The 144179-nt window shown below is 39.1% G+C and overlaps 7 protein-coding genes across 21 annotated transcripts in view; 2 read left to right on the top strand and 5 right to left on the bottom strand.

Annotated features, from left to right (window-relative positions):
- Positions 1-10488, top strand: part of LOC148840538 (uncharacterized) — an 11835-nt gene extending 1347 nt beyond the window's left edge. Inside the window, exons 2-4 of the mRNA XM_088927410.1 lie at positions 541-1239; positions 8225-8332; positions 8937-10488. Coding sequence (XP_088783536.1) covers positions 541-1239; positions 8225-8332; positions 8937-9820 — 1691 coding nt within the window. The 3' untranslated portion in view covers positions 9821-10488. The remainder of the gene's footprint in view (positions 1-540; positions 1240-8224; positions 8333-8936) is intronic.
- Positions 10489-11463: 975 nt separating this feature from the next.
- LOC148840537 (cyclin-dependent kinase-like 2) lies at positions 11464-24547 on the bottom strand. The gene is made up of 13 exons (XM_088911856.1): positions 24296-24547; positions 23655-23840; positions 18840-19034; positions 17793-17971; positions 17151-17263; positions 16584-16723; positions 15817-15905; positions 15090-15222; positions 14207-14532; positions 13656-13749; positions 12634-12784; positions 12107-12210; positions 11464-11593 (listed from the first exon to the last, which is right to left on the bottom strand). The coding sequence occupies exons 2-13, from the start codon at positions 23820-23822 to the stop codon at positions 11534-11536; spliced, it is 1752 nt and encodes a 583-aa protein (XP_088767982.1). The 5' UTR covers positions 23823-23840; positions 24296-24547; the 3' UTR covers positions 11464-11533.
- Positions 24548-26847: 2300 nt separating this feature from the next.
- On the bottom strand, positions 26848-42115 carry g3bp2a (G3BP stress granule assembly factor 2a). Of its 7 annotated transcripts, none has more exons than XM_088919875.1 (13): positions 41852-42115; positions 39634-39744; positions 39312-39393; positions 38020-38193; positions 37650-37740; positions 35235-35340; positions 34761-34941; positions 33852-33953; positions 32995-33097; positions 32296-32355; positions 31994-32122; positions 30962-31089; positions 26848-30201 (listed from the first exon to the last, which is right to left on the bottom strand). In XM_088919875.1, the coding sequence occupies exons 2-13, from the start codon at positions 39726-39728 to the stop codon at positions 29929-29931; spliced, it is 1524 nt and encodes a 507-aa protein (XP_088776001.1). In that variant the 5' UTR covers positions 39729-39744; positions 41852-42115; the 3' UTR covers positions 26848-29928. The 7 variants fall into 7 exon arrangements, with proteins under 7 accessions (XP_088776001.1, XP_088776007.1, XP_088776012.1 ...); XM_088919881.1 differs by having other exon boundaries at positions 30971-31089; XM_088919886.1 differs by lacking the exon at positions 32296-32355.
- Positions 42116-45899: 3784 nt separating this feature from the next.
- Positions 45900-76647, top strand: uso1 (USO1 vesicle transport factor). Of its 7 annotated transcripts, none has more exons than XM_088919849.1 (27): positions 45900-46147; positions 48666-48752; positions 53240-53304; positions 53419-53495; positions 53966-53977; positions 54914-54964; positions 57163-57263; positions 57756-57858; positions 58227-58282; positions 58401-58521; positions 59076-59254; positions 59613-59753; positions 61476-61564; positions 61962-62116; positions 62971-63176; positions 66019-66039; positions 69063-69173; positions 69311-69429; positions 70528-70709; positions 71555-71676; positions 72385-72523; positions 72851-73017; positions 73247-73315; positions 73408-73494; positions 74277-74393; positions 74913-75128; positions 75636-76647. In XM_088919849.1, exons 1-27 carry the CDS (start codon positions 46082-46084, stop codon positions 75717-75719), a joined length of 2943 nt encoding a protein of 980 aa, XP_088775975.1. In that variant the 5' UTR covers positions 45900-46081; the 3' UTR covers positions 75720-76647. The 7 variants fall into 7 exon arrangements, with proteins under 7 accessions (XP_088775975.1, XP_088775974.1, XP_088775977.1 ...); XM_088919848.1 differs by having other exon boundaries at positions 73408-73509; XM_088919851.1 differs by lacking the exon at positions 66019-66039.
- A 4226-nt stretch (positions 76648-80873) lies between these two features.
- Positions 80874-95160, bottom strand: LOC148840534 (uncharacterized). The gene is made up of 12 exons (XM_088927285.1): positions 95107-95160; positions 90762-90812; positions 89743-89799; positions 88257-89117; positions 86932-87186; positions 86460-86568; positions 85981-86099; positions 84083-84188; positions 82466-82602; positions 82051-82199; positions 81284-81432; positions 80874-80899 (listed from the first exon to the last, which is right to left on the bottom strand). The coding sequence occupies exons 1-12, from the start codon at positions 95158-95160 to the stop codon at positions 80874-80876; spliced, it is 2073 nt and encodes a 690-aa protein (XP_088783411.1).
- A 21830-nt stretch (positions 95161-116990) lies between these two features.
- Positions 116991-127878, bottom strand: LOC148840533 (uncharacterized). The gene is made up of 32 exons (XM_088923337.1): positions 127825-127878; positions 126924-126956; positions 126587-126637; positions 125083-125247; positions 124097-124132; positions 123805-123843; positions 123667-123717; positions 123498-123554; positions 122782-122847; positions 122626-122691; positions 122476-122529; positions 122249-122314; positions 122094-122162; positions 121941-121997; positions 121782-121838; positions 121629-121679; positions 121468-121524; positions 121317-121367; positions 121169-121225; positions 121026-121079; positions 120869-120925; positions 120721-120771; positions 120561-120623; positions 120129-120194; positions 119961-120029; positions 119593-119649; positions 119431-119496; positions 119167-119232; positions 118760-118801; positions 118168-118215; positions 118002-118049; positions 116991-117866 (listed from the first exon to the last, which is right to left on the bottom strand). The coding sequence occupies exons 1-32, from the start codon at positions 127876-127878 to the stop codon at positions 116991-116993; spliced, it is 2700 nt and encodes an 899-aa protein (XP_088779463.1).
- Positions 127879-135160: 7282 nt separating this feature from the next.
- LOC148840532 (uncharacterized) lies at positions 135161-141512 on the bottom strand. Of its 3 annotated transcripts, none has more exons than XM_088911051.1 (14): positions 141468-141512; positions 140285-140353; positions 139425-139502; positions 138854-138925; positions 138504-138560; positions 138347-138415; positions 137930-137962; positions 137585-137668; positions 137430-137483; positions 137299-137331; positions 137159-137200; positions 136733-136849; positions 136243-136270; positions 135161-135685 (listed from the first exon to the last, which is right to left on the bottom strand). In XM_088911051.1, exons 2-13 carry the CDS (start codon positions 140336-140338, stop codon positions 136247-136249), a joined length of 717 nt encoding a protein of 238 aa, XP_088767177.1. In that variant the 5' UTR covers positions 140339-140353; positions 141468-141512; the 3' UTR covers positions 135161-135685; positions 136243-136246. The 3 variants fall into 3 exon arrangements, with proteins under 3 accessions (XP_088767177.1, XP_088767169.1, XP_088767187.1); XM_088911043.1 differs by having other exon boundaries at positions 138854-138928; positions 141468-141511; XM_088911061.1 differs by lacking the exon at positions 138347-138415 and having other exon boundaries at positions 138854-138928; positions 141468-141511.
- Between the last annotated feature and the right edge of the window lie 2667 nt (positions 141513-144179).

Genomic DNA, 144179 nt, shown 5'->3' with positions numbered 1-144179 from the left:
AAGCAGATGGAAATCTCCGATGCTGAACAGCACAGTTAATTTGTAATTCAAATTACAGTGGCAATTTTTTATTCAAAATGGGTTTCCAACCCTAGTTCTGGACAACCCAAAATCCTGGAGGTTTAGCATGTAACCTTTAAAATGCTAATTCAAAATTTCAAAAGACATAGGACAATTTAATTTGAACTATTAAGCAAGTGATTCATTACACTGAGCAGTTTAGATATCATGTACAGTAGAAAACCCTTCATTTCCCAAAGGCTAGAGTTCTCTTAATTTGACAAAGTTCTCTCAGTTGGACAAATTAATCACTTAATTGATTAGTAACTTTCAAGTGTTCTCAACTATTAGCTATAGGTGGTTTGGGGTGACCTCTAAGACTTACTGTATTGGGGCTCTCAAAGGTACAGACTGGAGACTCGTCATAGAGTTTCAAGGTCCAGATACAGCTAAAGATATGTTTCTCTAAAAGTAATCCTTCTTACTTTGCTATTATAATTACAGATGTGGCAAAAAAATCTGATCGTGCTTATCTTGCAGGGCTGCAGAAACGTTCCGAGTATCAGTACTCTTATATAGAGGGCTTTGAGCTGCCTCCAGAAGACGATGATCAAATAATTTCCTGCCAGGTTTATGAAATCACAACCTCATCTCCAACTACCGAGGCACCGTCTATGACAGACCAGGATAAAACTGAGGCAGAGGCCAAGACCACAAAGAGCATTCCCATCACCACCACTGCTGCTCCAACTACTGCTGCGACAACCACAGCCAAGGCTACAGAAAAACCAAAACCTTCTCCCACACCTCCGACACCTCCCACACCTCGCACTCCTCCTACACCTCCCACACCTCGCACACCTCCTACACCTCCCACACCTCGCACACCTCGCACACCTCCTGCACCTCGCAGACCTCCCACCCAAGCTCCCCCTTCTGGGCGTGGCTATTATATGTATCCAATTATTGTAGATCTTGCTTCTAAAAAGATCTATTCTGCAGCCAGTCTTCCAAAAACAGAAGAAAGTTCTCAGAGTTCTCCTCTTGCACCAATACCTGGGGAAGAAGTACCCACAGCAGTTCGTATTGATCCAGGAAAGTATCCTTCTTGGATAAACTGGAGCTCCTATGGTGCTTTACCTGGTAGCAAGAAGGGTGTTTATACTAATCCTGTTGTAGTTGTTGGTAAACCTCCTAATCTTCCGCCACAAAATGCAAATATCGAGCCTCATGGTACAGGTACAGTATTAAAACCCACCCAAAACAAGCCTCCAATCAGACCAAATCCACCAGCGGTATTGCAGCTACCCGGCGGTGGTTCAGTACAGTACTCTCCAAATGTAGGTTCAGGTAAGCCAGTGGTACTGCAGCTACCCTCCACTGGTTCAGTGTTCCATTCAGGAAGAGGATCCCAGACAAGACCTAACCTGCCTTTAGTGATTCAGGTACCAATAGCTAGTAGGTCTCAATCAAGAGCTGAAAATCAGGCGTCAAAAGGTGGCACTAAAACCTGCTCTTCTGGATCCAGCTCGCCATCCAGCTCCAACTCACCATCTAAACCCAGACAGCCAGTGATGGTTCAGATTCCAGCTAGTGGTTCACCGTCAGGTGGATCAGGATTCCTGACAAGACCAAATCAACCCTCAGTAGTTTGGATGCACAATGGAGGATCAGCAGCTGGTACTCATGGAGCTGGATCCCTGACAGGATCCTATGCGCAGGATCGAGCAAACAGACAACCAAACCCAAGCTCCTATCAGGCATTGCCCCAGGGAACAGTTGTCAAAGCCCCTTTCTTTCGACGTATCTATCCCATTCGCCTTCCTGCACAAACTCTTGGGACAGGAGACAAAAAATGTAAAAACCAGCAATAAAGGTTCCTTAGCAATCTCTTGACAGAAGCCACTAAAGAAGAACGGAAGTGTATTTACGTGTATTGCATGGGCTACGATTGTCGTCCCCTGTAAATTCATTAACTGTAATAGTGGAGATATAGAGAGACTGTACAGGACTAGCTACATTATCAGTGAGGATGCAAAATAATGAATCTGAATCACCAGTACCAGTAAATTTTCTACCCAAATATCAAAGTACAGAGAACTTAAAGGGCAAGGCCTTATGTTAATAATAAGTGGAAATAAAAGCAGAGATTCGGTCAGAATTGCATCGCTTCATTGGTGTTAATTTTCTTGTAAAGCTCTGTGGAGCTGGCAGTGTGTCAGAGGATGAATGACAAGAGCTCTGCTGGGTGGGCGCATATCTGCGAAGTGTGTCAGCAGGTCCTCTTGCTTCTCCCTGCAGTACGTGGGAGATAGCTGTCAGCGAAGTCCTAAAAAACAATCTGTGATCCCAATGGTTTTGATAGAACAAAGTATCTCGCATATTTAATACTTTCACCTTAGAAGGCATGTTAAAAACATAACTATGATAAGGTGTTACAGATTTGACTATACATCTCACTTTATTACCATGATGGTTATGTAAGAAAACGTTTTTGTAATTTACATTGTGACCATGGTTGTTGTGTTTTGTTTTGCGTTACGAGGAGTTTCCCGAGCTCAGTAGACATTTGCTTTTCTTGCAAATAAATTCTAGAAACCATTCTTTCGAACTCAGTGATTGGGGCAGTGATGTCAACCTAAAAGTTATAAAAGCAAGGATCTGTTTTCATTTAAGAAGGATATCTTCTACACAGGAGGGTAGCTGCGGCAGCGTGCCTAGTCTGCAAAGGAACAAGGTTCAGGTTCTTCAGACACCTGAAGAAGGCTTCACAGCCAAAACGTTGTGTTTTCTCTCTTCTCTTTTCAGCATGGAATAAACCTATCACTTGTATCTTGTACACAGTTTAATTGTTTTTCCACTGTGTTTTTACTTTAATATGGATTCAGAATGTTGGCAGGACTGGCTTGGACCCAAAGAATAAAATGTTCCTGGTATGAAATAAAAATTAGAGCAGTGTGAATGGCTGAAACAGACAGAAGTCTGGAGGTAGTAACTGCGAAAGCAAAGGTTTAGATTTAAGAAGTGTTATGGTAACAGCAGTTCAGTGTTCAGTCTTTACACTAAAGTCTTTCTTTTAGTAATTGTAACCTCCCTTTCATTTTTTTGTTTCAGGTGCACATAATCATATCTGTCCTTCATAAATAATGAAGTGACCTTTTCATTTTTGTATGTTTTTATTAACTGTTCATTTCGGACATACAGCAAGTCACTGTAACCCATATTCGGTTTTGAAGAGAGGTACCAGAACGGCTCCTAAAAGCACAGAAGAAGAATAAGCCTTCTTCTTCACATCCTGGAAGGAACAATTAGATGTAACCAGAGTACCTGGAGAAACATCAGGCAAACACAAGGAGGATCATGTGAACTCCACACACACAGGCCACTGAACTGAATTAAGAAACCTGGAGCTCTAAGGCACAACTATTAACATGCGTGATGAGTGAATATGATGTGTTGGTCAATCAAAAATACCTAATGTGTGGATTGTTCGGAAAAATTAATCAGGATTCCCAGCCCGGCCTTGCAGGGGAATAATTCACAATGAATAACAGAACTAGTTGCCATAGCTGTTATTTTAATATAGTTTTAGAGCCAGCATCATCTACCTTTCAATATGAGTCATATTGTGCCTGGAACTTACAGATGCATCAGTGTCATATTTTTTTAATCAAATGATTAATACATTATTGTTGTGGTTGACAATAATTTTATTAGTTACTCGTTACAGTGGTTTCAGCAGAAATAATTCCTTAATTATTTATCCATACATCTCATTTCCAGTGGTGTAGCTGGAGAGTTTTACCACAGGCTCTGAGATGCACCAAGAACAGACATCGCCAGCTCATGCTGAGGCCAAATGGAAGTGCAAAATGCCAGTATTCAAGACAGCATGACAGCAAAAGGACAATGTTGGCACTCTTTTGTTTTCTCTTCAACACTAGTGCGATGGATTCCTTAATAAAAAAAACAGAGCAAACAGATAAATACAAAGAACAACCCTTTCATTGGGCTCAATGTTTTCCTTTCCAATTCCACTCAAAAGTGTTCTTTTATTATTGTACTGTTCTCCAGCTGATACAATTCAAGTTTTACATTTGAAGGATGGCTTTAATTTCTTTAGGTGCTCAGTAGGAATCATTCAAATGAGCTATCGGTAGAAGCTGAGGTATTTTTATGTGACTATATGCTTTACTCACTAGCAAACTCCAGCAGTTTTATCCCAACCCTCTGTCTATCTAATGGGCTAACCTGGGACAGATGCACCTGTACAGCCCTCCCTCCAGGGAGCCCCCATGTCGAGCTACCTCTTATACTGCATCTTCAAGGGCACTGACAAAAGTTAACCTAGTGGATGTCTTTGGGATCTACAGTACAGCAAAACACAAGCCAGAGGACACAGGTGGAAATGACATGGAAGTGCATTTAAAACTGAGAACAGGAGGCATATCTTTACACTGAGGGTGGGGGAGGTATGGAACAAGCTACCCAGCCTTGCTGTTGAAATCAATACCCTGACCCTCGGATCCAGCCCAGCCTTGGATGGACTGACCGGCCTCCTTTGGTTTGCAACCTTGCCTACATTCATTCTATGCAATGTAACAGAGTGTAGCTATAGAGCAATGCCTACATTTAACTTGGGACAGTCTTCTAGAGAGGCTTGAATGAGTGATTAACCAGCACAGTAATGTGCAGTGTGGTTCTATTTATGACATAGCATAGTCAACATCATAATAATAATCATAATAATAAATAATAAATCATAATAATAATTCCTTGCATATTTGGGGTGATTTCACTGTAAATTAACAAAGCACTTTTTATACAGAAGGGGATCAATTTCATCCCCCTTTGATGACATGCAGCCCCACTGCACAGCGGATCAGACATACAAGTGAGAAATTGCATCACCAGTTGAATTAAGGTAAACCAGAATGTGCAAACCCAGGGTGGAGTTCAGCCTGGAATATAATCTGTGGTATTTTGTTTTAATAATAAGTTCACAAAGAAGAATGAACATAAAAGATTTATGTTATGTCCAGACTTTATACTGGAGACAATCATTATAAGGAGCTAACTTTGTAATCAGACCGAGCCTACCCTTCTTTTTTTTTCCCAAATGAAACATAGACAGATATGAGATCAACTTTTTTTATTCCAAGAGACAAATTCATGAAAAAAATAAACTGCGAGTCTGCTCCATTGTAGCTTCATTACAGAAAATGTGATGATGGCAGAAGGATATATTACCAAACAGTAGACAGTTAGCTGTGAAGGCAGACACCGGTGCTCTCAATCGCCTGGTAACACCTATGTAAAACACAAACACAAGGTGAGACAAAGTAGTTGCAGGAATGTGATGTCACCTGTGAGTTTGTTTGATAAATAACCTACAATCAAGAAGCTGACTGAATAGTATCCATTTTCAAAACAGGCCATGACTCACTCTGGAAGGGTACGCTCTGCACATACTGGAAGGAATATATTATTTTAAAAGACATGATGCTGACTGCTACTGTATTAATGCCTAGAGCTTCCCTGCTATCTGATACAGCAGCAAATTCAGGAAGAACTAACCACTTTATGTTTATTGAACATTTACCCTCACTGGTTGGTTTTGGTCTTCTTTATCTCTCAACATAAATAGTACTTATCCTTTGATTTTGCGTTTTTCAGTTATGCATGTGACTTAAAAGCCCTTTGGATAGGCTTGTGAGTTGAAAACAGCCTTTGTTTGGCACACAAATTCTCAAAGTAAGTGAGAACTCAAGATACTAGCGTTTCCAGAAGTTAACAAACCCTGCTCATTCTGAAACTAAAAGTGGAATCACAATAGATGTTTTCATTCATACCTTCCCCATGTAGAATTGGCAATCATTGATTAACACTGTTCATCACTGTGATCCTCGCACTCAGGGGAAGGGAAGCTCAGGACTGGGGACGCTCACTGTCTCACTGTCGACCATCTCACATGATGAAGACTCCACAGCGCTTTACAGGAGAGTAAGGACCAAATGAAAGATTTATTTATTTCTCACTGACAATACCAGTTCCTCCCTGGCATGCCCCATGAATTTCCTTTGTCCTGGTCTATTCAATCTGTCCGAATCCATTTGGCTACTAAGAGCGCCAGAGAGCCTGCACTTCCGAAATCCCAGTCATGGTGGACTAATGATACTGCCCAGACCATGTCTGGACAATACCGCTGATCATATTCACTCCTTGAGCCGCTCAGGAACCCTTCTCTATGGGTCTCTATGGGTGCATAGTAAGACTTTAATTATGTCAAAGCTCACAACAAACTAAGCCAATTAGTAGTCTGCAGGTGTTTTGAGTCAATTCGGCAGTCTGGAAACATAGCCATGGGGAAATATTATATACTATTGCTTTTATGTGTCATACATGTCTGTCACAAAATAAATAGTGTAATTTCTTACTGTAAACCCAACCTGTGTGGCTCAGTCTGGTCTACTGCCAATATCAAGTTTAGACAGGTTTCATGAGAGATGTTTCAATTCACATTTGGTTTCAGTTCATGACTTACAATTAATAAGTTATTATTAATAAATAATTAATTTATTTTGTGAATAGAATGTTCTTCTTCAAATGCTTATTACTGTAAATCAGCATTCTTATTTTTACAATAAAGGAAACAACATGTGGGAATATTGATATAAGGATGCTAAACCTTTCTGTCAGGTACTTGTAACGATCAAAAGAGTTGTGCTTTACACGTTCCATGTCCTGCAATTATTTTAACGCGCTCTGCGGAAGAGGCAGACGAATCAAACAGCACACAGCACCTCCTGCTCTGCGCTTCTATATTTAACAAATCCAAGCCGTTCTCTTCAGACATCCGTGAAATTCTGTGATCACTCATTACTAAGTGTTGGAACGCAGTCAAATGTCTGGAACAACAAAGAGTTTGGATAAAACACATTGTGCATCCCTTTACAGAAGCAGGCGAAAACTAATTATGGGGTGGTAGGTACACCTCATCCACACCCCTTTTAAAACAGCCCCAGCCAGGCTCACCTGACATATTACTGCAGTAATGATGGATGTCCAGCGAGCAGATGTTGTTCTCTTCATGCTCTTTCTTTTACACTCGTCTTTTGCTGCTCCGTCTGCAGGCAAGTGAAATTAAAAATGCTCTTGAGTAAATGTATTTCCGTCTTTAAAAAGCGTTAGTGATTTTTGGGTTGCTTAATTTAAAGATTTCATACAAAAGATTTAATTCCATAGTGAGATTCCAAAGGTGCTGTTTATCAGAGATCTTTTATTTTCATGTCTCAAGCTTGAGTAGATGTTCTATGTCATGTTTCAAAAGTAAAAGTAGAAGCTTCCCTCATAAATATCTACTTTTTTCAAAAGCATGTACAGCATTGGTAGACATAAGTAGTTCAAAGTGGCTATTTCTCTTTCACTTCTATTCAGAGTTTGTTATTCACAGCCTAGGAAAACTGATTTGCTTATGCTTTAGACAAGTGCATCATTTTTAGACATTTTTAATGTCTAATAGGTCTTTCAATCAGTGAATAAAGGTTTTAATGGTCAGTTCTTAGCAGCTACTGGATAATCTTGATACAGAGCAGTTCGATTTGCCTTTGTGATCGGATATAAATCTGTTTAGGTGTCTGACTAGTGTGAAGGATGTGCTCCAGTTTCCTCATGTCATTCTTTGGAAATAATGTACCAGTGCATGACTGTGATAAGCTACAGTCTCAAGAATGTCACAGGGCCACTAGGATTTAGTGAATTTGTATCAGCTGGGGACATTTCTGGTATTGCCAGATTCCACCTTCATAGGGATATGCAGGACAGATTCGAATCAGATGTCTTTTATTTAAAACAATTCACGGATATGTAGAAAACTAACTGGCATCTTGTGCTTAATGAACTAAACAGAAAAAAGCTTGTTGCTCTTTTTCTACAGACCTGGTTAATGAGCATTCATTACTTCCAGTAATTCTACTAATTATTATGTTTTCCGGGGTGTATCACTGCTAGAAATCCATTTTGCAATAACTAATTGTTAAACTATAGATGATATCATTTTCTGTCATCCACCACACTTATAACTATGTATTAAATCCTGCTTTCTCAGGCTGTTTAAAGAAGTGATACAAGATGGTCAGATGTGAGGAGAGTGGCTCTATGGTGTGTAACTTACTGTGCAATAAGCTAGCACAATGTCCTCAGTGACTGCTGTTGCTCTTCACAGGTACAAATAAGACGTCCATCGCAGATCAGGAACACAATAGCATTGGGCACCCTGGCATTGTGCTGAATGGTGAAGAGCAGGCAAAGGCACAGAGGAAGTGCCGACACAGTGAGTACTTGTTAGTCCTCACTGATGCAAATTCTTTTCCTCTAAGATGCTGTTTGTGACAGATTGTCTAAAAATAAAAACTGTGTGCGCAGATGTTTTAAATTTTGAAAAACAAAATGACCTAAATGACCTATTCTTGCTTCTAACTTGTTTCTCGTTTCTTAACCAGTGTTCTTCCTAATTTATATCGATGATCTAGACCAATTCTGTTAGAATTAGTCAATTAATACGCATCTGTAACCTGTCAAATTTGGAAGACTGTACAATTGCCTATGAAACTGCTATCTTATTGGAATCTACAGTCCAACTATTATGAAATTAAAACCACATATTCCGTATTAGATGATCACGGTAATATCAGCACTGAACAAGATATAGATACATATAAGACATTGTATCGGGGTTTTTCAAGTGCTGCCACTCTGGTAGAAGTGTGCAACTCCTTCAGCGCTGTGTATTACCAAAGCACAAACACAAAACAGCATGGACAACCTGTGGAACTATAAAGGAGTACATTGACGACCACACCCACACTTGACATATGTATCAGTCTGTGTATCACTAGTTCTCTGGTGGATAGCTTCTCTTGCTGATCTCCCCACAGGACTTCGGAAGCGCGCAGACAGCTATGACACGTGGCTGAATGGATACGACACCAATGTAATAGATGGAGACTCCACAGGAAGCCCCTGTCAGGTTATTCCTGTTACCGTCGACCCCCCAGCCACACCAAAACCAACAACCGTTCAGTCAACGAAAGCGGGAAGAGCTTCACCGCCAGCCCACCGTTTGCCCCCCAAGGTAACAGACAGGCCTCGGGCCCCATATGGCGGATATGTGATTTTCCCTTATAATCCAGCTAATGGCAGACCAGCAGTGTATCGGTATGACATTACTAATGGCTTAGTTCCCCTGCAAGGAGTATATCCCAGCAACAGGCTGGTGCCTGCAAATGGAGTTATTCCCACATTTGGGAGGGTTTTAACATTAGGAATCCTTCCAGGAGGTGCAAAGATTCCCGCTGGCCGATTTGTTCCAAACACTGGTGTTGTGCCATCAAACAGAGTGATTCCTGTCGTTCCTCTTGCTCCTAAAACGCAGACCCCCCTCAATGGGCTTTCCCCAGGAAGGAGACCATGTGTCAGGACTGGGCTAGTCCCCAACCAACAAGTCACCGGCACACAGGGGGCCACCAACCAGTTTTATCCCACCAATCGGCTGGTTCCCATCAATAAATTAGCCCTTCAGAGCAGATTTCTTTCCAGCAACAGTCTTGGGGGCAACGTAGGTTTAGTGCGCGGCCTGGGCAGGGTTTTAGGCTCAGGGTCATCCGAAGAGGGCAAAAGGAGAAAGAGGGAAGCTGACCCGGAGGACAGTAGCGTCGTCAGTGACAAAAAGTCCTTCTCGCTGTCGCGCTCCATCAGAGAGCTCGTGGCAGGACGTGGAGGTGAGACGAATCCGGCCGCAGTGAAAACTGTCAAGTCCTGAAAACACACCTCACAAGCAACAAGCAACACAGAACGACTGGACTGCAGCACTTCTCACTGAGATTTACACACTAATATTATAATCCGTAGATTAAAATGTCTTTAAGGTGAAACCTTTATTCACACTTTTCAAACAAAACTTTCACAAAGTGTAACCTGTCAGAAATAAAACAAGTATTTAATTTTTTTAGGGGCAAAAGTCCCCCTTTCATCACGTATTGTTTTAATGTAAACATCTATGAATGTAAGATTTAAATCGGACTTTGTTTTCTACAGATCATAGATCCATTATCTAATAGATTCTCCCTCTTTTCTATAAAAGTTCTTTATAAGCCATAAACTATTTGAATGTCTTCATTTCAGAATTGCTAGTGCTCTTAAACTGGTGTTAGGAATGCAAAATACTAGAACTCTTTGAATGTTTCAACAAATTATATATAAAATTATTTTATTATTTTAATAATTTAAAATTATTACATGAATTTGTTGCTAATAATGAATGTGTCTTTAAATAAATCCACTTGCAAATAATTAAAGTTCTAATCCTTGAACTAGCATGTTGATTTATTAATACCCATGTAACACTTTTACTGTATGTTTTGATCTCTGGTCGTATTGCTCTTTTGATGCATTTTCCAAAATACTCCAGAAAAAAAAAGAAAAAATAAACCTTCTTTCTCTCCCTTCAGAATATCTGCGTTTCACTAAATCACACACTAGCGCATGAAGCATCTGTACTAAGTAAATCAGGGGCCTTTCTGTTGAACGGCAGGCTTTAATATAGTGCAGACTTGTATCAGCTACAATGCAGCTCACAGTATGCAACAAAGTCATTCAAATCATTGCTCAAAATGTCTACCTTGCCTTTTTTATGTTTGCTTTAAAATACATTTTTAAAACCACTATGTATAAAATATTAAAAAAATCTAAATTAAAATATAATAAGCTGGTTTCTAATTACTATTTATATACAATTACTAATACATGTGTATAGTATACAATAAAAAAGGTAGTTCCGTTAGTGTTATACGGTATTGTGACATACAGTATCGCATTTGGAGTTATGGTAGCAATGTGGTAACAACATCCACTGTAATCACTGTTTTAAATTAAAATGTCGGTTGCTAGTACAGTATGCATACTTTATGACAAGTGCAGGAAAGCACTAATGTTGTGCCCTCAAAGTTTTTTTTGTCTCCACTCTATTAACAAACTAGACATATGCTTCAAAGAAAACGGTCAATGATGAGATTTATCAAACAATGCACACCCAAATTTGTATTTTTACATTTATTTGTATAAAGAGCAAAGTAGAATGAACATATTGCATTTTTATACAACTCCTCCCCAGTGATCACTGCTGAGACAATAGCATACATGGAAATAAAATAAACAGCACAAGTGGAAAAGGTGGCGAATTCAAACTGACTTTATCTACAGGTCTGGGTACATTCACATTTTTAACTCTTATATATGGTAAGATTTAGTTTGTATGGTTCTCTATTTTTTATGCTCTGAATAATCCTTTCCACGCAAACATAATATTGCAGCAAAACTAGCCTTTGAATGGAAAGCAATACACTGGGGAAGCAGATCAATTTTTAAAAAGTCAAACTGAAGCTGCCTGAAAATAAATACAGCATAGGGACATACACTGCAGGTGTACAGTATGTGCTACCCGTTGATCACATGAAATCGACACCCCCCTCCGATGTTAAAACTCAACATGAGGCAAATTGGCCTCTGTGGCTTCACGGATTGAATTTCCAGAAATCTGAGAAAGACAGGAAACGGAAAATAAAAATTGTTCAGAATAATTAGAAAATCAAGGGCAAACTCTGCAGAAACATTCTCCAGAGCAACAGAATAAATTTGTTCACTTTTTGATATAAGATAGGACTGTCATGAATATAGCTGCCCCCCTAAAAATCCTCTCAATTTTCCTCTCAACCAACATATTTTTATTTAACTCAAAGTCAACCATGGAGTTAAATTTCAGGTCCTGATGTTGCCAGTAATATTGCTTCATATATAAAATGCATAACAAAGTCATGTAACTGAATCCATCACTGTCCTGCAACCAATAACATGGTAGTGGCTCATTTCAGAGGCAGTACCACCAGCTTCCACTCCTGATCAATACCATTAACCTATTTGCGTCTGGTGTAAGAAAAAACTTCGACTGTCTGGTTAAATACCTAGCTGGGGGTTTTATGATGTGTCATGAGAAACAGTGCCCAGTAATCATGTCATCTTTTGCATGTGGGCCTCAAATACTGCATCATACCTGTTGCAAAGCCCCATTAGAATGGAGGTCCAGGGCAGCTATAGAAGGAATGCGGCACTCTGGGACTTTCTTGTGTTCCTTCTTCAAGTGTTTGGAATGTTTGCCTGTGGGAGACATAAGCATTCCCCTTTCTTAACAATCAAAATGCCGTAAGCATTCATTTACTTTCTTAACTAACGCAGTTCTGCAGCCTATGTCATTTACTCAGAGATCCTTGTCAACGACTGAAAACTATCAATATTACTGACCAGTGGAATAAAGGTGCCTGCCCTGAAGTGTACTCCAGTAGTGAATGCAAGGCACAGGCTCTTTTTTCCAAAATTATACTGCATTTATATTGATAAAGTAGTCAAATAAAGACGTACATTGGTGAAATGAGAAGAAAAGGAGATCGTTAGCTGTCATTTAACAAGAATTGATATGGAGAAATAAAAAATGACAGATTGAAGTTTTTGTTTGACATAATGTTACAAAATGTATGCTTAGAATGTGTATGTCATATTTATACTTTAATGTATGACGTGTACCTTCACCTCCTTTTAAATCTGGAAAATGGCTATTCCTGAGCTCTGGGAGGTGAACGTCAGCTTTGCAGAAATCTCCTTTTTTCTTGGTCCCATTTCCTGTGCGATCAGGTTGAACTGAGCGCTCGTGAATGATGCTCCTTTCAGAGGGAACCTGAAGCAGTGAAGAGCCAAAACACACTGTCAGTTAGGAAGAAAGTTTCCTGCAATTACATCTAAACTGTATAATATTTTCAACTGGGTCAATGTCTTAAACGAGAATGCTGTATTCTTATAGTCGCTACTGAATACATAAGTTAGGATTAATGAAGTTCTTCACTTCTGCTTTACAATCCTTTCAGGTTGTTTGAATTCATCCGTGAAGTTATCATAGCCTTTTCATAATGCAACAATTTAAATAACTGAAAATATCATATATGAAAATAACCTTCAGCACCAGATTTTCATGTTATGACAATGATGCTTGTAATGTTCACATTTCTCAAGAAACTGTAGCAAAAAGACTTTGAAAAGCATTATAACCAAATGGCTGAACAATTTCAGTTTGATACTTATGACTGACATCATAGTGCTACAGTAGGTAAACTATTCTTGCTTTTTTGCCAATACCTGCTAAAAAATGAAAATTAAAAAAATCCGTCTAAGTGGCACCAAGCCTCTAAAACCCATTTCAATATGAGGTTTCGCAGTTTAGTTGTGGAATAAGAACATATGAAATCTTTAATTTCTAACAGAATGTTTTGATTTCTTCAAATAAAAAAAGACAAGCCCAATCCTGAGATCAACAATAGCTAATTAATCTGGAATGAGGACTGAGGAGGGATATAATTTATTGCTTTTGCCTGTTTCCTGCCCTTAATAAGTAATTACTTTGTGGCCAGCACTTGTGGTTTAAAAAATTCTGAGAATAGAGCCATTTCCGTATGGGATGATACCAGTCTAAACGTGTTTGAGTGTTCTTGGTTTATTACATTATCACGGACTTTTACATATACTGTATACTCTTGTACTTGAGTGAAGAATACCAGTGCAGCCAGGTTTCCAGTGCCGTGGTTGGACAACGATTGTTGGCATTTTTTATTGAAGACGTTTATATGTTTCTTCACCTTGTCATTTGACCTTCAAAAAAAAAAAATTGAAAATGAATGAGAATACATTTCATGAATGATTAAAAAATAAACAGTAAATGTCCCTGTTTCCTTTGTAATCTTTCATATTTTCTTATAATCCACAGCTTGGAAATACAATATCAGCAGCACAGCATACTTCCCTGTACTGTAATCGTGAAAATATTATTTAATGTACACTTAATTTTTCAGGAGCGGCAAATATTAGCCATATTACTGTCTCTTCAATGGTCATTTGTGCAGACATTATTTGCTGAAATCATTTCTTCTCTTTATTTGAAAAGGGTATGGAAATGATTTAGTTGACCACTAAAATTATCTTTCATAAAAAACGTTATGCAGTTATTAAAAGCAGGGAGTCCTTTCCATTGAAACAGGTTGTGCCTTATGTACATTGCATTTTCCTAACTGTTACAGTATGTTACATGTCACTGTGCAAACAGTTGTACCTGAAGCTGGGCGGCCCTGCTACAGGCCCAGCCACTGTGCTCAGGTTGATGCTGTTGGTAATGATGGAGGAGGAGTTCTGTGTAATGGGAGGTATCACAGGTGCTGCTCCAGTTTTAGAATGATCTTGGTTACTGTTTAAATCTTTCATAGATGGTGGCAAAGTTTTGCTGTGGATTATCAGGCTCTCAGAAGCCTTCTCCAATGCCTCATTCCCATTTTTGGTACAATGTCTCTCAGATTTTTCAGTATCTGATCTTGAGTCTGTTCTCCTAGGAGTTTTAAAGTCAGGTTTACTTTCTTTGACTTTTATGTTTGTATTAGAGTTCTGAAAAAGGGGAGAGAACAGAAAGGAGAGGTACATGGATTAACACATACAGTAACTGAGCAGGCCTGATTTTTCAACCTTTTGTGAGTGGATTATAGGAAAGATAAGCTTTGAATAATTTTCAGAAACAAAACATATTTTGGACCAGCTTTGTATTTTATTTCAAAGGTATATTTGCATAACTGTGAAGCAACTGTAAAACTTCAAAAGGCAATGCAAATCACAGAACGCTTTTAATCACATGGACTACAACAGAATTTATCTTCCTGGAGAAATCTGAAATATGCCAATTTTATCGAACAGTTTAACTTGATATCACTGAACAAAAACCAAGTTAATGTTCATCAGTGTGTCCCACACTAGTTTTATTCTATGCAAAGTAGGTGATTAATTTGTTCAAATTCCTGCATTACAGAATAAACTGCTGCTAGTTTCATTAACTTTCTCCTTTGGGTCTGAAGATGTGACCTGTCTTGAAGCTGGGATTAGAGAAAGTGCACTGATCTTTCCTCTTGCATGGTAAAGCTTTAATGAGAAACCTGAAATGTTAAACTCACCCATTGTGTTAGTGTCTTTTCTTCCACTGGAGAATCTTCTTCTTTTTCCTTTTTTGTCATTTTGGACATTTTTGGCAAAGAAGTGTTTTCTTTTAGGTGCTTCTCAATCTTCAAATTCAGCTCCAGTGTAAATCTTTCAAATGAACCATGTGTATATCTATCAGTTATATGACTCTCTATTGGTAAAGTCATTTTTTAGAGAACAATGTTAGGCATTTCCAAATAACTTACAAAAAATTAAATTGAATTAACAGATTTTTTAACTTTATATTCATAGAGAACGACAACTACATCCAAACCTCAAGTTTACATTCATTAAGGCAACATTCACTGATGCAAGTAATCTCTTACATTTGTATATTACATTTGACTTTTTATAGGTTATTTAATATTTTAGATGTTTTAAATGAGGATGAAATTTGAGCACAAGTGAAATGACAGAGCATAATTCAAAGACACTCCTATTGAGGTCAATGAAACTTTAAAGATGTTTTATATCTCATTTAAATATTTAGACTCTTAAGAAATCATAATACATACTAAAATAAAAACTTAAAATTTAGGCTTAACTGACAGACAGGCATGAAATGCTTTGTAATTTTGCTATAAGAGATGATAGTACAACATTGCCATCTGCTGCAATCAATCCTTTCTTCTACTCTGCTGTTCAACAGGAATGTACAAAACACGATGCTGGCCTTCAGATAAAGCAGCAGGTTTCTCTTACCTTTCAGTAAATCCATCTTTAGTGAAGTACTCATGCTGAAGCAGGTCACTGCAGGAAAGCCTCTTATCTGGGTCAATCTGCAAGCACTTCTGCAGGGGCAGAATTCAAATGGTTCAACACACTTTGGTAAGATCCTAAGCACCACCCAGATGTGTGGGTCAACAGGACATTCTAAGATTTTTAATTTACCGGAAAAAGGATTATGAAATAGATTCACAGAACAGAAAACCTAAAATGACAAGGTTGTTTGAACAGAACCCTGAAGTTTACCTACTTCATCCAGGTGGATGCTGCACATTGGTGGTGGTGGAGGGGAGTCCCCAGTACCTGTAAAGCGCTTTGAGTGGAGTGTCCAGAAAAGCGCTATATAAGTGTAAGCAATTATAATTATTATTACTTCCAGATTTGTTTCCCATTTGCCAGAAGCATTATGTTACTGTATTCCATTTGGCTTGTGAAAATGTACAGTACCAGTAACAGGACTGAAAACCATAATGTCACTCATCAGATCTATTTCATATTTAAGTGATGTCCTTGCAGCGATCACAAAAAAATGTGTGATAATTTTTTTTATTATTAATCCTAAATTTTAAAAGAGTTCCAATGTTAGGCATGTTATTAATTGATTTCAGTGAGTGTGAAATCTGGTACTAAGATAATAAGCAGGTATATATAAGCAGGTATATCAAAACTCTTTATCATCATTTGAAATCATTGTAGAATACAATTTTGTAAGAAAACTCAAGTGTATTTATTGTATTACAGACCTTTATTAGGTCTAAGACTGTTGGTGAAAGCTTTGGGTATCGTCTCTCAACAGGTTCCTTCTCTTTAATTTCAGGCAGTCTCACACCAGCAAAAATGGGATTTTTGTAGAACAGTTCTTGATGTCTTGGTGTTAAATTACCTAAAAAATAAAATAAAAAAGAAGTAGGCTGTACATGTTAAATGTCCTCTTAAATGTATGTCAGTTACTTTGAAAAAAGTACTGCGTCAGATGCTGTTTTGTAGCAATCCCGATAAAAACAGCTTTTAGTAATTTATAACATTTTTCCAGGATCCAATTTTGTTCCATGAAACATTACATTTAACATTTATATTAAAACCATTTGGATATCCAGAAATACTACTGACAGCCCTGTTTTTCCAAGAGTGCACATAAATGCCAAATCTTATCGATTTACCCCCAGCAGTTTTTACCATTATAGCTTTCCTGATTTTGAATATCTTAAGTCAAAAAGATCATAAGTCTGAAGCGATACCTTTTATTTTCAATCCTTCAGGAAAAACAAAAAAAAATCCAGAAAAAGCACAGAAGACTTGAGTTAACTCACCAAAGCACCTCATAATATGATACAGCTGATCAATATCAGAATCTCCTGGGAAAAGAGGATCCCCTGTAAGCATCTCTACAAACAGGCAACCAATTGCCCACACATCCACAGCTCTGAAAAATAAGCAGTATCAATCGCATGACTTCAACATACTTGGGAAGGAACACACTAGACAACACATGATTGAAAATGCAGTCATTTTCCAGGCTTTCACACTGTCAAACGGCATCAAAAGTCGAGCTGATATAAACCAAAAATCCTAAAACAAGAAGCATCCGTGGGTTTGTAAAGGTGTTTTATAAATAAAAGTTATTCATTATTATTAAGAGATAAGTACACTTGCTCCTACAACATACCCACTGTAGAGTCATTTGTCACTTGACCAGCTGCAAGACCCGTGACAGCAGAAACAACGCATCTCTCACTGACATCACTGCAAACATGAAGGTCCCCAACCATGCTACAAGATGTCAGAGAAGTCCAAAGAGTCCTGGCCTACTGCTCTCATACTTACCCTGGCAGTGGTATCTCAATTGTGAGCTATCACTGTGTGAATGCCAGTCACAGTCACCTAGTGATACAGCCAGAGATCTGTATCAGATTTAAATACAGTGCACGTTCATCACAACATTGTTGACTTACTTGCCATACTTAGTGTCTCCCACAAGCAGTTCAGGGGCCCTGTACCAACGTGTGGCCACATAGTCTGTGTAGACCTCACCAGGTGCTGCCATTGTCCTCGCAAATCCAAAATCACACAGCTTGACAACTCCATACTGAGATACCAAAATGTTCTCAGGTTTTATATCCCGATGGATTATCTGCAACAAGAAAGGCATATAATAATTATTTTTTCTAAATTGCGTTCAATCATGCTTACTGCCATAGTCAACACCTGAAGATGGGTCCAATGGCATCAGAACTCCTCACATAATTTTAATTAGGACAGTGTGAAAGGCACAATGTCCTGCAACAGATGGTAAACTAAGTAACTAGATTGTTTCTCACTACTTCACTGAATTTGTTATTCTTTCTTTCACTGGAAACAAAAACTGGATAGATTAGTAGATCTGCATTAATTATACCACAAAAATGTGCTTTTGGACACAGAGGACATTCTATGCATCATTAAATCATGTATTCATGTTTTTAAAATTTAGACCACTTCGAAAATGGGTGGGACAAAAATGGTTTATCAACAGCCACTCATAATAATGGTGCGCCACCATCTGGGGAATCCTGGTCAAGGTTGGTCAAAGTTGCCTAGTGACATGACCCACACTCGAACCTGAGACACCTAGATCGTGGAGGTCCACCTGCATTCGAGTGAGCGACTGTACTGCTCTTAAGCCTCGCTCCCCACAATGGTCAAGTGTAAATAACAATTTTATTTGCCATGTCAATTTTTTTCATTGCATTGTCGGACTAGATTCAACAGCTTTTTTACACTGTATGCACTTTTCAGAAAACGTTCCTGGAAAAAATGCTAGCAAAATTCTCAACTAAGGAAAGCTATTGTAAGATTCATAGGTCAACAACAGGCAAATAGTATATGAGGGTTATTTTATGCCTTAGAGGACTTTACAGGTAGCTACCACAAAAGTTCTCAAGGTTTTCCCAATATCTGGAATGAAAGTAAACGTGTATCAAGTATTCAGACAGAGTGTAGCCAAATGCACTGCAGCTCACATTATGGTGGTGGCAGAATGCGATGGCCTTCAGGATCTGGAAGAGGTATTTTCTGACTCTGCTGTGGTCCAATCCGTTAGGATGCTGCTCTAAATCATCTAATACAGTGCGGTCCACAAACTCAAACACAAGATACCATCTTCTCTTCTTCTTGCACACCTCAAGAAGATTGACCAGGTTCTCATGCCTCAGTTGCTGTAGTAAAACGAGAGAATATAACACCAATCACTAACACTAAAATGTATACTGGCTAAACAGGATATTAAGGTTTTCTGTGCATAAAGATTATGAAATAATCCCATTTCTTTATTGAAAGGCCACTACATATACATACCTGATAAGGGACCTGTGTATCTCAGCAACATCCACAAAATAATATCAGATGCTGATAAATCACCCAAGCTAGCTGGATGATAGTCCTTTACACAGGATATCATACACATACAAATTAACACTGGTTCTGTCATTACTTTATTTCTAGAAAAATGTTACAACAAAAAAGACAGTAAAACAGTCATCATCATTTCCTAACTGTCAACTCCTCATGAGGGCTGAATTATTAACAGGTTGATCAGAGTAGACCAGACTTCCCTTTCCTCAGCAACAGTCTCCAGCTCCTCCTGGGGGACTCCCAGCAGTTCCCAGGCCAGCCGAGAAATATAATCCTTCCAGTGTGCCCTGGGTCTCCCCGAGGGGGTCTTCCCAGTATGTCAGTCGTACGTGGTACACTTCCATTAGGAGGCACCTGGGGAACCTCCACAACTGGCTCCTCTCGATCCAGAGGAGCAGTGACTCGACTCCAAGATCTTCCTGGACTGCTGAGCTCCTCAGCTGGTCACGGAGAGTAAGCCCAGCAGCGCTATGGAGAAACCCCAGTCCTGCCACTTGTACTTGTGATCTCATTCTTTAAGTCACCACCCAAAACTCGTGAGGAAAGGGACGCAGATCAACCATAAAACTGAGAGCTTGGAGACTCAGCTCCTGCTCCACCACCATTTGGTACGGCATCCGCATTGATTCATGACCCTGCCATGACATGGTGGAAGGGCTTGAGTGCCCCAGGAAGCCTACGAGCTATGTTGTCAGGTGTTTTGTGCTCCAAGCAGTTTGTGCTTGGCAAACTGGTCTGAGGTGAGGGGCCAGAAAAAGAACTACCCTCCCATGATGGTTGAACTAAAACCTGAGAGAGCTTTGCCGGGTTTAGGCACACTGGGATCTCCTGGCTTCACGAGTGGAAGAGCTAGAGAGCATCCATGTAACCTGGCCAGGTTAAACCGAAAATGGTGACTTGAGCCATTGTGTGGGCTCATCACCCGCAAGGTGAAAGACGGGGGACGGGAGTGATGCCAGTTGAGTGACAGACATGAGCTAGACAGACGTAGACGGACTAGAGCTTGGCAATGGAAACTAGCCAGTAAAACAACAATAATAATTAGAATTATTGATTTGACAAATATTACAACGGTAACAGTTTGTGAAATACCTATGTGAGTACCCAGATTATAAAGGTGTAACATTCTAAAGTCGTGGATCTTATGTAAAAAAAAAAAAGAATTTTGTCAAATAAATTATACAGGGTACATAGCACAAAATGTAAAGCATGGTAAGCAAGGCAAAAATGCATCACTTCACGTCACTGTTCCTTAGAGTGTTTCTTTTGTGTTCGTGCCTGGACACTTCTTTTCTCCCTCGACACAAGCAAGGTCTCTTTGGGTTCTTGTTACCTCCCATGAGCACTCCTGCTCACGTCATGCTGGTGACACTCAGTTCTTCCTCTCCATCCCCTACTACGAAGTCTGATTTAACACATTCACAGCACGTCTCATACTCACCTGGTAGTGTCTGAATGGAACCATAATTTCTTGTGTTCATATAGCACTTTTCATCCCAAAGCATTTCACATACAGGACGGGACCCACTTTTAAATTTTGTTTAATATTCACACTGGTGAAAAACACTTTAAGCTCAAGATTTTGTTTTCCTGAATGTGTCCAGATGGGTGCTTCTGTATTCAGCAGCAGGTCATTAATTAACACAAACACTTCAAAAATATCAAGCAAAAGGACGTCTATCCTTTAAACAACACTGTTCATTATTTAACACCTCATAGGCTTATAATGAAAGGCACATACCTGAGCCCATTGACCCTTTACAGCCAAAACTGTGAAAGTGATAAGACAACAGAAGTAATATATCCCATTACTAAAATACAAAGGAGTTAAAAAAACACCCCAGGGGTAAAAAAAACAGCCCTGTGAGTTAATTTTGCCAGTCTAAAATAAATTATAGGGAAGGCCCGTCTAACTGCAGCTCTGGAACCTGTCTAGGCTTGTTCACCCACTGTGGGGGGGCAGGGGCTTTCTGCCTATGGAGGTAAAACATGTTAAAAAAAATCCTGATCAAAGTTGCCGAGAAGACATCGTCACATGGCTTGCACACAAACTTATGAAGAGCCGCGTTTCTACTGGTGCCCCCGACGACTTCATGATATATACTCTGTGACAAGGGATACCTTCTTAAAACTGGCTGAACCCTCTGCTGTTGCTTGGAGAGGGGGAAAACTGTGAAGCTTTGGATCCCCAGAGCTTAAACTCCTATGGGAGTTTTTGTTTTTCTCTCCTCCATGCCGAATATGTTTTTACTCTTGTTTGTTTCTATTCTATTTTTACTTTATCTTATTGTATTGAATAAATGATTATCCCATACCAAAGGGTGACAAAGTTCCCTGGCCCAAATGCATGAGTTCATGTAACGTGCCCATCAAGCTGCTCTTCACCTATGAAGCTATCTGTGGCAGAAAGTGTATACCAAATGAAAAGGGACAGGAAGTGAAAATAATGGTAACACAAATTGTCTTTGGCCTGATACCTAAAAAGAAAAGTGATTTTAAGACATTTTCTTTCATTGTTTTCAGTTGTAAGTTTTTCATTTCTTTAAAATGTAAATTTACAAATCGGTTTCCTCATTTTGCAATTCCCAGCGGTCGTCAGCATAACATTTTAGTGCACACCCAAACTGACCCCAAGGAATGACAAACAGTCTTGGTCTCTTACAAGATGTGCAGTTAAGCCAATTCACACCAACACACCAAAGTAATAATGGAAACGGTGCAGATTAAATACTAATCACAGGAAAGACATGGTTATGGATGGCAGGAAAAGTCTAACACCCCCAGCCAGCCACTAGATTTGTACAATTTCTCATCAACACTGAGCACTGCTGGTCAAACATGTTCTGTACTGTAGCTCAACCTTGATGTATACAGTACCAGTACTGAACATGCATTCGTTTTACACAAGGGCAAAAAAAGGGAGTCTAACTCTCATTCAGCTTTAAAAAGGAGCAGCATTTAATTGTTTACACATTCAATTAATTTCAGTATTTCAATCAAAGAAATGGTATTAGAACCTGCCAAATTAAACAGAGTGTTGTGCTAAAATTAAAGTTATTTCATGATCTCTAGGATGATACTGGTTTTGATCCCTGCTGCACAAGGATTCTGGCCTCCAAGTACACTCTTAATGGGCTTTTGTCTTGGAGCCTATGAAAGGAAAATCAATTGGGTCTAGACTGCTTGGCCGAGTTTCCTCTGCAACCATCCCCACGATCAGCTGACTGCGGCCATGAGAAAAAAAAATCAGGCCACAGCATTATCAAAAGGGAAAGACTACTGCCTTCAACTACTGTACTTAGCTTTGGCCTTATACTGGATTATAGGTTATCAGGCCTAAGTTATCAGCAAATATGTTAAACTATTTTAAAGACACTACAATTCTTTAGAAAGCAATGGATATTAAAAAGTAGACTAACACATTCGGCAAGATTATTATGTGGCCTGAAGTCAAATACAGACATTGGTCTGTTGACTCTGCAAATAAATTTCTTATCTAGTGGTTGACAAATAGCAATGAAAGCAGTAACGTGCTTGCTTTTATTTCATTGGAATCTCAAATCCTACAAGGAAAAAAACGATAACTTTAGCTCTAACATTACTACCCCCATTAAGGTTCAGACCTTTATAAAAAAAATCAGTTACTCTAATCCCACGCAATAGTATAAAATCCTGGTTAATACTGAGAAGAAGAAATATTGACAATTATCATAACTCTTATATGCTTGAACGATTTATTGGTGCCAATTCTATGCTTATGCTCTTGCTTCTAAAACCTCATATAGTAAATGACCTCCGAGTCTGAAATTCTATATTGCCTCAAAAAAAAGTTTTTATTTTTATACACACAGCTGTTGGCACACGTTTAGAGCAATTTGCCCTTTGAAGCATTTAAAGCTCTTACATCCTGCTCCCATAGGAATAATAGATACCTGTTCTTTGCATGAGTTGATTAAGGCATTGCGTTACTGCATCATTATTCGTTTCTGTGGAGCGTGTAGTTGGGTGACACCTGATCACCGTCCTTTAAATCCAGAACAGTCTGATCCAAGCTCAGCCAAACATACCTTTATTAAAGAAAACCTACATGCTATAAGCGTACTGTAAAGCACAGAGGAAAAAAAAAACTATATTGGGTCTTTTTGAAACGTGCTTTAAAACTTAGGAAGATAAGAGTCACGAATCAGATTTCTTAAAAGCCGAAATCAACTCGTTTTATTAAGTTCTTATGAGCTATTCTTAAAAATGCAAATTAAGTGCTACATTTTCATTTATTAACTAAATCGGATTAATAATTAGATCACAATGCCAGGCAGGATGCGTTCAATTTTCAGAAAGTTTTATGCGTCTTTACGTGAAAGCCATCTGCCTGCTGAGGCGTCACAAAAATCAAAACCGTCCCAAAAAAATTAAAAGACACTCACCTTCAACATTTTTATTTCTCTCATGGCAATTTTCTTCACCGTTTTGTCATCGTCACTCTCCAGAAACTTCTTCACCGCAACTATCCGCCCGGACTCTCGGTTTCTGCATTTCATCACCATACCGTAGCTGCCTTCCCCGACGAGCCCCAGACTTTCATACTTGTCCATCTCGCCTCCCGACACCAGCTGTCGTGGGGAAGAGTGGACATGTCCCGATCGAGTGGGGTTCGTGTTCTCGCCACGCAGCTAAGACAGGTGATGCTAACTTCTGTTGTGTTGAGCTCAAATGAGCATAACCACCTTTTTTTTTTCTACCGAGTTCTGTGGGAAACAGCTTTTATCAACAACTTACAAACTACTACTACTGATCTGATGAATGTTTTGGAAAGCTGTCTAAGGATAAAATCAACGCACTTTTTTCCCCCCACCCTAAGAAAGCTTTAAAACCACAATCACTTGAAAATAGGAAGGGCAATCGTGTGGTTAGAAAAAAAAAGTATACCGTTCTTTTTTTTTTACGGTTATGCGAAATCATGCGACTATTTTTTTAAATACCTCTTGAAATCAGCGAAAGACCGGCTCTTGAGGGCTTTCTGCTTCATTGCCCAGATTGATTGCACAGAGTGAGGCACTTGACTTACTTGCAGTGGACGGGGCGCACTCACTCCATCAAGATGCAGACAATCTTCACTCTGTGTTTTTTTTTTGTTTCGGAAAACTGTACAGCTTATCCGTACATAGCGTTAATGAAAGAAAAAAAAACAAAAACAAACAAACAAACAAACAACAACAACAGCTCGGTCGCGAAAGCGTCTCGGTCAGGGCGGGCGCGTCTCTCCGCGAAAGGACGCACACGAGTGGACGTGGACGTGGAGAGCCGCAGGAGGGCAGCGGGGGGGGGGACTCGGGTCCGGGGCGGAGGAAGCGCCTGTTTGTTTTCGGCAGGGAGACGCAGGCAGGAGCCGCAGGGCAGCCGCGGCCGAGGCGTTACCAACGGCAACCGCTCCCCCGTTCCGTACACAAAAAAACGTTACGTCGCCGCCGCCGCCGCTGCTGCTGCTGCTGCTGCTGCGAGCCTCCTGAGGGCTTCTGCCGGAGTAACCAATGTCCCCAACGTGGCTCTACTGTAAAACTACAACAACAACAACAAAAAAGCTGGGCGGGAGACGCTCGCACCTCGTTATCAATGTCCGTCCTAAAAGGACTACAGAGCGGCTTACACAGGAGGGGATGCGCTTCGTCTGCCCCCGAAGTGTAGCAGCCACCCAGGTGACTTAATATAATGACAGCGGCCATTATGGGACAGCAGCGCCAGATGGCACAATTTAATCATGCCAATTGCACCACATTTGTCATTATAGAGCACTGTGGAAGGGGGTGTTTTCAGTTGCAAGTGGTAAAACGTTAAGCGATCCACCTTTAAAAGAAAATACCATAATCAAGAACCCACTGTGCAACCGGTACGGCTGTCGAAAGCCAATATTCTGCTATTTTTTTTCCGGCAGGAGAAATATATAATACAAAACCGGACGATCCAGCTACTGTAAATTCTGGCCCTCGTTCTGTTGCATTTTTGAACGTTTCTTATTTCGACGCTCCGTTTCCGTTCAATCCGAATTCAGACTTAAAACCACCACATTCACCATATGTCCACGCTGAAAATAAAAAAAATAATTTAATAAGAGTTTTGTAAACAACTCTTATAATGCATTTGCAAGAGAAAAAAAAACATTCGGGTTTTAGTCGGCTTAACTAACCCTTCCAAATAGCTTTTCTTCCATATCAAAATTGAAAAAATAAAACGTGATACGTTTTACACCTTGCTTGAATTTGAGGTGTGTCAAAATCACGGATTACGAATGGAAAATACTGGTTTTCTTCAAACTTGCACCCAGTCCAAACGTTTCCATAAGACTGAGGTCTAAGCTGCAAGACTTCTTACGCACCTACACATTCAGAACCCAGGCACCAATAAGCAGCATAGTGATACTACATATAATCCGATACTGTACATCAACATGGAAATGACAATTTCTTCTTCAGTATGAGGAAGCACACACTATCTCTCGCAGAAGATCTTAACCAAACGCACTTAATCAGAACTCAGAACATTTTTACACGCGAGCGATAAATATTTCCAGAAATAGATTGGAAAACAATTGCTTTGTCGCATCTTTGATTCTGTGTTACAGTACATTCAAGGTTGCTTGTTGTCTATGGCTGCATTTCAGCGGAGGCGTGGTCTCACAAATGCCAAATTTGCTTGTTATCGCCAAGATCTGGGGATTTAGTTTTTGGTCAGGGTAAATAACATGGTTTGCAGATTTAATTATGCTTTACAACTGCAAGGCAATATCATGGGAGGTTTTATACCAAATATAAATTAAACAATGGAAGGATGTAAATGGATTGATCGACTCTTCTAAAGTGCTATTAAAGGTGATCATAAGCATTCTTTGGATTGTCACACGCCTGGGAACACAGAAAACCATGTGAAACATTTCAAAACCCTAATAATCCGAGGATCTTTAATCCACTAATACACCCCAGTGCTTTAAAGCTTTGAAACGTTAACGTTTGATCACGGCGAGAAATAGTCTCTCTGGACACACTCAATTTTATGTTCACACAAAAAATAGCAAATGTGAAATTAATGACTGAAGACGGAGAACAGAAATTATAGATTTAAAGAGACAATTGTTCCAAATACCGCTGTTTCCCCAAAACAGACCACAACGGCCATCGACCTCCTCAGGGAGTTTTAGCAATCTGACTGGGGAATTCCGTTTTTTAACGTTACTCGGTTTTCGATCGATGTGTACAAATGAAACAGTTTTTAAAAAGAATTTAAACAGCCCCACTTAAAAACATAAGACTGTCGACGGAAGAACCGAGCCCTTAATTAGAACTTAAAAAAACAGTAAAAGGGGACTCTTCTAGGAAAAGTTTGAACGCATTTCTGGGTTTATAAACACTTTTGATAATGCTATACCATGCGCTTACCAAAACAAGGTTTTAAGCACACTTCAAAAATGAGTAACACATATTTTAGCCCAGTTACATACACCTGTTTCATGACGCTACTTCCAATCACTACACACTACTCGATCTTGATTACACGTCAGCTTTTGAATTCCCAGAGGCTGTAGAGAGGACAAGCTGCCTTTCAAGACAAGAGGACAGTGCTGAATGATGCAGACATCAGTAGTTTATTGTATGTTAAGTCCAACACATTCAAAACGGAAAACTAAATAAAAACTCTCCACCTGCAACACGTTTTCTACTAGCAAAAAAAAAAGATGCTTTAACACAGAAAATTAATATGGCAAACCACTGTCTACCACACCTTGCTAAAGCCAAGAATGTAATCTAATTCCATTGAAAACATGACAAGGATTGGAATGATACACATTTTGCTCTTTGTACTGCTTTCTTAAAAACCACCTACTGCATTTGCAAGTGGAATAAGTTTACTGCCTTTGCTTTAGAAGGTTTCCTTAAAAATAAATGGGGGGAAAAGACAAGCCACCCAGCAGGAGGTGGAAAACCAAATTAACCGCGTGTAAACTTCTTTGATGCAGTTAAATTCAAAGCATTCATTTCTGAAACTAGCCAGAAAGCATGATGGCTCTTCAGCTTTTTTTTTTCTCCTTTCTTAACATGTAAAATCCCAGGGTGATCATCGCACACAAAATGCTGAGAAATTGAGCCACAGTGTTGGTGGAGTTTGGTTGATCCAGAAACAGAAAGGCTTTTCACCACGTGGTAAACTGTCAGGCCAAGAACTGTAAGAAATTAGACTGAATCGAGCTCAGCATTGTGGGGAGGAAAGAAAGGGATAATTGAACAAAACAAAACCTACTCCCTTCCTTGCCTGATGGGAACTTCAAGTATATTTACTTCTAGGCCACCAAAGAAATGTAAAAAAAAACAAAATAAAACAAAAGAGGAGTGTTATGGAAAATGAACTCGTGTCCCAGAAATGTTGGAAATAGTGCAAGACTACCATCAAACAAGGAAGACCTCAAGAGTCATTTTCAAAAACCGCTACATCTTAACAAAATGTCTGAATACAGTTCAGTAGAAGACCAGTTAGCCAGCAAGAGTGACAATCCTGTGTAAACAAAGACCTGTTTGTGCAATTCGCCCACCCCACCCCTCCGAGCCGCCACCTGTTGAGGTCTTCCGCTACAAACAGCGGCATTAAGATACTCCGGTTCCCATTCGCCGATCACTACAAGTGACGTCTGTCTTGAGACAACGGGCAGGAGCGCTTCTGAGCGCTCGAGTACCAGCATTAAAATGAGCAGGGGCCAAAAAGGAAAGTGCGTTTGCCGGGCAAGAAGGGATAAGCACAGAGGCCACAACCTTTAGTACAACTGTACAGAGAACTACAAAAAAAAAAACTGCCAGTGGCATTTTAACACTTAAAAACTGTTGATGTCCAGTCTGAAATCGGTTTACAGAATTCAGGAACAACCACTGCTGAAACAACTGGGGCGAAGTGCTCCTGGAATCACCTTCCACTGCAATCGGACACGATCAGACGGTGCTACAGAGAGACCCAGTCCGCGATTCAACAGTCCTTCTGCAGTTGCTTGGATTGCGTTACGAACTGGTCACTTTAGACTTCGCTCGCCCCTTCCCTTGCGTGGCGAGGCAGCAATAGAGTTATTTCAGATCCATGCAGTCCAAGTTCAAGGCTTTTCACAAACAGTGCAATTCTCTTTATTTTCCTCTGCCCAACCATCTGTAACTGAAGTGCTGACTTGAAACATTAACCTTCTGTTGCATTCAGGCTGGGTCGACCTCTCGCAATCGTAATGCAATCAGGCTTTTGAGTAAACCTTTTATAAAGCCACTTTTCCTTGGTATCAAAGATGCAGTATCCTTGCCTAGCTGCAATAAAGCACTTGAAAAAAAGTACACTGGAAATTTTTCAAGCTCATAACATTTTACTATATATATAAAAAAACTAATTTTAGGCACCTTTTCTTGAGCCAAATGCTACTATCCTTTGAACCAGAAACACACTATAAACAAATGTGTAAATCAATGCACATGTATCCAAGCAATTCTCCTTAGCTCAAAATAAATTGACAATGTCCAACACTTTATTCAATGCATACCAGCAATCCTTTGTCTCACAAGGATACTGCAACTTACTAAGAGAAACGTCAATGATTTTACACAACTGCAGCTGTTTGGCGTTCAAAACAGTTTGTGCAACACACTGCACAATGTCGCAAGTGAGACTGGAATGATGTAATAGAAGGCACCATCATGCTTTTTCAACTTTACAAAAAAAAACATACAGTAAGCTCTGATTTTGCTGTACATTTATTTTGTGATCCGGGTCTTTCTTAGAAGGGGTGAGAGTCAGCCATCCCTGTATTGCAGTTGGGCAGATAGGAAACCATGTAAATAAAAAATTAAATTAAAAATAAAAGTGAGCCATCAATCTCTCCTAGTGTTCAGGTTATCCTTTTTTCAGTTGAAGTCCAGGATCGATCTTTATTAATTTAATTCACATGAAAATAAAGACTCTTTTTCTTTTCCAGCAGTAACTGAAGCATAGTTAATTAAGGGTTAAGATGTGAAAAGTATATTGGTCACAGCGAGCAGGGAGCAGGTCCTGCCCTGTTATTTGTCTAGCTAACGAAGAGACAACTGTAGGGTGTTCTCCTGCCTCGTCCCACAGATGTCAATGTAAAATGACAAGAGTACCCATTAGTGCATATTGATGAGTGCATAAATGCAAAATGGTTTTTTTTCCACCGTTTAAAGCAAAGTGTTCATAAAAGAAAAAAAAACGGCAAGCTTTCCAATTGCACAAATTTGCACCACTTGTTTCCAACAGTAATGGGCAGATTACTATTTTACAAAATGTGCAGTAGAGAGATTCAGAGAGTAGCCCCCCCTTTAAACTTGAGGCATTTGTTTTTAATCTCTTCTCCAAATGATGCCGGGCTGTACTATTGAAGTTAAGTCTTTTTTTTCAGTCCCTCTTTTTCACATTGCAGATTTGTTTTTTTTTTTCCTCTTAAATTATAAATTAGGTTTGTGAACCCTTGAGAAACTGGACAAGGACGTTCAGCTCAAAAGTTGAAAAAAAAAACGAATGCGTTTTTTTTGTCACATCAAAGAAATGGTTGACGGGCTGTCACATTCCAAAGCCAAAAAAAAGTATATATATATTTATATATGTAGATTTCGTTAACGAGAACGCAAAGATGAAGAACGTGGTACTACTTCCAAACTGCAGGTGGCGATCTCAGCGGCGCTGCGCAGGGAAGCGGCTCTCGCCCTGGCCGGCCCCCCTGCCGGAGCCCAGGCCTGGCTTGGGGGCCATCCCGCCTCTCGGGGGGGGGCCCCTTCCATCCCTATCCCGCAGCATTCCTCCCACGATGCCGCGCGGTCCCCCGGGGCCTCGGTCGTTGCGCCGCATGTCCCTGCGGTCGTCCCCGCCGCGCGTTTCCCTCTCGCGCGCGGCCCGGGTCTTCTTCTCCTCCACGTTCAGCCGCACCTCTCCGCGAAACATGATGGGCTGTGGGACACACAAATTGAAGGGAGGGGATTACAACAACTGTGGACAACCCCAGCCCCGCCCGAGATTAGCTTGCTCCCATGGGCTCTGCACACCCCTGCCGTTGAGAAAGACGCTTACAGTCTTTCTGGGCCCATGGAGCCCGTTTCATACTTGGTCATTCACCCGATCAAAGGGCCTCATCCACTAGATCCCTGAAAGTAGCCAGGGCACCAGCTTCAACAGCACAAACGGGTAGCTCGTTCCATTCTCCCACAACCCTTTGCATTACCTGTGCCCCCTTCCTTCAGTCACTGAAGCAGGGGGGAGGCCCCAACACTGGTGAGCGAGAGCCAAAGGACCTTGGTTTTTCATCGTGTTCACCAGCAAACCAGGCAAACTCTGCTACTTCATTAGGAGGTACTATCCAGATCTCTACAGTGTGACCACGCAGGGCTACTGATAAAACCCTCTCGATAACTGTGGCACTCCAGGACCTGCATTGGACACCCCTGGACTAAAGCCACAATAGGCAAAATTTCAGATGGCTGATGGCTGAGTAATAACACCTAAAGTTATTAAAATCACCTCTGTCTCTTTTAATGTGCAACAATGCAAAGCTCCTTTTTATCCAAAACTATTATTAAAGATGCTTCCACCTGCGTCACCTTCAGACTCTCCTCGTTTAATGCTATGCCCCAAGGGAGGTGAAAAGTGGAGTGGAGTGTATTACAGTCTCACCCGTGTGAATAAGGGGGAGAGAAAATCTGTCAATACTTGCCCCTCCTACCTTTGCACCCAAGATTCTCTGCACGGGATCAGAGTCGTCAAAGACGACAAAGCCGAAATTGGGAAGCTTCCCCCCGACTCCCTTGGTGTTGATGCGCAGTTCCACTACGTTTCCAAATGCTATAGAAACAAGAGAAACATGGAAACAGTCTGGTATTAAAGCTATACAACAGTATAGTCATAGTAACATACATAAAGCAAAAAACAATCTGATCTACAACCACAGATTTCATAATATTAAAGTCACTTTCAAGCATATTCATAAGAAAATGGCACAGGGGTTGGAGGGCTTGAATAACAAAGGTAATAGCCAAACATTAACCATTGCGGTCAAAATTGTTTTAACTCCTAGAAACAGCTCTATGACTTTTCTTCGAGGCTCAACCATGTTCTCATTTAAGATCTTTTCAGGTCTGTACTGGGGAAGTAAAATGGGGGAAATGAATTCATGGCAGCAGCTGGCCTTTTCCACATTTTGCACACTGGTTTGAGAGCTCCCCATCTCTGTAAACAAACTCATTTTATCCAGAGGTGGTCCAGAGCCCTGACAAAACAAGATGGCTGTGTAAAGCAATTAACACAGCAACTTCAGAACTAGCACTGATATGCAAGAGGCTCTTGTGTACCTTAAGCATCCTCCTTGTCCCAGACTGCCTTTGTATAACAAGAGTTGCATTTGGAAGAGTTGTGGATAAATTTTGGAAAACAATTATGTAGCTGCAGTTATAAATAACATCTGCAACCGCATATTAAAGTTAAATAATGCCATTCTAATTTCACCGTTCTGTAAGTCTCGTCAATTTAAAGTTACAGTAGAAGCAACTCACTTCATCTTACTACAAATTTGTATCTGATGTAACAGAACTGGAACACAAAGGCTTGGATCTAAATTTGCATGACAAACATTTTTTACCACAATAATGCATTGCTTTACATTAAATTAACATAACAGCATTTGAATACAATATAAATTTCTCCAAAGATAAAAGGCCACTAAAATACACGGTTCAAGTGTATGCCTTACTCATGAAGAAGTCTTTCAGCTCATTCTCATCTATATCATGAGGGAGATTGCCAACGAAGAGCTGGTGGCTATCTGGATATCTCACAATCCTTCTGTTATCCATTTCACTGGGTTCAGATTCTCCTCTTCCTAAACAGGAAAAGGAATTTAAGAATTAGCAGATTCTTTCATTTTTTTCAGCCAAAACTAAGCTTCCCCCACCCACCTACCAAGCTTAACAAAACTGCAAAAATCGAGTTTCCAGACCGTGCTCTACTGACTGAAACACAACAAAGCTATGCTAGGTCAAAGGTTACAATTACCTTTGTTTATGAAGCTGAAGTGAGGTTTTCCGGCCTGCGTTTCTGATGATGCAACACCATCTAACAACGAACGACAGATAAATCATGGCAGTCATAAAATGTACAGAAATATGGCCCCATCTTGAAAAGGGACAACATGGATTTCAACTCAGACAACTTTGTGTTTTAAGGCTCGTACGTTCACCACAAGCAAACAGCACTGCGGATTCCTATTTCCTGTGTCGCCTCTCTCAAGTAACACCACGTAACCGAGTGAATGATGCCACATCAAAACACAGCCATGTTTGCAGTTAGTGGAACACAGTCAGGAAACTCATATGTCACTGAAGACTTGGCAGAGGACGAGAGCGAGAGCCAAGCCCATTAAACTGTTAATCCATGAACTCACTAAAAGCTCTTTACATGCCGTTAGTAACCGGCATCCTTTCTTTATTCAGTCAGCCGTGAGCTGAACAAAAATGTTTCCGGACACCAACCACTTGAGGACTCGGGTCTCAAAAGAGGAGGCTACCGCAGTTTGGAAAATACTTTCCCCCAACTTTAGGACAAATTTGCCCGAGGGCAGAGGACGGTGACGTCCAAAAAGCTATAATTTTACTTCCTCTGGGACAGAAAAATTCAGTCCGGAAACGTTCAACAAACAGGCAGAGCTTTCACAACTTCAAGGCAACGCGCAACGACGGACTAGAAGGTTCTTACCGGGCCTGGGCCCACGGGGGACGAACCCGGGTCTCTCCCTGGTGCGCTGATCGCGTACCCGTGGGGGCTGGGCCTGGGTCTCCTGTTTGGTCTCCACACGGGGCTGGAAATGCACATGAGAAGACGGCATAGTTCAAGACACCGGCCCGCAAAAAAAGAGCCGATCCATCTAGGTTCGCAAAAAAGGCTAGGACACTTCCACAACTTCCAACAGTGATACGAGAAGAAGGGAGAACGGAATGATGCAACTTTTGTGTCGAAAAGTTAAAAGTAAAAAGCTACATTTTAAAATCAATTTTAAAGCTAATGGTGTCTGCGGGAGGCCTATACAGCATGTCTGGCGCTTGTACATATTATTATCATCAAGTTGGTTCTGGTGGTAAACGTTAGCCACAGAATGCATTAAGTAGAACCCTCAACCAAGTTTGCCAAGCAGCAAAAAGCAAGCGTTAGGTAAGTAAGGAACAAGCTGGCCATGTTACCCCTTTCTTGTACTGTACTCCTCCTGAATGGCTAGCGTTTCACATCAGAACTGACAAACCTTACAAGACTGGCGCACCCGGACTTTGACAAGATGGCCCCCTCATCAGCTGAGTGAAGCATTTTCCCCCCCACATCAGAGACAACTGTGTGCAAGGTCCCGGACAGCAAAAGCGTGGAAACCCACCAAGAGAGGAAACGCAACTTCAGGGAGTTTGTCACAGATGCTCTTTCGGAGGGTCTCTTGAGACGCACATTACGACACCGTGTGAAAGGCACAGCACAGAGCCAAGCCCACCCCACAGAAATCACTACGTGTTGGCTGCAGCAGGCAGAAAAAAAAACAGGAAAAGCCAATCCATTCACAGATTGATTACCTGTGAGGCTGGTGCTTTAACAACATGGGGTGGTATTCCAGTGGAAGGGACTGTACCACTAGGAGGCAGGTTTTTACTGGTCACTGAGGCCCAGGAGAAAGCCTGCAGGAAATGCAACAAACTATGCTACTAATATTGAAAGTAAACCCCCTTAAATGTACAACACTTGTTTTTTTTTAAATGTATGTCACTTCAGCACGTACATACTTTTTTTTTTTTACATTTTGTACATAAATTTAGGGGGTCCAAGTCCTTTAAGCACAGGTAACAGTTTTAAAGTGGACATAAAGAGACACAGAAACCTCAAGGAGACTGGAATTACAGCAGATTTCATCTGGGCTAATTTACTTCACAGAGTACTTAGAATTGTGAAAGTGTAGTTTGAGAATTCTTCACTAGTCTTTTTAAAGCATAAAGAGAGATGTGTAAGGGCACTGTTAAACATTCTCACACCAATCAAATTACAAGGAATTACAAGGAAATTAGTGCCTGTCTCCAAGTCAAGCAAAGACCTCTGTACAACCTACTTTCGTTAATGTAGTTACAAATGGTCGTCCGCCCTCTCTAATATCAGTACAGCCTGTATGTACATTAAAGTCATGTATACAGTAATAATACTTCAGAAGCACAGCACTGTTTTACCAATGACCTGAGAACTGTCTGCACACGCAGCATTAACAGAATGACTAATTTGACAGTGAAGAGAAACTGGTTTTCTGTGAGGGAAAACTGAGGAATACTTGTGAAATTATAACAAGAAGGCGTGACAGGCCTTCTTGTTAGAAGTATTTTCCTAATCCACCCGACTTCCCTACTTTAAGCTGCATGTTTTCTCAGCTGAGATCATCACCCCCCCCCTCCCCCAGTTATCCTGCCTCAGCCTAAGCGCTGCTCAAGTGAGAAACGGACCTTGGGTGCCTCCTGCGGGTTAGGGGACGACTCCACGGGCGCCGGAGAGGGCGACTTCTCCTCTAGCTCGTCCAGGACCTTCTCCTCAGCCTCGGGCTTCAGCTCCTCGCTCTTCTGCTCAGGCTCGGGCTCCGGCTCGGGCTCTGGGGCTGGCTCCTCCAGGGGTTCCTCCAGGCCGTTACTGTCGGCAAAACACAACGGCGTCAGGCTCTCAAGACCCGCTCTCTGGGCAAACCCATTCCCCTCAGGACAGGGCACGTTTCTGGAGCCGGCCTACCGCTTTCTTGCACGAGAGGGCTCCACACACAGCGCTCCCAACTGCGTGAGGTTATGCGCCCGATACAAATGAATGTGCAAAGGAAAGTCTAAAACATCTAACGGCAGGAGAAACTCTTCGCCTGAGGAAGCTCACGTTTGTGCCCCCGGACGATACGGTAAAGTTTCCTGCAGAAATCGCAGCCCTCGAAAACTCACGTAACAGGATGCTGCTCGTAGTAGGTCGTGCTGCTGGGACTGTCCTGGACTGGTTCGGGAGAAGGCTGTCTCTCCTCCTGCTCCTCTTCGACCTCTTCCTCAGACTCTAATGGGGGAGGGGGGGTGATGGGGGGAAACTTCCATATTAAAAGAAGGTATAGCAACAGGTTGTCTGACATGCAGAGATGAGAGGACAGCTGCATTAATGATTTTGCCATCGATGTAACGGTATCATTCTAGCTTCTTAAAATATGCGCATAAATATTATCTACATATCTGCTGTAATAAACACCACACTAAAAAGGAACTCGATGTAACTTAAAAAATAACAACCAAACAAAACGACTAACATCCAATCAGTCATTAAGTCCCAATTACGGGAAACTTAGGATGGAGACACGGCAGGAAAAATATATTTCAGACCAACACTACAAAAAGGTTAGAGCTGCCAATTCCCAACCCATGGAGCACTGGGAAGTTGCATGATCCCCCTGTATTTCTTCCTACCCTCCTGTGCCCCCCCATACACCCAATCTGGGACAGGCTCCGGACTGCCACAATGCCTGCCAGGAATAAGCAGCTTTCTAAAACATAGAGGGATGCCTAATGATAAAAACACAGAAGATCTAACTAGAACAAGGACGCACGTGCAACCTGAAAACCGAAATCAAACTGAGCTTCCAAAAACAGAAGCAACTCAAAACCGATTACTAAGGTAGTGTTGCATATAGCCTTTTGCTGGAAAGCAAAACCGTTTTTTTTTTTGTGCAAATTCCACGATAACGGAGCCTGTGTAACAAAGGTAGGATTTTATGCCAAACACTACCAGAAAACAGCTCGAGAAAGGCCGTAGTGCAGCACACAATCTCCATTTTACACCTATTAAATGCATCACTGTAAAAGGTATAGGCTGACCAAAACAAAAATATCATTTTCACACAATGTTCCAAGGAAACATATACCACAAGATACCACTATATACTAACATAATATTCACTGATGGACACACTTTCCACAACGACCTAGAGCTGAAATATGAATCAGCAGTGGCTCAACAGTACGTAGCAATTTAAAAGTGCATTCTGCATGGTTGTGTATATATTTTCTTTATACACCATATTGTCACAGAAGCTACTGAGTTGGGCTGCATAATTCCAAAGTTCAAATATCCGGGAATATCCATCACCCAGTCACCAGAAAGCAGCCTGTCCCGGAGAAGGTCGCAGCGATATCGATTTTCCAGAACTACCGGGCACACAGGCAGGACTGACGGCACTTAACTGATCTCACTCTGAACAGGATGCCACTTAGAATAGCTAAATAAAACCTCATCAGGATGCCTGGAAGTTAGGAAGAAACCTGACCATTCAAGCCAAAATCCACAGGAACACGCAGAGTGCAATGTTAATTCCACACAGATGCCCCCCCTCTCCAGAACCGAACCAAGCCATGATGTGGCAGCACTGTCATAGAACCTGGGAAAATTCTAGTTATCATGCAGAAAACATTGTTAAGTTGTGGAAGACTACAAACTTAAGACACATGTGGAAAAAAAAATTGAATCTTTGTGAATTCTTGAATAAGATTATCCGTTTCTCTTCAGTCATCACATTTCCCAATACAGCTCTCTATTCCTCTGCTGTTTGAGAAAATGGCTTTTAACTGTTTCTGAAGGCAGCAGAAATGAGAGAACAACTGTGCAGAAATTACAGCTTCGTGTGCATTATGCAGTTTTGCCATCATGCTAATGATCTCCTTCGACACTTCACCACAGTATTTTGACAGCTGTTTCATCAGTTACGTTAAAAAATAATGAACATGCAGACAGTCGAACCATCAACACCATCTCTGAAAGTGGGAGTGAGTAATTAGTCTTGACTAATACCTTGTCAGTCATACTGAACTAACAGCAAAGGAGCAGAGTACATTCTAACCGTTTTGGGATAAAAAGGGTTGTAAGGATTTCACATCAAAATGTACTAGCAGAAGTCTTTTTAAATTGCAATATTAAGATTAGTTTTCAAGGTGGGATAAAATAAAGCTAAATTAAATGCATCAATTACTAGACTACCTAGACTATCCTAGATAAATCAAAACATGTGCATTACAGGATATATTAGTCTTTTCGCATACCCCAACTTGCTCTCCATGAGACACACAGACAGGGAGAGAAGCTTGGGGTCAGAGCGCAGGGTCAGCCATTTATACAGCATCCCTGGAGCAGTTGGGGTTAAGGGCCTTGCTCAGGGGCCCAACATGTGCTATAAACACGTTGTACCCACCAATGATATTAACTGAAACCAAAGGATTTAAATGCTTAAGTAAATACTTGAAACCCCAAAAAACTCATCCATTCTCTTCCCCAAGTAACAAAGTGCTTAAACAGCTTGGCAGTGCTTTTATGTTGGGTCTTACCCTCGTCAAGTTCAGCCTCAGAATCTGCGAAAACTTCATCCTCGTAACGGAAAATGTCATTGTGCACATAAAACTTGTTGGCCACAGAACCCTGCACAGACAAAAATAGAAGTCGATTAAAAACAGTGAACAACGCTGTTGTTGAACCTTAAATTCACCGCCACATGAGGCAAACACAAAAAAGGCAATGCACATCATGAGCATCAGGCACCAGCTGCAGCCAAGCTGTCAAGATGAAATAACACCCTGTTGGCGTTTTAACAGAGAATATTCCCGAATCTGGAATCTTGTGCGGTCATTTTACTCGCGAGAAGAACGGCTTAAAAAAAAAATCGCTTGGAGCACCTCGACGCCAGAGAGCCCAACGCACCTCAGGAGCCAGCACAAACGTCTGCATGAACTTCCTCATGGGCTGCCCGTTGTTGGAAAGCTCTCCCATCACCTGCACCACCACACCATCGCTCAGGGTGGCATGGGCGTCCACGTACCGGATCTTTGTGTGGCATTCGCTGAACTGCAGAGACATCACCTTCTTGTGGATTTCCTACAAAGGCAAGCGCACAGTTACACACACCGGCCGCGTGGCATGTCACAGTTTCTCAGGAAGGCGCGAAGAGGAGAGAAGTCGTCAGACTGTAAAACAGTCACAGGCGTAATCATCACTCCCAGGACGTATACAACTCTCTTCTTTCCAGAGGATCTCAAAGAACCCCTTCATATAGGGGGGGGACCCACTTCGTCCGCCACGTCAATGCAGGACACCTCTGGCTGATGCACACCAGCTGTTCTAAGCCATATCCCACTACAGAGCAGATCGGGCCGATCAGCAAAGCCTTCACCAGCTGAAGGAAGGTGGAACTTCAGGAAGGGCAGATTAGACAAATCCAGGATGGCATTTAGCCGGGGTGCGAAAAGTGCCCCCAAAATCCTAAAGGATGGTGGCAGCACAGGGGGGTTGGGATGGAGGATTTGCCTTACTTCTCTCCCTCACGTTCTGAACATTTTTTGGCAAACCAAGCCTTGCATTAAAGTGCTATTAAAATCGATGAGGAGGCAGCCAGCAGACTCCATCCATATTTACTGCTAAAGCAGCAAATTGTTTTATTAAATATTGCTGGAGATTAATTTGTCTAAAATAACAAAAACACCCATAAGCTTCCAAAAACACCATATCCTTAAAGACCCATGCAAAACCTAACCCTGGGAAAACACGTGTTCAATTTTAACCCACAATGTGTTTCTGCCTTGGCTGATGGCTTGTATCAAGCATTCATTTTCACACAAAGAAGAAAATTGACCTAAATCACACACTGGTGCTTCCCTGCATTTCTGAAACCATTTCTTCAAAGCATTCATGCAGTCTGGAAAGATTTTCAACCATCATAAGCCAAATAAATTGCTGAAATGCACAACCTACTCAACTGCACAGCTTTTCACCGAGAAGTGAAGATGGCCAATTTTCCCTTAAAGTCGCAACATCTCTTCCTTAGACAGTAAATTCCTTTCTCAGCCTCACCTTAAGCAGCAGAACTGTAACTTGCAAGTCTGAATCTGGAATTGTATCTGTGCACAAACATCAGAGCCTATGCAAGGAGCACATGCAGACACAGCAAGGTTTGAGCTATATTTTCCCCACAGGAAAAAAAATAAAATAAAACTTACAGCTTGACCATAAACAGCTTCTGCCGGCTTCCCGTTGGAATCCAACCCCCCATGGACATAGGAGGAGTGCCTCCCGTAGAACCTAAAGCGGAAAAGCCAGGATCACAGGTGAGATCATTTTGCATGGCAAATCCTAAACCGAGACAGCCACGTAAATAAGCACAGGGGGCGTGTTCAAACCTACGTGCAATCTCCAACACATACTTGCACGGTAAATCTGAAACTAGGAAGGAATATAAAAAAAACAGCAAAACAGATCTGCTTCCCCTTTGGCCAGTACTGGCCTGGCAGCTACAAGAGGGCTGAATTCCTTCTCCCTTACCTGTGAAGAAAATCTGGTGCCTTGTTTAACAGGGTGTAATACTGCCTCACAAATTCCCGCCCTACAAGCAGGGGACTTGGCTTCTCCATCACCATTTCTTTGGTAAACGTGCTGAAAGAAAAGCAGGGGGAGGGGGAAGTGAATTCAGAGTGGCCCCGGAAGTTAATCATTGCGAAAGATCACTGCTGCCGACAGCAACCCCTTCCATGTGCAGCTGGTCATGATCAGAGCTATGCAAGGGTCTATGGAACAAGAACGGCAATACATTTTTAGGTGCCCTTCTGTTGTTCACAGAAAACAAAGAGATATTCCATATTCCCCAACACTTCTTTCAGAGAGTGGGGGATCGTTTATTTTTATGACGCCTCGGAATTCCAAAATACAGGCAGAAGTTCCAAATCTGCTTTCTAAGCCCTTTGCCAAACATGCTTTACATGACGCACAAAGATTATAGCGCCCTGGAGATCAGTAAAGGCCAATGCACACAAGTAAGACAGCTGTATGAATTATGCAGGGAACCTTAATACTAAGTTGTGGTGTGGGGCAACACAAGGTTATAAATTGAGGGGGAAAAAAAGGCCAAAAATGCTGAACAAAAAAGTGCTTTTTTTTCCCCCAGACCTGTACAAAAAAAAATGATCCTCAATCCAAAAAAAAGGTAAGTTTTGTTTCTCTTGGCCGAATCGAGCACCGTCTATGAAGCTGCCGCACACAACTGCATTTGGTCCAATCCATAAAAATGTATCACCTCAGCCTTTCGTTTGCAAAATGAAACGACTTGTTTACGCCCGGCTCGTCAATGCCGTTCAAGCGCATGGAGACCGTCGAGCTCGGGTTGCTCTAAGGTTTATTCTCCATGAAACAACGTGATCCAACACTATTTACCAAATAAGCTACGTCCGGTCGGGTTTCGCTCGCACCCCTCACGAACACACGGGCAACAGTCGTGCTAACTCCAGCAAGCAGGTTATAACCAGCGCGACCACGGCGCCTAACGCTGCCAACTTCCTGCAAGCCAATACCTTAGCGCGTTCAACTGCGCCATCAGACACTTCCGTGCAACACCACCACCACCACCACCAACGAATTACTTTAAAAACGCGTGTTTCGTTCCTGCACCACGTTTGATCCCGAGTCTACCTGAACCTTCCCGGGTGGTTTCTCACTGTTCCACAGTGTTTCACATCTCCCCTGCCCCACGCTAGTCAGATCCCCTGCACACCCGGGTGGGAGGCTCGCCGGGAAACGGCGGAAGGCCCTCCAGTGCAACGGAGACGAAAATCGCACGCTTCGCCAGACGTCATTTTGCACGGTTTGGCCCGGCACCATGGCACGAAATCGTGTCACCCTGTTGCACGACAGTCCGTACGCGGATGGGGGGGGGGGGGATCAGTCAGGCAGTCGGCTCTTTTATAAGTTCTCAAGAGTACAGCGCGGCCTTCATTAAGAGCCGCCGTCCTGCAGCGACGCAATGTGCATGTAGTAGTAGGTCGGTCGCGTCAAAAAAAAAAAAAAAACAGGCTGAAAACAAGCGTTTCTCCCGCAAGGCTGTCGGACACGACACTGGTCGCCAGCACCCGTCAACTCTTGTGTGAAAAGCCGAGGCCGCCGCCGCCGCCGCACACGGGATGTGTAACGGCGGCTGTGTGGGCTGCTTCAATCGCGCTTCCGAGAAAGAGCGATAGTGAAACCGGCCGGGAGCTCATGGCGGTGTGCGTTATGGCGTCGTTTCTTTTGTGTTAAAATCAACAGCCCCGCCAAGTGCACAAAACAACACGTTAATCCGCGTCCAGATGGGTGTACATCAACGTTTTTTTTTTTCCCGGTCTTTAGCGAGGTGTGTAAACAAAGATAACGCACGAAAAACCAGCAGGTAATGTGCTCGACATCACGTTAAAAAACACCGCTACTGTACACAGTAGAAAAGGCCTTTTCTGATCTCGCCGCTCAAACGCAACGCGAGCCTTTCAAAACGACAACAAAATCGGGAAAAAAAATACCAAGAATGTCCCTTTTCGCTAGATCTGGTCTGAAAAATAGAAGAAAAATCCAAATGTGCTAAATATCCTTTTTCATGTTAGAAAATGCACACGCCATACCACATCTTTACGTAACCAAAAACAAATACAAAATAAGGCGAAGTGACTAATATCAAACCACCAAAACACGGGAGAATAACAAAAATTACCCAAATTAAGGCAAAACAAATCGAACTTACCTTTTAAACACCTACCTAAATCAACACAGTGATTAAAGAGAATGGCGATTAATACTGAAGATAAAGCTAGTCAGTTAAACACGGAAACAGGTATTTCTCTGGGGAAAACGGATTAATTTCTGATTTTTTTTCCCCCCACCTTAGCCTTGGACTCTATGATCTCTGTTTAATCAGAGATTGGGATTTAAAGCGATAGATTCTATCTTATTGTCTCACCCCTGCTCTCCGGGGCAGGGAACCCCCGTCACACTCAACAAACCAATAAAAACCTCACATTGGACAATACTTATTGTGACGCAAAAAGCGACTGCTTTCCCGCCCGCCTCCCGCGCCGCCGGTCCAGCGCTTCGAGATTATGACGTCACAAAGACCCTCCGATACTACGCGATTATTTATTAATATTTACTTCTGACGTCCTTATCCAGAAGTCCCTCGCTTTAAAACAATAAATAAATTAAACAGTGCAAAAAAATTCATAATGCAGCGCTGTGTGAAAACAATAGATTCAGAATAAGACATTAACTAAACCAAAAGCAAGGCACACAAATAACAACAAGCAGAAGTAATAATAAGCTTTATTATCTGCCAGACACATTCTTGTACACATTTATTATCTACGAATTATTCTACTTGTGTATCATCATGTAGTATTGCTATTGCTGCAGTCTGCGCTTTTTTCCCCCTACTTCCTATTAAATCATTTGCTTGCAATTCTAAAATGGTACAATCAGATTTTTAAAACGACCTGAATGCAAATTAGAGAGAAAACGGTAACACATAGATTGTACAACTTGACTCCGAGGTTCCAATGTTCAGTTTAAGCTGCTTGCTGAACTTCATGCTTAGTGCCAGCCAGTGTCTCTCCTGTCAGCTCTTGCACAGCTTTTCTCTCTAATGTTCCTCTGTTTACATTTTCTTGAGCCTCCTCCTGTGCCCTGCCCAGTTCTGCGTCTCCTGACTTTTCTCTTCGGACTCCTCCCTCTCCTCTCAGGACGTTTCTGACAGAGCAACATCCAAAGGACCTGCTGTTTCCTTACAGTCTCTGGATAATTAACTCATGACAGTGTCTAGTCCAAAACACAGCTCTATTGAACCACGACTGAAGCCTGTTTTTGAATCTTCTAACGTGGTAACCCTGCGTTATGCCCCCTGTCGCTCTAGTGTTGTTTGCTGTGTTTATTCCATCTCAGACTTTCATGACTTGAATTAACCAATTAGGTCGGTAAGAAATCAAATCAGCTGTGTTTACAAGGGTTCAATGTTGCCCTTTTCTGAACTTTAGAGTTCTGTGTCTCTGTGTTTAAACCTTGATTCCATGAGAAAGTCAGCAATTAGTGAACTTCAGGGGGGCTATAGACAAACAGGAGAGTGAAAAATGTCCCACAGGAGGGTTGTAATTATACAGACAAAAAAGGCACAGATAGTTATTTTTTCTGGGCTGGACATATATTATCCATATGAACTCAGTGAGACCCACCTGTGTTGTTTGATGTTAGTAGTTTCTGTAGAGCATGAAGCACATCAAGAAAGAGCAGTATCTAATGGGCAGTAGTTATCAGCAAAAACACAAAATATGACACTTTAAAATAAAAGATTTTAATCTGGCCGTTCAATGGCAGTTAATTAAATTAATGTTTTAATTTTATTCAGATGCTTTTTTAAGAGACAGGCTTTAAAAATAAAGCCAATTACAGAACACAATAACAAGTAATGTGATATTTGTAAGTATTTTATGAAGGGCTCAAATAATAACATACAGAATCACAGAACTGCACACTTAAATTAAACTTTGCCCTGTATACATTAACTGTGTAAAAAGCACAATTCACCCACCATAGTATAGACTAACAATATTGAATAAGTTAAGGAAACAGTATGACATCATATAAGTTGTGCCTGCAATGCTTGACTGATCAAAGGCAAACATGATCAATCAAAAGATTGTTCATGTTTCAAAGATGGCTAAATTCTAAATAACTAGCATTTCTAAGAAATGGCTGGACTGTGGATCTGTAAACAAGGGGGAAGGGGTAGATGTACCCCTGCAGAAAAGACCAGTCAAGACATGAGCTGCATATAAAACAGCAAGAAACAGCTGAAGTTCCGAACTTTAGGGCTCTCAAGGGGAAAGGCATTTAATGCAGTGTGTTGGTGTGCATACAGTAGCTAACTCATTAAATAGTCTTGACAAGAAACCAGTACTTTAAATGGTTTTAAAACAGTTTATAAAAAAATACAAGTGATTAAAGAAAAAAGTTTAAAGAGAAAAAAATGTATACACAATGAGCTCACAGTAGAGCAAACTGGGAATAGTCATTTCTCAGAAAAATGTCTGAAGGAAGATTTTCAGAAAAAAGTACAGTAAATGTCAAATATGAACATATCTCATCTGTTCTCCTAGGTGAGGTCCTTTGAATTGCAGTGGTCACCTGTTTTGTGACATGCCCAAGTAATTTTTTGCTTTGATGTGAATATGTGTATCTCAAGGAAATAATCCGAAATACAACCAAATAATCACTGAGGACATATGATTAAAACTAGCTGTTGCTTGCATGAAAAAAAAAAACATTTTAGAGTTGTTTGAAAACTTTGCATTCTTCCCATTTTCTAATGCTTAAAAAATACAAATAGCTGAAGTATAAATAAAGAATAAAAGATGTTACCGTCATCAGAAATAAAAATTACGATTGATAATTTTATTTTATTTTTTAAACTTAATTACCGTGCATTGGTAATTGTATATTGTATATTTGTTAGAAGCCGGTGCATTGTGATTCCAACCAGCAATGGTAAAATCATTATTTTTAATCTTGAACAAAGAAGATTATGAGAGAACCAAACTCAAGACGTCAAAATCCTAAAAGGCATAGACAAAATCAGTACTACTGAATGAAAGTCTTCAGAATCAACACTGAAATATGAACCAGAAGGCACAAATAGAAACTACATGCACAGGAAGTGCATTTTAAAACAGAGAACAGGTGGCACGTTCTGCTGTGCGGTGTGGGAGTGTGGAACAAGCTGCCTAGCCGTATCAGCTAGCTACTGAAAAACCGAATAAGACAGAGGGACAAAATGGTCTCTTCTTGTTTGTAACCATTCTAGTATTCTTATATCTGCTAAAGTACAATGATCTGTTTGCATGCTTGTCTTCCTGGTGTTCAAGCCAATGGTGGGGACACAAGCGAACAGTTGTTCACATAGGGGCACCGTGTGATCAATAGCACACATGAAGGTTGGTGACCTTCAACCATCCTTGTAAAAAAACAATGTCATTACAAAATGACGAAACGACATATCAGACGAACCATTAACACTCAAACTCACTTCATGCATCACATGTTTAACTTGCTATCTCTTCAAGGTATTTCAGTGTAAGTTAAGATTTTCATTACCAAGTCTTTTGTTGACGTTGGGTATTTTCCAAGCACTACCTTTAAGACCAACTGACAGATTGCTTCAAAGTGTGGGACTGCAAGTGTTGCTTATTGCCTTGGTTTTGAATTCCAAACTACGACAATGCAAGGGAATTTGCAAAGCCCTGTCATAATAGCGAAATGACCACCTGTTAGATTGACCAACTGATAGAAAACACTCTTTTATAAAAAATGAAGCAAATGCCTGCAAAAAAATGAGTATAGAAGAACAATTACAAATGTTATTTAATAACCGTCCAATGTCACAAAGGTGTTCTTTGGTCCAGAAACCTTGGGATTCTCAGTTTGTCTAAGGAGGACCCCAGAAAAGGCTTTCTTTTTTTCGCAACCAGTCCTGCAATCCTGGTTTTGTTCTGATGCCACTTGAAAGCTTATCAAGGCCACCTACAGTCATGCTTTCGGTTGTATAAGCAAGTGTAACCCTTGTTTGTAATAGTTACGAACCGAAATGTATCCCGTGCTTAAAATCGCTTTCCGTCTTGCGCAAGACCAGCCGGGGAAACCGGAAAACCCCCCCCCGCGCCATGACCCCCCGAAAGGTGGAGGAGGTCCTGTCACTTTAAAAATCATCTCTGGCCCTGTGAGCAGCCACGTCTCGCCACGTCTCCGCGCCTGCGCAGCGCGGTGTTCCAGTGCTGTTCCGGGGTAGCTGTGTGTGTCAGTGTCCCACAACAAGATCGGTCTGGGGGGAAAGGGGATCGAGGATCAGAGTAACGCTTGGGATCGCAGTACAACCAACCGGGCCCCGGTCATTTTCATAACACTAAAGCGCTTCGGCTTGGGGGGGAGAAACATGAATTTCCTGCGGGGAGTGATGGGAGGGCAGCCGGCCGGGCCGCAGCCTTCGGGTGCAGAGACGGTGAGTCTTGTCACGTCGCGGAAAGGCAGGAGCTGCCGCGATGTGGTGGTGGTGGGGGGCTCAGGACTGGCACCCCAGTCGAGTCGCGACTGACCCAGCTCCTGTCGGGATTGGCACCGTGGTCTTTTAGAGAGTATACCAGCGTGTCCGTCGGCTCGGTGGGCAGGAGGAGGAGGAGGAGGAGGAGGAGGAGTTGGGGGGTGGAGGGGGGGGGGGGCGTCGTGCTCGCCGTAATGCTCCAGCCTGACACAGGAGGAAAAGGGCAGGAAAGGTGTTACGATGAGGACTAAGACGCATCCGGGCTGGACGGAGCTAGCCGTGGGAGTGTGGGGTGGTTTGGTTTGCACTGCTACGGTTCTAGTCAGTCCCAAGGACGGGACGGGATCAAGCCTGAAGCAGCGTACCCGAAAAACCCCATTCGCTCTGTCGTGTCTTATAAATGAGGGGTGTTATGATATTATGATTTATTGCCGCTGTAAAGTCGATGCTTATTCGGTTTCTCCTTCATCTCAAATAAGCCTGCTGGCTGTTTTATAAACAACCGGTGCCTTTATCGGGGGGGGGGGGGGACCCCAAACCCCAAACCCCAAACCCCGAACCCCGAACGTCTTAACAGCACCTGTCACCGCAGGTCAGTCCCGGTCGCTGTGATGGCGTTGGCAAAGTGACAGTTGGATCGTTTCCGAGTCAATATTATCCTCATTTTCTTTATAACCCCTGTCTCCGCTTGGAGGTATGGCTCAGGCTTTTTTTGGAGGCGTGAGGATCTGCCGATGGTAGATTCGGTCGCTGTCAGCTGCTCTCAAGATAACGCGTGTAACTGTGATGAAGGGATTGTTTCCTGACGGACTCCTGCTTGTCATGGGTCCGAGCTGTGGCTTGAGAACAAATGAATATCTGTCTTGACAAAGGAAACCTTGCGTGTTTCCACCTTGGTACAAAATGCAGTACTGTAATAGCTGAAGCGGCCTGAGCATTCCCATGCTTGTGTCTGGGTCGTGATAACTGCCATTATCAGCTCTGGCAGAAAAGTTGGGAGGATAAACAACTCTGAATTTGAGCAGCCAGCTGTCTCTGCTATGATGTAGGCTATTTTCAGAATCAACCCGATGCATGACGATTTTACTTTTCCGTTTCATGTCATGTCCCCTGTTCCTCTGCTGGATTGTGCCTTTTAGCTTTAAAACGGCAATTTAAAAAGGCGTGTTTGTTATTAATCGTTAAGCAACACTTTAAACATCTTTCCTAATCAGTATGATCGAACTTTAGCCTTGTTTTTTTTCACATGTCTGTGAACAACGGTTATTACATTGTTTTTGTACTATGGTCTTTTGAACCTAGATTTATTTTAACCTTTACACCAGTGAAATGTACATTTGTTTCAGTTTTATTTAATGGAAAATATCTTGATGGTCTGGGTCTCCGTAGCACACTGGTCTTCAGTCCTGGTTACGAAGACCAACAAAACCAAGAGCATCGTCAATGATTAAAAACTTGGAAATGGTTATCAATACTAAATAAGTAAATACTTTGGTCGTTTAACTCATTACATGCACAGGTAGAAAACTGGAGTCTTGGGTCTTCGTCTCTTCAGGAATTTGGATTAGAGCTACAAATTCTTAGTACACAAGTTATGCATTTTACACACAACCAGTTTAACAGTTCAGCTTTGTCTACTAAAACTGGTGTGCCCTGTTTTTATGCTATCAGCTGTTGACAGAGGCATTGACAGGTTTTTGAAACCTTTGTCATTCTTCAGCTGTTAAGGTCTCTTAAAAAGTAATGAAGACCAACTGCCTTGTTTACATAATATCCCAAAGCAAAAACTGTCCGGATCACATAATACACAGTGTGCTAAGGACATATGTGGCTTTCAGATGCAGTCTTCCTTCAAAGCACAGAACTCTTTGAAACCGTCTTAAGAAGCCCTGGAAGTGCATTGCACATTGCATTGCCCCAGAAAGTATCTTAAGATACATCTGAAATCTTTGTTTGGGTACAGTACTTCTCGCAGTCTGCTATACAGTACTTTTTGAATGTTCTGATGCAATTATTAGAATACTGTCATTAATCTTGACAGATGTATTTAAGCTTTAAATCCCAGTGTTTGCTGTAGACATTTATCTTTCATATGCTATTATTATATGCTAAAACATTCTTCTAGTCCACATGCATTCATAACAAACATTTTTTTTATTTATTCCAAAGTTGGGTGCTGAACGTACTCTGTTTACTGTGAAGGAGACATACTCTAGTGATCTCATTTCAGTTCGATTCAGGTCACTTGTATGGTCCAGCTTTGATGTTTATACGTATGAAACAGTTTCGCATCAGGGTTCTTCTTATTACTGACTCTTTCAGTACTTGTTTAAAAATAGTAAAAGGTAATATACAGTACATGGCCTCTATTGTGTGTTGTTCTTTGTGTAGGGCATGTTCATGTTTCATATGAATGAGGAATGCTGTGCATTGATTTGAAAAATACTGATTTTTGTCTTTTTTTTCCTTCAAATTCCAGATTCAAAAACTGTGTGACAGAGTAGCTTCATCCACTTTGCTGGAGGACCGGAGGGATGCAGTCCGGGCTCTGAAGTCTCTTTCAAAGGTACGCAGACAGGACCAGATAATAATAATAATAATATAAAGTCTGAACTCATGGACGGATGTAGACGTAGTTTAAGAAACCTCCAAAAAAATAAACATTTCTTCAACTTGACATATTTTTGTAGTTGATGGTGACTGTCTTTCATTCTCTACTTATATAAACGTTTGTGTTGACCAGAATTTTCCATCAGTTTACATGTCTCTTCACCTTGTTTACTGATTGTCAAGAGAAGTCTTTGAACAATTAATTGTTAACAAAGTGTTTTCTATATCTTTATTAAGTCGCGTCATTCCCTTCAGTTTTGATTAAATCAGCAGCCTGTTTGTCTTGATTTTATTTTTTGATTTTGAGCTCCATTGATCTTGTTTTTCTCAGTGGGAGACATGTTTAGGTTGTGATTTGGGGATGGATTTCTGCATGACCAATCATTCAAGAGACAGAGGGGTTCAAAGGGGACCCATTTAGGAAACCCAACTTTACAATAGGACATCCGTATCCCTATTACTGGTAAACACGGATATCATTTTAAAGATTACAAATTGAGTTGTTCGGTCATTTTATAATGTGGGAAAAAAAGCTGTGTAAATGAGGTCATTTTTTAACTTTAACCTTTGTTCGCATATTTTACATCATTTTTGTGTTGTTCCTCTCTTGAGGCACTTTGAGTGCCTGTAACCTGCATGGGTGTATCACTCATCTCCAGAAATCACAGTCTAACATTTTCTCTCCTGGCAGACATTTATGGAAATTTGTTTATTAAAACCTAAAGGGGTGAGGGTGCAACTGCCCATTTTTTGATTGATTTCCTATCATAGTGTTTTTTGTTCTGCATAATTCCTGCAATTGGTCAGTGGTGTTCAGTTGTTTTTATTTTTTGACGTTAGAAATAATGGTACAGATTTCTCAAGTCAAGTTGGAGTCTAAAATAATTCTTTATGTCCCCAAAAACATTATATCCCCATGTTAATACAAGAACTGTATCGTCCTAGATCCATTTTGTCTGATTACAATAATTACCTCATTTTAACATATATGTGGTTCTTTCAAATTGCCAACTGTTTTTCACCTTATTTTAAGCAGCTGGGAATGAATACTTCTACGTGATCAGGCACTTTTAAATATGCTTTTAAAACCTGATGGGTTTAATCTCTTTAAGTACTTAGATGACAAGACTTAAAAATAAATGATCTCAAAGCTGGTGTAGCTTTGACTGTTGTTGTATCCAGTTAGCTCTTTTATCTGCTAAATTCACCTGGATGATTACGATTTGGTACCGGTTTGTTTAAGAGTGATCGTTGCGTTTGGAAATGTTTTCTTCTTCTGGGCAGAAAGTTTATAATTCACAGATACTTGGAGAGCTGCCAAAGATCCTGATGTCCTTCTTCAGATTGCAAATTCAGTTTTTAGTTTGCAAAATCAAAAGGAATAATTTGGTGATTGTTTTCTGAATTGTCAGTTATCGGTCCATCACTTTGCCTGACCAACAAAGGTCCCTCCCCTGACTGGAAGTTAGGTTCTACAGCCAGGGGTTTCTGGGTGGGATTTGGTTTGTGTTTGTAGGTGGCTTGTGATCAGCCTGAGTGCTAAGATTGCGAGGTGGGTTTTGAGTCAGATCGTCTTTAGCATGCTTTGCGACAGAGGTCCCCGTGGCTTGCAGAGCCAGTGAGAGCTCACAGTATTATCTTTAAAGGCTGACCTACAGGAGCTACGTATCTGTCACATTTTCTATGTGCTGATCCTGTTATGTGCAAATTATTGTCCATAATGCAGTCAGCACTGGGGGTGCATACAGCAGCACATCAGAGTGCAAGTGATTTATTTTAGCCTCCTCAAACATACTGTATTTCACCTTCCTCGTCACCATTATTTTTGTGTGGTCAGGTATTCTATTTACAAATGCAAATGAAGCTATTGATAATCAAATGCTGCTGCTGGCAGTGCTTCAGTCAAGTCTCATGGTAAAGACTGGACTAACTGGCCTGACATCTGGGCCCTGAGTATGAGGAAAAGATTTCCGCCTTTCAGGAAGGAGAGTGCATTGGAGGCACCTTTTTGTTGTTATGTGTAACAACCGCTCTGCCTAGCCACGTGAGGCAGAAGCTGATTTATTGGTTTTGTTCAAGAGGCAGCTTGACTAAGTCTTTGGATCAATAAGATACAGGTAATGAAATGAGTGTAATGGACTTGCAGCACTCCTCTTCAATGTGGGATGTCAGCCACAAACATTACAAAACAATCCCAATAATGCAATACAAATCATTCATATCAGAAACATAAGTAGGTCTGATTGGGGAAAATACATACACAAGTTTATGGATTTGTTAAGTCCAGAATTTGTGGGGACTTGATTAGCCAGTTACAGTAGTATATAGGTATGTTGTGCATACCTAAATACACTGGTGTGGTAATTGGTCTCCTTTAGCCCTTTTTCAGCTCTTGAATAGTCTGGAGTCCAGAGACTCAAGCAGGTGTGCATCCCTGAGGTTTCCAATGCCTACAGGGCACGTCTGCTTGGAGACGTCCGGTGGAGGAGTCGAGATACAAGCAGATGTGCACTTGCTAGCTAAGTGTCTGTGGTAATTAATAAATTAACCAGTCTGACCGCATAGCCTCTTTTACAACATAGCAGCCCTGTTCTGAAAGCAGTGCACAGTTTTGAGGAATTTCACTCCTGGCAGTTCTTCTCATTTTGATTCCCCTTTCCCGGCGCTCAGTCTGGCGTACCTGAAGTGGATAACGTGGCTTTTTTTTCCAACAAACTGGATGAGATAAGGCTGGATAAAATTCTTGGATCAACTACGGCAGCTGAGGAGACGAATGGCCGACTTTTGTTTCTTATGCTCGTATTTCGCAGGGTTGCCAAACACTCAAATGCACAGGCTTGCCCTTGCATTATAGGCTGCAATTACAGTGCATTTGATTTGCATTACTGGGACTATATAGTATGCAGGACTATACTTTACTTTAGCATTTATACCTGATTGCATGGTGGTGTCACCATCTGTGGACAGCTAACGCTGTCCTCTATCCAGGGCTATTGAGAAGTGAGTGTTATGACGTTGGACTGCAGTGCAGGGATGAAGGAAGGGAAGCACGATTGCTTTGTCAGGGGAAAGCTGCCCTTCATTGTTCCACAGGGATGTGGTGGACGAAAGGGAGTTTAGCACGAGGAATGCGTTGCAGATGATCTTGGGTCTGCAGAACTGCAGATACCACCAGTCCTGCAAAAACTAGCTGTGATATGGGAAACATAAAGTGCTGTCTCTTTGACAGATCAAAGCTCCCGAACTTACAGAAGACTTTGGCATTTATTTTTGGAATGAATTGCAATTATTGCTGAATATCTTAACCTTTCAAAAGTTTCTACCAAATAGTAAATCTCTGCATTACAGACACCTTACCACTGGAGACCTTAAGTCCAGTTGTTCCAGCTTGTCAACACTGTTGCAGCAGAGCTTGTGTCATCATCAGTAACCAGAAAGTGACGGGGTTTTTCCAAGGTTTAGCTAATGATGGAAACTGGAGACAGAGACATAATCGGAGCAGTGGGAGCACCTAGAAGATTAGAATGGCTCTTGATTATAGCATTTTGGCCTATATAGCCAAACAACAATCTTGATTAAAGCTGTTAATAGCTAACCAATCAGGGGATTACATTCAGCCATTTCTTAGAAGAAGCCAGAGCATCAGATTTGAGTGTATGGTTGGGAAACCTGTAGTGGATTTGAGAAATACTTATGTCAGAAACCTTCTAAATACCATGTCATGTGGTTTGTATGCATTATTGTGATTGCTTATTCAATTTATTTATTGCTTTTTTCAAGCAAGTCCTACCTTTTTCAAAATCTCCTGAATCTTATTTCCATTCAAGTAATCTTTTATTCATATTCCAGCCTGAAGACGTTCCACATTACAACCATAGCTGGTCAAGATAATGATGGTCAGCATTCTCTGGGACCCCAAAAAAGGGGTGCAGTTAATTCATGGCATTGCTATTACGTCATGCAAAAATGCCGCTACTTGTCAGTATCTCTAAGCATGCTATCAGGTTGCTGTTCAGCTGCATGGCAGTGCTCTTATATTTCCAGGGTCAGAGGTTACTGGATGTTTTTGGCCAACATGGGTCTGAATAGTTGAATCATTATTTTTGTCCCTCTGAACCCCAGTGACCGTTACTCATCTGAAATCTTTGCTGATCTGCACGTGGTTTCATGATGATGTTTAATTGAAGTTCGCTGATGCCAGGTGGATAAAGATGAGTTCTGTCAGTGGATAATTGGAAGTTTAAAGGACAGATGGACTAAGTACTTTGGGATGAACGGTGACTAATTTAAGAAAGAAATTATAATTTTATATGTACCTGAATTTCACAACATTGTGAACATCCCTCATATATCCAGATCATAATGTTCTACAACATAACAGGTAATTTCCCAATTATAGCTCTTTACAAAATTCCCTTTATAAATAATTGTTTTGTCCTACAGAAATATCGTCTTGAAGTTGGTACGCAGGCGATGGGTCACCTGGTTAACATATTACAAGCAGACAGGTATGTAACATTGCAATTATTGCAATGTTTGGAAGTTATAAAGAAAATTGCAATTTTACCCTGATGTTTCTTAAAAATGTCTGGATCATTCACTCCATTTTTTCTTTATTGTAGATCAGACTCAGAAATCATTGGATATGCGTTGGAAACTCTGTACAATATGATCTCCAATGATGAAGAGGAGGAACCAGGTATTTTATGTTTTCGATCTTTAACCTGTATTAGAGTTGTTCAGTTCTAAAACACTCCTTGAGATATGCCAAATATAAATAATGAAATGCAATAAATATATGCAGCATTTCAGATGTAATTATTAGATGTAATAAGATATTATATGTAAAGTGTAGAATCACAAACGATCATGTTTTAAAGCTTTATTGATACCAATTCTACTATGATTATCTCAAACACATCAAGAAGGAAGCATTTCCCATATATATTTAGTCTTTGTTCTGTTAGCATCTCAAAACTCACTATATCTTACGATTAAAAAAAGTAATCTTTTATTGAATTAATTTGGGAAGACCTGAGACATGATCTTGCCTGAAACAGCTAGGAAAGTTCCAGGTTGATTTTTTTTCCTTTGTTTGAAGTTTTTTGCCTTGTTAACAATTGTCTCTTCCCTGATCAACTTTCTTCTCTTCCATGTTTAATTGTGCAGAGGAATCAGAAGGTAATAAAATTTATTTTTGCATGATGCTTCTTAACATGTAACCACTACTGCTTACAAATTTTACCAATTATATTTCTGTATAAAAACATGGATTTGAAATTTTGACAATTTCTGAGGAAAGCATGCAATTTATTTGTGTCTTATGTGGGTTGACATTTCTCTGGAGAATGATAAAAGTATTATAGCGATATTATAATCAGTGTTTTTACATTTATATGTTAATGAAAACCGAAATACTCTACGAACCTTTACAAGTTGCAGAAATATCCCAGAGGTGGTACTGTTTATAGACCTGTGAGAGTCTTTGCAAAATGAAAATACATTTTAAGCCTTTAATCTGATCAGTACCTCTCTTGGAAATGTGTAAGTAAAGAACACAAGTAGAGGCAAACAAAATGAAAATTCCAGTTAGCTTGGGAGCATCTCGTATAAGAAATGTAGCAAAAAAAAAAGAATTTGGAGTCCTCAGCTAGTTGTCGCATTTACCAAAAAACATTTTCATTTGTAAAGATGTTAGTTAACTCTTTGAAATTAGTGCCATTGCAGATTTTTGTCTACATCGTATGAACTGCCCAGAATGTGAGCTAATACCTGCACATATTTTTAATCAGAATTTAAGATATTTTCCTGACGTACTTAGAGCCGGAACTGTATACAGTCTTACTGTAATGAACAAAACAAATCCATAAGGGGTGCTGTGTTTTTTATCCAAAGAGTTTTTTCAGCAGAACTTTTCATGAACAGTTCTTAGGACTAAAATTGTCTGTTTTTTGTAAAAGTGCTGATTTGTAAATTACAGAGGAATAAATTGAATATAAGGAAAGTATGCACCACTCACCCTTTACAGCAGTCGGTGAGTTTTTGCAGTCCAATATTTTTGTAAAAAATCCAGTATGGGAAGGGATTTTGGCTTCATTCCCCTTCTCGTCTTTACAGATGGAGATTCCTCAGGTCTGGGAAAGCGAAACAGTAAATCCGTTATGTTGGGTTAGTAGACAGCAACAGGACTTTCACCAAAGTCATATAAAGTAGTGGATAACGGTCTTTTAAATTGCATTTTAATCCAAGACCAATACTTTACTTCTACAGTACTAACCACTGAATATTGTGTAGTCTGAACACACTAAAATAACGTGGCCCCTACTCTTTCACTCACATTTGTGTTTTCAACCTTTAAATGGGTATCGTGAGTATCACTAAGAGGTTTTTTGCCGTTTGTTTTCATTTACTCAAAAAAAAAACGGATGTGTGTTTTGTTTCATACTTGCTGATTATCTTATAAGAATACTGTTTTACAGGTGGTGGGCACACCCTATAAGAGCTATTTTAACACTCTCACCTAAACTTAAAAGCATGCTTGTTTGCTTACACTCAGATGGTCAAAAGCTTGCATCAGCAAAAGAGTTCAGATATTAATACTTACATGTTAGTTTTCACGTGTGTTTTTTTAAAAACAAAATACAGTTCTGCTTCCAGGTCTCGGTATGAAATATTTTAAGAATGGATGAAGAACTATGACTATAATCAGGGCCTGAGTCCGCTCAGAAGGTCTGCAATGAATGCTCCAGCCTTCATTGTCTTGGACAGAGCCGTTCTGAAAGGTCTGGGTGGCTCCACACTCTCTGTCTGCACAGGCCTGAGCACAAATTAAGCCCTTTGGCTCTGTTGAAGTTTCTAAGTTGCAGTGTTACATGATTGTAGTTTTTTAAATAAAAAACGCAACCTTAAACACAGCTTGGTAGATGCTTGTTTGCAGCAACATCTTGTAAAAGCAACAGGGATTTAAGGACATTGTTTTATTTGGGAATGGTTTTCTGTTATTCCTACTGGGATAGGAATAACGTAGCCGGAGCTTAAGAGCAAGTTTTGAATGCTTAATATGATCCAACTGCCATATGACTGTGTGACAGGTGAATATGAATACAAACATGTAATTCAGTACCGTAACTACACTTTATCAGGTAGTTTGCTTTCAGGTTAAATCCATTCAAGGCAATCCTTGATAAACATGCCGCTAAAATCTGGGAAAAGAATTGTTAGCACAAATGACATTTGCTCCTTCCAATGGTATACAATGCATAAATTTGTCAACAAATGCTTAAAGTCTCCTGAGTAAAAATTCCTAGGCAAAATACTAATAAAGTGCTTTGGAAGCCTTTTTTAAGATTGTGTGCAGAATCTCAAAGCACAAAAATGTGCACATTTGAAAGGGTATTGTTGATATATACAATGCTGTACAAAAGTCGTAGACACTTTGTATTGTTCTACTTAATTTCATTAAGTATGTTGGCTGCCTTCTGCTGAAATCTTGGATATTTTATTTTAAACAATTGCTAGTCCTGGTAGTTTGTATTTTGTAGTATAATGGGTATATTTTTGACTTTATGGATGTGTAGAGAGGATAAAAGGATGTTGATGATAAAAACATCTGACAGTTGGATTTAAGAGGTAAATGTGGTAGATTTAGCAGCTATGATATTTCATGCAAGTTAAATATTGTTAAATGACAAGTCTGGTTTCTTCTCACACAGACTCTGCTGTGTTAATTTCTGTTACTTGTTATACGTTGGTGTAACTTGTTATAATAGTAGATAACACTAGTGGAGGCATTAAGTATATTTTTAATGCTCATGACATTCCTGATTGAATCCTGATGGTCTGTCATTTACACAGCAGTAATATAAGTAAGAACTCAATTGGAACATGAACTTGGAATACATGGAATAAAATCATGTTTCGTACAGTAGTTATTTTAAAAATCAGACCAGCAGGCTACTATTGCTGAAATTACAATCCTAATAACAGCTAATGAAACTAAGAGCAGCTTAGCTCTAGGGGACAGACTTTGTTGCTAACAAGAATCTACTATATTTTGCTGAAGTGACACGGAATGTCATAACTCAAAAACTGTCTTGCTTGCATTAATATTCTAGCTTCTGCTACAAAATAGTTATTTGGCCTTTAAAGTAAATGTCCTTTTTGCTCTGTAGTTTTGTCACATTTCACTGATATCACAGGTTTCTGCATTAAGGGATCGTTTCTGTTTTTCTTTTCTATATTTTCCCCGTGATACTCCTCTTTAATTAATTTTTGTCCTCCGTTATAACATGTTTAGTCCTTGTGGATGTAGAAGACTTGTTCGACTTGTTGCCCAAGTGTGTTGTTTTTTTCTTGTTTTGATGCAGAGGAGAATTCGCAGAAGCAAGCTGATGATCTGGGGGTGCAGTTCACCGAGATATTCATTAAGGAACAGGAAAACGTCACTCTGCTCTTGTCACTTCTGGAGGTGTGTCTTCACCAGGCACCACAGATTTAAACCCACTCTGCCACTGGAAAAGGGATTAAAACTTTATTTCTGTGTTAGGCTGTGTCATTTTTTATATTAATTTAAATTAGTTAAGGTTTAATTAGTATTGACGCAAGATCTTTCATTATATTAATGTTTTCTTTAGCATGTATTCGTCTACATACTAAACTGGCATGTAAGGTGTTTGGTTTTAATACACTGTCTCTTGACCATTTTTAGTTTTTGCCAGTTTTTCGCAGTTACAGTACCTTGTGACTTTTGTAAATTGCTTTATCTCATTGGTAATTGAGTACATTTTGTTTTTCTTTAAAACTTTTTTCTGACCTTGTTTATGACTTGACAAAGCTGAGAAACACATTAACGTTCGAGAACAGCTATGGTTTAAACTGCATATAAGGAAGCGTGGTGTCATTTAAGAGCTCTTCAGTCATCTGTGGAAATATTGACGGTTTGTGAATTGTGCTTTCTCAGGAGTTTGATTTCCATGTGCGCTGGCCAGGAGTGAAGCTTCTTACGGCCCTGCTGAAGAACCAGTGTGCTCAGGTTCAAGGGGTTATCCTTGTCAGTCCAATGGGTTAGTTCAGGTTATAGGTTTTAATTCCATCTTTTAATGCTGCTACTCTTCAAGCAAAGAAATGTGCAGGAATATGTGCAACAGAAACAGATGCTGCAGTACATCAGTACATCTGTTATAATTTCAGCACACAAGCCTCTGCCTTCATAAATTTTTGCTTGCCTTTGGCATTATTAAGCAAAGGCTGCCATATTATTGGTAGATGGTTTTAGTACACATGTAAACTTAGTTTGTTAAAATATATTTTTAAATACTTAGTTTTTAACCTCAGTTTCTCTGTGTGTTTGCAAGAAAACAACACTGCTGTATGAGTATTATTTTTTGACCTGCCAGAACTTTAGTTGTCATTTTTTTTCCCTTCCGCACAGGTGTTTCAAGACTGATGGATTTATTAGCTGACTCAAGAGAAGTTATACGAAATGACGTAAGTAGTTAAGTTTAGTGTGTGCAGTTTGTTTTTCAACCCCAAGACCTAAAGCAATGGAAAATTACTGGCACTGGCACCCGATTAAAAAAAAGTATTCTTTTCTTCTCTTTTGTAGGGTCTGTTGTTGTTGCAACAGCTGACCAAAGGAAATGCGGCCATTCAAAAAATAGTTGCTTTCGAAAATGCCTTTGAGCGACTGCTTGACATCATTACTGAAGAGGGTAACAGTGATGGAGGTAAGCAGGTGGCAGCGGTGGGATATGTGATTAAGCCATACACCTTTTTCCCATTGTGAGAATGAGTCATTTATTTCAGACCGTCTCTAAATTCCTAGCTTAAAGGTGATGTTAAAAGTCAAGTAGTGATAAACAACTGCAAGGAAAAAGGAAAGCAGACAGGGTGCTCTATTTCACACAGATAGAAATAAAATAAAAACGTAATGTTATCCTTGAGTGTGTGTGTGTGAGATTTCTCTATAAATAACAGGAACTGATTTAGAAGTAAAATAGGGTTATGGTTTTGCCTATATGAAATGGGAAACTGCTATCCAAGCCCCATGTGTGTACCCTCATAAGCTAGGTTGCTGACAGGCAACTGAATGTCATGGTGTGTGTAATGTACTGTCCGTGGACAGTGAAGAAGATCCCTCTGTCACAGTCTCAATTAATGACGTTTGCATACAAAGTTGGTCAAAGGCCCCGAGAGTTGCTCTGTACTGTAGGCTTGCCGTTACACCTGCTGTATTGCACCCATTTGACTAGCTTCAGCCTGAAACTCTTATTACTTTCAGGCATCGTGGTAGAGGACTGCCTTCTGTTGCTACTGAATCTTCTGAGGAACAACAGCTCCAATCAGAACTTCTTCAAAGAGGGCTCCTACATCCAGCGAATGAAGCCCTGGTTTGAGGTGGGAGACGACAACTCGGGGTGGTCAGCGCAGAAGGTGACCAATCTCCATCTCATGTTGCAGGTAAGGGAGGCCCATCCCATGTAACAGAGATGACAGACATGGGGAAAGGTGAATTCCTTAACCCAGCTCGGCGTCTCCAGCCTTTAAATGGGTGCGTGTTTGTTCACTTCTGCGTTATCATGGAATATTGTACTTCTGCCCCTTGTCTAGACTGATGCTGACATCTACTGGAACACACATGATTCTGCAGCTCAGTGCGTTGCAGTACAAAGTGCTGATGGTTCAGTACAGTATACTGCAGATTAGAGTCAGGTTGTGATTGTTTCTGTAACAACATTGAAACAGACTGAAACAAATGAAGGCTTAACTGTGAAGAGTTGTTCTATCATGCTGTTTCTCTTTTTACTCTTGTGGTTAGCTTGTCCGAGTGATGGTTTGTCCAGTCAATTCTCCGGGGGCTACAAGCAGCTGTCAGAAGGCGATGTACCAGTGTGGTCTCCTGCAGCAGCTCTGTACCATCCTGATGGCCACTGGCGTCCCTGCTGACATTCTGACTGAAGTATGAGCTTTTGTTTTCTTCTGATCTCTGGACATCTTCCTCAGTGAGAGTATTCTTTTGCAGCGCTTGGTGTCTCCAAAGCACTTACATTTTTGCTGTTTAACTTAGTGATAACAGTCCACTTTAAAACAAAAAGGACCATTTACAGTGACACTTTCTGTAGGTCATTTCAGTGCTGGTGTTAAACAAAACTAAAGTACATTACTTTTCCTGAAAGTCTGCCATTTTTAAATCTTCCAGTCTGAGGAGAAAGCTACAAGCATCGCACCCCTTAGGTAGATTAAGCAATAAGAGCACATAAATGGTTATGTCAGTTTACGGTAAAACAGATGAACAAAATATAGTTTGTGAGCAAGAGTCTGTTTCTTTCTCTAATGCTTTTTTGGTGTCGTAGTATACTGAATCGAATATTGAATACCACTCTGTGGAGCTTCACTGAAGGCTGCTTACTGAGTGCGTGTTGTGTGTAGAACAAAAACAAAAGAAATGTCTGGGGGAGGCGAAAAGCCGAAAGCTGTTTAAGATCAGGTTTCCCTCACGATCTGAAAGCGGACGAAATAAACTGAGGACGGAGCCAAGATGTAGAAGCATTTGGAGAATTTATTCATGTGTTTGACAATGAAGGCAGTGTCACGCAAAAGTGAACATGGAGCAAATCCCCTTGTTGCTGTGCTATGCTGCCTGTAACGAAAGTCACAAATTGTCGTATGTTGTCGTAAAAGACAGAGTTTTTCTACAAACCCCAAAGTTGGCACGTGGAGATTAAGTGTTACGTCTGGCATGTCAGGTGCTTTTCAGAGTCGGCACCTGCAATAAAAGAGTGTCAGTCTCTAATTGCTGTTTTCCTACTTAAAATGCGTATCACAGGAAGAGAATATATGTAGCTCCTACGGTGCCTTCAGTGAGCCTGGGGGGATTTTTTTGGTTTAATTTTATTTAGAAGAGTCTAACTGTTATTTTGCAAGTTATTGCAAAGGGTTAACAGCTCTTTGCTTTGATTTGTGTATATTAACAGATCCGAAAAAGCTGTAATAAAGTTGGCCGCTTACTGTTTGTATCTGTAGCTCAGAATTGGCCACTGAGAGGACTGTGGTTTTAATCCTTTCAGGAGATGATATAGTATTGCTTTTACATCCTGCAAAGTGGGTGGATGAAATAAGTTCCAAATTCCTAAACCTGGTACTTGAGAACCTGAAAATGATACTTTCTGACAATTTAGCAAGCATGTCTGATCCCTGATTTCCAGCAGTAAGTTCCATTATTAAACGGGCTGGAAAATGCAGCGTGTCCTTTCAGTCTGAGCTCTAAGCATACTTTGGTTTCTGTAAAGGAATACAGTACCTTTCTATACTTACCATTTCATCTGCAAAATGCTGTATCCTGTTTATCAGTTTCCCATTTTTTTAAGTGTTAATGGATTTATGTTTGCTCTTGTTATTGTAGAGCAGATGTATGTGGGACCCTATGACAGAATAATGACTGGTTATGTATTAAAAGTAGAGTCTGGTCATCGTATCGCCACCTTCATCTAGAGATATCTTTGAATGAAAGGTATTGTCTCATCCCAATGATTAGAACAGCTACTGTGCAGCACAGCTGATACTGAGCTCCATCAATTTAAACATCATATTCCATTGTACTCTTTGTAAAAAGTCTAATTTATGAAGATGAAGATACACCTTATATCATATTTTCTCTGCTGTGCCTTTTCTCCCTGTGCAGACAATTAACACTGTATCTGAGGTCATCCGAGGCTCTCAGGTGAACCAGGACTACTTTGCCTCAGTAAACGCCCCCTCCAACCCCCCCAGGTGGGATATTCCTCTTGTGCTTTTGAAGAGTTCAGTGCAAACAAACCGCTCCATAGTGCTGGCCGATTTCTCTCTGGACACTGGTCAAAACAAGTGACTGATTCTTTGGGAAACGGGGCTAAACTAATGGCGTAATCTTTTGGGGAAAATGGCAACAGACTTTTTTAGGGGGAACTGGGCTAAGTAGGCAACATTTTGGGGGAAATTGGACTAAACTAATGACATGATCTCTCTGGGGAAACTGGGCTAAATTATAGCAACACTTGGAACTGGATTAACTTGCACTGGGCCCTTTCTGGGAAACTTCAGCCCTGGTAGTGCAAAGTATTTTTTTTTCTAGGGCAGCTTTAAGCACAGTACCAGCATGAGTGCTAACATGGCTCCCTGATCTCCGCAGACCGGCCATTGTCGTGCTCCTGATGTCCATGGTGAATGAACGACAGCCGTTTGTTCTCCGGTGTGCGGTCCTCTACTGTTTCCAGTGCTTTCTCTACAAAAACCAAAAAGGCCAAGGAGAGATTGTTGCCACGCTGTTGCCCTCAACTATTGATGGTGAGGAACTGTTGACTGTTTTTTTTTTTTAAAACTGTGGTATAAAATTAACGTATGTAAAACAGGTAAAAATGTCTTTATACGTTGAGCTACAAAAGATATTTTAAAGAGCTTTTCCTGTGGTATTGGATTGTGGTAAGAACTGGAATAGAAAGTAGTTTTTGTGTTCAGTGAAATGGAAACCCCTTTAAACGATTGCGAAGTGGGAACAAGACCCAATAAGGAAGGTTTTCAGATAACATTAACCGAAATTATAATCTGTTTTATGGGTTAATTTGCTTTTCAGGGCATTTTTCATATGTGGATTGTGAAATTGGGTTTGGACATGCAAAACAAATCATTTTCAGCAATATATTGCTTTTTCCCTACTTTCAAGAAATTGTCTTCAACCTTTTTACATAGTAGTGCTCCCCTTTAACTATTTGTGTCATTGTATTGTTTTTTAAAGGACTTTTATACATTATTGTTTTTTCTACATTCAGTCTACTCCTAGATTAATAAGGTTAATAAGTAGTTAACTTTTCAACCTCAAACCTTGTACACTTGAGCACAAGAGCCGAACAGCATACTGAACTGATTCCCATAACAAGAAGAATTGCATATAGCGGAATAGCGAATGTGCTCTTAACGGACAAATGACGACTGGGGGCTCGCTCACTAGTATCTCAAGGGGATTCGACTCAGGTGCAGCGAGTCACTCAATCGTCGGCAGCGCAGTTCTCTGTGCAAATAACATCTGATGCCATTTCACATCGTCTTCGATATTTATGACCGGCAGGCAAATTCGTTTGGCATGGTGTTAGACGCCGTGCGCGGACTTGGGTTGATGTGATCTCGGCCTTGTTTTCCACAAGCCAACTCGATCTCGGCCGGCCAGCTGCTGTGCGGGGGGCTCTTCTCGGCGGACTCCCTGTCGAACTGGTGCGCGGCGGTGGCGCTGGCCCATGCGCTGCAGGACAACCTGACGCAGAAGGAGCAGCTGCTGAGAGTCCAGCTGGCCACCAGCCTGGGCAACCCTCCCGTCTCCCTGCTGCAGCAGTGCACCAATATCCTCTCCCAGGTACGAGCAGACGGACGCCAGCACGCTCAGGGTCTGAAGACGCGCTTCCCGTGTCACGGCACTGGAGGGTGCCAGCTTTCTTTTTCCGGGGGTTTCTTCTTATAACGTTTAAAGGGGAACTGCAGTCCCAGTTTCTCAGACCGCTGATTAAATCTCGGTAACGAAATAAATTCGTTGACGTTACAGAAGAAAATGACAAATTTTGAATTAAGCACAAAACCGCGAACTTTGTGAAAGTACTGCAAGTCACCATGTTGTCACAAACTCGCATTCGAGTTAACAATGAATTGTGCCGTAATGCTGCCCTTCCTGCTCACTAGTCACTGTAATGACTAATTTATTGTAATGTATGAGTGAATAAATACAAGTTGTGCAGCAGACATTTCACTGCAGGAGTGTTTTAATGTGATCTGCATGCAGAGTTAACAAGTAAGTAGTATTTGTTGGCCAAAAAGTCTCAAAATTGAAAGCAGTATTTCTATTAGGTTAAAAGAGATGTGTTCACAAGCCTGTTTGTTTACAGTGTCACCGGACTGATTCGCTTTGTTCTGAATCGCAGAACGTGGCGCGGCACATACCTGGAAATTTGGAGGTTTCACAAGTTACTGTGTACATTTTACTTTTATTGCAGTTTGAAATGCACTCATAGGTGCTGATTCTTTCTAACCCCAAAAATGAAATAACATTGCAGTTCCCCTTTAAAAGGGTTTTCTGTGATTTTGCACTTTGTCATTGTGCTCTCTCTCTTGCTCTGTGTGTGATTCTGTCTGTATGCCCATGATAGTCTTGGAAGAGCCTTTTGGCTGGTTGATTTATACAGATCACATAGCACATGGTGGATTGCAGTATGTGGGAACAGTATTGTATCACCTTAGTGTTTACTGTTTCCCTCAATAGGGAAGCATTATCACCAGTTAAGTAAAGACACTCCTTCACATCCATGTCATAAGAAAAGGTTCAAGTTTACTATCTGAGATGGTTCAAAGTGCAGGTACTGCATGAAACAACACAGGGATGGCTGATAAGTCAGTTTGAAAACCAGATGGTATTCTGAATTTTCCTAAGCTGAAGGTCAAGTGGAACTCAAACCCCTCTTCACAGTTGTGCTGGGAGGCTGTCATGCATGCTTCTAATATGGGCTTTGCATTGTCACCTCTAAAGTGCTTATAAGGGTTTGGGTATTTGTCATTCCTTATTATTTACTGATGTTACATACATTATAGATATGTAATTTACAAAATTGAAACTTGCTCATGTAATAATTATGTCCACAACCATATATAGTATTGTAGCACGATAAACGCCCAATTTGCCTATTGCTAATAAATCCCACGTTTATATTGTCTGGTGAAATTCATAGGTGTAGGTTCTCATCTGGCCATTCCTGGTATGAGATGAATGGGGAAAATTACTTATTGTATGTATATAAACTTAAATACGAGCATGTTGACGTATTGTAGTAGCAGTTTATATTTGTATAATAGAATTAAACAGTTAGCATTATTTTTGTGATCGCTTAAAAAAATAAATTTATACCTGCGTAATTAAAATTGGTTCAAAGACCATTTGGGATTGTCTTGACATCTGGACATTTTCAACATTTTATCAGCTTTTTATCCCAGTAAATCTCAGCATCTTAAAGAGAACTTGTGGTCTTTTACTGGAAATTGTTGTAAATGTTAAAAAAGCTGTTTGACTTCTTATTTTCAAAGCTCTGAATCCCGTGTTAAGGCTTGAACTTGTGTTAAGACTGGCTCAGTAACCCGCAATCCATTCAATAACCAATTCCACAGACTTGCCTGGTTTAGATTTATGCTTTATGTTCAGGTCCCCATTGAAACAGATGCACATGCAGGATATTAAAAAGACCCATAGCTGATTGTTATCATTTCTACCTGTGTAATCAGTGGGGTTGTGTGGTTGGACAGGGGAAGAGGTTAGTTAGTAAGATGGCAGGAAGCACAAGCTGCCTCCCAGCCTTTTCTCTCTTTGAGCTCATGCTTGGCAGCCTGCTCTCTTGATGAGCTTGCAGCATTCTTACTAAATGAACATTGTCATATTCTGGGCTCTGATCCACCTGTCTGCCCTTGTGCCTTAAGGCTGAACACGGCTTTTAATTTTAACCCAGCACGCGCCCAGGATCATTAATCTCTTACCAAAACAGAGCTATTACAGCTGGAGGTTTCTGCCTTGTCAGCTTGGCATGCAGAGAGAGGAGCAGGGGGGAGTCACTGGTGTTTTAGGATCTGACCAGATCCTATTTGGTGCTGTCTATCCTGCTCATGTCATTGATGTAGTCTTCCTCATGGCTTTTGAGGTGTGACTGGCTTTAGGGACCCATTTCTAAGAAATTCTTCCAGTGCAAAAGCTGTCAATTAACATGCTTTACTTATTGTAATTACTGTTTAATGAAGACCTAAAAGTCAGTGAGTAAGCTCAGTGGGAGAGGATCTGGTGTGTTGGAGTGCTGTTTATACTGCACTAAGACGTGGAATTAGAAGATACCCGTTATGTCTGGGGACTCTTAGGACAGTACTTGGTGCACCTTCACACAGGGATCGTTCAGTGTGAAACAGGTGGCCACACTAGTGGCTCACGTTTACTTCTTTTACATTCCTCATGATTGAACCAAGTAGACTCCAGTACGTACGATTCCCAGGAAGATAAGGCCTGTGGTAACTCAGATCAGGTAATAGTAAAGCCCAGATCTTTCATGCTGCAGCCGTGGTGCACATCAGGAATGACTGGTCTAGTACCCTTTGTGACAGGGAACGAAAAAAGCACAGATGTGAGTTTTCTTCCACGTTTTTGAATTTGAAATTTTCCACATTGTGATTTTCAGGGCGATAAGATCAGCCGGAGGGTAAGTAATGACCTGGACACCACAGTGAGCGTTCGCTTGGCATCAGCAGGGTGCTTCTCCATTTTGGTTCTGGCTTCCTTACGCTGTAACGTGCTGATTTCACCCATTGTTTTTGTTTTTTTCATTTCGGATTTACTCACCCGTCACAATGAGCTTTTACCTGATCTGCTCTGTGGGAGTTCCTGCCGAGGGGCAACAGGGCAGACCTGGGTAAACTGTGGTGGACTGTGTTGATTGAGGAGCTGGGGAAAGGACTCTCGACACTTGATGCTGTTTCTCCTGCTGACCCCCAGGGGGCAGTGCTCCATTACAGATCGCTCTCCTGCTGAAAATTCTGCTTCCTCTGTAAGATATGAAAAGGCAGCAGTTTTTTTTATTTTATTTTATTCTTCCCATGATCATTTCAATTTTGGAATGCTAAATCAAAAGCTGAAGTCTAATATTTTTTCATCATTTAAACATGCCATATGACTGCATATGAATATTTCATACATAAATTAACGTGGCAACTTAATCTTGATTAAAGGCCTATGCCATGCACTACTAGGAATATACTTATGTTATGTTATACTTAGTGTGCTAGTGTCTATAAAGTATAAAAAGCAAATCAGACCATGCATATTGAGAAAAAACATTTTTGAAATATTTGCATGCATTTTGCAATATTTCTGTTATTTGGCATGTGCTGTGTTTTGCTCTAAACATCAGTTGATCATGCAAAGTAATATCTTACAACAGCACAATTAAAGCAGAAGAGCAATAACTGGACACAACGCAGCATTTTTGTCATATTTGACTTGCATTTTCTTTTTGTGAGTGTAGTTCAGCCCTGCTTTTCAGCATGGTTCGACCAAGCAGAGGACACGAGCTCTCGTTTCTTTGATTGAGTGCAGCTTGATGTTGAGTTTCATAATCGATGAAACAGGCAATTCGGCCCATTTATGATTTGGAAATCAGAAGCAGGATTCCCCATCCCCCTGCCGGTACAGACACTTTGTTACCTGAGAGGAAACTCCTTTTAGTTTGGTTTCCAGTGCCTTGTGCTTGGTCCTGAAACACGGAGAGACGCCTACAAAACTTCTCCTTCAATTACCTCTCACAGGCCTGACATTGACTCCTTGGTGGTGGGCAGGAAAACAGCTTTGCAGGAGTGTGGCAAACAATTATGTTCTTTCACATCAGATGAGATTAGAGAATTTGTCTGAAAAGGCTGTCTAATCCTCGAGAAATGTGTGCTGGGCTCTCAGACACAGCAGTTAAAGGACTCTGTTCTGAAACCACAGGAAAAAGACTTCGTAAAGGAACTTTCCTTTCAGCACATTTGTGAAAAAGAATGAAAAAGACCTGGATTTTTTTCTTGAAAGTAAATTTCCCTTAATTTTACTGTTTAAACTAGCTGTGAATCAGTTGACGAAAGCTTAATTGGTCATGTTTGACTGTTTTTCATTTGAATTTGTAGATATTTTTTTGCAGTTGAAGGTGACCTAAGAATGCTTGCCTACTTATATTATCCGTCTGTGCAAATTTAATGCAGGTATCTGGGTGTCGTATATGTCTTTATGGGACCCCGAGTGTCTTAGGGCTGGTTGCACCAATGATATTTAAACCTGACTTAATACCCTGTGACGTAAAACTAGGAACAAGCTATCGATGCCCTTCGGAGAATAGGTTTGCACCTACATTTACACAGCTCACAAGCTAAGGTTTTTAAATGTAAAAAATAAGATCTACGAACTCCTAAACCAGCAGTATCAATGTTCTAACACCAATAATCATACCTACACCTGTAGTGTGGATTTGAAGCTGTGCTCAATTTTACTCGCTTCTAGTGGAATGCTCTTTCGTTTGTCTGATTCAGTGCCTTCTAAACCTGTAAAGGCTGATGAATCCTGTTAAAAAAATGCACATTACAATATCACTATGAAGTGATCATTTAGTGGTGGGTCTCCTCCTGTAGGAGAATGCCTGTGGCCACAGAAATCCCTTTTTTTCCCCTTGTCAGTATATCTTAATCCATTTCTTTCTATTTCATCTGTGCTCCTCCTAACATAGCAGTTCATCGTCATACAGATTGAAACTGCCCCTCAGAAGCCTCGTTTTCTTTTTTTTGGCAAATACTTTCTCTGTAACATTTAGGATATTTAGGTAGTCTTTTGCATTTTGTCTTTCTAATTTCACTGAACAGCATGGACTCCTTTTTGTGGTGTATTTGTACAACCATTATTTCATCTGAATCCAAAACTCTGTTTGCCAGTGCTTAGAAAATGGAAGTTCCACAAATTCTCATAACAGCAAGGCAGAAGTCTTGTTTTATTTTACAAGAGAACTGAGCTAGGATTGATTTTACATTTTGAGTAAGTATGCCAATGTTTTTTTTTTTTGTCTGGCCGAAAGTCCTATATTTAATACAGGTCTTAAAATAACTTGCATCTCTTAGGCTTCACAGAAAATGTAAACATTTAACATATTTATGTCTGGTATTAAATCTCTTGGTGCAATTAGTATATGTATAGCATCTTCACATCAGTTAGACTTAGACTCTGACTTTGCATCAGCTGCTGCAGCCCACCCCAGTGGGAGAAACTTAAAATCCAATTTGACGGTTAAAATAATTCTGGCATCGGAGGTGGATGGATGGTAAATAATAACTTGCAGGATAATACGATGCATGCTCATTTTCTAACCTGAGGCAATAGTGTAATGTCAGTTGGTGTGTTTTTTGATAATTTGATATTAACTACTAATGGTGAGAAGCTTCTGATTAATTGTGATTCAGATGTATAGCCTACTGTCTAGTGTCTGGTTGATGTTTTTCTTTAGATAGAGAATGTTAGATCTAATTTAAAGCCAGTATTTGGCCTATTGTAAGCACTAATTGTTGGATTTGTTGTGTGCTATTGCATTTTTAAAGTATTTCTTCCCTGTAGATCGTGAAAATGCAGTATAGTGTGAAGAACACCAGAGTGGTCAGTGGTCAGTAGTGGCGCAAACCTTACCAGTTTTTCCGGTCTTGTGTTTCCCAGGGCAGCAAGGTCCAGACGAGAGTTGGTCTGCTCATGCTTCTTTGCACCTGGATCAGTAACTGCCCCATCGCGGTCACTCACTTCCTGCACAATCAAGCCAACATTCCATTTGTATCCTTTCAGTCGCTTTCCTGCAAGGAGAGCCAGGATGGACCGGCGTGTGCTTTTTTCTTTTAGAGTGCGCGCTGTGTGAGGATCTTGAAACGTGTTGTCCGAGAGCGTGATATATCCTTATCGTCGCCTCCCAGCTCACGGCGCAGATCTCCGAGAATCTCGGAGAGGATGAGCGGCTTGTGCAAGGCCTGTGTGCGCTTCTTGTGGGAATCTGCATCTACTACAATGATAACTCCTTGGAAAACTACACCAAGTGGGTATCCTCATGGCTCTGTTTTTCCCCATGCCATTTGGCCTTTACATGGAAGGAAAGAAAAAACATTGGGAAAAGAAATGGCTTTGAAAGTGTGTTTGGATTGTACTCCACCCAGGTTTCCTTCAGTCGAATGGTTAGCTGGATCTTCTTGCAACTCGTGCCACATGGTTAGGAGCAGTGCACATCAACGAACAGATGAAGAGATGAACATTCGCTGGGATGAATTTCTCAAATGTTTTCCCAGATTGCAAAGACATAAATGAAAGTAATTTTCAGCAGAGTGGCACGTGAAAAAGCATTTGTATGCTTCTTGAGTGACTCGAGCTTCTCTCCCTGTCTGTGTGTCTGTGTCTCATGGAGAGCAAGCTGGGGTATGCGAAAAGATGAATTCCTAATGCAAGAAATTGTATAGGGCTAATAAAGTGATGTTATGTTATGTTATGACCTTCTCAAGTGCAGATAGAGACCCCTGTTGTCCGAAAGCTTGAGCTACTCTACTTGCTGAATGTGATGGGGATTCCCCATGTGGCGCTGCTGGGATAGCATGGGCGTTGCCACACAACAGCAATCCCCTGAATGCGCTTGGTGCCTGTGAACACATGGAGTCAGTGAAAGATGTATTGCTCTTCTCATATACGTCAGCTCTGTTTAGCCATTTTTCAAGTGGGAAGGGAAAAAAAAATGGATTACTTGCTAACATGCCTGTGGATCACATACCCTGCCTCTGCTGGAGCGATAATATAGATGCAGTGGAAAAGATACCATTCATACCACCTTCAGGGCTGTTTGTACCAAAGTGTGGTGAAGGAGCAGAGATTCTGGCTGGCGACACTTTGGGGCAGTTGGTGCAGTGCAGCCAAACTTTGAAGGAGTGACTTCTTGTGCCAGCAAGAGACGTCACAGAGTGTTTTATTTACAAGTTGGACTGCTGTGCCAATTGCTTTTCTCTACTGAGGTTTATGAATTTCAAATTCAACGGGAATGCATGAGAATGTAGATGTTGTTGGGTGACAATATTCTGTTGGGGCACTGCTTTATACATTGTATAGTACAAATTGAATTTGCATGCTTCTTCTCCTCCTTTGACAACCTCAGAGAAAAACTGAAGCAGCTTGTTGAGAAAAGGATTGGGAAGGAGAACTTTGTGGAGAAGCTGGGCTTCATCACTAAGCATGAGCTGTACTCCCGAGCTGCTCAGAAGCCCCAGCCTACGTTCTCCAGCCCGGAGCAGATGCTCTTCGACCACGAGTTCACCAAACTTGTTAAAGAACTAGAGGGTGAGTCTGCAATATCGCTGCCCACGTCCGCTGTCCATTAATTCCTCAAAGGAGTCTCAAAGGAGTTTTTCCCCTCTATTTTCACCTTATTTTGTTTTCCAACTGTTTTATTATCAAGTATTTTCTTTTAAAAGTGCGTTCCCTGCATTTAAGGCCATCTAGATCTGTTATTTTTATTGTTATACTGTTAAATTAAATTGTCAATATAAAATAGAATCGTAGCATTTTGCTGTTCCTGTGATATTTAGCTTGAAGCACAAGCTTTAAACTTTGTACTCAGTCTTTCCTAGAAGTGAAATATAATAATAGTTCTCTTGATCGTTGGATACCTGATAATTGGAACATGAGAGACTTTAAGTGAGGAGATTCCAGCATACTGCAGCTGTTTTGGTTGGTAGTAGCAATGGTCTTATCCAGCTATGTCTTGAAGGAAGCCAGGCTGTTGGCTTCAACATCATGGCTGGGTAGTTTGTTCCACACTTGCACTAACCTCCTCGTTTAGTCTTAAATTCACTTCCTTCAGTTCTCACTTGTGTCCTGTAGTCTGCCTTTAACTGTTAATCCTGAAAATACCACTCTGTGGTTTTGATAGTATCAGAGAAAATCTTTTGATTATTTTTAATCAAGTACCCTTGAACACAGAAGGCTACAAGACTAAAGAGATTCAGTTAATTTAGCCTGGAAAGCCTGCTCTTCTTCTGGAGTCCATTCCAGAGCAGCAATAGATTAATTAAGTAAGATGGAGACCACGATTTTGCACTGGATTTGAAATGAAGACTTCCAGATGCCATGTAGATGTGTATTGAGCCTGTGGTGAATGGAGTAAAATGCTTTGTATCTTCCAGGTGTTATCACAAAGGCAGTGCACAAGTCCAGTGAGGAAGAGAAGAAAGAGGAGGAGGTAAAGAAGACTTTGGAGCAGCATGACAGTATTGTGACACAGTACAAGGAACTGATAAGAGAACAGGTAACGCACACTGCAGAGAGTCGCATATTTATTGTCCCTGGAAGTGTTGAAATCGGTAATTGGTGTTCGATTGAATTCTGTAAGGTTTGTGATTTCATTATATGGAAATCCGTGAGAGTATTATTTCATTTGCATAGAAAGTACTGTAAATCTTCAGTTTGAAGACTATTGGGAGGGTGCAATGTACGATAAATCATAAATGCTGTTTTTCAGCTCCAGAACACACAATCATACAAGATGATAATGATATATTTATGTGCCTTATGGATCTTCTGACTAAATATTTAACAATTGTAATCAACGCTGCCATACACAAGCTCTTTATTTTATGTGTGGTAAATATACTGTCTAAAATTCGATAAAGCCTATGAAACAACAACGCCCATCGTGACCAATTGACTTGTATGGTGATATAACCATTGGTATTCATTGGTGTTGGTATTTAAACCTACAGGTATGTACCATTTGTTTTTACTTCTTTTATTTGTGCATTTCATCATTATGGCAGGGAAAGTCACATCTTTCTGATTTTACAGATGAAATTCCCCTTCAGCAGATTTTGCTTGAAGTCCCTCAAAGCGAAGTCTGTTGAATTGAGGATGTACTGTATTTGACGTGTTTACATCTTGTGTGTGAATCAAGGTTTCTACAAATGACTATTAGACATTTTGTAATTTGTGTCATTATGTGAATGCTCTCCTTACACAGGATGCACAGCTAAATGAACTAAAAGAGCAGGTGTCATCTTTGAAAACTGAGAATGAACAGATGCAAGCAACAATAACACATCAGCTGTCGCAGATACAGCAGCACAAAGATCAGTACAACGTCCTGAAGCTAAAACTAGGTACAGTATACAGACACCATTTATTGGCTTAAGTGAAATAATTGTTTCTCACTACTAAAAATAATAATAATTACCATTAATATGAAAAGTGGTTACAGAATACAGTAAATACACTGAAAACACTGTTTTGAATTTCTAATCCCCCTGTAATTGCATTTTTAAAGTGTACCATTCTGTTTTTTTTATCTTGAAAAGATGACACATTAAGTCTAATTTTCAGAATATAATGTGCTATTTGTTGGTTCTCATTGCCCTCATCCTTACAGAGCGGATGAGTTAGTAAATCCTGTTAGGTCCTTTAGACAGACGTGATGTGGTTTTCTCTAGGGAAGGACAGCGCTCAGCAGCTCAGCGCCCAACCCGAAGGAGCCCAGGTGAACGGGCTGCAGTCTGAAGAGCTCACTGGGCTCCGAGAGGAGGTGGAGGAGCTCAGGAAACAGCATGCAGAGCTACAGATTCAGCTGAGAGAAAAGGACGCCCTCATCGACAAACTGGTAGGAACTCGCTGTTAAAATGTCGTGGGTACCTGTCAATTTGCGTGCTGGGTGGATGTATTTTGAAAGCACCGGTATGCACATCCAGTAATTCCTTTACATTATTGACAAATGGGTTTGCCAAAGTGTGCTAAGAATAAAGTACCAACTAATGTGTTTCCTTTCAGCTGTAAAACATGACATGCTTTGAAAAACTCAGTCAGTGAGCAGTTTGTTTGTTTAATCGTAGAGATCAGGACCAGCACCACCTGTGGAGGGAATAGCTACAAGTTCTGAAAACTATGCAGAGCTTCTGAAGGTAAAACTATTTCTAAAGCAGATCTCTGTGTAATAGTGTTTACATTTCTGTTTACATTACATTATTTTCCTGATGGGTTTGCCTTCCGACAGGAGCTAGAAACGTTGCGAAGCAAAGTCCAGTCGCAGACGGCAGAGATTGGTCAGCTCCAGGCCGAGAGACGAGACTTGTTGAAGAAGGTGGAAACCTGTTCAGTATGTTTTCCTTCCCTTGCTTGTTTTACTGGTCAATTAACTTCATTTCTCTCAGTTAACATAAACGTCACACAGAACATATATCAGGTAGATTGCAGTAGTCTTCAGTGGGGAATGCTGGCTCTCCGTTTATACCAGTGTTGTATGACTTTGAGGGTTGTGCCTTTAGAAACCTTGGGCCATAGTGCGCCTTTTGACACGGATACCTTTTATTTTGGCTTCCTTCAAAGTAGATGCCTTCTCAGGTGAAGGTCTGCTTTCAGGTCCTTCTTATCCTGTAAAGCTGTGAATAAAACCAAAATCTCCACCTTGCATTATTTTTAAAGACCTTGACACGATACCATGTGAAGATGAATGAAAGATGTTCTACAATATAGTTTTGTAACTCACGCAAGAGGCAGTCACTGGGGCTACAGTAGAGGTTTTGGAAAGGCTTTGGTGTGGTTTTTTCATGGATTTGTGCAGGGAGTGAGGAAATGATGGATAAGATGACAGGACAAATTAATCTCCTTCATAATCTTTAATGTGAATTACATTTGATTTCCAGGCAATGCACTTCCAACATGTGCCTACTCCACCGTTTTTTTTCCAGTTTTATTTTTTTACCCTTTTTCTTCTGAATTCGAATGATCGTTTTGTGCTTGCGTAACGTATCGTTGTTTATTTTGTAAGTAAAGCCCTGGAGAATGCTGTCTGCCTAGCACATGCCGATAAAAGAAGCCGGTGCTTCTTCATGTATTTATGTTCCACATGAAATCTCTTTCCAGGCCATGGTCTCGGTTCCGACAGCAGCCGGCAGCACAGATGGAGCAGGAGATTCAGGCAAAATTGCAGAACTCGAGAGCCGGCTTGTGGCTCTGATGGGAGAGACAGAAAAATTAAAGGTTTGTTGTTGTTTGGTTGTTTGGTTGTTTTTTAAACCTGTAAACGAATGTCGATTAAAACCGGTTTCCTGCAGGATACCATGCCGGCCCATGTCTTGATGATTTGCATGCCCTGTCCGGGTTGACTGCGACACGTGCGTGGGTTTCTGCAATATGACCTGTTATCTCAGAGGTTTCTTTTGTAGGAATGCAGTCCAGTGGAGGTTTGAGACGAGTTTAATTGTAACAGAAATGACCACTTCCACAGAACACTGAAAGAAACGCACCCAAGGTGTGTTTCCCACAGTGCTGTGCTACAGAGGGTTTTATTACAGCTTGTGTCAAGCCATGTTATTGGTCATTTCACTTATGTTCCAGTGGCTATTCCTGATAATGTTATCCCACCTTTCAGCTATTTCTACAACAGCAGGTGTCTGTTCAAAATTCACTCAAGCCAGGAGTGATGACCCCAGGCCAGAGTCGGATTTCTACAACTTTTTTGTTTTTTTGTTCACCGCCAACCTTTGTCCCCTCATTCAGGAGGAGGCGAAGAGCTCTTTGGAGTCGAGGGCCGGCTTGGAGCGGCAGCTGGCAGAAGCGAACAGCACCGTGGCCATCCTGCAGACGGAGAAGGCCAAGCTGCAGCAGGAGGTGGCGGATTCTAAGAAGGAGCAGGACGATCTCCTCATGCTGCTCGCTGACCAAGACCAAAAAATTCAGACTTTAAAAAGCAAGTTAAAGGATTTGGGAGAACCGGTACGAGACTTTTACTCTGGATTTACTCTGTGTGAAAACAGCATGCTCATTCATGGAAGCATAGTCATACACATACGGTATATTAAAAAACACAAAACACAGCTTACTAATTTGAATATTATTTCTATTTTCCTAATGTCTGAAAAGAACATTTCCCAAAGCCTGTATTTCACAAATGGCTATTTCTCTTCATGATTTCACTTTTAGCAAGCTAATTAAAAAATACAGTGTCAGTTTGTGTTAGATGATAAAAATCAATGAAGACTCTGTATGTCCATATTTTAAGCTTGAATTATCCTATTTCTCCTTATGCTTTAGATTTTTGTGCTTTAAACATGCGGTTATCCCAAACACTTGCCTCTGTGTAATTACATATCAGTACAAGTGGTTATTGTAATTATCAGAAATTATTTAATACCGCGACTTGAAGGATCAAATTGGTTTGATGTAGTTTAGTGTAAAAAGCAGGGTGAGAGCATCAGCTAATCACGTGATTGCTTAACACAGATTGAAGATGAAGATGATCTGGATACCAGGGACCAATTTGATGAGGACGAGGATGAGGAAGATGACGAAGACGATGAAAATTAATTTGTCATGGAAAAAGTCACAGACATTGCTGCAGCATGTACCACGATGTCGAAACGAAGAGGAAGGAGGATTCTGAAGATGCAACTGAAGTGGTTTCTTAAACCGTGTCATTTACAAGGAATTTTTGTTTCTTAGCCCATACGCAATTTTAATTTTAGAGTTTTAATTTTAATGACAGGTTAAATCTGTTGACCAGTGTTTGTTTAAACTGTACCGTCTTCCCCGACCCTAAAAACTCACCATTTATAGACCTGCATACATTTCAGCAGTTTCAGCCAATTAATTTGTCAGTTTGCTTTTTTTTTTGTTCCTGAAATAAAATGGGCTTTTCTGGCATATATTAATAGTTTTAAAATGCTTTTCCATATGCATTTAGAAACCCGAAAAATATGGCATTGTTTTCTTTTTTAATTGTCTGCTCCTTAAGGCAAGTCTGTGTTAACCATGAAATGAACAAACAGTCATGTAAAAATTAGAGAAGGTTGCCATGATCCTGCTCTATTGATTGTACCTGTGGCAGATACATATCCTTGAAGTGGCAGCATCCTTTGAATTGGGGCTGCTGTTTCCGGGAGAAAAATGTACATAACCTGTGCCTTCTCCCTTTAAATAGCTGCATTTCTGTATATGCATACCTCAATGGTGATTTTCAGGAGCTGATACCATATAATTAAATACCAGCATACACATTGTCTTTTAATCTTACCTACAGTAGTTTGGTGTACCACAATTACTCCTTTTGCTTGCAGAATTTGTAATATTTTTGCAAGATGTAGCAGCTCAGAATCTTATGATTTGTGTAATTTATTGACTTGGTAAGCCAAGTGGAATAAAATTAAAGACGTACAGTTGTATGGAAGCCAATGTGAATATTTAAGATGCTGCCATGTTTTAGTAATAAATCCTGAGATGTTTACGTTGCACACTCATGGGAAGATTTGTTGATGGTTGCTTAACATGGTTAGTAGGACTAAAAGAAGCTGAGTACAAAGAGTTTGGGATATGCTTTACAGTGGTTTTGCTTAACGTTTCTTCTTCTCAAAGAAGACCTGCAATTCTGTGCTTAGCGTTTGTGTATACTGAGAAGCGTTCCTTTTCAAAGCATGGTTGTGTTGGTTGTTTTTCACTGGATTAGAATGTTTTATTCTGTTTTGTGCTCCACTCACTGCATGAAGCTTTTCATAAGAGCTGGCTGGGTAGATGGAGGCCTTCTGTACGTTTCTGAAAGTGTTTCTTAGGGTTAACGTTGCAGTGTGAACTGAAAAGTGCTGTGCAGTGCCGATCTGATTTCAGGATATGGGAGTGCTGTGCTGGCAAGCCCACTGGGAGCAAAAAGGCATGCATTTTTTGCATGAGTACATGCTTGTTAGACACTCTGGCGCACATCATACTGGTGCATTTGCAAGTTGCGTAGGTAAAAAATATATGCATATTTTATTTTTAACAGGTTTCGCAACTTGGCTCTGAATAACTGGACAGGCTATTAGGATAAAAGGTGGGTTTGTAATGGTATGATGAGCTACAAAAAAGTCTGATTGTTTCTCAGATGCCAACCAATTGCTGTAAAATTCTGTATGAACATGAAGAGCACTTCATTACTCTGGGTAATGTTTTGTACACATTTATTTTTCTTATACTGCCGAACTATCTTGGCCCGTTTAAATTTCTCTCTAACCATACAGAAAAGGCCCTGTTTTCATTACCCCGGTTCAGACAGCAATGATGAAAGCCTATTCCCTTTAAACTCGGTCGCAGTATTATTTTCGTAGTTACTGAAGGTTTCGGGGGGTATTTAAAATCTTTTATCAACAGTTGTATCGAGGTTCTGATTCACTCTTGAACTACCAGTGGGATAAAATGTCGTTCATTTCTATCCCTCCCTGGTGTCTAAACTCTGAAACACCAGATAACCCAGCACCCCCTTCACAGTTCCGTTACCATAGTTACTACACACCGGATGATGCTACACTGTGTTGCACCTAAATCGTCTTTCCCCATTATTTGTGGCAGCAGATGCCTGACGCAGACAGACTCTCCCAACAGTTCTAATCTGCCCCCAGAAAACATTTGCTCTCTCTCACCACGGCATTACCTCACAAACCTTCGTCTAGACACATGTCTGCTGCCTCTTTGTTTCCCAAACTGCCACGAGGCTCGATGTAGTTATTTTTCAGGGGAGAAGCACTGGTTAAGCCATTGTTTTTTTTTCTGTGTTGAAATATGGCCTGCATTCCAGTTACTTCCTGTTATTTTCTCCACTCAGCCCTTAAAAAATGCTGAAAGGGAGGTGTATCCAAAGTGCAGTCTATCCATACTGTAGGTATAACTGAAGTGATTAATGATGGCCATTGGGGATGTTTTTCTGTTATGTTTCTGCCTGCCTGTACAGTGTCCTCCTTCAGAAGATAAGGAAACACTGTGCCACTGTTATTTTATGTACGAACTGCCACAGAAATGGAATCCATGCAAAGCAGCTTTTAAGTATGCTGAAAGCAAAAAGCAGCAACTTTGAAGACCACATGTAATTTTTGTCCCCTAAAGGCTTTTCCGATACACAATACCAAAGTACAGGCTCTGACTACAATTCGAGACCACAGCCAATAATGGTTTCTTTTTCTCAAAAAAATGTCAAGAGTATATCCATGGACTGGATGAACTGTGCTCAACTTCCTGGGGTTTTATTGAGAAACTTTTTTTTTTTAAATACAGTTTACTTACTGGTCCGTATGCTTTTCTTTAAAACTGGTGTGTATTAGTTTACTGCAGTTATACTGTACTAGGATTATCAACCCAACACAAATCCTTAGGGTTACTTGTACATTGACTCAATGTCAGCTTATGTTACTGTGTTTTTAGTTATTTACATATTCATAAAAGCAGGTATTTACATTGATCTTCAGTGCAGTTCTACTGGTTTTAAAGCTTGATTGCTCAGTGGGGCTATTCTTTTGTCCTTGAGGCCATTGCAGTGATGTAAACCCCTAGTGTGCTCAACCTCCTTGAATTCTCCCACAACAGGGGCTGGCCTTTTGGCATAGTGGAATTGACCACTGTTTTGCAGAGGCGTTATATGGATTCGAGCTGAGAGGTGCCACAGAGACAGCGATCGAATAGTGTCAGGGGACGCGAGCACACCCTGAACATACAAATTCCTGTACTTGATTTAGAAGTCGTCTATAATGGAACAAGCATGAAAACAGACAAGAATGGCATGCATTTATTCTTTGAGACTTGTAGAAAAATATACAAACACATGAACAAAGAACAGATCACAATTTAGAATAAATACATTTGAGAGGATATGAGCATGTGATCATAAGGCATCAAAGTAATAAAAGAAGCTATTCTGATTTATATTTATCTCAGAGTGGCTAAGTGTAAACAATGTTACGATTATAATACCAGGTAAAACAAATAATGACGTTTTTACCACATGTACAGTATACAGTAGAAGTTATGGAACAGTACAGTTTTTTAGATTTATCTATAAAAATACAATTGTACCCTGTACAGTACTGTATAATGTACAGTACCTGTTGATTGTCAAAGAACACATTAGAAGTTGTGAATTCTGTGTGAGACTTCCTCTCAGAACTAACTATAGTTTTGATAGTGCTAAGGTGGTGTGGCTCTTTCAGATGGGCTGCCTGGCAGCAATCAATGTTTAAAATACCAACACAGTACCGTATATTAGAAACCACGTAGTTTTGCACAAAATATACTGATCTGTAATGCATAATGTACCTCATGTACCCACTTTTTCCTTTGTTGCCACAATTATTTCCAATACTGTAGATCCTTCTTTCCATTTTCATCAGTAGAGCTGACCACAGAAATCAAGCTATAAATTGACCTTTGCTCCAATTAACAGCATTTCTCCCCCAAACAAGGATCCCACCTTCTAACAGGGTATTAAAATCAGGGTCTGACCATGAATGTGTTATAAACTATGCTTATTGTCAGCATGTTGACCTGGATTTTTTCTTACCACAGATAACTTTCTTTTTTCAAATTCTAAAATTTGATTTATTGTGTTTAAACTGTGGGCCTATATTAAGATTACTATAGTATGGATTGAGTCAAAGTGTCTTCAACTGCCGGAACAAGGGACTGGTAAAGTGAAAGGATTATTTTCACAGGTGTCTGATATTTCCCCCCTGCTTTTTTGTAAGAAATAGAAAGGCAGGTTTTCTGCCATCTTCCCGATTTTAAAATTCTGTCTCAAATAGGCATATGCCAAAACAGGGTTGTGTTTTTTTTTCTCTGCAGTCTGTGGCAAAGAAGTTTCTGAAAGAAAAAGCTACACTTTTCCACATCACCAGTTTTCTAATTTGTCAGAAAGATAAAAAATAACTGATACTGAAAACCTCTACATCTAGAGAGTCAATTGATTAAATTGATAACGCACAACCTGTCCTGTGAAAGTGCTCGTGTGGAACATTAATTGAGGTTTGCCAAAAATATCCATTTTTAATTGAGGAGAAAATTGGATACATTCTAACGTGAGAAACTTTAAGGTGGTCAACCTCTTTATTTCTTCTATGACCAGAAATAGGTCTTCTATGACCAGACCTCTTGTCTGGGTGGCCCTTACCTCACGAAAGTTAAGGTTCATGGCCAACCAGAGTTTATCTAGCACTTCACCCTGTATGGAATAGCAGTCCACTGCAGGGGTCATACAAAGACACTAAGGGATGATTCAGAGACCACAATTAACCACAGCCAGAATATTTTTGGAGGTGGGGGACATCAGAGCAGCCAGACTAAACCCATGGGAAGAAGGAGAGAAGAAAACCCAGAAAGCACCCTCCTCTGGAATTGAGCCCACCCTTCATTCAGCCTACAGGACTAATAATGATGGTTCTGTAGAAGCTGAAAAACATGCACTTTCTCGTTCCAAAGGATTTCTTGTATCCTAAGGATTTTGCAAATGATTTATCTTCCCTGGTCTTAATTATAGAGTTAAATGAAAGAATTATAATTGTATTGTATTATTTGGGGTGAGTGGAAGGTGTATTTATGTGTCACAAAAGATTTGGTTCAGATACGGGACATTTTGTTTTTTATATAATAATGAACAAGACCTTCCCTTAAATGTCTGCAGAGTTGGCGAAAGTGACATCAGTCCTGCTGGAAACCAAACTGGACGGGGTATCAGAAATGCAGGTCACTTCCAACATCTTTGGGGACAAAAATACACTTTAAGAAAAATCAAGCATTATGAATCTTGAGTTGCACTTTCTAATTAGGAGGGCATCAGATAAGTGTTGATCTAAAAAAAAGAGAAAAGCTAGTCCACAATATCTGTGCCCAGAGTTAACGTATTAGAAAATCTAATTAAAAACACGTGCCATTTATTAAACCTGCTTGACATATAGTGCCATTTTATATTGTATACATTGAAAGATACAGTATGTGCTACTTCCTGTACTCCTATTCTTTAACAGAAATGGAAAAAAAAACATTCCTGAAATTCTACATAGAAACACTTAAAAATCTGCTTACAAAACATTAACTGATATTAAAGGAATCATTGAATTCCTCAAGAAAACAAACAAGCTCACCATTTTTTATTCCAAAGCAAGAGCACCACTCTTTCAGGGAGATTCTTCTGTCCCGGTTGGAGTCGCACTGTTTAAAGAAACGGGATGTGCAGTGCTCCATGGGCACCAGGGGGGCGCGCAGGGGGGCGAGCTCGGAGTGACTCAGGTACCTGCGGCAGAGACACCCTTCAGTTCTGGTACAAGCCAGGTCAGGAAGAGTCGAAAAATTCAACAGGGCGGCAAACTGCAAAATTCAATCCTGTAATGAACCAAATTAGCGCCCTGCGATGGACTGGCATCCCAGCTAGGGGGTTTCCAGCGTGGGTCTGTAGATATCGGGCTCTGGCCTGGAGTCACTGACCTGGTCTCCTGACCTGGCTTTAGAGACTAAGTTGTACGTGACAGCACAGAAATAGCTGAAAGGCGGGACAACATCATCAAGAATAGCCGCTGGACCATAAGTAAAATGTGGACTCTTCAACCCCGTTCGTGGTTATAACATGGCTGGACTGGGACTATAAAAACCTCTGTAAAACTGATGCAATTCGGGACACTGGGGGAAATACACCTCGTGTGTGTCTCCTTCAGTGTTCTCCGGAAGTGGCCATTTTTGTTACAATTAAACCCATCCAAAACCGTCGCTGGACTGTGCTGAGACTGCTTGCATCCCTACAGGACCCCTTTTTTTGCTGGGAGATGCTCTGGCTCCCCCGCGACCCTGAATCGGAAAGGCGGTTCGAAAACGGCCGGATAGGTGGAATTGACTCCACTGCGTTCATGTCTCTTACCCATCGGCTGGTCTTTGATCCAGCTGGCCAAACTGCCAGTGCACTGGGTACACGTTCACAAGGTAGTTGATCTCGAAGTTCCGTCGTCGCCGGCTGAACTGCTTGCTGCCAGCTTTCAGCTCCCCATGCAAGTCGTAGATCTTTTTGACCTGCGTTAGAATGGATGATGTGTCAGCGAAGACACGCAGGCTGGTATAACAATTAGGTGGGCCATGTGGACTCCAAAAGCTAAGCTAAACTAAGCTACACTGGGTGTATTTGACAAATTAAATCGAGGATGCACTGCTGACTGGCTGACTGATTGCTTGTGCTGTCTGTATAACGCCAGTCAATCAGGCAGCTCACAAGAGCCCTGCCATTCTAACTCCTGGAGCTGGGGTACCATCTACCCTGCCTCCATTCTGTGTATACTTACAATGATTCGGTGCTTCTTAGACAAGTATCCTGGGTTCCTCAGATCATACTCGTAGAGGTGGACCATAACGTCTTTCAGCCAGCCATGAATGTGATGAGAGAACTCGGTCAGTTCGCTGTCAAGGCAGGGCGAAATGTCTGCACAAAGCACAAAGGAGAAGTTTGAGTCTAATCCACATTCAGTGATGTCGTGCCTCTTGATGAAGCGCTAAGTCTTAATCCTCAGACATTTGCGATTTTAAAGGCTGTTAAGTTAATTAATTAAGCTAACAAGAACAGGGGTTGGCTGACAGGATCCTTTGACCAACTCATCAGAGCCATTCAGCTTTCTAATCACTACTTGCTCAACAGCACATTATGGGAGGATTACCAGTGCATCTTCCACTGACATCACAACAAGTCTGTAAGTGCCTGGTAAGTCACAGGAGTTGCTGTTTCATTGTGAATTGAGAGCCAAGAGAGCCCTGTCTGACTAATCGCAACCCTACCACAATTAGTAGCTTGGTATCCGTGAGGTTGCCTTTTCCTCTCTCATTAGTGATGTATAAGGCCATTTTAACAGTGCAACGTCAAAAGGCCTTCCAGAAATGTACTGTAGATACACACCCTGTAATACCACCTGTAGTGATCAAAAGCATGAGCATCTGTATCATATACCCTTCACACAGCAGCAAGAGTCGAGCTTCACATTTACACATCACATTACTCCAACACACAGCGTTGATATATCTACAGAACTGGCAATTTCAACGTTCAGGTGCCCTGGCATCGCCCCAGACACGTGGAGGCAACAACTGGCTTTTTGCTCTTCAAAGACAGCTCCAAATCCTAGCAGAATTGGAACGGGAACTTATCCGACACAAAACGCCATTCTCCACAGTCACCTTCCAACCCTGAGGCACAGATGCCATGCAGACCTTGTTTCCATGCATGCACATGTCCAGGACTGAAACTGAGACTTCCTGGCCTGACTTTGTCTAGACAGGAGATGCAGAAACAGCAAGGGTGACATTAAATCTGAAAGGCAATATCAATAAAATTGCTGATAAAGTATTTAGGTGCTTATACAAAGTTATTAACTTTTTAGGAATGTCAGAATATATCCATAGGGCCGCTGTACACAAAGGTTTCTTTTCCAGTCACTTGTAGCACTGTGTTATTTTAGAGGTCAGAGTGGGTAGCTCTGTCAGATTGCAGGCTGCAAAGGATCAAGAAGAGGTTAGTTTCATGATGAAAAGTAAGAAGAAAAACTGTGTTTGGCTGTGAAGCCTTTTGCAGGTATGTAGGGAAGGGTAGAAATATAGAGCAAAGGGATGATGTAAGAAGACCAAAAACTTGAATGTGGGAGAAGTTGAAGGGAGGTGGAAAGGTTGTTAAAGTTAAGTTCAGAGGCGAGAAATCCAGGCGAGTTTTGGAAAGCAATAACCTGCAAAGGAATGGAGAAATGAGAGAGGCTGCTGAGAGAAAGTGTGAACCATGTTTTCGGGATAATTTTGGTTTCTGGTGAAGGACTCTTTGAATTCTTTTTCAGTGTCGGATCAGCTTCTACTTGTTCTGTTGGTATTTAATCACAAAAACGTTAATGAAAAAAATCACACAACGAAGGAGTGAAACTTACACTTGCACTGGCCGTTGTAATCCAGGTGAAGGTTACCTCCATAAAGGCACTTTGCGGTGAAGAGGTGGCAAGCACTATCATACGTCTTGTTATCTGTGCCACACACCTGAAAAGTTTTGTTGGAAACAATGCAGACAACAGACGAAGAAATTAAAATAGTATCTTTGTGTTGTTAACTGTCACATTTCAAGCTGACAAGTCTACGAATTCAGAATATTATCCAGAGGACTCAAAAACAGACCTTCACCTTGTTTCTGGACGTGACCTAACGATGTGCTTTTTGCATACACAGCTGTTTCCACAGCAACCTGCTTCTGCTGATGGCATCATAGATGACATAGGCACCTGGCATGATAGCTTAACAATACTGGATCTGGATAGATGAAGTAATGGCAGACGTAGAAGCTGGCCTTTCCCAAGGATGTGTTTTGGTGATCATACAGATTTTCACATACGTATGCCCAAGGACTCTGCACGTTGAGTGACCTAAAACATTAGTCCTCAATAGCTACACCAATGGAAAGAAGCAATTCATAACTTCCTAGAAAACTTCAGTGAGGGTCCTGTCAATGTTTACACCTGTCTGGGTACAGGTGATGAGTCACAGATTCACCACTGAGGCCCTGAGTCGAAACAAGATTCCATCCAGTGGAAACACTTTCACTCCTGTACTTAAATCTCAACTTAATTTCTATATCCAGTGTGAGTCCAACCCTACAGTACATTCTCAATCCAGTCACCATTTTCTTCATGTAAACTAATACCCCTTCACTGTACTAAAACAGGATTCTGTGGGATGCTATATTCTATCACTGTGAGACTACTGTCAATAATCACCAACAGTGCCGTCTTACATTTTATGCCTCCCCAGACCATTGCAAAACCACCAACAAATCAATTCCTCTTCAAGATGCTGGCCCGTGCATAGAGTTACCACCTTGCTGTAAGTGGTGCCTGGATTTGTCAATTAGGCAAAATCGTGAGGTTGACTTAACTGCTGTGTGCACCCTGGAGATATACTGTACAGTATATCGGGGTGGTGTGGTTAAAATGTGAACACATTGCTTACTGAAAGCGACAAATGGCATTTTCAGAGATTTATTTTTCAGTGGCTAGGCTGTGCTGTGACTGCTGCAGCTGCTGTCTGAAGGAAATATGAGGATGCATGATCCTTATCCACCTGCCTTGTGCTGTAGCGATACACATGAAAGTTCCAAACATGCCCCATCCTTGAGATTTTGACTAGCATTGCACGTTCTCGGAAATCAAAGCATTAATGGTATCTCTTTGAAATCTCCAGTTGGTTGCTCATTGGGAAATTCCAACTTGAAGTACTCCCAGCACTTGATAGTGCTCATGATTAGGGGATTGTGGTGTCGGTGTGTGTGGTGCAGGAGCTTGTCCTGATTCTTGTCATGTGTTCTGATTAACAAGCTGTGGTTACACTTTGCACATGCAGTTTTAGGGCTGCAGTTTAAACAACATGTAAAAAAAAAAAACAACTGATGCTTTTTTTTAATAAAGCTGCTATTTGTCATGTGTAGGTTAAGGTTCAGTATATGTATTTAAACTTTATGGGTGTTTTCATTATATACAGCACAGAGTAATAGGCAGTGCGTGACAATCACTCCACATAACAAAAACCAGGAGTACACTGCAAAATGTTTATGACTGGAAAAAGATGCAAGACAACATCAATAAAAAAATCAGATGGATTAGATTAGGACATGAAAATAAATAAGTGAAGCAAATTATGACTTGGGAAAGAGACTAACTATCAAAATAAGGATCCAAATGGAGTTGTAGAAGATTATAAAGCTGCAAAAAATGGTAGATATGTTTTTTTTAAACTCATGACAAACATGCAGGTATAGAACACAAATAATGGGAAAACTTACATGATCAGATATTCCAGCTGGTGGACAAGTGGAAGGATCCTGGCAAACACATTTAGGCTTATTTTCGTTATTGAGTTTACACATCTTTCCACGTGGACAGTGGTAGCTTTCACAAGGGTCTACAACGATGAACTTCACATGAGACTTTAGTAATATAACTGAACATTTCTGAATGCCAGAACATCACCAAATGACATTTTATCACACAGAGAAGATGAAACAGCATTTCGAAACAAAAAAAAAAACGTGGACAAAACTTTGCATTCAGTTCTTAATACTTCAGTTCCTTACCAGTATTGTCCTGCAGCTAGTGGGTTTGAAAGTTTAATGTAACTGCAGTATATACTGTAACTGAGAACATTGTGAATAAAGTCTAGACTTTATTATCCCTTTATTACTTGATTGCAAAAAGAACACGACTTTCTGCAGGAGAACATAACTGAAGAGAAAATCACATTAGAAACTGAAGTTATACTTACGTATATACTCCTCAACTTGATAGTCATTGTTTTCATTGAAAAACTGTTCCCAGGAATCTCCAGCAATATCATATTCTGGGCGGTGTGTTTCCATTTTCACATCCTGGTCCTGAATTTAAAACAATAAGCAACGTCAAGGTCAAGGAAGAGATACCTGTTTCAACCTATATGTACAGTACGTACCACGTCTGTCTTATTTATATTACTTTCATAAGCAATTTAGCAAGCGTAACTCAATACGGTGCACCAGAAAATCTAAACAGCATTATTATGATACAAAAGATACACTGATCACTTTATACCTGTGGACACATTAACGCGTTAAGTTAAATGCATATTTAACATTTTCATTAATTAAATCTTGAAATACAGTTGTTAAATTTGACATTTTTCAGAATTTCCAAGGTTTCAAAAAACTTCAAAGGTTTCAGAGCTGAAGCTAAGCAGCAAAGTGTGAATCAACATGACATACCATTTTAATTTTTACTAACTCCATAGATTCGGCGGTTTTCAGCATATCGATAATGTCTCCATTTCTATTCAACACGTCTTTTTTACTTGAATCTGGTTTTAGAGCCCTGGACGCCCCTCTCTTATGCCTCAGTAGGAACAAGCCTGTCTCCACCGAACCATCCTTTAAAGCTTTCTTTTTGCGTCGAGGTCCTTTAAACTCTGCCGGGTCTGTCACGTCTTCAGCTGTGCTGGCGTCCCAGGTAGGGGAGTCGAGCTGTAAAATCGAAAAAAATATTTAATCGCAAATGCTGTTTTCCAGTTTAGCTTTTGGGAGCTTTACAAGTTCTCTATGGACGAATATCAGTGGAACTTGAAGTTATTGGTCGATTTCTCCTTTTCTCTATTTGGTGTTTAGAAGCACGTTACAGAAACTCTTACAACAAAATCCACATCTTTTAAAGGTCAATGATTCGTTGACTCTTTTAGTCTTATTCTTAATTCTAAACATATTACCAGGTGGGCTGCAAGGGTGGAGAACGTGCCTATATAATGTGACTTAATTTAAAATGAATGACCTAATCAGTTATTTAAGTCATGTGTTGATGCATAGTAATTTTTTTAAATCCTAACATGTTACCATAAAAGAGATGATTATTACATGTAGTGCCAATGTGCTTCATCTCTGCCTTTTGTTTTTGTTGCACAGCTGGAATCAGTAACTAATAGCCTCTAAATAAATACGTATTAAAATAAAGGATCAAGCATGTATTTGTTTTCTGAGTCTACAATAATGTTAACACTTTTATCGCCTCCGGAAAAAGAGTCCATTTCTGCCTGGTGTGATGTCCCCTCAAACATTTTGTAATATGTCTGCATGTTTATACATTAGAAGCCTGATTTATGGCTTAAATTAATATCAGCTTGCTGTGTGACAACAGCCTCTGTGAGATGTTGACCTGATTTTGTTCTCTTACAGATGTCCCAGTTCTCTATAGAAAGCTACAGGTCGTCTGTAAGCTGTTTTTGGAATGTTTATTTAACGGTATTTGAAATTCTGAAAAATGGGACATCCAATGGTCTTCTGAATGATTAATACATTAATAATTAATAAATTTAAATTACCATTACTGTAATTAATGTTTTCTGTGGATATGTGTAAATGGATTGAGTTATTCAGTTGTATTTTAGTTCACAGCTCCTTTAATTTTTTAGAATGTACCATTTGAAACCATATTACAGCCTTTTAAAAAGATATATTTTTATTTTAAAAAGATATATTTTTATTTCTTTAGCATATGGCATATAACATTATTTATTATAAGTCTGTTTTTTTTCTTCACTAACCTTAGATATTGTGGCAGATTTCCTTGTTGTTACTTCCCTGGCCTTCCTATTTTTTTTAGCATTTCCTAAATATCCTTCTTTGGTCAGTCCCATTAAGTTATTTTCTGGACTCGGACTCCTGAGAGAGTCCATTTCAACATAGCTGTCACCCCTGACTTCTAGAGTCTTTTTAGTTGGAATCTGTGTTACCAGATGTCTCTCAGGACCTTTCGATGGAAAATCATGCTGTTTCTCCACCGTTGTATCAGTACTTGGGTGTGATTTAGTTGTCACCTCTGAATCACTCTGGCTTGTCCGTGACAGTCTGCGTTGATTTTGTTCCACTGTGGTCTGTGTGAAAACAGAGTTGGGGTTTTCTAAAACTGGCCCTTCCTGAAGGTCAACAGAATCATTCATGTCCTTTGGCATCAGTGGTGTCAATGTGTTTTTCAGTGTTGTGGGTATCAAATGAGGACCTTGGTTCAATTTCACAGAGGTAACTGTCTGTTCCTTTGGCTCCTCATTACTGTCTCTGGGTTTCACACATACTGTTGTCATTCTCTGGGTCACAGGATAGCCATCAAGAATATTGCCGTCCTCGAATTCACGAACTTCGTCATTTTCTGGATTTTGTGTGACCATTTCTCCATCTAGAAAATTGTTTTCCTCAAACCGGTAATCCGGGGCTAGAGTGGAGATTCTTTGTTCCCTGCTCAAATCTGTAGTGCTGCCACCTCTTTTCTGGGTGGTAGTTGCTGCAGTTCGGACAGCAGGTGTTACGGGTGTACTGGCTGGAAGTGGCTGAATGGTTGCTACAGGATTGTCTCTGTTGGCTGTAGTCTTAGATCCTTTAATTGTTTTTGATGTCTTCATCCAAGGGACCTGTGCCAAATGGAATGTATAAACAAAAGTAGTCCATTATATTTCAATTAAGGAACCACATAAGAAGAGGACATTACTTTTAGTTCTGAGAATGTGACATCCTTTAAAATGTGTAAAGGCATACCGTGACTAGACATCTGATTACTAGATGTATGATCAGCTAGTTTATTTATTATGGGAATGTGTTCCTCTTAAAATCTTATTGATTAAAAAGATAAAGTCGGACTGTATCATATTTACAGTTTAAATATCAATACCGAAATCCACAGATTTTTCTTTTTTAAATAGGAGCCTCAGTTTAAAGAAATAAGATCTACACACCATATTAAACCACCAATAATTGAGCAAATATGGTTGGTAAATGTTCTTCATCTGTAAAATAAATGAACAAATAGACATATTTTTATATCACAGTTGGTATTGACACTCAGTATCTTGTTTCTGCAAGTTCTGTTGTTTCATTAACATTCAGAGGGACACCACTTATTTTTAATGGTCATTAAAAATGTTTTAAAGCTTGAACGTTAGGACAACAGTATGACAGTATGCATTGAAAAATAATGCAAATTAAATTTAAAACTTCCCTCCTCCACACAACTAGAAGTACTAAAAATGTTCAACTTACTTGTGCACTTTGTCTATACCTGTAGTATGCCGGTAATCTGTAGGTGAGTGATGTCTGCTGAAAGGATATGTCACAAAGTATTAAGAGTCTTTAAGTTCTGATAGTTTCAATACCGTCCTTATTAATTGTATCTACAGAACTTGCAAGTTTTATCTTCGTTATAGACGACTTTATTTGTTCTATTGAAATTATGCCATTCCAAGCTTCCCATTCAAAATGGAACGAGAATGATTTCCTCTTTAGTTGAAGATTCCTTTAAAATGACATCAAATGTTAATTTAATAGGCTGTAAAATGTTTGTACATGCTTCTTGTGTTTTCAGTTTCAGTAAAAATGGGATGCGGTTATTTTTTAACAAACGTTTCTCACGATACTCACACAGCACTTAGGCCATTCCTTGAAAGATTTCAAAGAAAATGAAAGTTGTATAAGCTTATGATTGAGAGGGTTTACTTGTTTACAGAAAAGGAGAAACTTTTCGCTTATAACTAAAGAAAGATTTTATTGCTGCAGCTCCCAAAATTTGCTTTTACATTTTAACCTTCAAGTTGTTTTTTCACTTCCTGTGAGACACCGTACTTACTACATATTGAATTAATTAGAAATATGCAAACATGCTGGTAACGTCACGAGGAATTTCATGAATTAAAAGCAAAAATTAAAAAGAATAAAAGGAAAAGCAGCAGACATGATACATATTGGGATTTAAAGCAGGACGACCTTTATTGTCATATCAAACATTTGCCAAAAAATGGCAACATATGACAGATGTTAACTTCTGAGAAAGAGATACCACAAGTAGTATATCCAATTGCCTATCTTAACTTACTATAACAATTTTCTTTATTATAAAAAATGTCTGTTATTTAGAAACCTAAAGGATTAACCCTAACCCAATTAACACAGTATATTCATCATCACATTATTAATCATGCAAAACTTATCTTAACATCTTCATCCTTTGAATATCTGAACGTGTTAATAAAATCTATAAAGCGTCAGCCGCTGAATATACTTACTCCGGACTCATCACTGTTGGAGCTGTCTGAACTCATTCCGTTAAAATATGTCTGAACAAAGGGGAAAAAAAGAAGCGAAAGGCAATTCTAAAAGATGGCGCTGTGATTTTTAAGGAAATGTATTTAATGAGTTATGAAAACCCCCTTGAATAAAAGCTTGAGATGAAATGTGTGATGAACCTCAACAAAAGTGACTCAAGCACTATTTAACAGCATGTGCACAATTGCACAACAAAGCACACAATTGTTCACAATTTTTTTATAAAACAAAAATTATATAAAACATGATAACAATTGACAATTGAAATTAGAAATGTATTTCACCGTAATGCAGTATGTATATTTCTAATGCAGCAAGTGTTTTTTTAGTTACATTGCTAAGCATTTGGCTGTTTAATGTTTGCTTGTTTCTGCAATGCATAATGATTAAAAAAGCGAATGACTTAGTGAACAAGCTACTTAAATGCTCAAGACATACCAACTCAGTAATGCATACTGTGTATGCTATAGTTAAAGGGATGAGACTGAATTTCAGAAAAAAACAACACTGTGAGTTTACTTTTACTGCTATACATTTAAATAGCTGTAAGAATTACCAGTGTATCGAGGTGTTATGCAGGAAGTACAGTATGTGTATTTTCATGTTGTTTTTTTGTTACAACGTGAAATTTATAGATGAGCCATTAGATAAACAGTAACTAGTTGTTACTGTAGGATAATGTTTACAGTGAAATGTTATGATTAAAAAAGAATTAGAAAGCAGATATTTATTATCCCAGATGTACCCTGCTCTTATAGAATCTGAGACTTCAGGATCAAGTAAGTAACTGAAAGAAATCAGAAATGCATAATGTTGAGTTAAATATACTGTATTTGGCTGTTTGTTGAAAGTTCATACCATTATTCAGGAAAATCCTATGAGTTTAACTTTTATTTCTTAAAAATATCAGAACAAAAACAGAAAAATCCTTGGACAGAATCAGGACTGTTACTTTTGGAGAAATTGAGGAAATAGTATTGCAAGGCTTAATGGAAATAACTATTATTCTTTTCTTTAAAAAAAATCTTGTTAAAAATGTAATGTTAACAGCCCTATAATTTTTTATCTAAATATGTATTTTAGAAAATGCTAAAAGATTTGTAAGGAATGTGCCTTTTGAAAATGCTACCACTCCAATTGAAAACCAGATATTAGCTTTAGATTTGCATATGTCTATACTGAATGAGTCAGTTCTTCACCACCTAACCCACAGCTGTGGCTTCTAGCACTCTTAATCACAAGAACTAATTGGAACAATACCGAATGTTTTAGCAATGAGTACATTCTAATACGTTTTTTAAACATCAATAATAATTTGACATTTTTCAAGACTAAACACTGCAAGCTAAATTCTTGAAAGGTGATTAAAAACAACATTACTGCTTTCATGATAAAATACCACAACCTGGTCAAATAGAACCTCTGATATTTTTGTAATATTCAGTACTGGGTTGATTTAACTATAGTATTTGCAAGATCATACTCCATTATCTGACATACACTGTAACTGGGGCGCACAGCTCATGAGGTATGCTTGATTTTTATTTGTGCAATTACAGGCAGTTTTTAGCAACAACAGGTTAGTCCAAAACTCAAAATGTAGGTCTAAATCATTTTGGGATGTGCTGAAAAGATAGGTACTAAAATAAGTATTAAAAATGGTCATAATTCTCTTTATCAGTCGAAGGTAATGAGCTGCGCATTCTTTTTCTGTAGGATATCCAACCCTGATGTCTGCACATGCAATTAACCTCTGCTTCTGCCCTTGTCTGTTCTGTGTTCGCCACAGATTGCTGGTGCAGCCTGTAGTTATGCAAACTAGAGGTGCTGTGGTTGACTGGTGCCAATGTTCTTCACACGCAGTGCTTTGGAGTGGTTTTGAAGTGAGGTGCTCCTTGATGACACACACACGAGTCAAACTGTTTCTGAGGGCCCACTTGGGCATGACGGTTAGCTTTGCAGAGGCTGATACACAGTGCTATGGGGTATGATCTGTGAATAAACTTGAGCATGTTTAGATGTGTATGAGTTTCACAACAGTTCTCTCCTAATGCCAGCACAAGTAAGCTCTAATGACTGTTTTCTTCTGTGAGTCAAGGTTTTGAAAGAATTGGACTTTTGTCTGAAAACTGTCTATCAGGAGGACTGTTTCCTCCATCCATCTTCTAGCACTAATATTGCTAGTGGAATGATTTTACCTGCGGTACATACAGTACATTTACATTGCCTACAATGGGAGCACTGAGACTCAATGGTAACGGAAGGTAGTTTTTTTGAAAGTTATACTTTTTTGCTTACTTCAATACTGCCATGACAATACAATCTGCTGAATGGAGTGCACTTGTACCAACTGACAGAGGCAGTTATTGTAAATGGGTGATTTCTGTTAAAAGTGAATTTCAGAACAACCTAAAAACACTGCAGGGCCTAAAGCTTACAAACTGACCTCTCGTATCGGTACTGTTGACTACAGTTTGAATCACAGAGTTTGAATCTGTATATTAGAACTGGAATAAAATCAATTCCCTTAAACTCCAATGTACTGCTTAGGTTGCCAACAGTTTTTTTAGATGATATTATGTGGAATATTACCATATTGAACTGGAGTGCTTTAGGTCTGCCTGTATTGACTAGATTAGCTCATCTGCTGACATCCGAAGACCTGGCAGTTATGGTGCTGTTGCTGTATAACAGGACACCAGCAAATACCTCCCAGTGTGATCACAGCCGAGCTACCTTCACACCTTCAGAGCCTTCATTTAATTGTCGTGCTTGTCCTGCTTGTCCAAAGATTTTTCAGGATCTTAAAAAATTGAACCAAATCCATAACTGTCTGTTAAGACTAAAGAGATCTGAAACATCTAACCTGTGCCTGTGTGAAACTGGATTAAGACATATTCAGGTACAAGTAAGTATTCTTATTTGAACAGTTTTGAAAGTAATGACCAAAACCAGCCAGGCCTTTCTGGTGCATTGCATAATTTCAAATTACTTTGATTTTGTTATGGGTCCGATGATCTTAAGAATATGTTTACCTTTATATTCATCAATGGCTTTATCTTTTAAAGAGAATAGGGTCTCCTAGGAGCCATAATGTCTGAAATCTTAAATGAAGTGGTTTATGCTCCAGATACCAGACCGCAAATCGGTTAAGAGCTAGAGGTTAGATTTGTGAGACTGTGTTTTTCCAGAAATGTCCAGGGAGCAAAGGTAGTTTAATTCAGTTTTGTGGTGTAGGTATGGAGACAGAAAGTAAGAAGAGAATATGCGAAGACGATTTGAGTAGAAAAGCAGGAGAAGAGAACAGAATGAACAAGTTAAAACCTGCCTTCACCCTTGGATTGTTTCTTAACAAACCAAAATCTTTTGATTTTGTTTGAGCACTGAAGGCTTTCTTACTGATCCCATGCCTAACCTGATGAAGATAGTTGTAAATCAACATAAACACCTGAATATTTGTGTATATTAAGTTTGCTTGGCAGATATCTGGCCATTCTGAAAAGCATCTAGGTCGTTCTTCATTTCTTTTACTACTTATGCAATGTTTGCAAAAAAGTTTTTGGTTTGTGTAATTTACATATTTTATCTACATATTGTGATGACAGATATCACTACAGTTAATTGTCATTCTTTTGACAAATCTGCTAATAAATTGAAGACAATGAATTCCAGTTTTATTGGGATGATCTTATTTTTCCAAAGTCCTTTTCCGTCTGTGTCAGTAAAGCACCTTGAAGCCTTCACCAAATTCTAGCCACAATGTAACTGAAGAGTTTCCCAAAATCAATACAATGCAACATGTATTCACATAGTACTATAGAGGACAATGATAATTAATGCTACACAATATGACTAATATAAAGAATATCACCTGAAGGTCATTTTTGGATTATAACAATCAGCACAGACTAAATGGCATATACAGTATTACATTTGATAAAATCTTTAATCTTTTCTCTGTTTGTATTTTATGGGACTTTATTACCTTGGAATGTAAATGTTGAATGACAGGAGTTGAAGTTATTATTGATATGCTTAATTCATATTAAAATACCATACCCCTTTTGTTCATAAGTAGCTTGTGCCAATACTCAATTTGATGAAAATACATTACAATAAAGAATTTATTTTAATATTTGTGATTGAGAACAGCATGATATTATGCAGAATGTTGTTTAATGGATAACTGTATACTGCTAAAACGAAACACTTTTCCCAGTGAGTTACCCACTTGATACTAAAGGTGAGACGTACAATATTCATTAAACACTTTCATGTCCTTTGTAAAAAAGAAATGATACTTACAGAAGAAGAGAGATGAGGTGATAGGAGAAGAAGACATAAGACCAACGTCTTCATCCTTCCTGTGTCAATCCCTGAAATACGTTTCAAATGCTACTTACTGTAAGTGCTTAATGGTCATTTAACACAGATAGACGAATCGGCTTTAATGTTTTTTTGTTTTGATGTTTTTTGCTAAAAGTAGTTTGTATATAGGTCTCTTAATATTTTAGCATCACAGATAGCTGTCTCTCCATTTGTTATTGTATTAGACCATTCCCATTGGTGAGAAGGACTGAACTAGTGTGATTTATTTTATTTAATTATTTTTAATGTTGATATCTTGGCTACAGCTTATTGCTCAGTCAGCCACACTTTACTGTCAGGGCCTGGAGACCTCACAAATCTGAGGTCAATGAGCAAAGAAAGCAGTGCAACATTGTGCTTCATGTTTAACGTTAGTTATCCTTAGTTCTTCTGACTGAACACAAAATGCAAATATTACCATCAAAGGGATGTTATCACAGCATATCCACTCATTGTCATTCTTGTATCTGCAGTGTTTATAGTAAGTATGATACGTTAATTTTTTAAATGTGATTATAGATCTTTTCAAATATGTCAAAATAGTTACATGCCAAAGTATACCTTTTGTTTGTGCAGTATCTGCATTATTTCCTTGAAAAGAGTTTTGTTACCAAAATATTTGTAGAATCACATTCTAAAGTCTGTATTAAGTGTTTTTCTTTGTATTATCTAGAATAAGAGCATCTGCTCAAGATTTTCAAGATTCCCATATATATAATATTGCCAGCATAGCATCTGAAAATCTTTTAAATTTATAATAAAACTAAAAACTATAGTTATAAGGTTAACTATGACATCAATATTTTTTAGAATTTTGTGTTTTTTCTGAATTCTAGAAACTTAACTTGTCAGGAATTGGAACAGAAATTCCAGAACATAAAAATTCTGAATAAAACATTCCAGAATAAAAAAAAAATATTTCACACAGTTCACAAAGCATGCCAGAAACGTGACTTTTTTCAAATTTTAACAAACTGAACAATAACATGATAAAGAATAATGAAACCAAACCGATAGCCTCAGGGAACTTGAAACTTCATCACAACGCCCAAGCAGTGACAACCCCAGTACAAAGCATTGCTTGCCACACTGTAAAATCCACATGCAACAGGAGAAATGAAACTATGCAGCTACACAAACGCATCTAGGACCCTTTCTGAGATGCTACCACTAAATACCGGTTTTGTTTTTAAAAAAAGATAAAAGGGAAATATGAGGAAAAATGTAAATACTACTTACAGTGGGGATAAAAAGGAAAATTTCCACTCAAGTGCAATTCCTGAAAACCAAGGTGAATTCCCCAGTTCACTGTCTTCAGGCAGATTATCCCCTTCTGTTTTTTTTCCACAAGCAGCCCAAGACAGAATTAATGTTTATTAAGCTTGGTTGGTGATGTCAGGAGGTGTTAACGTTTCCCATTTAGCTTAGAAACTCCCACACTTCCATTAACTGAACAACTGGTATTTACTCCTAATTATAACTGGTAGCCTGAGCACACCACACGAGCCATTATAAATGTCAAGCCTACCAAGCTGTTTAATGTTTGAACCAAGAACCAGTCTCAGCCTGGTTTGCATAGTGTAATTTATACAGCTAAACGTTCCTAAAAATCTGCACAGATTTGTACAGGACATACATGTGATTGTCTGTGAAGACATAGACGTCCTAGGAAAATACTGGAGACAGAAAACATAATGTTGCTTGAAATGCATGAACAAAAAGCGATCATGTCTTAAATGTTCTTTAAATTGAAGTAAATAAGGCTTCAAATGTTAGGAGTTTCAAGTGTTTTCTGTAAGGGTGCTTCATGCAGACACTTGTGCAAAAAGAAAAGAGAAAAAAATAATTGCGACCGTTTATATTGGTTTGTGATGCATGTTCCTTTTTTGGACTTTCAAGAAGGTATTCCATTCTCTTAAGTAGGGAATCGTGTGTTATTCATATTTCTAGAGTGATGAAGAGAACTAGAGTGACAAAGAGACTGCTTCTTCCTTGATGAAACATATGTATGGTGATGACCGTGTGCCCTCAGGTCCTTTTGCTTTGGTTGTAAAATGAAAAGAGCTCCTCCTAGAGCCTTTGCTGTAATGAGCTATAGCTGGCTATTGATATTGGGTAGTATGAATGTCTTCTGTTTTATTATGTGCTGTTAAGGGAATTATAATGTATGTATAATGTATGTTTTCTAGGGGCAGCATGGTAGTGCAGTGTTTAGCGTTGCTCCTTCACAGCACTAGGGCCCCGGGTTCAATCTCGGACCTGGAGTGTCCTCTGTTTTCCTTGTGTTTGCGTGGATTTCCTCTGGGTGCTCCTGTTTCCTCCCGGAGTTCAAAGACATACTGGTGGGGTAATTGGCTGCTGGAGAAACTGGCCCTGGTGTGAGTGTGTGCGTTTGTGTGAGTGTGTGCCTTGTGGTGGACTGGCGTCCCATCCAGGGGTGTACTCCGCCTTGTGCCCATTGCTTGCTGGGACAGGTCCGGCTCCCCCGCGACCCTGAATGGAATAATAAGAATGGATGGATGGTCGGACATTTTCTGTAGAGAATAGGCGTCACCTATCCCTCGGCCCCTGTTATTTGATGGTTATGTTAAGCATCTTTATTTCAGTATAAGGCTGTGTTTCTCATGATATTGACCATGTTTTCATATTAACAGGCTCCTTAAACTCACCTTACTTGAAAGGTTTGCAGGCCTGCCATAACATTAATTAATTTTTTTAGCAAAGCTTTTGAGCATATACTCTGAAATACATTATGACTTAGTAGTCCCCCAAATTTGGGGTGAAAAAAAAACATTTCGTTTATCCCACAGCCACATAACGTGCTAATGAAGAGCCTAGTTCAAATTTTGTGGTGCAGCTCTGATACAAGACAACACTGTACCCACATCTGTGTAAAAAATAATAATGACAAAACATCAGTGCTCCTGTTTTGTGGGGCTATAGGCCATTACTGGCACACGATCTGTTCCACTGTGTCCCAGTCTCCATGCAGGGAGTAGATGGAGACTTGGTGAGAAGAGTGTAGATGTGCTCATTGCTGGTTGTGTTAATTCATTTTACTGCTTTGTGTAAATTACAGGCAGCACCCATTCATTCATTTCCAGTACTTTACTATGAATGAGTTTGAGTTTTTTTCTCTAAATGTGAGCCAATCAAACCACTTGAAAGCTTCCAGACTGTGATGGTGACCTCTTTGTGACTTGACCCTTTCATAGTTGTGCCAGTGCAGCAACTACAAATCTCAAGGTATTTACCAATGTCACTGATTCCTCTGTCATTGTTTGGCACCTAGAGATTTACAGTTTATCCATATTTTCATTTTGTTATTAATTCCTATACACTTTCCCAGCCACATGGGGGAATGCATGGTTAATGAATATAAAAGATAAGAGTGAAGGTTCCAATTGGGGTGTTGATAATAATGGTGTACTACAGGGATCTGTCCTAGGACCCCTGTTCTTCCTAATTTATATCAATGGTTTACATTATAGTATAGTTACTAAACTAGTAAAGTTTGCAGATGATAACATAATAGGAAGATTGGCAAACACTAGAGAAACAGTGAATGCAATTCTGAAAGATTTAGATAAAATTCAAGACTAGGCAAACACCTGGCAGATAATGTTTAATATAGAGAAGGACAGCTGGCAAAAACATAAATTATAAATACAAAGTGGGAAGCACTGAGCTAGCAGGTAGCATTTATGAACGTTTTTATTTTGATACATCATTTACATCTTCTAGACAATACAGAGAAGCAGTGAAAAATGCAAACAAATATGTTAGGATACATAGGTAAGATTTTAATCAAGGGAATGATATATTAAAATTGTAAAAATGCACTAAATACCCATTTTAGAATTTTTTTTTACATTTATGGTCTACAAATTTCAAAAATAATATTGTTTCTCTGGAATCAATTCAGAGAAGTGCATTTCTGAAAGGAATTAGAGGACTTCAGAGGACTGTCAGGTTGAAACTGACAGGCTGAAGGAATTGAGCCACTGTAGTCTTCAGTAGAGATGATGATAATGGGACGTGATCAAAATCCTCAAAGACAAAATCACCCCAGTGGTCCTCTGCAGAAACACAAACTACAGCGTACACAAGTGGAATTATGTGGAAACTTAACTAAAACAGATAGAGGAGGCACATTTTTACCCCAAAGGTTATGAAAATATGGAACAAGCTTCCCAGACATATTGTGTAAGAAAATATTGTACACTTTATAAATATATACACTGCATTTACATAACACTGTGGTGTAATCCCATTTTGAACGATCATAACATAAATTTCATTAACTAATTTTACATACAGTATTAGAATGCTGTATTGCTGTATTGATTTATTAACATATTAAAAAATCTATTAAGGTCATTTGGTAATAGGTGGCATGTACAGCTTTGAATCTGTTAAACAAACAATCTATTAAATTATCCAGGTTTTCACAGATCCTTATTACCTGTAATCCAGGACTAACTAACTAGTAAGATGGGATAGTACTAATGCGAGTGCCTTCGAAATTACCCATTAATAGTTCATATGATTTATTAAGTGCTTATATTAGTTAGATTACACTGATTATATTTCAAGCAAAATTCGCAAGATTTAGAAAAAAAATGACAATGCTGACGGAAAAACAAAGTCATCTGGAAAAGATATTTCCGAATAAGGTATTTACAAAATCTGTGCTTTCAGAGAAAGAAGTTCAGTTCCAACAGAAGAAGGGTTTCCTGCGTGGCCTTCTGTCCAACATGTGCTCAGACGTCCCCTCTTGGAATGGTGGTCGTTCTCGGAGCTGCAGTCGTGCGTTCAGGTGGAGCCGGTGGTCTGACAGTCAGTATTGGCTTTGCAGTTGTTGTAGGGGTTGGAGGCCGGGGGGTAGTTGTATGTATCGGGGGCCTAACAGGTCTTATAGGTATAATCTATAAAGGGTAAAAGAAAAGACGTCAGGGGCATTGGAAAGTGTATGGTTCTGCTACGTTTCTAAAGATGGTATAGGATGCAGTCTCTTAAGAGCAATTGAACGGTCTCTGCCATTATGTAAGCATACCATGCTTCTCTAGGTCTGTCTCAGTAAACGTTTCATTTCTGTACACATGCATATCAGGTGAATAAAACAGAAGCATATTTTGTCATCCAGTGCAACATGAAATCCCTCCTGTATTCTATGCAAAGTGTAACAAAGCGAAACCCGAGCAAAGCAAGACGTGTCTGAGCAGCAGGAAGCTCCGATTTTGCTTTGTTTTCTTAGCAGTGCCGCTCATTCCAAAAGCTTCCATCTTCCGCTGGGTGAGCACCCAAGCAACCAGAACCGACAGGAGACACACAAAAATGTTTCTGATTATTTATGATTTTGTTCACAATCTCTCATTTGTATTCCATCAGATTCACAAGGAAATATTGGAGATATACAATACGGGAGAGAAAACAGTTATAAAGAAGTCTACTATATTTTGTTGTAATAAAATATTCTGTAAGGTCATTCATCGTCCCAATTTTAAAAAAATGAAAACTGTCTAAAGAAAATACATTTTAGTACCATTGTTTTAACATAATCCCATTAAATTAATAAAGGTTATGTGAAAAAAATCCACAGGATGTATCTTCTCATGGAAGCTAAAATGTCATAATGAGTAACTGTACTGTATTAGATTCTGCATGGGGGAAAATGAAAACGTTTCTCCACAGAAAAAAATATTATGACAGTCATCTGTGAATTTCCATCTACTGTATATGAATTGAAATGAGAGATTGGATTTCTCAGCTGTGTTAGATGCTAAGAGCTAGGTGACTTCACTGCCTTTGTCTGTCTGTTCTTCCACACTTTGTGTTAAATACTGTACATGTAAAGGTAGCACAGCTTTAACACTGTGACAAATTAGTCAAATGTTGGTTTTGACTTTACTAATCCCTTTACATCCTTTGCACAAAACATTTTAAACATCTTAATACTTTTTGTAGTATTTTGTTTCACCTAATTGTGCAACCACATAATACAGCCAGCATAAATGTTTCATTTGGCCACAACTGCAATTATGTACACTTACATAAAGTTGATATAACCCATAGACCTGCAACAAAATAAATTCCTATTATAACACTACAACATAAGACATCTTTAAAAAGTACCAGCTTTTTTATGATTTGTTAAGTTTCAAACCACTTTCAAATTTCATTGAAAAAACACAGTATTTCAAAATTCAAAGAGGTCTTTAAAACCTTTTGGATCTTAGCTTATAAATACTTTTTAGTAAAAAATGTTTAGCCTACTGTAATTTGCTGCTTTGCACCTGCATAGATTTAATTATAAATGTATAGTTTTGGGGATAGAGGTGGTTTTAAAATTAGGAGTAAGATTGAAATGAGTATTGTTTCCAGCATATTTATATATTATTAAAAGAGCATAAGAAAATTACAATACAATACACAGTAAGGTATCTGAGTATGATCACCCAAGAAAAACTCCACAGCTAAAATATTTCTAGATAAAAAAGCAATTACTTTCTCCAGAATATCTGTAGCTTCTTTATTTTAAAGATTTGCAGGAGACTTCATGGTACTCTGGTTTTACTGCCTGTATTTATCTAAGTTATTCTAATTTAGCATCTATTATGAGATATCAAACAAAGTAATAGAAATTAAATAGAAAATAAATCAGTACTGGAAAGCATTTGACTTTCAGAGGAGCACCATTTCTTATTAGAATTTAATTTTTTGGAATTTACTAATTTCATTAATTGCTTTGAATTCTCCTAAGATATTATTCTTTGCTGAAGTACTACTTTAATAAAATAAATCAGAATTACCACTCTTGGGCGTAGCTGAACATATCCATAAGGATAATAAATTCTCACTGCCTAGAATAAAACAAAAGAGAAATTAAAGTTGTTTGTTATTCATGTTGTTGGAATACTAAAATATTAAAACAAACACCTTTCCTTGTAATTAGAATGACACTAGAATCTAACTGTACTGCACTAACATTCTTTACAGTGGTAGAATCTAATCATTATTAATAATTTAAAGTTAAATAAATACTGTAGGTTTAAATGTGCCCAAGCATTTTTAACGTTTAAATCTTTTATATATTTTATTATAAAGATTTTAGATTTTTCATTCCCAAAAAATGAAAGGGATTACAGAGTACGATTACAATAAAAGACTATTACCCGAAGGTAAGATAAAATATCATGTTTCCTACATGAGCTGGAGCATGATGACGTTTTAATCTCTTTAAAAAATAGTCTGTAGTAAAATTTAATCTTCCTCAGTACTGTTAATAACTCCTAAAACCTAAATGTCATATTTGAGACGGCTGTGTAAATGTATGTCTCTTTAAAGAAACTGTGGTCAAATATTATACACTGTACTGTATGTATACACGTTTCATCATGTTTTTATAATAATTTGTCATTTTTATAAAACTTACTTGTGTTACTCCAGTAATTGAAGCAAGTGGCTGGACCTGAGAGTAGTTAAAAAGAGAAAGCAAACCAATAAACCTTTTTATTATTGATAAATATTTACATTCTCTAATTATTATTGTCCAACTGTAATTAAAAAACTATAAATGATGCACAATCAAGGTGTGATTTTGCTATGAACAAGGTTTAACAATAAGACCTGTATCACATGCTGTAAATAAAACAATGCAGAGTTCTGTTTAAAATGTTACTTTGCTTTGGTCTAAGAAATAGAGCATTCTCCTTTATTTCAAGGGAATTACAAATTACAATGACATAGATATTTTGAATTTCCGTTCATTACATTCATACACGTTTAATAAATGTTTTAATAAAATTTAATAAATACATTCAATGGTTGACTTATATTGCCACAAATAGATCGACGTAAAGACTGATTGTTACAAGTATATACATAAATTGCAATAGACAGAAACAGAAAGAAAGAAAAAACATTTTAATTTCACTGGTATGTTATAGGAATATTGCAGTACATTTATTCAAGCATTAACTAATTAAAAAAACAACTTTTATTTCTTATTTATTATTGTCTTTTTTGTTAAGAAGCACTTCACTAAAACACAAGTTGTTTTATGTATCAGGTATTTCCTTCGATAATTCTTCTCTTCTCACCAGTTGCTAAACCAGATTAAATCTATTTTGTCATCTAGTTCCTGAGTAGCCTTGGAAATACTGACAAACATTTAAAACAGGCTGAATGTGCTCCCCTCTGCTGAGACAAACTGAATCTGCAGAGAGAAAAAAACACTGATCTGGGTAGATGCTGGGAAGTAGGTAGAAACTGTTGAAATTAAGGCCAGCTGTTGACTTGAAATACAGTAGTCAGCTGTATCATAAGAGTCTACACAAAAAGGGATCCAAGAGTTTCACAAGATTTCTGCTTCCAGTGGAGATGCCAGAAAGCTCATCTGAAGAATATTTTTGAAAGACGGGGAGACAGTGGAGATTTTAGTGTCAAAGAAGCCTCATTGCACTGGATTCCACTGAGGCTATCTGTATTTCACAGATACTGTACTGGACAGAAACCTGGAGGAGGAGACACTGTGGAAGATGGGTTAACTGGGTAAGAGGCTTTTTGGAGGGGAAAGGATTGCTCTCTCCCTAGTGTGTATTTTATGATTGAAAAAATCTAAATGTGTTTTTTTTTTTACAAAAAAGAAAAAAAAACCTTGAAAGAGGATGAATGAATACTCACTCAATAAAATAAGCAAATAGAAGAAAGCTTCAGCTGGTTTGGAACATTTTATTTTTGCTATCCCTGCCTGGAGATACCCCCAAGGAACGGATGACTGTGAATTTTCCCGTTTCAAAAAACTAAAATGCAATAAAAACTTAATTTGATGGTCACCGAAGGCCACTCTCTTCCATTATCACTCAGAATGTAATAAGGTTTTAAAATGCCTTTCCTTGTCCATAATTCTGAAACATTAAGAACACCGTGAACTGCAACCTTTGTAATCTCCTGTTGTATGAATATGGAAATAGAGATGGCAACTGTTGAAATAAAAACACTTGCACATATGGTGAAAGAAATCACAGCAGAGCGAACTGTGATTTAAGTTTGTCTAATGGTTATATTGAGACTTGATAAACGATGGGCAGATTCATCCAAAAACCATATTTAAAAAAATCAAACAACCATTAATTTTACTATTGTTCCACTCTCGATGATGTACTTGTTGGCTCCTGTAGATATATACAGTAGTTTAAGATTTGCAAGCTTGCAGTAGGCTTAGAGTGGTGCTTTGTACACTACAATGTAAAATGAATACAATTACTCATAATGAATGAATAGAATTACCCATAATAAACTGTGCCTGGTGCTGTCTAGCCTGTGCATCTTTACACACAGTGTGATTCTGTTGTTATTATGCAATCTCCACCTCGCAGCTAGGAACAAGCTATGAGAGCATGGAGTTGCATTTATCCTGATCTTTTTTTAAAACTCTTTTTAGAACGCAGCGTCACAATGCCTGGTCAAGATAGGTAGGTTTGTTTAAAGAGGTTTTAGAGTCCCTGAGCACTTTCAAACCCAGACTCAAACCCTTCTTCTTCAGAGAAGCTTTTACTTGATCGGTCCTGCGTCCGTCCCTTGCATCTTCTTCTGCATTGTAAACCCTTGATTTTCAGTTTTGAGCTACTTTTAAAGTTGCTATATAAAAATAACGATTATTCTTATTCTTAAATCATGTTAAAACCAGCGCTGGCTCAGATTGAAGAAGAGAAGAAAGAGGTGTGGATCTGACAGTGAGTGAACAGAGATCACAGCTCCTGTTATTACTGGTTAGTTATATACACCTATATTCTTATATACTGTATATGGAATGTATTTTACAGCAACAACTGTTTTTTTTGTTTAATTTTTGTTTTCAAATGCCATTCATACTGTACATTATGACCTGTAATAGATTAATAGCACATTAATATAATGTTAAGAACCTGGAAGGAGCTGTTCTCTGTTAAATATTATTCTTGCATGATTCTTAGATCCCTGGAACAATTACATACCAAAAACCAAGTGTGCTAAGTAAGACAGTATGCCCTCCTCTCTTTCCTACCCGTTGTGCTCTCAACAAAAGTCATATTGTTCTAAAATACATAAGAACATTATTAATGGAGAAAATCATTGTTAACAACTTTTTTTCGCAATCCCAAAACTCGGTTAATTTAAATATGGTTATGAATGCTCAGAAACACACACATTAAAAGGCCAAAGCCATCCACGCTACTTGTAATGACGGGGTGGTTAACTCACTTGGCGCTGGCTTTGTAGTCCACCGGGATAAAGCTGATACAGATAGGCCACCTTAAGAGGGAAAGAAGCGGACCTCATTATGTCTCAAGCACACACATAAACAAACAAATAAAAACATCAGAACACTACGGAAATGCTTTTTATTGTGTTGCGGTTTGTCAGAAAGAAGCTTGAGCTCATTTCACACATGACACACAGACCTGTCTGACACTCGGGGGAGGAGAGCATGTGGAGCGGCTGACGTACTGTACAGAGGGGAAACGGTCAATTTGTTCCGTGTTGCGCTGAGCTTGTGCGCCGAGAAGACACGTAATCATTACCACGGGTATTATCATCATTATACGTGCATTTGTCCGACCCCGTTATTCAAGCGGATTTACAGAAATGCAAGGTGATGAGACAAAATTGGCGCAATTAACAAAATGATTGCAATTAACATCAACGCTAGAAAGAAAAGCGTACGGCTGGCGCTGCAGTCGTGGGGATGCAAATCCACCTTTTGGTGAGGGACAGGAAGGTAAAGGATGAAGGTACAGTAGATAAAGGCGGATGGTCAGCTAGAGAAGGCACCAGAGCATTTAAATGACTGGGTAATGAATCTGGGACTCAATAGACAAGAATCATATAGTTGGCAAACAGCAAAATACATTTCTTAGCACTGATAAAGACCCTTCTTACTGCATATGAAAGGGCAAAAAAAAAACCCCACATCTATCCTAGTGTAGGAAACTGGTACACATTCTAACACGTTAACATTTTTTGTAGCAACATTCCTTGAATCTGAGCATCTGGCCGAAATCAAGTCAGATGAAAATTAGGATGATTTAAAAATACATATACAGGTATAATCACTTTGAGAATAAATCGTGATTTTAACAACAACAACAACAACAACAACAACAACAACTTTAGGTGTCTTAAAAAAGGTCCTAATAACATATTTTGTATAGAAGGACCTATGGCCGTTGGAAAGATGAAGAAAATCCTTTAGCAAGAAATTTACACCTCTGTCATAACTGCAAATGGTGTCCAATTAGGTACGCTAGCCTGAACTGGAGCGTAAGAGACATCTTACTTAAAAGGTATCACATTTGAGGACAAGTTCTCCCTGAAAAAAAGACTTATTTAAATCCACAATTTTCGCACTTGCTGTATAACCAAAGAAACTCCGCAAAGAAGGTGCGTCTATTTACGGTGTTTTTATGTACCACAAAGCCATGATACCTTTTGCCACAAGGTGGCAGTCGCCTGATAATTGGAAAAAAAAACCCTCACAGTGTCACAGCCCTGCGAAGGACATGCCCTAAAACAGCTTGCGTTATCTTGGAAAATACGAACAGCTCAAGGTGAGCGCTTGAATTCATGGTTTCTCTAAGCTCAATACGTGCTCAGTGTACTTTGTTGAGTTTAAATAACCCACGTCTTTTGTTTTGAAAAGTAAGTTTGTTTTGATTCCGGCTTGGCTAAATAATTGGCCTAGTTATTCTATTATAAATAAGGTCCAATAGTTTTAACAAGGTGTTTAAAACTGAAGTCTTGCTGATGGTGATGCATTATATTTTCTTTAAAGTCTACAGGAGAATTTTGCAGGCTAGGTAAAGAGAGCTATATTTTTATGCTTATAATTGCATTTTCACCTTCTAGAACTATTGAGGAGTATTTGTATCAGATATTTATTAAATGTTTTGTGTTTTTGAACAGACCATATCTCATGTCAAAAGTAATACATTTCCTTAGAGCTGCTTTTAATATGGTTAAATAAATCACTATGGAGATGCTCTGTATGCAGGTTCACAATAGACAAAAAGTGAATAAAAATTCCCAAAATAAACTTTGTTACCTCATGGCTTGCAGAATGGTCTCTTTTTACTAGTCTTTTGTTCTGCTGCCCCTTGAAGATCTAAAAAAAACATGTATGATGAAATGCATTGCATCACCGTTTGTCTGGCACTTCTGTTAAGAAGCTGATATATTTAAAAATTGAACTTACTGGATAAGAACAGGCTATGGTCAAAAGACTGGATAAGAAAAAAATATTCATTGTGTTTTCTCAACAAAGCTCCCTAAAAGAAAAAAACAACACATGACAATCAGAAAGACATATCTGTATTGTGTATCTGTATTTTACAGGAAGCACACAACACACACAACAGCTTCTTCTGAACATACTGTATGTGTACAGTATGCAGTATAAAATCACACATGTTCTATGGCTGCTTAATCTACAAAAACACAATGAATATCTCAGCAGAAATTCTTCTGTGTACAAATTGATACTGAAAATGCAATAATCTACTGTTTGCGTTCTTGGCAAAAGTTGTAGATACTGTTCCTGCTTTTCTGTTTTTTTGGTCTCACACAGACATTACGATGAAATTCCTGTATAATTAAAGCACGTCTGCACTTGTACATAATTGCTGTATGTTCCTCTTTAACAAGTTTAGATCCATAATATTTTTCCAGAATTTACACATAATTTGTTTATTTAATGAATTATTCCGGACAAGAATCAGTCAAGATAATCAATTGATTATTTATTTAGCATTTTAATCCAAATTGTACTGATATTGGACCTTTTATTGACTTGGTTGAAACAAAACAACAAAACCAAACCATTATATTGGAAGGCGCTATAAGTTTAAAGCACATCTATACTTCAAAGCTGAACCAGTATTTCAGAAAATTGTGATTGGTTTGTTCAGCTGTATCATTTAAACAGTTGTTTATAAATACTCTGTAGTACCAGTAAACTATTCCTAACTATTGTATGCATAGATAAAAAAACAAAATCAATTGATGACTAATAGATTTCTGAGTACGAAATTAAAAAAAACATTAAAATGGAAGTGTCAGTGCTGAATTACCTGGATGTAAGACTGCGCAGTTCCTTTAGTATGTGTTTCAGCTGCAATGCTTGAAATTGGTTTCCAGTGCTGCAGAATATTGTCCTTGTCCTTACTGCCTGGAGTCTGCCATTCAACTGACTGTTTTCTGAGTGTGAAACAGGGGGTGATGCTTTGTTAAAGATAGGTATGATTTCATTAGCTGAATCATTTCCCATCTCCCAGGGAAGCTTCATTCTGTTGTTTTTCTTAGCAGAGCCAAGGGGAATACCACTGAAGTCTGATTTTCCTTGTGGTTGGTCTTAGTGAGTCTTATATACAGCAGTCACCTCAACCATTTAATCTGTGAAAGATAAGTCATATTGGGATTCATATTAGCAAAGGTGTCACAAGTATTTTAATTTGCTCTATATATACAGTATGGACTGTATGCACATGTACTGTATACTGTATATTAAACACACACAGGCTAGAGTATTTGCTGCCTTTTTAACCTACTGTACGTACAGAATAATATCATTGTCAATCTGTGTATTAGTTAATAGTTAAACTGGTTATTTTAATATTACTTTTTGATCAATAGGTCGAACATTGTTATGCAGTGCAGTTCAGAACCAGATCAGTTCTGATTACCAGCATTTGTATTTTTTGTCTCTAACATATGAAGGGTATTCCATTAAGGATACAAAGAACAAGATATTTAAAGGACAGTTCAATCAGAAAATAAAGGATTTGATTTTAAAAACAACCAACATATACATGTTAAACAGGACAGAATATTTAGTTCAGCCACATCATGGTAAAAACTAAATACCCTTTGTGATTGCGGTCAAAAGAAGGATTGTGTTGGTCACCAGCATAAAGTGTGTGATTTGGCTACTATTGTTTTTCCTGTCTAAGACTTGTTGATTCTTTCTCTATGACTTATAATGCTCAGTGAGAAAAAAAATAATTTTGAAAGCCAGATTCGGTCAGTACATTTCGAACAGTGACAGTGGATTTGTGTACACAATACTGAGCGATGGCAATGAAAGTATCCACTAGTCCTCCTGTGTTACTAACTGGGAGCTAAAATACCATTTTTCATTGTAAGCGCACCTGACAGAACATTTAACTGTAAGAACACCAGCCCCTCAAGACCAGGACTGGGGACACTTACTTTACATGTTTATTGTAATTCCAAAATGAAGAAGGTAAATCAAAATAAATAAAAGAGTAAAACACATTTCTATATTGGAAATATTTCCAGGGTGCATCTTATACAGTCTGTGTTTGTAACAGAAAAACTGGTTCACATGTTTGTTTTTCTGAGGATTGACTGTTGCAGTCCTCTGTTTGCAGTAGTCTGTAAAACTACGGTATTTTCAGAATCTTAACTTCGGCAGGTCACACCATTTCTCTCTTGGGTGTCTTTTATTGACTTTCGATTGCCTCTAGCTGATGTGTACATATCAGGGATTCATACCCATTGGGTGCTTTTATTTATAGCCTGAAAACTGGCTTTTTGTGCTTGTTTTATCTTCTGTATTTGTTTTCAGCTTTTTAATGTTCGTTTTTGTGTCCAATCCTTTTCATGTATTGCCCAGCTCCTTTTGACAATTGCTTTTAAAGCTTCTAAAGTACATAATAGAGTTTTTACTAGTTGCTGTGCTCTCATTATTTGGAGAAAAGGTACATAAGCATGGGTTATAATAAAGCCAGGACAAATATTTAATATTTTAAAAAGTATATTTAATAAAAACATATAAAAATAAAGTGTTAGTCCGTGGCAAAAACAATTTTAAATACTAAGAAAAATTGTGCGGTATTTGTGAGTCAATACACCTGACCACTCTCTGAATACAGCACATGTTTCAGATGCTCCAACAATGTCAACCAAGAGGAAGAAGCGAACATTTGTTAAAACGCGACATTTTTCTGCACATTTAATGCAATCAGGAAATGACAGCCCTGTCTTTGGAAAGAGAAGCCATGTGCAGACATCTCCTCCAAATATAAGAGATGAAGAATTATTTCCAAAACCTTCTTTGGCACTTTGAGGTTGTTTTAGATGTCGCCTCTTTCTTCAGTTGTGCTAATGACACCGGTGACCCTAGTGGTCACAACTGGTGTTGCAGGCATTGTGGTTGAGGCAGTAACAGGAGCTGCAGCAGTTGTAGTCAGGGGATTGGCCGAATCGACAGGCGCTGCTGAAGTAATCAGACTCTGGCTTGTGCTCCATGCTCTGCTCACAGCCTCTGTGGTCACTTTAGGTGGGTATGTGGTGGTAGTGGTCACAGCTGGTGTTGCAGGCGTTGTCGTTGAGGCAGTAACAGGAGCTGCAGCAGTTGTAGTCAGGGGATTGGCCGAATCAACAGGCGCTGCTGAAGTAATCAGACTCTGGCTTGTGCTCCATGCTCTGCTCACAGCCTCTGTGGTCACTTTAGGTGGGTATGTGGTGGTAGCGGTCACAGCTGGTGTTGCAGGCGTTGTCGTTGAAGCAGTAACAGGAGCTGCAGCAGTTGTAGTCAGGGGATTCACCGAATAAACAGGCCCTGCTGAAGTAATCAGACTCTGGCTTGTGCTCCATGGTCTGCTCACAGCCTCTGTGGTCACTTTAGGGGGGTATGTGGTGGTGCGAGCAGGCTTTCTTGGCTGTCAAAAATATGCCACACATTATGCATCAGTTTTGAAATCCACATCCACTATCGTCCACATATGGACTTATGTTACATCATAATTTACATCATGATCTTTATTTTATATCATGCCTTCCATAATACTTCACCACCGGACGTATACTGCACATTATATATACCATATATATGATCTATCGAAAGAAGAATTAATAAAAGATACAAAAGTTAAAAGACACTTGTTCTCTTTGTTCAGATACATTTCACCTCAAAACTATATGGTTTGAATAAAAATATTTTCTGTCTCGCACACTCACAGTAACCAAAGTGATCTATTTTATTCCTACGGCAGTGTTATATTATCCACGAGTTTAGGAGCATGAAGTGCCTACTTAAGGTAATTTTATCTGATATCTAAGTAACTTGGCATTCTCTTTCCCCTCTATGAGATATTATAAAGTGAACCAGCACTGGAAATCTGCATGGCAACCAGTTACTTTCCATGGGAGTAAATCAAATTAGCAACGACTGAATACAGTTAACCACAATTTCATTTGAGTTTCCACATCCCTCAATTTTATTATCATTATTGTTATTTTGAGTTCTAAATATTATTAAGCATTTTGCTGTAAAAGAGAACATGCTTACACATGGGTGGAAAGGACGACGAATTATCTCCTGGAAACAGAAAATAGAAAAGTTTTCAGTTACAGCACTCAGTTACTTATTATTGTTTTGTAATTAAAAAAGTCAACTTTAAAGTTACACTCTCACTTTGACTTTCTTTCACTTTGACTTTTTCTTCTGCTTTAATTTAACATTTCTTAGGTTCATAATAAACTGACAAATTTAACCTGTGTATCGCCTTCATTTATCTTTCACGATTCTCTTGAAACTCCTTCTTTTTCAAGTATTGTCTGTTTATTTGATGATTTGTCACATAGTGTAAAGAAAACTTTGATCTACACTAAATACGGAGTTTCAGGAATGAGCTTTATAAAATCCTAAAAAAAGAAAAACTCACCCAGCCTCCTAAAGTTGACCAATGTCTGTTAAAATGGTGTTTAGGCCTAAACTAAAGGAGAAATAAAGCAGATGTTTCTCATTGAAGAAATGTGTGATCTAAATTCAAGATTATGTAAGTAATGAAAATATAACTAATAAGCAATTTTCCTATTTTTCCAATAGCTATTGATACTGAATAACTACTTCTGATATAAATATTTATGCTCATTGCTTGTTCTATGCCTTCTACTGCTGAGATAATTACTATGTGGTGTATTTGCTATCTGTGCAGTCATTTTAAAAATGAATAAAAATAAGCCTATTGATATTTCTGTGTCTGATTAACATGTTTAGGTGACCTGTGTGTCTGCATTAATTCTTTCTTAGCCAGGCTTCTAGAGGTGTTGGCAGATGTTTTTAATGAGGTTCATCAAATTTGTGCTGCATAATTGTCTGTGCTGTCACTTTGTTACCTGTTGTTTAGAATCCTCTGTGACCCACAAAATAGCCAACTTACGTGATTGTGTAGTGTTTTCTCACGAACAGGGTGAATGTAGGAAATCTTAAAGGAAAGAAATGTGCAGGTTAATGGTAAAATGCACGCTGAAAATTTAGATTCAAACTTCTATACAGATAAAAAGAAGCCTAGTTTTATACTGTGTACTTGTAATGTGTACTGTGTACTCAAGTAATGGAGTGTAGGCATCATAATGCAGTAGAACATTACTTTTCATTTTCTTTAGAGCAGATGTTTGAAATATCAAGTGGTTCCCAATTAAAAAAAAACTTTGAAAGCTCAATTGTGTTAGTTTCTTTCATTTTAATGGTATGCTTAGAATATGCAATTATTTTCCTAAACACATATTTTAGAACTTAGTACATGTAATATACTCTTTTTTTGCATATAATGAGTTATTTAAATACTCCCAAAATGTAAGTTAAATTTCTTTTAAAATATTTTCTTACCTTCTTGCTGCTTGCCAAGTGTCTCTGAGGGTGCAGAATGTCGAACATCTGTACCAGACGAAGATGAACACAGCATGTTTAGTTTCACTTCATGGATTCACTTCTTAGAACAATTAATAGTGATTTAAAAAAAATCATGACAGGAATATACTATAAGTGCACCTAATATGCACAGGATTAACAGGAGTAACAATGCAATTTTCCTAAATATTATCCAATTTATTAATCTCAAGTTAATAATTGCATGTTTTTTCTCTTAATTTTGATATACTGTAGTTAAAACCAATTGATTGTGAGAGAATTAGTCATGTGGCTTGTTTGCTAGTTAGCCATAGAATCAATATTACTGGCACAAGTTAAACTAATAAGAGCTGCTGTAGAAATGTGAAGACTTACAGGAAGACAGCTTACTGCACACAGAAGGGCAGAAAGCAGAACCAGTACTTTAATCATCTTTAGGCCTGTGGATGAAGGTTTTCATTGTCAATAAATCTGACATTTTTCACATACGATACATCAACAATCTCAGAAATCATTGACCAATGCATAGCTCCAGATACAGTATGTAACTTATTGAAAATGACTTTGAATTCAATGAAGAAAAAACTTTTTACAAAACACCTTTTTCATAATCAGCACACCAAACTTTTTTTTTATTTTAACAACTTTGACCAATAGAAATTTTACATCATGGATTTGGCATGAAATGTTTAAAATATGAATAAGATTTTTTTGTTTACATTTCTAAAAGGTTTACATTCCTAATTTCTAACATAAGATTTAGGTGCTTTGAGATCAATTACACTATTATAAAAGGCAATACATACTGTAACTGGATGTTTGGATGTATTTAAAATATAGAATGTTAGTCTTCCTAGCATGTTTTGTATTCTAAATTCTTAATCTGGCTTTATGGTAAGTCATCAGATAAACTGTTGGTATTCACAGCATCAAAATCTAACAGTTTTCCTTGCATTGATTCATAAATTCTAATAGGTTAAGTAATAGGTTAAGTAGTCAATACATTTCCAAAGTTCACAACATTCAGAAGAAAAGCAACTAAAATCACAGACAAATATAGAAAGTTGTACAACTTTATTATATTATAGACAAAATCTAGAAAAATGTATTCATTATATTTTATTCTTATGTAACTTTCTGTGTAATGTAGCCTTTCAGTTTACTATAGAAATGTGATTATTTTTTAAGGTTAGCTGGCAGGTTATCATTTACTGAACACCCACCCACTTTGCAGTTTGGAAAGTATCTCGAATGTCACACTTGTTGGTGGCACAAGTCGCCCTGCTTCTCCTGTGAATGTAATGCGTTCAGACAAGGAACATAACGTAATTAATTAGGTATTTAAAGTCCTTTTTGCTTTTGTTGAAAATTAGTGATCACAAGGATGGAATTATCATGTTTTCCACAAGACACAAATATGAAAACTGAGGTTAAAGTCTGAAATGTGAAGACATGTCTGATTAGATACATAACGTGGAGAACATTAAATTAGTACCTGTAATTATTAGAAAGGTTTAGTGCAAAGCCATAATGTTAATTATTAGGACATAATAATAAAAAATAAGTGTTAAATTACCAAAATCCTACTGTCTTCTTTATGGTAATGAATGATTTGGATTAATTTGAATTTTAAGAGCTGTATGTTTTCACATAATGTAGCACACTAATGTGAAAATATTAAATCAAAACCAAATTGTTCATTTTTTTCTACAGCTCTTACCTGTCTTCTGATCTGTAATGAATTGTGCCGTTCTTCTCTGATTCTTTAGCTGTTTATCCTGCTTATATACAGTTGTAGTCGTAGATGAGATGAAGTCATCACACAAGAAAGTTCTGATCTTGTCAATACAATTCATTTCCACGCTATATTTACAACATGTAAACTCCTTCATTCCTTAATGTGAGCAAACATCTGGCAGTGACTATGACTGAATTTAATGATATGTTACAGGTTGCACCTCGGAGACGAGACAAAACAGGCAGTTGCCGGAATAATCCAAACAAATCTCAGTTTTACTCCTTATGAGCCTTCATACTGACATTGCAAAACTTTAATAATGAATCATAAGCTTATTGATTTGAATTTCATTGAATTGTGAATTTCCTTGAATTGACCGTCTATATTTCTGTGTTCAAAAGCTAATCAATGCATTATGTACATACAACATTTAATGTGTTTTCTTTTAATGCCTGTTTCACAGAATACATGTTGTTGTTCAATATTTTAATTTTTCTAAGAATATTCAAAGATACAGGACTAAAGGCACTTCTATTGTAAGTTTGACTGTAGTGAAAAAAGTTTGACTTTTCAGCAGAAAAAAAAACAATTCAAAATGGAAATACGATAGTAAAACATTATGTTAGTACCCTTTCCCTGACCGCTATCTTTAATACCTTGAAAAAACGCAACATTAACGAAGTATGATTGCATTTTGAAAGGGTGAATGTTCTTAGATTAAATATACTTACAAATAGTAAACAAACAAGTGTGTCTAGCTTGTGGATCGTGCTTCAGAACAATTATGTGTTTTAGAAAGAATGTAATTTATGTGTGTATCTCTGGTTAAGTCAATGACTAGAGGACGTGCAGTCCAGTATCTGACAAATTAGCCTGCAGAGGTTTCAACACCTTTCGTCTGACAAATACCTAAAGGCATGCAAAATGAGCAATGCAACTGACAAAGATGATTAATAGAGACATATTTGAGGCTTAATATGCGTCATTATGGATTTAACATAATAATTAATGGCCTTATAATTGTTTTGCTAAGAAAATGCCTTTAATCAGGATGACTTACAAGACCGACAATTATACACAAAGTAAATGTAAAATAATTCAAGTATGGAGAAAAGTTAAGTAAACAAAAAATACAAGGATACCTTGTACCTGAGGCAGGCACTGAAAATGATACCCAGTGAGTGGTGAACAATATGCTTGTGAGGACTGACTGATTAGGGTACAGAAGGAAAGCCACCGAGCAGACAGCAGTGTGACAGTGGCTGACGGTGTGAAGGAGGTTGCAGGTGTAGTCTGGAGAGACGCAGAAGAGTGGGGAGGGGCTGAGCATTTTAATTGATGGAAACCACAGTGAAAATGCCCGTTCTATAGTCTCTCAATATGTTCTGTAAAATAATACCAGAAATGTTGTGAACCTTCTGAAAACGCTAGTTACGTGAAGAGACATTTGATTATTTGTTACATGACTAGAAATGATCAATATCTGCCTTTCATTTTTTTTTTCTTTTTCAAACTGTTGGATTTAACATAGTTACCCCAGAGAGACACTAATCAGGGGATCAGAAGAATAGGAATAAGAAATCAGAAGGGTCAGCTCACAAACAGGCCTGAATGAACCCCAGGAGAAGTGTAGTGTAGGAAAGCTTCTTTCCTTTGCAAAGACAAGCCATCGTTACTGTCCCATATTGCACGGTGAATATTAGAATACTAGTTTATGGCATTTGTCATTCATGTGTTCATGTAAAACTGTAAAAGTTGTAAATAGTAAGTACATTATTTACATGTTGAACAAGAAACACAAACTTTTCCAGATTAAAACATGTTGAAAACATCCAAATCCAATTTTATATATAAGTTGTCAGGAAATTGTTTGCTCTTTATTTACTTTTTCTATAAAAATTATTTTTTAGAACATTGTGCTCAAAAATATTACTTAAGTCATAAAGCAGACCCAGTAAAAACAATTTCACAATAACGTTTGTTGTTTAAAAAAAAGGATGAGAACAGATGTATTTATGAAGTTTTACATCTTTATTAATTCAGAATAACTACAATGCATTTAGAAAACAAATACAAAATATTGCTGTTTTAAACAATTTAAAAAATGAACAGTAATGTTGTAGTAAACATATTGATTCCAAGAAAGGTAGAATAGACCAAAAAAAAGTAACAAAAAACTGCAAGAAATCAAAATCGCAACAAAACATGCAAAATAACTTTGTCTTCGCTTTAAGCTAATTGCAAAGGAAGATTTTCATCAAGATGACTTAAATTATAGACACACTTAAAAAACGTTGCTGTTTAATTTTTTAAGGTTGTTTTGTATTTATTTATTTAAAAACCGCTGTGGCAACGGATCAAAATCTCCATCTCTCCCGCTCTTCTTCATTAGTAATAGTAGTGATTCTCCTCGGCCTGAGCCGGGCTGTCGTGTACGACACAGGGCACGCGGCTGTCGCCGTGAATGGCGTCGGCTGCAGCTAGAATAATTCCCTCCGCGTCCGGAATCATGGGATCGACAAATCCGGGCTGCTCACCGTTGCCGTAGGGCCCGTGGGGCCCCTTGTTACACGGCACCTGGACAGGGGGTTTCCTGATCCCGGAAGGGTTCCTCTTCGCCCCCTCGGAAGGGAAGAAGGGGATGTTGAGGGCTGGACTGCCCTTCCCCATGGGCGCTGGAGTGGTGGCGTCTTCCCCGCCCGGTTCCGCGAAGCCCTGGGTGGCGCCCGCGCTGGGAGAAGGGGTGACCTTGCGCACGCCAGCCGGCCACATCACCCCGGCGAAGGGATCCAGGTTGGGATACAGGGGGTTAGTTCCCGGGACGGGGAAGCCGCCGGCAACCCCAGGGGAGCTCGGGCCGGCGTTCGGTCCGCTGTCGCCCCTGCCGGGGAGGTTTGGGCCCACGGCCGGGGTGTTGCCACCTGGTCCTGCGGGGGCGCCCTCGGGCTTGGGCGGAGAGCTTCCCGGGGTGTTGGGGCCGCCCTCAGTGGCCGGCTGATTGCCGGCGCCGTTGGCAGCGGTGCCGTTGGCGCTGGCCGCCGCACCTGCCCCTTCCGTGTTGGTGGGCACTCCGCCGGGGGTAGGGGGCAAGTCTTCGGCCTTGGGTGCCTCTGTGGCCGCGGGTGCTTCTGGCTTCCCGGGGGATTCCGATTCCTTCTCGTTGACTTCGTTTATTTCCTCAGAGAGGGGGGCGCGGCGTCCAAAATTCCCGAATCCGAAGGGGCCGTAGCCATAAAAGGATGGTACGTAGCCACCGTACTGAGGCTGAAACAGAGGGGAGGCGGGTTCAGAGAGGTTCTGAACATCATTCGGTTCCTGATCAACACTAAAGGGGGAGGGGGGGAAATATGGCACGACTGAAATATTCTGACCGCATTGAAATAAAACTCAAAATATTACCGCTCCTGCCTCCTCTGACTCTGCGGGGGCTGCTGTGTTAGGGCCCATCTAAAAAAAAAGAATTTATTTTAGACAGACGGCCAAGTACGAAAGCGAAGTAGATCGATTTTGAGTGTATGCACAGATCGATTTCGGATGCAAGGGAAGCAGTTTGGTATGAGCTTACCCCAGCCATTGGTGGAAGATGCACGTACACGACCTTCGGAAAATCCTGCTAATTTGAAAGAAATTTTGGGAATGTTAATTTGTGTACTTCACCTCAAATTATATTATTAGTCATTTAAATCCTTGTGTTGTCTCGACCAGAATGAGAGAGCAAAGTTAATATACTTCTTCGATAAAACACCTCAGAAGTCCCTTTCAATAGGGGTGCATTTCTTCAGTTGTGAAGAGCTGTGCTCCTTCAGGTTTTTAAGGCATCTCCTAAGCATCTAAAGAACTGGGAAGTGCAGCTAATTGCTTAATTTCAGCCTATATTGGGTTGAATTAGCTTGTTGAGAGTTGGGGTGAAGCAAAGTCTTAAAAACACAGGGTCTCCATGGAGTGGTGCACCACTGATTTACAAGAGTAGCGACTGCATTGAATGCATTTCTCATCCTAAACAAATGAGAGTCTTAAAGAGACTCAGAATAAAAGTCTATATTAAAAAAAAGACTGAAAGGTTTTTAAATGCTCGGGTATTGAAATAACTGGCAACACCCCAAAGCTACAGAACTGCAATGCATCTCACTTATTTTTCTCAGACGTTACTGACTCACCTGCTGCTGTCCTGCCTGTGGCTGAAATGCGAAGGGAGGGAGCTGTAAAGCAAACAAATTGTCTTTCTTTAGGATTCATATACAAGAGAGAAATACCCAAGACACCGCTAAGCTCCAGTTTGTCATCTGTTGTGCTAAATGTGATCCATTAAGGAAGCCAGAAGATACTTTTGATGAATCTCACTCAGAACTTGTGGAACTATAAGAGCTCATACCCTTTCATAAACTGTGATTAACCTGTGGCTTGCTTATTTAGTTAATTACAAAGTCTTCAAGAAATGGGAATCTTGGCTGTTATTCATTAGCAGTAACTATTATTAAAATAACAATTCCATTCCAAGGATAGCTACAGCTGTAACAAAAAAAAACCATGATAGTAAAGTTAATGTATATCACACTGAACACACCTGTGGCGGTTGCTGCTGTCTTGGGTACTGTGTCTGCCTGGGTGTATTTCCAATGGGTGGATTCACCTGTTATTCAAACAAAGAGATTGTTTAATGTAGTTTGTTTTCAAACTGCTTTCTCCAACTTAGGTGCTAAACCCTAGGAAAGAGGATTGAGTTAAATGGGGAGAAGCTAAAGGGGTTTTTACAATTTGAATCCTTAAATGTATCCTGAATACATCTGGCTCTTAGTTTCTAAGGAAGCGTTTTAAATTATTAACCTACCTCGGGACTTGGGTGCATAGGCGGCTGGGGCTTGGCCTGAGGTATGGGGACATATTGAGGGACAACCTGAGTCACAAACATAAATCATTAGACATATTCAGCATGGACAACAGTGAAATTATAATGATCAGTTTAAGGCAGGATCTGCAGTTCACAACATACATCTTGGCTCGGCTGCTGAGTTCTGGGCTGGGGTGCGTTACTGTAGGATGGTCTTACCTGTGCAAAACATAACCATTGGTCATTTTACTTTGACACCATGTAAAAAACAAAAGCCTGACTAAAACGCAGGGGTCCCGGTGATTTAAAAAGGCGGGCTTGGTTGGGGAGAACGCCCTCCCCAGGTTTTCACCTGTGTAACACCTGTGACCTGTGCAATGGGCCATCGAAAAAAAGAACGCTCTACAACAGCATTCGGGCTTTTGCAGTTTTCCACTGTACGAAATGGTGCAGAGAGCTTATAAACATGGAGGGAAAGGGTTGTAGAAATGCTAATGAGAAAAGATAGCCATGGAAAGAAAACAACATACATTTGGAATGAACTGTGGCTGCTGCGGCGTTCGTCTCGCCAGACCTGAGTTGGGCCAAGAGGGAACAATCTGTGGAGGAGAATGTTTGTTACTGCCAAACTGTAGAGATCTGTAGCACCTGGAGTCACACTAGAGTCACACAGAGCGGCGGAGCTGTTTGTTGCTTACATCTGGGCTGGGCTGCTGTGGGGGGTCTTGTCTCATGTGAGGGATGTTGCCGTTTGAAGGATAAACCTGTGTGAGATTCAGACATGAGATATGTCAGCACTGTATTCCTTTTACCCATGTTTACCCATGCAACTTTCAGGACACCATTCTCCTCTTGCCGTTTAGCCCCCAGACCTGTTTAACTTAAAGAGAGAATCTGAGAAAAGATGTTAATTACAAATTAATTTTAAAGGTAAAATTCAGAATTCATGCTTAAGATACAGTAATAGCAACAGATAACAACAGCACTACATGCTATGCAGAATTCTGATACTAGAAGCAGTACTATGCTCAATTTCTGGCATTTATTTTACTATTTTTTTTACTATTTATAGTAAAAAAACAAAAGTTTTTAAGTTTAAAAGTTAAAGGACTGCAAGAAATGGGGCTTACGTCTTGGCTTGGTGGTAGTGGCTGTTGAGGCCTTGATTGTGGTTCACCATATGAAGGACCAAACTAAATGTGAATAAAATAAGTCTCGTTATAAGGAAAAAATAAATTTTAAAAAGCTTTTTGATTAATTAAAATAAAATTAAAGCAGCCCAGCACCAACCTCAGGACGAAGTTGAGGCCTTGCCTGTGGGACATTACCATAAGGATTGAACTATTGGAAAAAAACAAAACAAATTGGTTTGGAAATAGCCACGTACATTTTAAGAAACCGAGATTTAGGAACGAACACAACGAAGTACCACAACTACCTCAGGACGATGCGGCTGAGGCCTTGTCTCTGGGACAGAGCCATAAGAAGGTCTGAACTGTGAAATTAAAAAAAAATATATGTCAGTTTGGAGAGAACAGTCATGAATTTTAAGAACGGCAGAAGTCAAATGAATCAGAGGTTAGAGGAGCAGCTACCTCAGGGCGAGGCTGCTGAGGTCTTGACTCTGGGATACTACCATAAGGATTGAACTGTGGGGTGAAAAACAAGTTGGTAAGGAGGAAAAAAAGTATATTTTGCAGAAAAGGTACATAGGAAACGAACACAGGAGCTCGACTACCTCAGGTCGAGGCTGTTGAGGCCTTGTTTCTGGGACAGGACCAAAAGGAGGTCTGAACTGCAGGACAAAAAATATGTCAGTAACGGAAATAAAATGTAGATTAAAATAACTTTAGGTCTGCAAAGTAGGCCCATAAACAGGAAACTACCTCCGGGCGAGGCTGTGGTCTTGTCTCAGGAACGTTACCATAAGGATTGAACTATGGAACAAAAAAAACAAGTTAAGGCCAAAGTGGGGGGGAAGCGTAGTATATTAAGAAGGCGTCAGTTTTAAGCGACAGAATGAAGAGCTGCCACTACCTCAGGACGAGGTGGCTGAGGCCTTGTCTCTGGGACAGAACCAAAAGGAGGTCTGAACTGTGGAAAGAAAACAACCGTCAGCCTCGAGGAAAAAAAAACAAAACACTGCCGATCTTGAGAATCGGTCGAGTCAAATGAGCCGAAGCTAGAACAGCAGCTACCTCAGGGCGAGGCTGTGGCTTCATCTCTGGAGCGTTGCCATAGGGATTGAACTGTGAAACAAAAACACAAGTCAGCACAAAGAGGGGGGGAAAAAAGCATATTTTAGGAAATGCGAGATTGAAAAAATAGACAGAAATCAGGGCCGCAGCTACCTCCCAGCGAGGCTGTTGAGGCTTTGACTCAGGAGCCGGGCCGTAAGAAGGTCTGGACTGTGGGAGAAGACTTAGTTAGCGCTAAGAAAGGGAGAAAAAAAAACAGCTCGGAAAAGATGTTGGAATTTTTAAACGAGCAGGGCGTGGCGAGGCAACTACCTCGGGGCGAGGCTGCTGGGACTGTGTCTCCGGTGCGGTACCGTGAGGAGGACTGACCTGTTGGCCGAAATAGGAAGGTCAGCACCGAGAGAAAAAGCGGTTACATAAAGAAATGGCAGTTTTAAGGCGAAAGGATGAAGGCGCCACAAGTACTTCGGTACGAGGTTGTTGAGGGGGCTGCTGAGGCCTCTTCGGTGGCAATTTACCGTAGGATGGCTTCATCTGGAAGGAGGCAAGGTTGATGTTATTCATTCTGCAGTTTGACACTATTAGAACAAATAATACAAACAGGCTTGCAAGGTATGTACATTGGGATGTGACTCTGCAGGCTTCGGAGTTGTTGCTTGTGGCCTTTTTTCAAGGATAGGGCTCTCCTGTGTGAAAGGAAACATTTTATTACAATCTTTCATTACAGCTTTGCTTTTAGAGTCTCTTCAAGCGCGGGGCACTAGGGTCCTAGATATGAAGCAAGTTCACACTCGATCAGTACTTCACTGTGGGATTTAGTATTTATATATCAAATGAATTTACTTACATTTTGATTTGGCTGTTCTGGGAGCTGAGGGACATTGGGGATAGGAGAATGTTCCTGAGCAAAAATAAGCATTAAAGCAAAACATGACTTATTACAGCGAAACAGAAATGGTTAAGACTGAAGTAGTAGAGGAGGAATGGATACCCTTACCGGAGGACCTTGCAGACCGGGTCTCTGTGGTTGCTCCTGTGGCACATTTCCACTAGTGGGAACTCCCTGAAGAGATAATACTGTACATGTCAGGCCTGGATCTGCAGACTTGCTGTGTGAAACTGAAAAAAAACTATTTTGGAGAGAGTGCCTTACATTTGGACTCTTCTGAACAGGGACCTGCGGTATCATCTGGGGCACATTTCCAAATGGAGGGAACATCTGTAGTGGATATGGTGAACACAGGCTATAAGCAACAGGAAGACTGAAAGATTGATTATCTATGTTAGTCTATGTACACATCTATGTATCTACAGTACTTCTGTATCTAGCTATTGGTCTGCCTGTGAGTACAATTAGTTCGATACGCTGTTGAAAGCTTCGATGTCCTATTTTAAAGCATTGTCAAAATACATTTCTAAATAATTCGTCGTAAGAATGGACCTACTTCTGCGTGCTCATATATTGTATCTATTGTAACAGCAATGTGAGTTAACAGCAGAGGAAAAAAAACAACATTCGCATTGGGAATGAGACCCCTTCTGTCTTGATTGCATCAGAGACAGTGTAAAGATGAAACCAGGCACAGTTTATTAAGGGCAGGGCTACTGTTTACACCTCTTAGACTCTAAGCCTCCTGCAAGCTTCATATCCCAACTACTGCATGCAGAGTGAGCGCAGATAGAGTGCAAGTGACAGGGAGGACTCCTATACTCGGCCGGAGTTCTAGTCAAGCTTTTGAAGTGGTATCCGTTTATGGCCGAATCTCAGGAAACCCTGAGATTTCTTTCTTTTTTTTTTTGGTGCAAAAACCTTATTCGCTTATCCCGTCAATTTTACACTGGCAAGCAACTGAGTAAAGCTGTCGTAACCTGAGGGGTCTGCTGCGGGGGTGCCTGTGGTCTTGGTTGACGGGGCGAGTCTTCTTCCTGTATTGAAGGTTATAGATCAGGGATGAGGTGCTGGGACGAGAAACCGAGTCCGGGGGGTGGGGGGTGTTAAGGAGGAAAGGGGGGATCGTACGGACCACAGGGCTCTCACCTCGAAGCTCTGCACAGCCGCTTGACGTTGTGGGAATCCGAATGGGAAAAACTGAGGAATGAGGGAAAGAGTGAATTAAACATTGGAGAAAGCACGCTCTTGGAGTAAATGAGAAACTGTGCTGAGGCAGGGACTTACTGGCATCATCTGAGGCGCATTTCCGTATGAGGGAATTCCCTGTGTGACAGATAAGTCAACGCTTAGAAAAGCATACTGATGGGGGAAGCAACTTAAAAACAAGGCTAAAACAGAGCGGTACCAGAAATCGAATATTCCCAGGGAGTCTTTTATGCGAAATAATAGGACTAGTGATGTTAGTAAAGATGTGTTACGTTCAGTAAATATTGCTTGATCGTGTTTGTTAATGAGATTAAAACAACGGTTGGAATTTAGTGAAAACTTAGCTCCTCTAGGCCATTTCACTGCTTACCCATTGCTGTGGTGAAATTCCAAATGGATATTGTTGCTGGAAAACAGGAATTATTCATGTACTGCTGTCCATGGAAATGAGGTCTAAAGCTACTCTACACTAGTGCTGTGTTAATATGCAAAGCAGCGAATTGGATAATATAGAAAACAAATGTTAAGTTAGCACATTTGAAAAAATATGATGCCTGGGGCAGAGAACATTTTCAAATAATAAATCACTTGTTTGGATGAAATATTCTCTTACCAAACCTTGCAATTTGAACAAGTACCTTTCCATTGTAGGACTAGGAAAAAAAATAAAGCATATGCAAAGCGAGCTTTAGGCAGGTTGCAGACACAATGTTGCTGAGACATAGCTGAGATAGCAGAAATTCAGGACATGCAAAATGATTCTCGTGCTGAGCTCATGTTCTTTATGATGTGTAAGCCCTTCTTAGGTTCTTAATAAAAGTATATCTTAACATCTAATTTGTGCTCAGGGTGTGTTTCAAAGCTTACTGTTACAGTAAACAATTTCAGTTAGCTATGGCGTAAAATAGTTTTGAATGTTTTTTTTCCAAATATTTTTTTCATTCTAATTTATATGGATATAACCTCCAAGAAAACTGATCACACGGCAATATACAATTGCCGTTTTGTATATTCTTAAACTCCTTTCTAAAAGAGCAGTGGAATGGTTAAACCGCTTTGTTTAGATGCTGTGCACTGACTTTGTGTTTCAAGTGAGGTTGTTACTTAATTCGTCAGTGCAATGAAACCCTAGTTGTTTAAAAACCTTGGAAAGCATGCCTGAGACTTTGTTATTAGCAATGAAATCCTAAGATATTATGAGGAGTACTAACTACACTGTCACCATTAATGGTGAAAGAATAATCACTGCCACCATTAATGTTTAAATAATAAAAATAATAATAAAAAAAAAACTAGAGTATGAAGTAAGAGCTACTGTTTCTCAACCTGGGCTCTTTGTCACAAATCAGATTCTACCTGTGGATGCTGAGGCACATGCAGATATGGCTGAGATCGGAAGAATTGTTTCAGAGATGACTGCTGCAAAAGGGGCTGTTTCAGCTGCGGTAGCCTGGGCTGCGCGACCCGTTTCTGTGACAGAACTTGTAGCCATGGATGTGCAGACAGGGAGGTTTGGTAAATCTGCAATATTTATAACACTGTGAAGCCGGACCTTGAGCAGGAGCAACACGGACAACGTGTGCGCCAGTACCCGCCCAGTCCCGCCCCGCGCCGTCCGACACTCCTGCCAGACTTTCATACTGACACAACTGCAGCCAATGCCCACCCACTTTGTCCTTTCCAGTCTGCCGAACAAAAAAAAAACCAAGCACTGGCAAGCGAGGCTTCGGATACACGGGTGAGAGAAAGGCAATAAAAAAGCAGAGCAGTGTTTGGAGTTGACAAAAGTTAAAATCGAATGTGCTGAGCAGCGAGCTGCATGATCTGCGACGAGAAACAAGGGCAAGCTTGCTGTGGTCTAAGTACTGTATGTCACTGTGTGGTGAGATAAAAGATAAAATATTTCTTGTAATATCTTTCTATTGTGAAGTACAGAATGGTTCTTTTTTGTGTCCTCATTTAATCACCTGTACCTAAAGATAATGGGTGTTCATAAGCTTTTGTGGTGATATGATCTTTTAAAAACAATACTGACAATATCTCCTGCTGACCCATGTCAAAGAACAGATTGATTTCATTAAAGGAAAGTCTCTGTTAAAATGCAATACCAAATGAAATTGCATTAAAATAGAGACATATTTTGGGTGTTGGGTTACTGAAATCCACACAATTGGAGGAACGTTTTTAATTTTATTCTAAAATCTTCTAATTCTTGTAAGGAAGTAGACACTTTGTTACTTTGGCAAGGCCATTTAACAGTTTTTTACTTAATAGATTGACTGATAGATACAATACGTACAACAAATGCCATTGTTTCCTAGATACATTTGTTTATTTTTAGTGTCCCTCTGTATATTTCTTCAGGATGTGTTGGTATTGTACAAAAGTGAGAGCATGTAAAATAAAATATTTTATGTTCAGCATTTCAAAATGATTCTGTCATAAGCTATTGGTAGGCTTTGCATTTGTAATACATATGTATTTTAAGTAGAAAAATAAATAAATAAAAACATTAACAGCACAATAGTCCATAATGGTCCATATTTGGGACCTATATCATATCTGGTCCATACCAGAGCTCAGTGATTCCTTGAATCTGAGGTTAATCTAGTTACCATAGTGTTAAGCACACTGGGAGCGAATGAGTCATCTCTTGAATGGGATTCTGGTCCATCAGAATATCTACCTCAAACAATGCTGGTCCCCACTTAGAGTCTGGAGCAGGGACTTGATCCCATAACATATCAGCTCCACCCACTTCTACGCTATTCCCAAGGATGCACACCACACTACACAATATACATAAGACATTCCCACAATACTCTCCCGTATCTTACTCACTCTCAGAGAAAGTACTCACTTGTCTCTGTTGCTGAGGTGCTCCGTACCATCTGTATTGCTGCATCTTTGCCTGCAGAAGAAATCTTTCTTTCATCACTCTGGAAAATGTGGTGTGCTAAAAATGGGGAGCCCCTTAATTGCAGTTAAAACACGAATCCACCCAGCATTTAAATAGCATGTGTAATGTTTCTTCTTAAAGAATGCTAATAGCTACGGATAGCTTTAGCATCTGCAATGCACTGATTTAGGCATAAATTCTTGATTGCTCTATCCATATAAAGGTGTTTTCCATTTAAATAGTGGTATTTGTGAATTTAGAATGGGTTACTAGCATGAAAAAGAGTTTCAAGGTTTACCTCATGACTATCACTAAAAGCACCAGGAACAATCTGTTAAACATAAAAAGAGTTAGTTTTCAAAAAGTAATGCTTTTGCCAATTATGTCATCCAGACATATTTACCAAAATGCTTATAATGCTAATAAAACTTGAAGGATGTTTTGGCTTCTTTCTGACACTTAAAGGAGACTACACCACACACTGTGATTTGCATATTTGAAAAATTATTTGGCATTTCTGTGTGAAGCTCTATGCTCAAAACCATGGTTCCTACTGTTCTAAAAAACACTGAAAAGAATTCAAGAATTCTCAGACTGATCTGTGAAGAAGCACATTTTATTGGATAAACCTTTCAGTTTGAGATGCCTGTTCAAATGATAAATTATAAGTGTAAATTATTGCAAACTACTATTCCAATTATTGCTTGGAAGCCTGTCCAAGTATGCAGCTTAATGATATAAGCAGTGAGCATAGTAAACAACATAATATTGAATAGAACATATGTAGGTTTACACTGATGTCTGGCAAGGAAAAGAGATAGAGGTGTGAACCTCTAACTTTCTTAGTAGTTGTTCCAAATATACTTGAGGAACACATGTGGGGGGTAAGTATATAGATTAGATTGCATTGTTTTAGAATCTTAAAATAGTTTACCCCTCAAACAAGGCAGTGAGCATCAGTAAACACTTTATAACGTTCTTCTCTCCTGAGCCAGTGCCCATTCCTGTCTTGTAATTGAGTGATTTGTTTCCAGGTCCAAAGGATATCCCTTGCCACTTATTTGTATGTGTCCTACTGCGTGTTATATAGACAGATGCTCAGTTGTTTTGTTATTTACCTCATCCTCATTGATTAATGTTAGCTTGTTTATAAATTGTTTCACAAAGATGACCAAAGGACAACCAATTGTGAGACTTACTGGAAAGGCCAGCGATGTGCCCAGAAAGCACAGGACCAATAACGCAATCTTCATCCTGCAAAATTGCACCTGAAAAGAAAAACATTGTGATCCTGATTAAGTGTCATTTTCTTCTGGTAAGGGTGGTAAGATTTTGAGTACAGAAATAATAATACTGGCCGCGCACGTGTATAAAACTAAAAGTTAAGAATTTTACTTTCTTGATGGCCAGATTTCTTGTTCGTTTAAAAAAAAAAACATTTAACGGTAAGAAATTACAGAACTAACTTAAACATTTAGACTTTTCAAGTTCAAGTTCAAGTTCAAGTTTTGAAAACAAATTAGTTTAACACAAGCCATATGTATGTGTGCGATTGACACTTGAAATAATTTTAATATCATAACTTAATGGTTTCAGTATACTTTATAACAAATCCAAAGCTGTTACCGTGAAGGTGAATCATAAGGTTTCTGATCAGTATAATTAGATATTACCTTGCCTTGTTGCCTGTCCGAGAGCAGGAAACCGATCAATGAGGGTTTACATAAAATAAATAAAATAGATTTAGAGTCTCTTATGCTCTTCTGCTTGCATTGGAGTTATCTGAGTAGGGCAGAATTTAAACCCTGTTCTGTTTCGGAAGGAACCAATCACAGTTTAGTTTACAGGCTGTGACACAGTTCAAATTGTAGTTTTGTTAACATTTCATTACTCCTGAGAACTCAGCTAAGGATCAAACATGTAAATTACTCCATTATGTATAATTATACACTATAAGATTCTGCTTATTGGACAAGCTCTACCAGATACAGACATACAGTGTGTGTTTAATATTTTGCAAGTTGATGGATAAGAGATGTTTCCTTATTTTACATGTTTTATCAATTATATCTTCTTTTAATGAAATTAAAATTCAAAGTTTGAATACTCTCCAACATTGCATATATTTTTAAAAAATTATTAAAAAAAATTATCACTCACTTGCAGAGTGACCTCCCTTTGTCATCTCAGACAAGCAGTTTCAACTGTGCCCTTTAAAAAGATCTTAAACCCTTCTCTACCCGCAGGCCTAACAACATCCAGTAGCATAAATTATTTCATTATCTTTCTTTTTCCTTCTTAGTAATTTTTAAGTTCCTTGACTTCTCTTTTAGCATTTTTATGTGAAGCACATTGAGATTCACTGTAGTGAAATGTGCTCTATAAATTAAGTGTACTGTTATTAGTTGTATTTGTATAAATATTTCTGATGTTAATATACTAACTGGGCTCAGTACTATAGTAGACAACGAAAATTTCTATAGATTATGTACGCTTACTGCGAAACTTTTTGCAGGCTAATTTTTTTCAGTCAACAAGACTTTGCTTAACTACTATCTAGCTTTTAATATACCTTGAACTATATGTCTAACAGCTCTAAAACTGCAAAAATCATGTACTGGCAAATTTGTCTGAGTAAAACAAAAGACAATTTTCTTGATAAGGGTGGCGGAGTGTAAATTATGCATTTTGCAATAGATGTTAATCACAGGTCTAAAAGAACATCCTTACAATATGCTGATCTGCTGTGAGGCCAAAAAGTCAATGTTTTAAGGGCTATTTAAATTTTCAAAGGGGGAGGAAGAATTATTGTGTAGATGTTCATATGCCTAGCTCAGAATGCAGGGGAAAGTGTAGCATCATGGGACAGCAAGGAACCAGTTCTGTCATAGTGAAAGAGTCAAGAACTTGTAACATTCACTAGGAATAACTGCACAATCTGCTGGGGACTGTACGCTGAGTGAAAAATCTGTACAGAATGGTGTGCATGGGCTCAAAAAGGATACGTGGGAGTGTGCGATGGAGGACAGCCCGGGTGGCCAGTTTCTGCTGCCCCAGAGGATAGCGTTCACAACCGGCTGAGGGACCTCGGCAATCTTGTTATCTTGTGATGAGGGCCTGCACAACCTGGTGAAGTCATGTCACAAGAGGGCACGTGAGGAAAGCACTGTTCACATTGCCCATGGAGCAAAATGCATACCTCATCTTCAATTTCGCCTTACTTATTGACTCACTTTCATTTTGGGCATTGATGAAATCATAGAGTTTCCCCCTAGACCAGGTCTTTCCAGTGCTGGTCCCACAGGGCTTGTACACCAGCAGGTTGGTTAGGTTCCTTTAAAAGAACTGACATCCATTTTCTAACTGTTCTTTCTAATTCTGGGTCGCAGGAGGAGCTGGAAAGGGCACAAGGCAGGGTACACCCAGGATGGGATGTTAATCCATTGCAGCCTGAAAGACGTGCACCTGAAGTTTTTTATTTGGTCCAGTTAAGCAAATGGTCGTTTAAAGCTGAATGAATACCTGCAGGGTCAGTCTGCAGGACAAAGATTGAACACTTTTGCCTTAGATCAACAGTATTCGAGTCTTTTCTCTCATTAATCTGGAATCTTTTTAACTTAATCTTCTCAATTAAAAAAAAATGTTTGGTAAATTAGACCACTTACATGTACTCCATAAATGCATTATAATAGTGGGTGATTTTGTGGGTTTAAATGTTAACAAAAATGTAAATACAGAAATTGTATTTTATCCCTTTTAGGTCTTGTTATAACTTTTAGGTCAAAGAGGAAGTTGATTACTTATTGCATAAGAAGTGTTTTTGTTCTGTAAAGTTTCAACATCTATCCACTTAGATATTTTCGCTCTTTGATGGTGCTGTATCTTACAGTGACGTTGGTGTACATAATTGCTATATCTTCTAAAAATCAGGCATCCATTTTCTGCATTTGTTTTAAAAATGGACTCCCTTTAGACATATAGTATGTGTTTCATTATTAGTCACTTCATATTTTTGAACATTTGTTACAAAAAAGATTTAAAGCCTGTTTTCCTAACAACAGTAGTTTTTGCTAATTAAACACATGCAGTACAACATAATCACTTTTTTAAAAAAGCAACAACAACCATAAACTGCTGTGTTCGGGGTTTGCAATACATCTTACAAGGCAAAAATTCTTTCATAGGTCTGAGAAGACAGACTGGCAGTGGGATAACTATAATTCATACACAATAAATATAAAAGTAGATGCTTTTTGCTTGTGCTGTACTGTTACTATGTTATTATACCTATAGTGTTAAGACTTTGCAAAAGGCATGCAACATTTTCATTATCTGCTGCTCTCAAAATATGCTGAGAGGAAGAAAGAACAATGAAGGGAAATGCTTTTTCTTTCTTTTGAACTCCAGTTTCCAGATTGTTTCACATTTTAAGTTAACATTTCATTAAACACAGCGCTATACCACATTATTGTAGAATATCTGCATATCCAATTCATAGTGCATAGATCATTCTGTTGACAGAACAAAGATCCTGGGATACTGTATATTATACATGTTATATGCCCCCTTGGGCATATAACTGATGAACTATCACTGATAATGGAAAAAGATAGATTTTTTAATCATTCACAGAATATTTCACAATCGCAAGTGTATTTTAAACATTTTTGTCAACAAGATCAGAATCACATTTTATTAATTAGAAACACCCACCAATTTGCAACTTGTTTGAAGATACTAATCTTCAGCATTTGAATTTTATTTTGGAAATTCGATCAGTGGCTGGGAAATTGTGCCTCAGTGTCCCAATGACTCCAGATTTTTGCCTCCAGCCATTTATAGTAATGGCTCAATCAAATGGAGGGTTTTCAAAGCCAAGCCCACCAAGCACAGAGGCACATAGAAGGACTACAGTCTAGTTGGTACCCCATTGCATTACTGAGCCCACACACATACGCAGAAGTGGGGTGTAGGGACAAGGCCTATTGTTCCACTTAGAATTAAGTGTTATTAAAGATTTCCAATAATCTTTGTGCTGCCTTGACTGGTCAGTCTGGTGCCCATCTGACCCATTATCAAGCCGTATCAAGGTTGAACAGTACAATGATACTGTTGCATAGTGCAGATGGGCTCCATCATGTCTGTACTTTTTCTTCTCAAAACCATGGGTCCACGGTCCACTATCCATCACCCAAAGGAAGATCCACCAATTAGGATCTGCAAGTAGGATACCAGAACCAAACCTGATAGCATCTCAGCCAGTCATCAAAATTGTGATGTCGTACCCTAAAAGCAAGAACTCAGATCATTTTCAGTGGTTAACTCACTGGCTCAATATCTCTCCAATTGAAATGGCAATCTGACTTTTCCAACCAAGCAGTCCGAGTCAGGACTTAGAATTTTTCTCTGAGATGCCAAGCAGTCAATAAAGTGCATGGTGTTCTTCCTGGAACAGAGGAAATCTTGTGTTGACGAACCCACTATTACATGTATTTTCGCCTGATCAACGAAAAAAGACTGTTGGACACTTCCTTTTTGTCAACAATAAATATCTGAATACATTCTTTTCAAAAGTTTAATTTAATTTATAAATGTATAAAGAACCAAACTATAGCCAGGACAAACCGAGTTCTCTCCACCTGACTGTTTTTAAAGATTGAAGTTCAACAAGAAGCTCATTTTAGCAGAGCTGCCTAAGAACCAATGCAAGCTGTCCAGCAACCCAAAGCAAAGCTCTACTCTTTTACTCTTCTCTCCTCACACGGGGTCACCATAAATAAATGTACCTGTAGGTGAGGTGGGGTTTTAATTTACTGTCACAATTTGTAATTATTACAGTAAATTAAAACTCCACATCACCTACAGGGGAAATTTGGAAATGCCCATTGACCTAGACAGTCTGTCTTTGAACTGCAGGAGGAAAGCAAAATTATTGGAGGAAACACATATAGTACCTGTACAGAAGCCATCCAGTCCAGAATCAAGCCCAGAACTCAGGACACAGCACTGTGTGTTAAAAGTCATGCCACTATACCACACTTTCAGACTTATATTGAGCAAAACTGCTTTTCAAATTATCAGACCTCTTATAACATGAAAATGAAAAGATCCTACAAAACATCATTGTAAGATGTAAGGCTGTAATTATAATGACCTGACACAGCTTAGATATATGAAGTATATAAAGGGAGTAAAGAAAGATGTAGAACCATACAATTTCAAAGAGTATGGGGAGATGTACTGCAACCTTTGGATGAAATTTGAATGTATAGACAATAGTAGGAGGTTGTGATTATTGTACTACATAAGAAGTTGTACTCATTACTTGTTTGTATATTTTCCGATGTCATTATATTCGTATGTCAAGGTTTGTCTTAATTCTTTTAAAATAATAAAAAAGTTATTAAAATAAAGAGAGTTAAGTAGAATGATCTTCCAACAGCTTTGCCTCTTTCCTCTTCCATTAAATTCAACCTACAGTAGTTTTAGTCATGTTGCTGTGTATGGCATGTGTGAAAGACATTAACACATACTGTACAGTAAAGACTAATGGGCTTACATTCAGTTTTGAAAGCCCAGGTTCACTTACTATTGTCATGAGCACATACAAATAAAACCATTGCTGATTGTCACAGAAAATGTATGCCATGAAATTTGTTTAATCAAAAAGGGGATTTAGATGCCTTTTCCATTCTTAGAAGATACTCACTGTGAAGAAAAATGTTGAGTTTCGTATGTGGCAACATCTACAGTACATGGTCTGTACCACAGGTTCATGGGACTACAAAAGCAAAGCTATCTCAAACATGACAGCGCCTCCCAGCAACAAGGTTCATACCACGCAACAAGCTCTCAGCTCTAAGACCAGTGGGTCCCTGAACATAGAGACACTTTACTTTTTATACATTAGTTTAATCATTGTGTAAATGGAAAATGGTGCAAATGCACCTGTAGAGAAATAGAATGGCAGTCATTCTTAAAGTAGGGAGAAATGGCAGACTTGTGTGCCCTGATACTTTAATGATGGCACTGAGCTCTTCAGCTGAAGGTGTATTTAGAAATCTAATATCTAGACATTTCTGCAATGGTACTGTATATTTGTTGATTCCATATCTACCAATGTCATATCATGTCACATTTTACTGGGCTGAATGTAAAACTTCTTACTAATGAAGAGGCATTGTGATAGTGCCTATTTTGTATTGCAGCACAATTAATCCACCAGTACAGTAAATAGCACACTCACAAGCTACTGTGTGTGCAATTTGATAGAGAGCAAACTCAGAGATGTTTGATTTTTCAAAGAAATACATACCCAACTTTTAGCTGCCAAACAACTAGCTTTTTTTCCTTGAACACAGGCTTGCTGGATGAAAGGAATGTGTTGGCAAGTTACTGGTGGTGCTCCTACACAGAAAACTATGTTGTGTTAACACAACAGGAAGTCACTACTAATTATTAAAACTTGACAAAACAGTCAGCTCTTTGAGATTATGTGGTGAAATGGGACCTGCTCATAAGCATGTTTCTTTTTGATATGGGAGAAAATGTCATGAGTACTCCTTCATTTTTCTTTAATGAAATTCCCATAGCAAATTTGCTAAACCGCAAATTTAGGAGGTTTTTGTCTATTACATGGCTAAAGTTATATCAGTCCAACCAACCAAACAGATTGGGAATCCTTCAGTTGTACCTATGGAACCACAAAGTCACCAAAATAGTTGTGCATAGGATTAACTGGGCAAGCTTTACTGTGTCTTACTGTATCTCTTCAGCACCTTTACACATCAATTAATCTGGCTAAAGTGCTCAAGATGAATAAATCATACTTTTTGATTAAATCTACCACATTGAAGTCCTGAATGAACATCTTTGCCAGGTCCTTCATTTCATGTTCTTCCTGCCAGTACATCAGGTACGACACCTGAAGACCTGCTCTTGCCTCATCTCGGAGGTTAGGCTGGGCTAGGTTTTGGAGCAGAGACCTGGCAGGTAAGGTTTCCTCATCCTGGTCTTATCCAGCCTCCTGTCTCTTCTCATTTTTGTTTCAGGCCCGACTGGAATATTTCTGGATCGGCAGCATTATTGTTTCCCATGAGACTTGTTTGTTGGGGTCTGGAACAAGTTACAGATTCCTGTTGTTAAACGTGATACCCTGGTTTCTTTCAAGGCTACTTTCTGGATTTTATGAAAACCATGTTTTCAAATTTATAATGTGGTACACATGCTTTGAAGACTGTGTCCCACTTTATATGATTATATTACATTTATATAGATTATAGATTAAATGAAAGTTGTCTTTGAAATAAAATGCCCAGGTCAGACCTTATTAACAGATACACCGTTTTTAATTCACACAACAGGATAATATTCTTTGAATCTTACCTCCCAATCCTCAAACACATAGTTTGTAATTTGTAGTAAGGCGTATTCAAGAAAAAAGTCCTTACACAAACATTTACTGTATCTTTCCCGTATGAATCTGACTTTCGCATTAGTGAATGTTACCGAAAGAGAAATAATTGGAAAAAAACATTTTTGATGGACTTAAACTTTATTTCTAGGCACATCATATTTTTCAAACAGCTTTAAAACATTTTTAAATAGCTGGACATTTATATTATCACATTTAACACACCATGATGGAAAAAATAACGACCGCATTTGCTTTTGCACTATTGCTCACATATACATACTGTACGTCACAAAAGCATTAAATAAGCCTGAAGAAATTAATGTTAATCAGCGCGTTTATAAACGACCATGATTTCCAGATCTTACTACTTCCTGTTTCAGTCACATTTCTAAAGTTACATACGTGTAAAAGGAGCAGTCACATTTTTTTTTAAACAGAGAGCTAAATTCTAAAAGCAGAACAAATACGCAGTGACGTTCTAGGCTGCTTATCAATATTCTTCTTTTTCTACTTGAATCATTATCAAGAGGAAAAGAAAATACGAGGTCGAGCCGAGGATGTGTACGCGCCAGACGAGTAGGAGCACTGCAACATCTTGAATCAGTCGGAAGACCAGCTTCGCAGCATATCGGTCATGAAACCATCTACAAGAACGAAAAGTTATTTACTTAAAAATGTGAAGAATAAAAAGGTCTGTTGATAAACCTTCGGAATTCCGCCATCACATCTGCACAATCGCAACCTTGTGCCAAGAATGGTCGTAAAAGTAGTTTTGTATCAAACCCTTTTTAACATATTATGAGATACAACTTAAAAAAGAGACATACTGTAGTGTACATTATCTTTTAATTGTCTTTTTTGATTGGTTGTTAAGCATACTCCGTAAATCGGACGATATAGATACAATATTCCAAATGATACACTCAAGACTATTCTAGTAAGAAAAGAAGGGCACAGTCAACCTTTGTTTTTAACAACTGACTGATTTCTTGCAACAAAGGTGGTCTCATATTTTAAAAATGTGCACGTTGAATTAAAAACAATCATCAAGGAAATGTTTAAACTAAACGGATGTAACAGGAAATGCTTTTTTATTAAAGGTATTTAAACAATTTAGAAAAAATGTTAGCAGTTATTTCATGTTAAAATGTAAAACATTTCATGTTAATTTCGCATAACGTGGCGTTAGGTGATTACTTACGGTATTAATCCTGTTCCTCAACGGGGGTCTGTAATGAAAACATTTTTTTCGAATTACACACAACAGTCCAAAGCAACGTGAGAGCACAGCAATCGGTCTGGCCGACAAAGAGCAAATGTGTTTTTCATTTATTTTCTCAGACAAATACTTTTGGCTTCACGTCTTACAAGACAGTAAATAAACACAGACATCAAGTGAAAAACAATATTGTATATTTATTTTAGGCGCGCATGGGTGACATGAGCACTTTACACGTGGATAGTCAATGTGTGAGGGTTTCTTGGTACTACATTTAGCCAGTAGCAGATCCCTATATTAAATACAGTACCTTATTGATATCACCAAAGGCATGTATTGCTCTTTTGTAGATTAAAGAATAGCGTGATACAGTATATGTTGTTTTGCCTCATAATGCACCTGTATAAAAACGATCAAACAGTGGCACAGACGGAAGAGTGGTATGGCAGTAAAAGGTCAGTTATCGCCTTACATTCTGACTTGGTTGGACAGGCTGGACGGGTTGGACAGGCTGGACGGGCTGGACGGGCTGGACAGGCTGGGTTGGCTCCTGAGGGACAGGCTGGGGTATTCCGAAATTTGGAATAAACTGCAGTGAAACCCAGAGACCCACACCGTTAGTGTTACAGGACATCGGACTGGCACCGTGCTAAAGACCTGGGAAGGAAGACCCTGGGCAGATCTGTTTCACAGGCCCTTTGGTGGATGCGTTTTAACGGGTGCCATCCATTTCTATGGGCAGAGTCATGATTTATATCAGGAATATATATATATTTTGGCTAGCCTGTCCTTGCTGTGTGTGTATATATATATACAGTATATACTCAAGAAGAAATCTTTGTTGAAGGTTTGTACAAAAAAACCATGGTGAAAGATCGTGAGGAAACAGTGATCTTACGTTAGGGGGCAGGTGTGGCAGGTTTCCGAAGGAGGGGAACAACTGTGGATGGACAGAGAGACAAGATGAATACACACTCATCTGTCAGGTTCCATGGCGGCCATTAACAGAGTGGATTACAAAATCAGCGAGTATCTTACATTTGGTGGCACGTTTCCAAAGGCATGGAACACCTTCAGAGAGGAAAGAAAAAATACATAATATTACTGCTCTTCTTTAACACCCAAGGGATTAATAAGTGACAATCCATGACTATCTCAAAATATCTTACATTTGGGTTCTGCTGAGGTCCTCCTGTCTGGGGCACATTTCCATATGGGAACATCTAAAAAGACAAAAACGTTAATTCATTAGTATAAACTGGAGGTATTGCATTGAAATATTAGGAGTCTATGGGCAGGAAAAGAAGAAAGAGCAGTAATTTACGTTGGGGTGCTGTGGTAGCTGGGGCAGCTGAGGTTGCTGGGGCATCTGAGGTGGCTGAGGCATGTTGGAGACTCCTGGGAACATCTGTAAATGCAACAGCACAGCCAGGTATGAGAGAACAGGAACCTTTTTATGTGGCGTGTGTGTGTGTTGGCGTGTAGTACTGACTTTGTCAGGACAAAATCTGAGAAAATGTCCCAACAATGTAAATGAGTTTCATCCTATATTCTTAAAGCCCGTTTCCTTTAAATCTAATAGTGACCACAATCTTTACCACAGGTACAAGAACAATACACAACTCGGTCATCTTTTTTCTATAAGTCACAGCATGTAGATATAATTTACCTGCTGGCGCTGTCCAAAGCTGTAGGGGAAGAGCTGGAAGAAAACAAAAGATTTATCAATTTTTCAAGCCACCTTCAACCCCACCACAGGGGCCCCTGTTATTGTTCCTGAGGTGTAATCTTGCACAGTGCAGTCCACACATATCAAGTAATTCATATATCCAGTCATTAAGTAGAAATCTACATGAAAATATTCCAGTTGATATAAGCGATTCAGACTTCAGCATGAGCTTTAAAACTGCTGTATTTTGATTACAGTGATTATTCCAGGTAGAAATGGCTATGTGGTGCTAAATGGCTAAATGGATTAAAAAAATGAACCATGTCTGGTCTTGGTACAAAACTCGGATCTTTTCTACTAAGGTATGAAAAAAACAAACAATATCCCTAAAAGAAAAACAAAAATCCCAAAACATACAATTTCAACGCTCTGTCTACCAGCGGGCTGGGGGATCTTCTGTCTGATAAATGCCTGGGAAGGGAACATCTTCAAGGGAATCAAAACAATAAGTAAACATGATTGACAATTTCACACAGACAAAGACGTAAATTTAAAAGAAGAATTTGAAACCTACTGCCCCAGCATGCTCAGGACCTCCGAAAGACTGTCTTGGGTATCCATAAGGAAAGAGCTGCACAGAAATAAGGAATCTGTTAGTTTCCCAAGTACTTTTTCAAAAAGAGGTGATAGAATTGCTTTCCCTGGCTGACTAAGAAAGATTGTACAAGTAGATAACTGCAGAATCTGTTACCGATTAAATCTACCAGACTATTTCTGTTCTGCATTTCAGACAGGGGGAGAGACATTTATATTTAAAGTTGAAAGAATGAGAAAGAAAAAAAATGCATTAGGATTTTAAAGCTGCATGAGCATCTGTCAGGCATAACACTTTCTTGAAAAAGAAAAATATGGTAGGAAACTCACAATCTCAAAGCTTACAGGCCGGGTAGGTCCTTGCAGCTGGGGTGTCTGTGATGGTGGAGCATAAGGATTGTTCTGCTAAAACAAATCAATCAGTTTTATTGCATAGCAAAATTCAGCAGTGAGATGGAATTTTAATGTAATTACCAGGAATCAAGTTATAATATTATATACTATTATACTGTATTATACAGCATATAGTATAAGGTGCTCAGCTGTTCATGTCTTAAGTCAAGTTTAAAATGATCAGACCAAACCACAACTAATTTCTGTGTAGGAACTAGTGAAAATTAGATCCTTAACCATAAGATATAAAAGGTGTTTCAGAATTCAGTATTGTCTGTTTTAATAAAATTGCTTTGATTCAGAGAAGACATACATCTAGAATATGCAGTAGAAGATTAATTGTGAGGAAAGTTGTGAGTTGTGAGGGAAGGAAAGTTGTTATTCATATGGGTGCCTTTTTTCCCGAGTTTGTTCAGGGCTATACTATTCAGAGGAGGTAATGGATTTGGATAAATCTGAAATTATTATTGTTTTGCTCTGTTTGCGGGACGCTTGCTGTATGCCTCACCTGTTGGGGTTGCTGACGATATGGAGCAGTTTGCTGGGGTGTCTCCACCTGTGGCAGAAACTCATAAAGAGGCTGCATCTGTAAATGACAGTTTTCATTTTATAAAGAAAACTATATTTTTAATGGGCAGAAAATGAGACCTTAAAAACAACATTTCTTTAGAAGTTGTAGCTCCTATAGGCATCGCGATATACATGCAGCTAAAATAAAAAATTAGTAGTTCAGGTGGGTAGCTGCGTCAGCATGCGTAGGCTGCAAAGGAACAAGTAATAGGTTTATTCCATGCTGAAAAAAAGAAGAAAGAGAACACAACGTTTCGGCCGTGGAGCCTTCTTCAGGTTGCTCACACCTGAAGAAGGCTCCACGGCCGAAACGTTGTGTTCTCTTTCTTCTTTTTTTCAGCATGGAATAAACCTATAACTTGTTCCTAAAATAAAAAATGGCATTGACAAATTTCAAAACAACAAAGAAAAAAGGAATTTTGATACATTATTTCTGTTGTCCACATTATCAGATTAAATCCGTAACAATAAAAATACTATAAAGACAGGTAAAGATGTCAAAAGGAATCTGTCACTCCACAAAAACCTTTAAATATTTACATTTCTGCCTGAAATATTTATTCTTCTGTAGCCATTACTTTGTTTTTCTCAAGTAAATGTTATGTGTAAACATAAATATAATGTAGTCACCATCTACATATATCAGAAATTGACGTCTCTGTCCTTTCATTTTCACTTTCAGAAATTAGCAACCTACAGTATACTAATTAGCACATTTATATTTTCTGCAGTCATTTAAGTGAATTGATAAATATTTACATCTGTTTACTTCAGTGCATTCTGAATACCAGTACTTACTGGTGCTGCAAAGATGCTGCCAAGGAGGCAGGTGAGCAAAATTATGGTCTTCATGTTTGTAATGAACACCTGTGAAAACAGTATTCAGTTTTGATTATAATGATTGTAATGCTTAGATTGTACATCTTAAAGTAATTGAAACAAAACATCCATCCCATCCATTTTCTAACCTCTTTACCCTATGCAGAGTCGGTGGGGAGCTGGAGTCTATCCCAGCCAGCAACAGGCGCAAGGCAGGGTACACCCTGGACAGGACACCAGTCCATCACAGGGCACACACACTCTCACCAGGGGAATTTTCCTAGAAGCCAATTAACCTACCCATATGTCTTTGCACTGTGGGAGGGAAGCAGAGCACCCAGAGAAAACCTATGTGAATACAGGGGGAACATACAAACTCCACACAGATAGCACCCAGGGTCAGGAAGTGTACCCCAGGGCCCCAGCACTCTGAAGCAGCAATGCCAACCATGGTGGCACCGTGCCACATGAAGCAGAACATATGTTTGGACAAATATATTTGTTTATAGAATAATGGAAACTATATAAAGAATATTGCATCGGTGCACTGTAATCAGTATTTTAAAAAAAAGATTTACAGAAGTGGAAATATAAAATATACACATTTTCAGTCACATTGCTAAGGAGTGTTGCTAAGCTAAACAATGCTGTAAAACACAATGGCTACTTTTCGCTTTCATATAAGCTGCCTCTGGATTCTACCATGCTCATTAAACAAGAAGGGCATAAATCATTCTGTTGAATTTCCTGGGAAAATAATCAAATTAAAACTTTTAGATTTGAACAGATTTCATTTGAAGTTCTAATTGAAACACTCTAGAAACCTAGAGAAGTAATTGCTGCCAGAGACATCCCTCAAAAAATTAATTTATTAAAGTTATGTACGGTAAATAATTTAAAGAAGAACAGTCAGAATCTTCAACGTGAATGTTTCTGGTAGGGCCAGTACGGGTATTAACATGGACTGGTAAGTGTAAATTCATTATGCCCCAAATCTCCTGAACAGCTGTATGTTTGGCAGAAACTACCCTTAAAGAGTGTTCGCTCCAAAATCCTATGTGGGCAGGAAGACACATAGTCTGCCTTCTTCTTTCTTGGAGAGAAAAAAATCCCATATATTTAAATAGAAACGAGAAAATAAGTAATTAAAAATGTACTTTACCCTTGGTGACTCCTCAGAATAAAAGCTCTTCGAAGAAGCTGAAGGAAGTGTGAAGATTTAGCGGAAAGGTGCTGCATTTAAATACTGAAACATCTGAGCAGCTAGCCAATCACAGGTTTGTGTGCTGTTGTTGACATCACTTACGCATGCCTACACTTTCTTGTTACATTGGGGAACCGACTGCCCTGCAGCCTCTTTAATTATTTCTAATCACAGAGTGTTGAATTATGCCTATAACAGTACTTTTTTTTGCTTACATAGTAATCTGTTTTTTCATTGTAGGATTTTACACTTACTATTCATAAAATTGAAAAAATAAACTCTTCACCCTGGCAAACTCCTCTCACATCTAAATCTTCAGCTTTCATAGGGTTGTAATACATGATTTTTTAAAATGTGAAGTAAAGCAATATGTATAATCTCCCAGATAAGTGCATGATTTATTTGTGTAATGATTATTATGAACACAGTCGTTATTTCCAAAGACTTGAATTTCAGAACATTTATAAAAAGATATGCCAAGTCCAGTTGGAGATAATTCCTGTTCCTATTCCAGACTAAATTTACCTAAGATTACAATGTGTAAATATATTTCTGTAGTCAAACAAAGTATATTTGTTTAATAGGCTTGAGGAAATGTATACATTTGTTTGTTTAAATCAATACACATGTGATGTGAGAATGTAAAGTAAGAACTGTAAAATAAGAATTAAGTAAGAACCCAAACTGTGAATTTGTCTAAACTTTATTTCCCTTCATGATTATAAAAGGTATTTTTAGTGCACCTGTTGTACACTAATGAGTCACACTGTAGCAATATAGAAAACTGCAAATACAATGTAAGAGCTAACAAAGCTTCTAAAACATTTTTATAGGTAAATGTTTAATTAATACAACTTTTGGAGTATTTGTAAAAAGGTCTTTCTAAATCTTCGCAAATACCTAGTGACCATTTCAACAGATGTTCTACTAATTAAACATGAAAATATTGATAGGTGGCCTTTCATTCGACCAGTTTAAGATAAATACATAGTTCTGTATAAGAAATGTAAGATACAGTTAAATATATTCAGATAAAAGATTTTTTTCTGGTTGCTTGTGCAAATTTTAGAAGTTATTTAGATGTCATACAAACATTCTTTAATAAATCTACACATCTCCTCTGGTCCTGAAAGGCATCTTTTTATGATGCTAAAATTCAATTTTTTTTCATGTTTTTCATTCTAAATGAAAACACATGATCATTTACTTTACATGAAACTAATGCAAAATAAAGAAATTGATGGTGATTTCTGTTGTTGATTTATAACTACAGATTTGGAAACAAAATCTAAAATCCACTAAGTGTACAATCAATGCAGAATTTAATTAAATTTGTAAATGCAACACCGTAAAGCAGAAGGTAATTAGATTAGGGTGGCTGAGTTTACAATTTTGAGCTTCATGTAACATATAAAATTATATGTCTACAGTAAATAGATGCTCTGAGTTTGTGATTAGGCATGGAAGCCAGAACAAAACATATAATCCAGACTAAATACTGGGCCTACATGTGTTGTGCCTCACTGAATGTCCCAGAGTTGCTGTCTCCAGTGGTTGGTGGTGGACAAGTGCACACACCTGGATGTGTCTCCCCCACCACACTTTAAGTGCTTGTTGTTCGTGCTCTTTGAAGTTCAACAGTACTGTTTTTTAGGAACAAAAACATTTAATTTGAAAATACTATTTAATAACTATTTAAAAGTGCAGTTCATGATAAATGAACTGATGTCATGTCTTTTCTTCGGATACTTCTGAATATATTCATATATACTGTATGGACATTGTTAATTTATGCTGTACATGCCAGCATTGCATAGAAGTATGGGATATTAAATAACAGCCAACATAGTGTGATCTCAATTGCTAATTCTCAGAAATTATTTAGGCATTAAAAATAAGAAAGTACAGTATATGGTTGTTGAAATGCAATAATAATAGCAATAATAATAATAATAATAATAATAATAATAATAATAACTTAAGCATTCTGTTTAATTTCACAATTGGTTCCTTAGTATTAGCTCAGTTTGTGTCTACAAACATATTTCTTAACAGGAGCTGTGATAAAATATTGTATTACATTGCTCAAATAACACCCAGTGTAGTCTTGGTTTTTGAGGGTTCAGATAGATTTCGTTGGCATAATTGTTTTTTTTTTCAGTAAGAAGCCAATATAACATTTTTAAAAGGCAACACGTTAGCCTTGCATTTTGTTTTTGTTTATTTTTACAGGAATTCAATTAACAAAGCAAAAGCAATATGGTCATCCAATATCAACTTAGCACGTTTCATTGAAACTCCAGACAACATTAACTCATTAGAGACATCATTACATCATCCTTACATCAAATTCAAGTCTACAATTTAATTTGTCTCCACTTTTTTATTTCCACATCTTGACTTTATAATATTGATGTGGAAGCAAAAATATTAGAAAATTTACTATATATCTTTTTCTCACTTTTCTAATCATAACTATAATTGTGATAAAGTTAAATTAAGGGGCAAAAAGGTTTGTTTGCTGTGAAAATTGTCTCACAGTTAACATGTTCTTTTTTATTCCAACGTTACGCTTTTTAAAACTCCACTATGACCACTACAGATAAATCCATCATCATTGTTTAATATGTACTGTCCAACTCCTTGGGTAGCAACTACTGTTGTTTGTGC

The sequence above is a fragment of the Atractosteus spatula genome, chromosome 1 (assembly GCF_055471065.1).
Source record: "Atractosteus spatula isolate fAtrSpa1 chromosome 1, fAtrSpa1.hap1, whole genome shotgun sequence".
Taxonomy (NCBI): Eukaryota; Metazoa; Chordata; class Actinopteri; order Semionotiformes; family Lepisosteidae; genus Atractosteus; species Atractosteus spatula.
Note: the sequence above shows the minus strand (reverse complement) of the source record. Positions and strands in the feature narration are given on the sequence as shown.

Excerpts from the sequence above, each read along its gene's own strand:
- LOC148840537 (XM_088911856.1), bottom strand. The coding sequence starts at position 23,822 with ATGGACAAGTATGAAAGTCTGGGGCTCGTCGGGGAAGGCAGCTACGGT. Across the intron at positions 19,035-23,654 it reads GAGAAATAAAAATGTTGAAG|CAACTGAGGCATGAGAACCT; the intron begins GTGAGTGTCTTT and ends GTTTTACTACAG. Across the intron at positions 14,533-15,089 it reads AAAAGACACTAACACAATGG|AACTCTAATACAAACATAAA; the intron begins GTGAGTTTAACA and ends CCCCTTTTTCAG.
- g3bp2a (XM_088919875.1), bottom strand. The coding sequence starts at position 39,728 with ATGGTGATGGAGAAGCCAAGTCCCCTGCTTGTAGGGCGGGAATTTGTG. Across the intron at positions 39,394-39,633 it reads GCACCAGATTTTCTTCACAG|GTTCTACGGGAGGCACTCCT; the intron begins GTAAGGGAGAAG and ends TTTCCGCTTTAG. Across the intron at positions 37,741-38,019 it reads CGTTTGTGCTGGCTCCTGAG|GGTTCTGTGGCCAACAAGTT; the intron begins GTGCGTTGGGCT and ends TTGTCTGTGCAG.
- uso1 (XM_088919848.1), top strand. The coding sequence starts at position 46,082 with ATGAATTTCCTGCGGGGAGTGATGGGAGGGCAGCCGGCCGGGCCGCAG. Across the intron at positions 66,040-69,062 it reads GCGATAAGATCAGCCGGAGG|GGCAGCAAGGTCCAGACGAG; the intron begins GTAAGTAATGAC and ends TGTGTTTCCCAG. Across the intron at positions 73,018-73,246 it reads ACGCCCTCATCGACAAACTG|AGATCAGGACCAGCACCACC; the intron begins GTAGGAACTCGC and ends GTTTAATCGTAG.
- LOC148840534 (XM_088927285.1), bottom strand. The coding sequence starts at position 95,160 with ATGAAGACGTTGGTCTTATGTCTTCTTCTCCTATCACCTCATCTCTCT. Across the intron at positions 87,187-88,256 it reads AATCTGCCACAATATCTAAG|CTCGACTCCCCTACCTGGGA; the intron begins GTTAGTGAAGAA and ends TCGATTTTACAG. Across the intron at positions 86,100-86,459 it reads TCAAGTTGAGGAGTATATAC|ACCCTTGTGAAAGCTACCAC; the intron begins GTAAGTATAACT and ends TCATCGTTGTAG.
- LOC148840533 (XM_088923337.1), bottom strand. The coding sequence starts at position 127,878 with ATGAAGATTGCGTTATTGGTCCTGTGCTTTCTGGGCACATCGCTGGCC. Across the intron at positions 120,624-120,720 it reads GGCCTCAACTTCGTCCTGAG|TTTGGTCCTTCATATGGTGA; the intron begins GTTGGTGCTGGG and ends ATTCACATTTAG. Across the intron at positions 120,195-120,560 it reads CACTACCACCAAGCCAAGAC|GTTTATCCTTCAAACGGCAA; the intron begins GTAAGCCCCATT and ends AATCTCACACAG.
- LOC148840532 (XM_088911043.1), bottom strand. The coding sequence starts at position 140,338 with ATGAAGACCATAATTTTGCTCACCTGCCTCCTTGGCAGCATCTTTGCA. Across the intron at positions 138,929-139,424 it reads ATCGTCAGCAACCCCAACAG|CAGAACAATCCTTATGCTCC; the intron begins GTGAGGCATACA and ends GATTTGTTTTAG. Across the intron at positions 138,416-138,503 it reads GTCCTGAGCATGCTGGGGCA|ATGTTCCCTTCCCAGGCATT; the intron begins GTAGGTTTCAAA and ends ATTCCCTTGAAG.